Source organism: Mesoplodon bidens, assembly GCF_964165515.1.
Source record: "Mesoplodon bidens genome assembly, chromosome: 1".
NCBI lineage: Eukaryota > Metazoa > Chordata > Mammalia > Artiodactyla > Ziphiidae > Mesoplodon > Mesoplodon bidens.
In genome coordinates this window covers 178,826,282-178,932,700 of record NC_138176.1, presented here as the reverse complement: position 1 = coordinate 178,932,700, position 106,419 = coordinate 178,826,282, and the positions used below count along the sequence as shown (strand labels likewise).

General features: G+C 38.5%; 1 protein-coding gene across 9 annotated transcripts; it reads right to left on the bottom strand.

Moving 5' to 3' along the window:
• Window positions 1-5,567: 5,567 nt before the first annotated feature.
• RUFY3 (RUN and FYVE domain containing 3) lies at window positions 5,568-89,209 on the bottom strand. Of its 9 annotated transcripts, none has more exons than XM_081248736.1 (18): window positions 88,758-89,209; window positions 42,093-42,266; window positions 40,967-41,084; window positions 40,052-40,153; window positions 37,051-37,174; window positions 35,848-35,909; window positions 34,564-34,629; window positions 33,226-33,295; window positions 23,171-23,263; window positions 21,727-21,810; window positions 19,400-19,567; window positions 18,793-18,890; window positions 14,601-14,720; window positions 13,386-13,485; window positions 12,227-12,291; window positions 9,673-9,700; window positions 8,838-8,906; window positions 5,568-6,991 (listed from the first exon to the last, which is right to left on the bottom strand). In XM_081248736.1, exons 1-18 carry the CDS (start codon window positions 89,107-89,109, stop codon window positions 6,848-6,850), a joined length of 2,037 nt encoding a protein of 678 aa, XP_081104862.1. In that variant the 5' UTR covers window positions 89,110-89,209; the 3' UTR covers window positions 5,568-6,847. The 9 variants fall into 9 exon arrangements, 8 of the variants coding, with proteins under 8 accessions (XP_081104862.1, XP_081104864.1, XP_081104867.1 ...); XM_081248738.1 differs by lacking the exon at window positions 88,758-89,209 and adding an exon at window positions 72,861-74,106; XM_081248741.1 differs by lacking the exon at window positions 88,758-89,209 and adding an exon at window positions 65,628-65,812.
• Window positions 89,210-106,419: the final 17,210 nt, after the last annotated feature.

Here is a 106,419-nt window from a genome sequence, read left to right as displayed (position 1 = left end):
ATGGAATCAGTATGTATTATTGTGTAAATTTCTTCCTCTCAGCATGTGTTGAGATTCATCTATGTGTTTCGGCTCTTTGTTCCTTTTCATTGTTGAGTAGTATTCCATTGTATGAATATGCTACAGTTTAACCTTTCACTTGTTGGGTGAACAGCTTGTGGGCGCTGGGCTGTTTCCAGTTTTTGGCTATTATGAATAAAGTTGCTGTGAATATCCTGTGCAAGGCTACTTGTGGACCCACGTTTTAATTTCTTTTGGGTAAGTACTTAGTAGAATATCCTAAATTGCAAGGTTGATATATTTTTAATTTTACTAGAAATTGACATACCCTTTTCCAGAGTGGTCATCCTGTTTTAAACACCCGCAAACAATAGAGTTCCAGTTGGTCCACATCCTCACCATCTGATGTTTTCAGCCTGTAATTTTAGCCATTCTGTATGTAGTGGTATTTCATTGTGGTTTTCATTTGCTGTCCCAATAAATGATGTTGAGCATATTTTCATAAACTTATTGACCATTCAAATATCTTTAGTGAAATTGAAGTGCCTGTTTCTTATTCCTTTTAATCTTATGTTTCCCCTTCCATTTCTTTTTTCCCTTCTTATTTGTTGAAGAAATGCAATAAACCTTCAGAGGTTGTCCACAAGCTGAGTTTCGCTGATGGCCTTTCAGTGATGTTAAATGAGCACTTTTCTATTGTGTTTGGTCTTTTTCTTAATTAATTGGCTTAATTGGCAGGAGACCTTGCAATGAGCTGGCTTTAAATACTGCCCCCCCACCCCCTGACAATTTGTCACTTTATTTGCTTATCATGGCAGAAATTATTTTTATGTGGTAGATTTCTTAAATCTCCCCTTTTATGGCTTCTAGGTTCTGTGTCAGAATTAGGACATCCCAGTGAAATGATTTTGAAGGCACCTGGTGATAAAGCATGAAGGTGTGTAGCCAAGGTAGACTCTAGAATATGGACAGCTCAGTGAAACCCACAAGGATCACCAAGGTACATTTAAGAATAAGCTTTTCAAATGATCCAGACTAAATTAGAAGCCTGTGAAACTTCACAAGTATATTCAAAGACTTGTGATCCCAAAACGTGCTTGGTTCTAACTGAAATAAGGAGGCTCTCAACCTTTCTGCCACTTGATGATGACATTTGGGAATAAAGACCAGAACTGAGAAACCAAGTTACTCAGAATTTCTGATAGGCTGGCTGTAATTCCATCCATTTCTTGTCCCCTCAAGAGAGCAATTGGGGGAATACAAGTGATAATATTGGGCTAATTTTTAACCTGCTCTAATTTACAGGAGTAAACTATTTGTGATAGACCTTATAATTGAATATGAATGATCCTAATCTGCTGAAAAGCAGCACCCCAAAATGGCATGGTAGTACTGCTGCCTGGAGACTTGTTCAGTCTTTCTACCCCACTACCCATTGGAGTCCTGAGTCATCTCTCTTTACCAAGCTTAGTTATTAACTCAGGAATCTGACATCCTCAGCACTGCTTACAGTTGGTCTCTGGTTCTATTTTTAACTATGTTTACATTTCAAGATGATATGCTGTCTTTGAATAAAGTTTGTCTTTTATTCTAAGTATAGAAACTGTGCTTGTCAGATACTTGATTTCTGATTTGGTAGATTGACATGCTTGCAAAAATCTCTTATACAAAAGTAATTAATGTGTTAACAACAAAATCAACTGTCCTCAGGAATGTTGAGAATAAAATAGAAGACCTCAATAATTGACAATCCCCAAGCTAACAAATGTCTAAGACTCATTAAGATTTGACCTGGGAGAACATTTGTGGGGTTATTAGGCTAAGTTATTAGAAAGATGCTTTACTATATATCAAAACATGCCACTTCTGAAATATAATTCTTTAAAAAGGGCTACATTTTCTCTTGGGCAAAGCTGAAATGAGGCTGTAATATAGGCGGGGGCCCTGAGAGTTACTTCAAAATCATTAGGCCATACCTGGAGTCCTTTTACAGAATGGTTAAATTCCCTTCAAGAGTTTCATCATACATTTTTTTCCCAACTTTCATTATTTTTTATTACTAGGTGGTTTTTTTCCCATTAAATTTTTTTTAAGAATTGAAGTATAGTTGATTTACAATGTTGTGTTAGTTTCAGGTGTACAGCAAAGTGATTCAGTTATACATATCTATATCTATTCTTTTTCAGATTCTTTTCCCATATAGGTTATTAGAAAATACTGAGCATAGTTCCATGTGCTGTAAAGTAGGTCCTTGTTGGTTATCTATTTTATACATAGCAGTGTATATATGTTAATCCCAAACTCCTAATTTATCCCTCTCCACTGCTTTCCCCTTTGGTAACCATAAGTTTGTTTTCTATGTCTGTGGGTCTATTTCTATTTTGTATATGTTAATTTGTATCATTTTTTTTTTTAGATTCCACTAATAAGTGATATATACTTGTCTTTCTCTGTCTGGCTTACTTCAGTTTGATAAATCTCTAGGACCATACATGTTGCTGCAGATGGCATTATTTCATTCTTTTTTATAGCTGAGTAATATTCCATTCTTTATCCATTCATTGATGGACATTTAGGTTGCTTCCATGTCTTGGCTGTTGTAAATAGTGCTGCAGTGAACATTGGGGTGCATGTATCTTTTCAAATTATCATCATACATTTTTATAACTTGACTGTAAATGAATGAACCAAGGACGTTGTGCTGAGCTATAAATCTGATTTAAAATCCTCACGCTGAGGAAAATTCTCAGATTCTATTTGGAAATAAACTGCATTTAGGGAGTTTAGTCAAGTTCTTAGGTCAGACCTATAGTTCTGAGCATGAAAACACAATTTTTTAAATTTAAATAAACTTTATTTCAAAATAGCTTGAGATATACAAAAATGTTGCAAAAGTAGTAGAATTCCTACTATTACCTCACCCAATTTCCCTACCGTTTACATCTTACATTGCTACAATATATTTGTCACAACTAACTTTAGTACATAACCATTAACTAAATTCCAGATTTCATTCAGATTTTATTAGCTTTTCCCTAATATCTTTCATTCCAGGATCCCACATTACATTAGTCTTCGTGTCTCCTTAACCTCAGTCTTTCTTGTTTTTGATGACCTGACAATTTTACGCAGTACTGGTCAGATATTTTGTTATATGTCCCTCAATTGGAGGTTTTTCTCATGTTTAGACTGGGGTTATTGGTTTTGCAGAGAAAGCATACAAAGGTGTCATTCTCACTGCATTCATCTTATCAAGGATTATGTTAACGTGACATCACTGACCATGTGAATTTTGATCACCTGACCAAAATAGTATCTCCTAGGTTACTATAAAGTTCCTTTTTTTCTCTTTCTATAGTCTCCTTTCTCAAAGTTACTAAGCACAGCCCACATTCAAGAGGTGGGGAGGTAAGCTCCACTTACCTGAAAGAATAGTAGCTACGTAAATTATTTGGAATTTTTCTGTATAGGAGAGATGACATTTCTTCACCATTTATTTAATCCTTTATATTAATATGGACTCGTAGGTATTTTATACTCTGGGTAATAATCCTATTCTGCGTTATTCTGCTCATATTTTTTCAGCTTTACCCATTGGGAGCTTTTAGCTTGTATCCCTTTGAGAATCAGCCATTTCTCCAAGGGGTCCTGGTTCCTTTTATTGGAGAATATTAGAAAACAAGGTTTGGTTTCTAATGAAAGATTGGGCATTGGGTGTGCCCAGTGCTACTGGGGTGTCAACTTCCAGACCCTCTCAGCAGATGGGGCTTTATGTCTGTGTACCAACCCATATACACATACATATCTAATTATTTTCTGTATCTGACTGGAAAGCATGGTATTTTAAAAATCGTGGTAAAATATACATAAACTTTACCATTTTAATCATTTTTAAGTGTACATTTTTGTGGCATTAAGTACATTCATATTGTGCAAACACCACCACTACCATCCATCACCAGAACTTTTTCATCTTCCCCCAACTGAAACTCTATCCATTTCCTCCTTCCCCAAGTCCTCGGTAACCACCATTTTACTTCTTCTCTGCCATTCTACTATCTATGAATTTGACTGCTCTAGGCACTTCAAACAAGTGGAAACATTTGTCCTTTTGTGACTGGCTTATCTCACTTATGTTCTCAAGGTTCATCCATGTTATACTATGTGTCAGAATTTCCTTCCTTTTTAAGGCTGAATAATACTCTTATATGTATCTGTCATATTTTGTTTACCCATTCATCAGTCAATGGACACTTGGGTTGCTTCACCTTTTGGCTATTGTGAATAATGCTGTTATGAATGTGGGTGTATGAATAATTGGTTCGAGTCCCTGTTTTCATTTCTGGGTATATACCCGGAAGTGGAATCGCTGTATTATATGGAACTTCTAATTTCTTTATGAACCAACCAAGATACTGTTTTCCACAGTGGCTGTAACACTTTACATTGCCACCAACAGTGCACAGGGGTTCCAATTTCTCCACAAGTTTTTAACTTTGATGAAGCCCAACCTATTTTTTCTTATGTTGCCTGTGCTTTTGGTGTCTTATCCAAGAAATTGCTACCAAATCCAATGTCATGAGTCTTTCTCTCCTCTATGTTTTCTTCTAAGTTTTATAGTTCTAGCCCTTATGTTCAGATCTTTGATCCATTTCGAGTTAATTCTGTATATGTTGTAAAGGTCCCTCTTAATATTTTTGGCATGTGGATATCCAGTTTTTCCAACATCTGTTTTGAAAATCCTTTCCTCATTGAATAGTCTTGGCACCCTTGTCAAAAATAATTTGACCATCCATATATGTGGGGGTTTATGTCTATGCTCTCTATTCGATTGGTCACTATGTCTGTCTTTATGCCAGTACCATACTGTTTTGATCACTGTAGCTTTGTAGTAAGTTTTGAAATCAGGAAGTGTGAGAGACATTGAATTTTGTTCTTTTTCAAGATTGTTTTGGCTATTTAGACATCCCTTGAGGTTCTACAGGAATGCTTCTATTTCTACCAAAAATATTGGGATTTTTGATAGAGATTACATTGAATCTGTAGATGGTTTTGGGTAGCATTGGCAATGTTTTGTAGTTTTCGGTGTACAAGTCTTTTACCTCTGTAGTTAAGTTTATTCCTAAGTATGTTACTCTTGGTGATGCTAAATGGTGGAAAGCACAATTTTTAAGGAAGAAAGGCCTAACATTAAGTCGAAGTATACATGACTTGGTCCCCTTGCTTTTGTGGGCAGCTGTACTAATAACAGATCTTTGGAGCTTTGTTTTATTAAAAAAAAAATGAAATGCTATATAGCTTATGTGCATTTCAAAATCAAATCTCAAGTGGCTAATTACTTATTCCTCTTTACATTCCATGTGGCCTCTTTTCAATTTAATTCAAAATTAATTATAAAATAACTTTTGCTAATTCAGGATAACTCCCCACATTATCTGTAGCACTTAGAACAGTGCTGGCACATATATGTGGTAAAAAAAAAATAAGGAGAATGAAGAATCACAAGAAATAAATATTATTTAAAGGGAAAAAATGACAACAAACGAGGCTAGAATTATTAGATTTTATTTTTTCCTAGTACTCTTAAAACTCAGCTTCACCAAGTAACAGGTCAGACCTCTGGAATAACAACTCTTTTTCTGGGCTGTAACCCTTTTCAGGAGACAGAATTTATCAAATATCATGGTTCCAGGATGTTTGCACCCCATAATTCTAAGCCACTTACAGAATCATATCTTCTTAGGTCTTAACTGGAATCAAACAATCTAGACACATGTAACATAATCAAAAGAGCATAAACCATTTCTTTTCCTTCCCCTGCTGAATGCACTTCCCTCTTTTTCCCCAAAGGGTTTGTTACTAAGAGATGTTGAAGTATCTTACTTTCCAAGAAACCTGCCTACCAGTTCTGAATCTGAGCCTGGAATAAGGGATCTCTTATTCACAAAAGAATTTAATAAATATTCTAAGCTAATTATTCTCAGCCAAGACAAATTAAATTTGTTTTACTTTACACCTGACATAGCTTTGCTTCAATACTTCCTACTTGCAAAAGTCAAACGCTATCTTTAAAACCCCTTATAATTTCCATGACTGAGAGGAAAGAGGGAGTGGGGAAGAGCTGACTTGTTGTGTAGTAGGGGATTCTGAAAAGGGCAGATATTTAGTTTTGAAGTCACTAAGTGGAAAAACAGCAAATGTTCTTCCTCCTCATTCTGATAATGAAAACACATGTAGGCCAGAACTAGAAAATTCTGGTCCTAAAACTATAATATATTATAATAGTTTTAAGTACATTCAAAATTTATATTACTCTTTAATTTCTTTTCCCTGAGTTTGGGTTCACAGTTTGGTAGAGATACTTTAAAGAAGAGGTAGTTAGTGGGGGTAAAGAAGAAATAATGTTTGTGTCTAGCAGCATCTGGGAAAATATGTAACATCTGTCATTTCAATCTCAGTTAACAATTATCTTTTCCTCTTGAATCTGAAAATGTAAGAGGGATGATCGTTTTCTTTTTATTCTTATCCGCCAAGGACCCTCTCTCCTATAACATCCACCCCAGTAGTAGTATCACTATTCATAAAAATGAACAGCCCTGCCAAATGCTCCGAAGTGGGGTTGTTTAGATTTAGCAGAGAGAGGCTCAACTGAGTAACTTTTATTCATACAGTCATTAGAGAAAATGAGCAAAATTCCAGCACTGCCAACCACTGCCTTTTCTCCCTGGACCTGGTTTATTTAAATCATTCCTGTCAATTCTTGAGTTGATTCTAAAGCCTGGGCTCTAGGGGATCCTGACATCTAACACAGGTAGAGACATTTTGGTCCAGATCTCAGCCTCCAGTCTTACAGTGGGCTGCTGGAATATTGTTTCATCAGGTGCTCATGACAGGGATTGCAAACTTGCTCAGGCTTGATACTTGAAGGAAGAGGCAGTTCGTTTGTTGAGCAGGCATTACAGAAGGTTCCTCTGCAGTTCTTACACACATTCTACAAGGAGAGGGGGAGGTCAGGTGGGTAACAGAAGAGCAGGGCATAAGGATGCATGGGATATAAGAGGCCAAATATGATAGATGCTCAATGTCTAATAAAATACTGGCTGAATGTGTGCTGTGTGCCACACAGTATCTAACTAAACAATCTGTCTACAAAGAAGCATACAGTCTAGTTCTTAGATCTAAATGAAGAGAAGCATTTCCACAGAATGCAAATAATAGATGCTATAATAATTATTTATCTTTAGAATACATACTTTCATTTATATTCACCTTTAGGTGGGCTAATTCTAAAATTAGTTTGCAATTACCCAAGCATACTTCAAATAAGGCAGGCAGTGACCTAGCCATGGGTAGGGTTGGGTAACTGACGTAAGATTAAAAACTTTGCTGAGCATGAACTGAAAGTATAATTTCTAATACACTGATGTGCTCAATGCTTTCCTGTGATGCTCTACAAGCACATCCTTTGGGGTTATCAGTGCAGCAGGAGCACAGCTTCCTGCATCCTTTTTATTGGGAAGTTAGTCTCTTTATTAAGCATTTTGAGTCTTTAGTGGCTAAACTGTGGGATAGCATGTGGGTCATTATGGCAGTGCCACTGGCAAAGCTGTGATAGGTTGGTGCACACATAGCTCCAAGGGTCCCTATTTAAAGGCTGTGAAGAATGATTTCCCCCATAAATAATGCTACTTTTCCCCAAACAATTCATCTTCCTGAGGGTGCAGCAGAGGTAGGGGGGTCATTTTTATTTGAAAGCCTGGGAGGAATCTTCCTCTGACATATTGCAGTTAGTTTGCATGGCTTGGAAAAGAAAAGCCAGAATTAGATTAGCAGCTTCTTCTGTTTGGGAACACATTTCTCTAATTACAACTTCCAATTCCATAAAGGCAGTTTGTCTTTATCTGCTTCTGCTAATTTAAGACTAGGTCATACTACGATTTTGCTTGTTAAAATTTAGCAGGATCACAAATGGTGGCACGCAGGTTGTAACCCAGAATTTGGGCACGTTTCCTTCTCTTCTAAGCACTTGTTTCTGACATTCACTTGTCCATAACATTTCTTGAGCATCTACTATGAACTGGGTACCATATTAGGTGCTGGGGGATCCTACTGTGAACAAGGCACAGCTATGGCTGTCAAAGACACTTTTCCTGCATGCTTCCTTCACCCTGCTGACTCTAGGATAACAAGCTGGGTAGGGGTTTAGGCAGAGACCCTTGAGGATCCAAGGGGAGAACAAGTGATTTGGTGGAGAAAGAGCTCATTTCCCTCAGAGGCTGTTTCCCCAAATAATTCAAAGAACCAAAGAACACCCCCACCCCCCCACCCCACCCCAATCTGTCTTCTCTGTTCTAAGCAGGATGGAGTACTGGAAGGAGTACAGACTTTGGAGCCAGAGTCAGGTTGCATCTGGGCTTTCAGTAACTGGGATAATGCACTTGACACCTCTGAGCCCAAGGTTCTTTTTATAAAATGATGGCCCAAGGGATACAAGCTTAACAAGAACAAGGACTTGGGACTCGGTCTACATTTTGTTCATTACTCTTTCTCCGGCACATGGAATAGTACATTCCGCATAGTAGGCACTCAATAAATATTTACTTATAAATTTGTTTGTTTTAAATTACTTATATAGTTAATTTGTATTTAATATTTTAATGGGGACTTACTAACATGACAATAGGACTGAAAAAAAATAGGTACACACTAAATGCTTGCTCCTTTTGCTTTTCTCCCCACTCTCTGCACTCTATACAGCGAAGTCCCTGTTGTGAGAAGCGGCTGGTGGTGCAGTGGGCGTCCCTGTGAAGAACCTGTTCATTTCTCGCTACTGTTACCTTTGTTAGGCTGCAGTCTTCCTGGCACAGCTGACACATCTGTGGCTTTTCGGAGGGCAGCGGCTGATCCTAAACCACACATTGAGCCAGTTAGTTTCCCTTAGCCCCGGAAAGACCAGTATTTTCAGAATATGCACTTTTTAGTTACAAAATTAATATAATCACACTATAGGCTATCTGGAAACTAGAAAAACAAATTACATATAGTCTCACCACCTTAAATACAACTCTGATAATCCTATCATTATCCTTGGTGCTCTTTTAATTTTTATAATAAAGTAACATGTGATTTTATCTATATAAAGAAAATTCATGTATATAAATGTAAAAAGCTGAAAAAAGAAAGCCCCATCCCTTTTGTCTTATTCTATCACCAAGAATGGAGGGAGTAGGCATCATTATATCCTAATAGATAGATGACAGCAGTGACTCAGACATAGTAGCATTTATCAGCTTTCTCATGGAGTTGTCATCTACCACTATATTTGTAAATGTTTGGTTATTTCTAAGTGATCAAGAAGTATTTTTTCTCTTCATTCTATATAAGGGAAGACTAAGGGAAAGGGAGGTACAGTGAGCTCTCAGGTCCCGTGGTATGTCAAAGAGAATCTCAGGTAGGAAATTAAGAGCTGCTGTTTACTTAGTAAATCGCTCCAAACTGTGCTACTTCTTGTGAGCATTTCAGCCAAATGCATGTTTGTTTAGGATATTATTAAAAGGATGGGAAGCAGAGGCCTATATGCATTCATCTACCTCCCTTGCTGCCTTGTTTACAGCTAGGCACGGTCCAGCCAACTATTTATACAAGATGTCTTAGAACAGGAGACTCAGTTACCTGTTCATTCACAGGGTGAGACTGCAGCCTACAATGGGAAAGTAAAAACAGTAACTAATAGCAACATATTTCCTTTTTATCATTTCAAAAGCACAGAGAAAGCAATACCATGGTTCTTTTATGTTGCTGAGACCAAAGTAATTATTAGTGTTGACCTCCAAGGAGAGGAAATTTTGGTTGTTAAATCTATTACTAGAATATGATCCTACATTATGCTAGTAGATTCCCGTTTAAAAATAGATTGGAGTTACATTTTGTTTCCTTTTTACTACCAGGAAAATAGTGGCTATGTTTCCCAACCTGCAAAACGTCAATGGCCAAGGCCATACATTTTAATAGCTTTTTTCCTATCCAATATTATGGAAACCTACCCATTATCATATGTCATGTATTAGTCCCTTCTCCCACGTACCCATTCAGATTGAAATATTGCTTCAAGCTGAGCTAACCCCGATCTTCCCAACTTGGAACAGAACTTATACAAGAGGAGGAGCAAAGCCTCTTCCTCAGCAAAGCCTCAGCTCTGGGAAAAATGGACCACAGATCTACAATGGTTCCAATTCTCTTTGGTTGAGTGGCAGTGTGACCATCAGTGTTACCAGGTTTTCGGCTGTTCCTTGGACCACAATCCCAGGAAACCTCGGTATGTTTTAGGATTGCAGTTCTGGCCAGGATAGGCCCTGGAAGCAGCTATTATATAGTGCAGAGACAAAGGGCTTAAAAACAGAAGACATGACCAGGAGAGGCAACTTGGGCCTCTCCGTGGGCCTCAATTTTCTCACCTGTGAAGTAGGAATGGATGATTAAACTTTTGTAAGGAGAATTAAATTTGTAAGGAGATAATGAATGTGACACACTTTTTAAGCTGCAGAGCACAATACAAATATAAGGTAGTACACTTGTCCCTCCCTATCATCAGGTTCCGCATCTGTGGTTGGTTAAATCCCCAGATGAGCAACCCACAGATACAGAGAGCCCATTATATTCATTGTACTAGGCCATTTTATGTAAGGGACTTGAGCATCCATGGATTTTGGTATCTGAAGGGGCTCCTGGCACCCTGAGTACCGAGGGATGACTGTATTGTCTTGTATTCCCAGGGCCTAAAATCAGAACCTGGCATGTAAGACCCTCTTGAATGTAAATGACTTGATTTTAGTCTGGAACGAGGCTGACTCTGAAAGGCCCTTTTGAGCCCTGGTTAATTTTGTGGTCTAATTCCTTCCCATGGCCCATGCTGATCTATAATGTTAGATGGACTGTAGTTTAATAAGGCTGGTCCTGGATCAGACCATGTTCTCTTTGGGAGTAAACTTAAAGGTACTGGAATCATTCTGGCCTTGGAGGTAAGGAAGAGCTGTTTAGGCTAAGTACCTGCAAAATCAGCCTACTGTTGGACTGTGTGATGTATCTTCCCCAGCAGCTAGTTTTGCTCCAGATGACACCCTATCTCCTTCTTAAGGCACTAAAGGCTGGACAGGTACAGCTGCCAAAAATGTATACTGTATAGGTCTCTCAAAATCCCTCTATGGTATCTTTCCTTGATAATAATCTATTTTTGTTGTCATTAATAATAGACTTTAATTTTTAGAGCAGTGTTAGGTTCACAGCAAAGCTGAGCAGAAAGGACACAGATTTCTCATATATTCTGTTGGACCTGACACCCTCCCGCCATTATCAACGTTCCACACCCGAGTGGTACCTGATGTTACAGTCATTGAACCTAAACTGACACATCATAAGTCATAGTTTACCTTAGGGTTTGTTCACTCTTGGTGTTTTACATTCTGTGGGTTTGGACAAATGTATAATGACATGTATCTATCATTATAGTGTCATACAGAGTATTCTCACTGCCCTACAAAATCCGATTCATCCATCCACATCCTCTAAGCCCTGGCAATCAGTCTCCATGGTTTTGCCTTTTCCAGAATGTCACATAGTTGGACCTTCTTCATTTTTTAATACAGTGGCAGTATATAATGTTTTGTTGTTAAAATAATTGTTAAAAGTCAACTTCCTTGGAATGATCCCATGTTCTTCATTGCGGGGAAATGAGATGAAGAGTTAAGAAAAAGGAATAAAGCAAAACTGTTTTACTCCTTGAGAGAAAAAAAGTAAGGGAAATTACAGTATTTATTTGAAACATAGCTGCCTTTTACTTAGCACTTAGGTGGAAACAAGTCGTGCCCAAGGACATTTAAGAACCTAGGAAATGCTATGGTTTGTGCTTCATTTACTTGTCCTACTGATCCAGTAAAGATTATATTAGACATAATCTTTTAAGTGATAGTTTGGGGATTAACCAGGGAAGAATCAGAGGACAGCTTGATCACCTTTCTTTCTTTCTTCTGGAATGGACTAAATGGGTTTGGTTTAATATGTGTTATCTGGCTTGTTATTTATTCACTCCCCCTTCAAAATGTCTTTCTGAAATATTAATATTACAAGTCAGTGTCTGGTCTGTGTCATTGCCAGTGTATATCAAAAGCTCCCTTTTTCCCACAACCCCAAAATAGCTTTATATCTTAATTAATACTTTATTAATAAACACCTGTGGCTTTCTTCCAGGGGCTTTTTTAGTTTAACATTTTCCTCTTGAATTTTGTGCTTCCCATCCTGCCAAAAGAAAACAGCCCAATTTATTAATTATTCAGACCGCTAAACAATGATGATGCTGCAGACATTTTCTTCTATATTGTCTTAGCTTGGGTATAAGGCTGAGCAGCTTTTTTTTTTTTTTTTTTTTTGCAGTACGCGGGCCTCTCACTGTTGTGGCCTCTCCCGTTGCAGAGCACAGGCTCCGGACGCGCAGGCTCAGCGGCCATGGCTCACGGGCCTAGCCGCTGCGCGGCATGTGGGATCTTCCCGGACCAGGGCACGAACCCGCGTCCCCTGCATCGGCAGGTGGACTCTCAACCACTGCGCCACCAGGGAAGCTCTTTTTTTTTTAATTAGGTAAGGAGTTTAACTTTCGAGATATTTTCCATCATTCTTTGTTCCAAATAGTTTCTTAACAAATGATTCTGATAGGGTTTGCAACAAATGATTTTCAGAGTAGATATTTTCTTTAATGCTTGAGACTCAAATGAAATTCAGAATGTATCCTATTTACCTACAAAGTGGCTTCAAGGTATCAGTTACTTCTTAGGAAAAAAAAAAGAAACAAAAACATACACACACACAAACCCCCAGCTGAGCTCTGGACAGCTAGTGAAACCGAGCATGGCCATATCCAGCAGACTGTGTAATCCTCTAGACGCTCAGTCAAGTAGTTGCCTCAGTATCATGACAACTTCTATAGCCTATACAACTCGAGGAGATTTCTACTCTGAAGGACCAATGGAAAATTCCAAACTGCATTTCTACCAATGCTGATAAGCCCTGCCTGGGCAGTTTTGGGGGGACTTGATGACTATACCGTATTATTAAAAATATTAGATACTAAAATAATCTTACTTAACAAACTGAAAGGAATAAGATGGTCACTGGGAATTATGGTCATTAATCCCCTTTTCCAAATGAATTCAAGTTAGAGTGTCCCAGGGGCAGACTCAGAATCAAGCCTCCATGTGTTTACTCCAGCTCTCGCCTGCCACCTACGTACTCAAGGCCATAGCAATTAAGCATGTGTTCCATAAGAGAAAACTGTCCGGCCCATCAAGGTAGACTCTAAAAATTAAGTAAGTAAACATGGGAATAACAAATATTACCGTTTCAGGTTCTGGCTTCTGGGAACCCTTTCCTGGGATGCTCCTGTTGTTTTGTAACCTTCTTTCTCTTTCCTGTTGTAGTTCTAACTCAAGCTGGTTCCTGGGATAGGTGGGAGAGAAAAACGATAAAAATTTGGATTTCTGTACTCCTATCTTCTAAAGAATGCCAAACCCTTTTCTTAGAGTTCAGTAATTAAATTTTAATACTTGATTAATAAAAAATATTTATTATATATGATATATATATGGTATATATATATGGACAACCAGGTTTTAAAGTACTAAAATACAATACAATCAAACCAGTAACACTGAAATACATTTGACATGTTTAATCTTCCTTGGATGATTAAGAATGCACTTTCGGATCTCCCAGTGCCTGAGGGTCACGGCTCCGAATAGCAACATTTAATACTAACTCTTAATGAAAAGTTGTGGTCAACTGAATGACAACTAGTAAGATTTACTATAATTGAAAGACAGTATTTCTAAATTTTCAGCAAGATACAGTATGAAAGCACTAACACTGTAGTCCCATTACATACGAATTAGCTGCTCTCTCTTCACAGTTGTGCAGTTAATCCCCAGTTACACCCTCAACCACTAGTATCCTTAGTAACTGTGTGCTTTTATATCCAACAGCAAAGTTCTATTTGTTTGAAGTGCCTTAGTGCCTTAGGTACAGAGTTGAGTCTCATTTGAGAGACAGTAAAGAATGGTTAAGGGCTTGGAGTCGGAGAAATTCGCTTTTAAATTAGTGTTGCTACCTATTAGCTTAACTGTGTGAATTTGGACAACTTAACCCCACTGAGCCTCAATTTCCTCTGAAGGTGGGGGTAATAAGATCACCTACAAATAGGGTCGATGGGAAGATGTTAGGAGAGAATGCATATGAAGTGCTTAGTAAAGTATTTGGCACACAGTAAGAATTCAGGAAATCCTGTTGTTATTAGTGTTGTGTTGGCTATTAATTCTCTTACTCCATCCTATTTACCTGGGATCTTGGGTTCTAATTTCCTAATTCTTTGATGGCAAAAGATGTTGACGAGATTTTGGGAATGCTTATGTATGTGAAACTTTCTGAATTCTAATTCTGGAGAAAGGACATGGCAGGACAAAACAGACATAGCTTGATCAGGAGACCGCCCCTCTCTTGCTGTCTGGCCTTAGTACTTCCCATGACCACCCTGGCCGCTAAAGCCACCCTTTCTTCACCGCTGCCTGGTGAGTTCCTCCACTTCCAGCTGCAGACTGTTGATCTTGTCTCCGAAGTCCTGCTTGAAGAGCCGGTTGTCCAATTCAGCAGACTGGCGGCCTCGCTCAGCCTGGCGCAATCTGGATGTGAGCCATATGAACTTGTGATAAAAAACACAAGCCATGGTGGGGAGGAAGACCAAGTTCAAAACACAAAATAAAACAACCCAAGGGTATGAAGAGACAGAGAGAGGAAAATAAACTTTGTAGGACATGGGAAGAAATTATGGGGGGAGAAAAGATGGAGAAGAAACAAATTCTTAAAAAAAAGCAAGATGAAGGTGAACCAGGCAGAGGAAGAGTTGATTTTCCATTTTTTTTTATTCTAGTACTACAGTTTACAGCCATTAGATGATAAACAATAAAACATCACTTTTTAGAAAATCCATATCCAAAGCCAACCTCAAGTACATAGTAATTAAAGTTAAATCCACTTTTTGTTTTTATTTCCTAATAGGTTTGGTACTTTATATTTCTGTTTTACACTCATAACTGGAACTTGCAAATGGGCAACTAGCTTCTTATATGTGGAATTAGAACATTTTCCTGGTCCCTTCCCTAAACCACAAATTATATTAAATCACTGGACACTATACATCAACCTTTACCCAGGCTTCGGGTTTTTAACATAATGAAAAGCCTTTGTTAGAGTTTGGCTATCTCTTTCCTTTTCCATTTCTACCAACTGGTGTGTGAGTGGACAAACAATTCAGCACTGGGCCTGTGTAAGATTCCTGACCATATTCTCTGGAAGATTATGAATGTTTTCTCCCAAATATCCTATAACTTTGCACCTATAAAGAAGCATGTTCTAAGGTGAAATATCCGGGGCTCTCTGTAATAGAATTTGGAGCATGCTACTATGCTACTATGTATAGTCTTTAAAATGTTTTATTTTGGTGTTTGAGCACTCCTTCCAAATGCTCATAGAAAAGGCAACTCATCACCACAAAAGGTTGATGAAGGTAAGAAGAGGTGCAAAATTATAAGAAATAAACTAAGTTCAAAGCATAGGCTCTTCCATGAGGTTGGTCATAGGCTCTTTGACTTGACCTTGGTTCAAGTCTGCAAGGACCTATAAAAACACACATGAAATCTATCTTACTCTCTTAATTCTGTTTTTTCCAAGAAGACAGTAAAGAATTTCAAGAGCTGGGAGCAAAGGGGTTATCTTTGTCCCCACTTAAGCAGCTGAAATGCTGCAAATCTACTAGAATGAGAAAAAACAGAAAAACAAAAATGTTGCCAAGACTTTTTGAAGTAATAAAGGTTTATGTAACTAACACCTGTTCCCCCAAATCAAAAGTCATTTTTAAAAAAAAATCAAAGTATTTATAGGATTATTACAATGTAACACCTAGGAAGGGTCAGATCTGTGGTCACTTAGAAAAAGAAGCCCTGCTGATTATTATTTATGAATACCTACTGGGAACCTTTATTTTTAGACTAAATAATAATAATGAATATAAGTTCATCATTTGTCTATTTCCTAATCTGAAATGGTTTTCTAATAGATTGTTATTCTCCTAGAAACTTAAGCAAATTCCCATCTGAACAAAAAGTAACAGAAACTCTTAAGTAAACGTTGCCAGCAAGGAACAAGAGGCAGGAAACCATCACTCATGTCTGTGCCTTGTTGTCTTTACTCCAAAAGGAAAAGCAGGATAGATGTGAAAAACATGTAGCATATTTTTTTTTAATAGGAGAGATGTGTTTTTATTAAAATTGTTCTCTCTGAGCTACCTAAATAGGAAGTGGAATTGCAGGAAAATGGCAGAGGTAGAAGATGACAAATATTAGGAGGGTTTTCCCAAGCTTCCACATTATTATGTTATTATCATAAGTTACCTAATCACTAACTTTATCTCTATGACTTTAAAGAAATGTAAGGATGCTGTTCCCCGCCCTCACCCCACTGCCCCCCACCAAAGTCACTAAGGCAAAATAGTTGCAAGCAATCTTGGTTACTGAGAGTAGAACTGTAGTGGAATACTAAGTACTTATCCTTGGCTTGGGGATTAAATCTAGATAACAAAAGTGAAAAGGGGTCACGGCCTAAGAGACACAGAACTACTCTAGAAGAGTCCAAGACCATGTGGCAGTCACCTCTAGTTCATTACATCGCAACGGCAGAACAGGCTCAATGACACAGACATCGCACCTAGAAACTGGTATTGTTGGGGACTGGACTGTAAAGGCATCAGTCATATATGTACAGAGCTTCAATTCCCTAGGATGTTTTTTAATGGTGTGTTTATTTATTGGTCAACTCAGAAGTAATTTCTCAAAGTTTATTTGGTATTTAATTGAGAACTTATACTCAATTTTCTAACTCTGGGGAGAAAATAAAGAAGAAGAAAACACAGCCTACATATATCAAATGTTTTTTTTTAAAGTCCAGCAAATTCAATGTATGGTGACATTTTATGTAGAATCAGAGCATAAATGCAATAACTTTCAAATTTCTTCCTTTTACAATTAAGCTGTGGTATCCAACTTGCGAGGTGACCAGCTGTAAAATGCCTAATGATGTTTTGGGATCAGTTTATTTGCTGCACTATTTAAGGTCTTTGCCTGTTTCACCAAATCCTTCTCACTATATTAATACAATAAAAATAAAAATGAGAGTGAAAGGGGAATGAGAAAATGAATAAATAGGAAAGACAAAAATAGCAAGAGAATAAGTCAGCTTAATAATACTTGAAGAGGTAAGTCATTATTTTAGTTATGTCTGCTTTAAATGACAAGCCAAAAATCCACTGAAAAATAATCTGACACATTTCAAAAACACAGCTTATGAACACTAAAATTGATTTGTTAAATCATAAACATATAACTGCTATGAGCAAGCATTTAGATAACTTCCGAGATAGACTGATACTTTTTCATTTCAAATCAGCTAAACCAGAGTTTTCAAGCTTATTTATTAATATGCAATTAACTTTTGATTCAACAATAATATGCAGTGCTGTTCAGGACCCACTCAGGTCAAGAACCATCTGAATAAAAGAAGCCATCCATTCACCCTTTCATCCATGCATTTACTAAATGAATGCCTTGGACATACAAGGCACTGTGACAGATCCAACAAGGGAACTAAAAGGATTAGTTAACTAACGTCAAGGAACTCACACTCTCATCAGAAGATACGTATATAAAGGCTTATAAGGTAAGACAAAGTCAGAAGTGCCATAAGCAGTATGGATAGGTATGGATATAAGGCTATGGGAATTCCAACTAGTACAAATTCGCAGTTTACTTTTAGCTGGGAAGAAGTGTTAGAGGAAGCTTTGGGTAGGTGGCATTGAAGCCTGAACATAAAAAATGTATCTGAAGAACAAGGAAGTGGGAAGACAAAGGGCATTTCTAATTGGTGAAACTATTAGGCAAGACATGGATGGGGGAAATGGGAAGCATGTCCAGTAAGTAGTTTAGTTTTGCTCAGGGGCAAGAAGGGTGATCAGTGGGTGTTAACAGGTAGCAACACAGGCTGGCAACGCTTAATGACCATGGGTGCCGCGGCTCATTCAATCTTCAAGCCTTAGCCATTTCTCTGGGCAGCTGAGTCATCAGGAAGAACATGGTGGCTTCAGACAGCAAGAGAAAAGAGTAGCGTAGGGAGAAGATGTACTTTGGGCAGATTGAATTGTAGGTACTGGTGGGAAATAGCTGGTCAGGGGATGAAAATGCAAGACTGGTCTCCAGATTGAGGACAGAGCGGGAGACCGACAGATCTAAGAGTTGTGGGTGGGATGTGACAGTAGAAGCTATAGTACTATTCAGGGAGAAAGCAGAGAGAAAAAGGAGATGAGAGAGGAGGGAAAGGGTTTACAGTTATTAGAAGGGCCCTCAGTACCCCTCCATCACCTAGCACCAAAGTCTTCAAAGACTTGAGTGATGAACAGTAACAGAATCACAAACAGATTTAAAAGTCCTTTCAGCCTTGTAAGTATGCCTCCTCTACCACATGACACTAAAATGGTTTTTAGTGACATCTTTAAAAGACACAAAATTTAACTGGCTTTCTTTCTACTTGCATGCCTGGTGTTAAGCTGGGAGATTCCCACATACTCCCTGCCAAATGCATAGCGCATTCTCTTCACGTCCAGGACTGAACACCCTAAGTGTTTCACTAAAGAAACAGCACTTTTACCTTTGTTCAAGTTGTTTAATGGTAGCAGCCATCTGATTAGTCTTCTCTTCCAAGCGACTGTTTAGTTCACTTTTCTGTTTTACTCCTAAGTCTGAACTCTGTTATGGAAAAGAATTATGAGTGATGTTTATGTTTGCATATAACATAAAATCCTGAAACAAATCACACATACCTTTTGAACCTAATGGTAAGCGGGAACTAGAGAAATAGAAATGCTCATGTATTTGCGTATCAGTTAATTATCAAATGTAGGAAAAGCAAGAAGCAACATTTAAGATTAATATTGTTATATGCAGTTTTGTCTCAAAAATCAACATTGGAAAGTACATCAATTTATCTATATAACTCAGTTGGCAAGTTAGGCTGGAGAGTAGAAATTATCTTATAGGATAAAAAAGACCCTCTTGCCCAGTTACAACGTGAAAAGTGGCCATGACTTTCCAGAACAGCAATACAGGATCCTAGGATAGACCAATTCCTAAAGTGGTTTATTGGTAGCTAGCCTCAAAATGAGATGTGACTCTTGCTTCTTATATTTAAAGTGTGATTCTAGAGAAGAAGAGGGGCAGAGGGAAGCCCTGGGATTTTAGAGAGCCAGTGAGCCTACCTGCAACTTAAAGGCAAGTTCATGCTTAAGAGCCCTGAGATCATCCAGCTGCTGCCGCAGAGACACCAAGGCATCCTGCTTCTCACAGACATCCTTCTCCAGCATCTTCATAGCCAGTTCCATCTCCTGTCTCATGCTGATCTGGATCTCCAGTTCTTTTTCAACATCCTGCCCCCAAAGGAAAACAAATTACTTATTCTCTCTTTCCAAAACTAAGTGCAAACCACAAAATGCCACAGGACAAGGTAGACCAAAACTCTCAGGTCTGAAGTCTGGCAAAACAGCTATAAGCTATCATTCAATACAGAGACATTAACAAAAAGAATAATAATAATTAGGATAATTATAGTACGATTTACTCAATAATTTACGAATCTGAAAAACTCCATAGGCCAAACATAGTGCTATCTAATATATCTAAAATACACACATACTTGAGTCACTTCATTAGATATTAAAAGACAACCAATGTCATATCTTATTATAGAAATATATATTAAGTGTTACAGCAGCCAGCACAAAGTGAAGCAGTTGGAATTCTCTTCATTTGGAGGCTGTTGATATTTTCAAGAGCCCAAGGAACCCAAAAGATACTTTGGGTCCCCAAGGTAACATCTCAGTTACAGGGAATGGTCAATATGGCTAACTGAGTTTTTTCATTTTTTAAAAAATTTTTATTTCATATTGGAGTATAGTTGATTAACAGTGTTGTGTTGGTTTCAGGTGTACAGCAAAGTGATTCAGTTATACGTATACACGTTATCCTTTTTCAAATTCTTTTCCCATTTATGTTATTACAGAATATTGAGCAGTGTTCCCTGTGCTATACAGTAGGTCCATGTTGGTTATCTATTTTAAATATAGTGGCTAACTGAATTTTTCTATTCATTTATCATGAGACTTATTTTTGTTTTAACCATTATTATTACTGCAACATTATTTGGATGATCAGAGGTACAAAGACCTGAGGTTCTTCTGCATCCATGCTGTGCCCAGGGCACATTCAGAACCTTGCCTACTCGCTTGGTTTCTTTCTCTTTTAATGAACATTTATCTTAATGTGGTACGAGAATAAGGAAAATTTTATGTAAAATTTTTTCACTTGCCACTTAACTGAGGCACTCTTCTGTACATGGTTAGCATGACAGAAGACAAATCAGACTGCTTCTTAAAATGCTGACATACCTTATTTCTAGGAACTTCCTTATGGAAAGTATTTTGAGATCAAATCCACAAACACATAGAAGGAAAATGATAAATATTTCAAGGTTGTTAAATAACATTGTTAAAGTAACATTATAAAATAACCTGAAATTCTGTTCTATACACTGTTTGTGATAACAGACTACAAATCAGATCACCCCTTATTTTTAGGCTTCTCCCTACTGTTAGAGAGATTATTGGAGGGGGATTATTTGGTTGTCATACTATCTAAATTACAGGAAGAGTTAATGTACCAATACCACGGGTGTGCTTAATATACTAATATTTGGATAAAATCTATTATAAGAGTATTAGTCCTTATTATACATCCTTTTATATATGTATATATATTTTAATTTCTAAAAATATCTTAAGACTAATACTGATGTACATTTTTCTGTTTATGTATAAGAACAAGAATAAATTCAGAAAGAACAACTAAAAATAAAAGCGCACGATTCTAAATTAATGATTCTTAAGGAGAAGAGGAGCTGCCCAATCCAAGGAGACATATCTTTGCCAGGGTGAGGACTGAAGCAAGAGGGGAGATAGCATAGTTTAAAAGGTACGTTCTGCAACTAAGCCCGTGAGCTACAACTACTGAGCCTGCGCTCTAGAGCCCACGAGCCACAACTACTGAAGCCTGCGCACCTAGAGCCTGAGCACCGCCACGAAGAGTAGCCCCTGCTTGCTGCAACTAGAGAAAGCCCGCGCACAGCAATGAAGACCCAACACAGCCAAAAATAAATAAATAAATAAATGAATGAATGAATAAATAAATAAATAAATAAATAAATAAATAAATAAATAAATGAATGAATGAATGAATGAATGAAGAAAAGAAAAAAGTAGGTTCTATATACCTAATGTTTTCACAACACAAACTATAAAAGCAAAAATAAATTAAAAATTAAGATCGGTAAAATTCCATTGGCTGTTGAGAATGCTCAGAAAAAGGGCTGAGGAAGCACTGTAGGGAATATGGGTTAAAAGAATGAGAAACTATTTTATAGGATCCATAAAATTTGCTAGCACACTACTGATACTCCTTGATCTGTGAGGTAAAACCCCTAGGTAGGGGTTTTAACGTGTTCCTGAACTATTAGGACCTAAGCAAAGTTTACCAGTCGTAGTTGTGTCTCCTCCTTTAAGTGCTTCCTTGCTTCACTCAGTGCTTGCCCTTCTGAAGTTCTGTCTGGCTTAGGGCCCTTGAAAAGATAAATAAAATAGTAGATATTTAAGGATTTAAAGAATTTATACAGTTAGTGGACACTAGCACTGCTATTTAGTAAGGGAAATGATCATACCTAAACATGTATGATAATGAACGAAGACAACAAAGAAACTGAAGAAGTTTAAGTAAGTATTCTTAAGCCAAATTGGGAATTTCTTGCCATTTTGTTTAAAGTCCTAAGATAGTTTACCAAACCAAGTGGTAGAAGTCTTAAAAATCAGCCTCTGAAAACAAAATAGCATTTACTGTAAACTATAAATTGGGCCAAAGGTTCAAACAGGAATGTAGTCCTACTCCAGAGATCTCACATCTGGTGTCTCCACCCATACAGAGAGATCAGAGCTAAACATGAGTAGCTCATCAGAAAATGCTGAGTAGTCACAGTTGTTTGTACAAAGTCCATGCATTAAAGGCAAACATGTTACTCATGTCGGTCCCCACTCAGAGCCTAGGTGCTTACTCTTTAAGAACAATGTTAATAACTGGATTTCTGGATTCACAGCAGGTTAGAAGCATGAGGATGAGTAGGGAGACCTTTCTAGACAGAGTAATGCTAACAGCAGTAAGAAGCAAGAGATGCCAGTGAAATAAAAGGCAGAAAAAACCACCCACAGTAATCTGGGAATATTTAAGCTCAGGAGCTAGAAGCTCTATCAATTTCAATAGCCGACCCCCACCAAAGTAGCACCATTATAACTCAGTACAGAATTGCCAATGTTGATAATTATGATACTCAGTCATCATAAAGGGCTAAATGTGTTCAATTACATCCTCCACTTAAGAAGGCTTAGAACTGTACAATATACAAAAGGTTCGCAAAATATCTGTTTAGACATATATAAAAAGTTTGGTATTGGGTTGGCCAAAAAGGTCGTTTGGGCTTTTCCATAAGATGTTATGGAACCAACCCTATACTTTAAGGGATTGAGTTATCTAGAAAAATCATTTATATGGTAACTCTTTCCCAGTGATATCAGATAAACACTTTTTACAAAACAGTAACATGGTCTAAAAATAATGGTATATTTAATATAATAGAACATTTAAATATAGTACAAATCATTAGTACATAAAAACAAGACATCGAATTAGACTGTTTATTGAAGTCTCTAAACAGATGTAGGTGGCAGTGAAGCCAAGGAGTGTCTGTAGGAGAAGGGACATAACCCTCCCATAACCTTTGCCATTCACTCAATTGTGCCTGGAGCCTCAGTGAAAATGGTGCACTTAACATATGCAAATGCTCACAGCTACCAAGTGGTCCTCTGGAGGCAGCCCCCCCATGACATATGACATACTCTCTGGGAATATTTCATAAATCCAGCAAGATTAACCTTCCGATTAGATTCCAATATGTAGGAGCTTTCCTCTTTAACTCGTTCCATATCTTCTTGCAAGGTAATAATCCTGTTGTTTGCAACTGCAAGCTGTTGATAAAATTTTAAAAATAATCTGTTATCTTTCTTTCACTAAACACAGCATAAGATAATTCATGATCTGCTAGGACATGATTTTTTCAGGCTTAGCTATTCTTAGAAGGAAAGAAAGCTATCTATAGCCCCATAAAAATGTTCTTATAGGGAACTTAGGAGAAATGTCTTTAAAGATAAAAATAAAAAATATCTCCTATTACTGTTTTTTGTGTAAACATTTTTTCAGTACCACAATATTATCTTACAATCATTTACCTCAAGGGTCTCCTCATGGATAACTTGTAATTATATTTAGTTATAAAACCTATTTCTGGACTTCCCTGCTGGCACAGTGGTTGAGAATCTGCCTGCCAATGCAGGGGACATGGGTTCGAGCCCTGGTCCAGGAAGAGACCACATGCCGTGGAGCAACTAAGCCCGTGGGCCACAACTACTGAGCCTGCGCTCTAGAGCCCACGAGCCACAACTACTGAAGCCCACTCACCTAGAGCCCACGCTCCACAACAAGAGAAGCTACCTCAATAAGAAGCCCGCGCACCACAATGAAGAGTAGCCACAACTAGAGAAAGCCTGTGCACAGCAATGAACACCCAACGCAGCCAAAAAAAAAAAAAAAAAGAAAAAGAAAAAAAATTAATTAAAAAAACCTATTTCTTTTTTTTTTACATCTTTATTGGAATATAATTGCTTTACAATGGTGTGTTAGTTTCTGCTTTAAAACAAAGTGAATCAGCTATACATATACATATATTCCCATATCTCCTCCCTCTTACGACTTCCTCCCCCCTCCCTATGCCACCCCTCTAGGTGGTCACAAAGCACCGAGCTGATCTCCCTGTGCTATGCAGCTGCTTCCCACTAGCTATCTGTTTTACATTTCGTAGTGTATATAAGTCCATGCCACTCTCTCACTTCATCCCAGCTTACCCTTCCCCCTCCCCGTGTCCTCAAGTCCATTCTCTACGTCTGTGTCTTTATTGCTGTCCTGCCCCTAGGTTCTTCAGAATCTTTTTCTTTTTTTTTGATTCCATATGTATGTATTAGCATGCGGTATTTTACTTTTCTCTTTCTGACTTACTTCACTCTGTATGACAGTCTCTAGGTCCATCCACCTCACTACAAATAACTCAATTTCGTTTCTTTTTATGGCTGAGTAATATTCTATTGTATATACGGGCCACATCTTCTTTATGCATCTGTCGATGGACACTTAGGTTGCTTCCATATCCTGGCTACAGTAAATAGAGGTGCAATGAACATTGTGGTACATGACTCTTTTTGAATTATGGTTATCTCAGGGTATATGCCCAGCAGTGGGATTGCTGGGTCGTATGGTAGTTCTATTTGTAGTTTTTTAAGGAAGCTCCATACTGTTCTCCATAGTGGCTGTATCAACTTACATTCCCACCAACAGTGCAAGAGAGTTCCCTTTTCTCCACACCCTCTCCAGCATTTATTCTCTGTAGATTTTTTGAGGATGGCTATTCTGACTGGTGTGAGGGTGATACCTCCTTGTAGTTTTGATTTGCATTTCTCTAATGATTAGTGATGTTGAGCAGCTTTTCATGTATTTGTTGGCAATCTGTACATCTTCTTTGGAGAAATGTCTATGTAGGTCTTCTGCCCATTTTTGGATTGGGTTGTTTGTTTTTTTAGATATTGAGCTGCATGACCTGCTTGTATATTTTGGAGATTAATCCATTGTCAGTTGCTTTGTTTGCAAATATTTTCTCCCATTCTGAGGGTTGTCTTCTCATCTCATTTATGGTTTCCTTTGCTGTGCAAAAGCTTTTAAGTTTCATTAGGTCCCATTTGTTTATTTTTGTTTTTATTTCCATTTCTCTAGGAAGTGGGTCATAAAGGATCTTACTGTGATGTATGTCACAGAGTGTTCTGCCTATGTTTTCCTCTAAGAGTTTGATAGTTTCTGGCCTTACATTTAGGTCTTTAATTCATTTTGAGTTTAGTTTTGTGTGTGGTGTTAGGGAGTGTTCTAATCTCATACTTTTACATGTAGCTGTCCAGTTTTCCCAGCACCACTTATTGAAGAGGATGTCTTTTCTCCATTGTATATTCTTGCCTCCTTTATCAAAAGTAAGGTGACCATATGTGGGTGGGTTTATCTCTGGGCTTTCTCTCCTGTTCCATTGATCTATATTTCCATTTTTGTGCCAGTACCATACTGTCTTGATTACTGTAGCATTGTCATATAGTCTGAAGTCCAGGAGCATGATTCCTCCAGCTCTGTTTTTCTTTCCAAGGTTGCTTTGGCTATTCGGGGTCTTTGGTGTTTCCATACAAATTGTGAAATTTTTTGTTCTAGTTCTGTGCAAAGTGCCATTGGTAGTTTGATAGGGAGTGCATTGAATCTATAGATTGCTTTGGGTTGTATAGTCATTTTCACAATGTTGATTCTTCCAATCCAAGAACATGGTATATCTCTCCATCTATTTGTATCATCTTTAATTTCTTTCCTCAGTGTCTTATAGTTTTCTGCATACAGGTAGGTCTTTTGTCTCCTTAGGTAGGTTTATTCCTAGGTATTTTATTCTTTTTGTTGCAGTGGTAAATGGGAGTGTTTCTTTAATTTCTCTGTCAGATTTTTCATCATTAGTGTATAGGAATGCAAGAGATTTCTGTGCATTAACTTTGTATCCTGCTACTTTACCAAATTCATTGATTAGCTCTAGTAGTTTTCTGGTAGCATAATCTTTAGGATTCTCTATGTATAGTATCATGTCATCTGCAAACAGTGACAGCTTTACTTCTTCTTTTCCAATTTGTATTCCTTTTTCTTCTCTGATTGCTGTAGCTAAAACTTCCAAAACTATGTTGAATAATAGTGGTGAGAGTGGACAACCTTGTCTTGCTCCTGATCTTAGAGGAAATGGTTTCAGTTTTTCACCACTGAGAACGATGTTGGCTGTGGGTTTGTCATATATGGCCTTTATTATGTTAAGGTAAGTAAGTTCCCTCTATGCCTACTTTCTGGAGGGTTTTTATCATAAATGGGTGTTGAATTCTGTTGAAAGCTTTTTCTGCATCTATTGAGATGATCGTATGGGTTTTATCCTTCAATTTGTTAATATGGTTTATCACATTGATTGATTTGCGTATACTGCAGAATCCTTGCATTCCTGGGATAAACCCCACTTGATCATGGTGTACGATCCTTTTAATGTGCTGTTGGATTCTGTTTGCTAGTATTTTGATGAGGATTTTTGCATCCATGTTCATCAGTGATATTGGCCTGTAGTCTTCTTTCTTTGTGACATCTTTGCCTGGTTTCGGTATCAGGGTGATGGTGGCCTCATAGAATGAGTTTGGGAGTGTTCCTCCCTGTGCTATATTTTGGAAGAGTTTGAGAAGGATAGCTGTTAGCTCTTCTCTAAATGTTTGATAGAATTCCCCTGTGAAGCCATCTGGTCCTGGGCTTTTGTTTGTTGGAAGATTTTTAATCACAGTCTCAATTTCAGTGCTTGTGACTGGTCTGTTTATATTTTCTGTTTCATCCTGGTTCAGTCTTCAAAGGTTGTGCTTTTCTAAGAATTTGTGCATTTCTACCAGGTTGTCCACTTTACTGGCATATAGTTTCTTGTAGTAATCTCTCATGATCCTTTGTATTTCTGCAGTGTCAGTTGTTACTTCTCCTTTTTCATTTCTAATTCTATTGATTTGAGTCTTCTCCCTTTTTTTCTTTATGAGTCTGGCTAATGGTTTATCAAATTTGTTTATCTTCTCAAAGAACCAGGTTTTAGTTTTATTGATCTTTGCTATTATTTCCTTCATTTCTTTTTCATTTCTTTCTGATCTGATCTTTATGATTTCTTTCCTTCTGCTGACTTTGGGGTTTTTTTGTTCTTCTAATTGCTTTAGGTGTAAGATTAGGTTGTTTATTTGAGACGTTTCTTGTTTCTTGAGGTATGACTGTATTGCTATAAACTTCCCTCCTAGAAATGCTTTTGCTCCATCCCATAGGTTTGGGGTCATCATGTTTTCATTGTCATTTGTTTCCAGGTATTTTTTATTTCCTCTTTGATTTCTTCAGTGATCTCTTGGTTATTAAGTAGTATATTGTTTAGCCTCCATGTGTTTGTATATATATATATTTTTTGGGGGGGTGGGTACGCCGGCCTCTCACTGTTGTGGCCTCTCCCGTTGCGGAGCACAAGCTCCGGACGTGCAGGCTCAGCGACCATGGCTCACAGGCCCAGCCACTCTGCAGCATGTGGGATCTTCCCGGACCGGGGCACGAACCCGTGTCCCCTGCATCGGCAGGTGGACTCTCGACCACTGCGCCACCAGGGAAGCCCATGTGTTTGTATTTTTTACAGATTTTTTCCTGTAATTTATATCTAGCTTCATAGCATTGTGGTTGGAAAAGATACTTGATATGATTTCAATTTTCTTAAATTTAAATTTACCAAGGCTTTATTTGTGACCCAAGATATGATCTATCCTGGAGAATGTTCCATGAGCACTTTAGAAGAAAGTGTATTCTGTTGTTTTTGGATGGAATGTCCTATAAATATCAATTAAGGCCATCTTGTTTAATGTATCATTTAAAGCTTGCGTTTCCTTATTTATTTTCATTTTGGATGATCTGTCCATTGGTCAAAGCAGGGTGTTAAGTTCCCCTACTATGACTGTGTTACTGTCGATTTCCCCCTTTATGGCTGATAGCATTTGTCTTATGTATTGAGGTCCTCCTATGTTGGGTGCATAAATATTTACAATTGTTATGTCTTCTTCTTGGATTGATCCCTTGATCATTATGTAGTGTGCTTGTCTCTTGTAACAGTCTTTATTTTAAAGTCTATTTTGTCTGACATGAGAATTGCTACCCCAGCTTTCTTTTGATTTCCATTTGCATGGAATATCTTTTTCCATCCCCTCACTTTCAGTCTGTATGTGTCCCTAGGTCTGAAGTGGGTCTCTTGTAGACGGCATATATACGGGTCTTATTTCTGTATCCATTCAGCCAGTCTATGTCTTTTGATGGGAGCATTTAATCCATTTACATTTAAGGTAATTATTGATATGTATGTTCCTATTACCATTTTCTTAATTATTTTAGGTTTGCTATTGTAAGTCTTTTCCTTCTCTTGTGTTTCCTGCCTAGAGAAGTTCCTTTAGCATTTGTTGTAAAGCTGGTTTGGTGGTGCTGAATTCTCTTAGCTTTTGCTTGTCTGTAAAGGTTTTAATTTCTCCGCTGAGTCTGAATGAGATCCTTGCTGGGTAGAGTAATCTTGTTTGTAGGTTCTTCCCTTTCATCACTTTAAATATGTCTTGCCACTCCCTTCTGGCTTGCAGAGTGTCTACTGAAAGATCAGCTGTTAACCTTATGGGGATTCCCTTGTATGTTGTTTGTTGCTTTCCCTTGTTCTTTGAATTTAATTTTTGATAGTTTGATTAATATGTGTCTTGGCATGTTTCTCCTTGGATTTATCCTGTATGGTACTCTCTGCGCTTCCTATACTTGATTGACTATTTCCTTTCCCATATTAGGGAAGTTTTCAACTGTAATCTCTTCAAATATTTTCTTTTCTTCTTCTTCTGGGACTCCTGTAATTCAAATGTTGGTGCGTTTAATGTTGTCCCAGAGGTCTCTAAGACTGTCCTCAATTCTTTTCATTCTTTTTTCTTTATTCTGCTCTGCAGTAGTTATTTCCACTATTTTATCTTCCAGGTCACTTATCAGTCCTTCTGCCTCAGTTATTCTACTTTCGATTCTTTCTAGAGAATTTTTAATTTCACTTATTGTGCTGTTCATCATTGTTTGTTTGTTCTTTAGTTCTTCTAGGTCCTTGTTAAACGTTTCTTGTATTTTCTCCATTCTATTTCCAAGATTTTGGATCACCTTTACTATCATTACTCTGAATTCTTTTTCAGGTAGAATGCCTATTTTCTCTTCATTTGTTTGGTCTGGTGGGTTTTTACCTTGTTCCTTCATCTGCTATGTGTTTCTCTGTCTTCTTATTTTACTTAACTTACTGTGTTTGGGGTCTCCTTTTCACAGGCTGCAGGTTCGTACTTCCCGTTGTTTTTGGTGTCTGCCCCCAGTGGCTAAGGTTAGTTCAGTGGGTTGTGTAGGCTTCCTAGTGGAGGGGACTAGTGCCTGTGTTCTGGTGGATGAGGCTGGATCTTGTCTTTCTGGTGGGCAGGACTGTGTCTGGTGGTGTGTTTTGGGGTGTCTGTGACCTTACTATGATTTGGGGCAACCTCTCTGCTAATGGTGAAGTTGTGTTCCTGTCTTGCTAGTTGCTTGGCATGGGGTGTCCATCACTGTAGCTTGCTGGTTGTTGAGTGGAGCTGGGTCTTAGCGTTGAGATGGAGATTTCTGGGAGAGCTTTCGCCATTTGATATTACATGGGGCTGGGAGGTCTCTGGTGGATAATGTCCTGAACTTGGCTCTCCCGCCTCAGAGGCACAGGCCTGACACCTGGCCAGAGCACCAAGATCCTGTCAGCCACACAGGTTTTGGGAAGTCTGAGGTCTTCTGCCAGCATTCAGTAGGTGTTCTGTAGGAGTTGTTCCACATGTAGATGTATTTCTGATGTATTTGTGGGGAGGGAGGTGATCTCCACATCTTACTCCTCCACCGTCTTGAAGGTCTCCTGAAAAAAACCTATTTCTAAAATGTATAAGAGGTCACCCTCATGCCTTGGGACCCATCTTACAAACCCTCCATAAAACCTTTAACAGATAATTTTTTTTAATGTTCAATTTTCTTTTTAAAGATTTATTTATTATTTATTTATGTATTTAAGTTATTGTAGGCTGCATTGGGTCTTACTTGCGGCATGCGGGATCTTTCGTTGTGGCGTGCGGGCTCTTCGTTGTAGTGTGTGGGTTTCTCTTCTTTAGTTGTGGCGCCCAGGCACCAGAGCGTGTGGGCTCTGTAGTTTTTGCGGCATGTGGGCTCTAGTTGAGGCACGCGGGCTTAGCTGTCCCGTGGCACGTGGGATCTTAGATCCCTGGTCAGGGATCAAATCCACATTCCCTGAATTGTAAGGTGGATTCTTTACCACTGGATGACCAGGGAAGTCCCTACATATAATTTTTAAGAGAGTAAGAAATGAACTCCAAAGTTCTCACTCTAAAAGATGCCATTAAGCGTTAAAGAGATTTTTCTTTTCAGCACCTACAAAGACAAGGTAATGTTATTGGCAGTGTATCTGTAGGGGAAATGTTTATAACCCTATTCCACTGGAGGGAAGAGTACGCTGGAAATGCTCTCCTCTGTACCTACCGAGCTCAGTTCCCACAGAGAGTGGGAAGGTGCCTGAATGAGGCTAGGAAAGGAACTGAGCAGACTCCTCTCAGCCAGGCTAGTCTCCCTTTTCATCATCTCTGCTTGGTTCCTGTTCTACTATATAAGTACAGAGGAGCCAGGCTCAGGCAGGCTTTCTAGAGGCAGGTATGGCAGCCCATTTCTCTCTCTGCTCCATGGACCTAAAATGTGTAAAGAAGTAACTCTGGGCAAGCGGGTCTGCTCTCTAGATCCAAGCGCACCTCGGACTGCTTCTTCCAAGGTCTCATCATCAGAGAAAGTATTACGAGTGACGACTGCAGATCCAAGTGGACTTTCTAAGTCAGCTTTACCAACATAAAGTGGATGTTTATTTACCTTCATCTGCTCAGTTCTTCTCATTTTGTCATATTGGTTCAGAACTCAGGAGGGGAAAAGAGGTCTTTTTTGTTTTGCTTTGTTTTTTACTGGTCCCTTTAAGTCCAAAATAGATGGAAATGAGAGAGGGCAGAACTTATTAGCCTTGTCTGGTCTTTATAAAGTTTACACACAGTGCTTTCCTATCTCTAAAAGTTCAAAGCTTTAAGAAAATAAATCTTATTGGTAAGATAAATAAGTAAATGAATAAATTAATATTATTGGTAAGATAAATTTAGGCCAAGAACACAAATCCTGTGACTGAGGGAATAAAATTTACGATTGTATTTACTGAGTGCTTATGATGTGTCAGGCACTGGTCTAGGCCCTTATGCATTAAATCATTTAATTTGCACAAAAATCTTCTTCTTCTTCTTATCCCCATTTTACAGAGAAGTAAACCAAAGAACAGGAGCTCAAGTAACTGGCCCAGGATCAGAAAGCTAGCAAGCGCCAGACCTGGGACACAAATTCAAGAAGTCTAGCTATGGAGAGTATGCTTAATTAATATGCCACACTGCCTCAATATAACAGCAGTAGAATCACAGTAGAAAATTGCTCTGCAGAATGTTTCCAAAGCCTTGTGGGATAAAATTCTAAGGGTCATATCAATAAATTAAAGTTTTAATATAATTTAAGAATCTACATCCAAAAATAAAGCCCCCAGAACTGAGTAATATGGAAGGTGTTTTAAAGTTATAACAATGATTTTTTCCTTCTGAAAAAAATCCAATTAGATAGCGTTTCCTGACTGGTGCTTTAACTTGTTTATTTTAGACCAAAAAATTTTTTTGAAGTATAGCTGATTTACAATATTATATTAGTTTCAGGTGTACAACATAGTGATTCAATATTTTTATAGATTATACTTTATATATATAAAATCTATATATAAAATATGTAGATTATATACTTTTATACATTATAACCTTAAAGTTATTATAAAATATTGGCTATATTCCCTATACTATCCAATATATTCTTGTAGCTTACTTATTTTATATATAATAATTTGTACCTCTTAATCCCCTACCCCTATCTTGCCCCTCCCCACTGTTAACCACTAGTTTGTTCTCTATATCTGTCTGTTTCTGTTTTGTTTTATATTCATTTGTTTGTTTCATTTTTTAGATTCCACATTTAAATAAGATACAGTATTTGTCTTTCTCTCTCAGATTTATTTCACTAAGCACAATACCCTCCAGGTCCATCTATGTTGTTTTATTTAACCAAATTTATCTCACTGTATGTAATAGGATAGTTATAATTTGAAAAAGAGAAGATAAAGTCTTTGCCACCTAAAAAATTTTATTTAAGGTTTCTCATAGAAACATCTAATGCTACTGAAGAAAAAAATATGTCGCTTAGCCTTTGGTAAGTTAGGGAAAAAAAATTAATCAGAAGTAAAATATGAGGTTATTTTTCTATTCTAATTTTAGGGACTTTTCTAAGAGTTTTCACATGTGTATTCTTACTTGATCTTCAGGGTAATTGTGAGCTAAAAGGGGAAACACTCTAATTTGCCAGTTAGGGAACTGGGCCTCTTGGAGGTCAAGTGACTTACTTGCTCAGGAGCACATGACATGTAAACAGGAATTACTGCTACACCAAGCACTCTTCTAACTGATTTTACTTGCATTACTTCATTACTCCTTTCAATGACCCCATGTGCTAGGTATGGGTTTGTTATTATAGATAAAGAAATGGAGGCATTGAAAGAGTAAATAATAGGGTCATATTTGTATTTCATTGTCAACTGCAACCACATCTTTGCTAGACTAACATCCCCACAGTTTACTGTTAGTTCATTATTAATACTGGTCTTCTGACCCGTGTTCTTTATGTCATCTACCCCATCACCCCAAGGAGAAAATAAAACCCTTGAAGGCAGGAACTTGCCAATCTGGCACACATAAATCAATGCCTGGCAGATATAAATCTTTGCATAGCTCTGGCACGTACATAGTACCCAAATTGTTTGATGAATGAATAAACGATGAATATCATGCTACCTGCTAAACATTAACTCTAGGCTAGCCCAGACAAAACATTCACAAAAGAAAGCAAAATATTTTTTCAGCCCAGGTTCTATGCCTTCATAGTCCAACTGGATAACTGAGACCCCTCAGATAAGCCATCTGGCCATTCTTGGTCAGAACAAGGAGTCCTATAGTAGATATTATCTGAAAAGTCAAGTCCTTTATTTCCAGGCTCCAGAGAAATTATTTTCCACTAATGCACTCTACTAAATTCTATAAGTCAATCAAAAAATTTCCAAAACACTTACCTCCTCTGTCAGTTTAGTGTTGGATTTTTCTAATGCATCCACTTTTGCCTGAAGGTTGTTTACAGTAGCACTATCGACAGAGAAAAAACATAATAGTCTCTTTTGATAAACAGAGCAATATCCTGTACTTTCTTTTAAAATACTCATTATACTTTCATTGTTTACTGTCCATAATTCTTGACAGACTTGTAGGCTCTAAGACAGCTTACAAGGTGATGTGTGTCTTACCTGCTACATTCTTGGCACTGAAGTTTGTATTTAATAAGCATTTGTTGATGAAATAAAAGAGTTGATGCACTACACAGTAAACTTTGTTTACTTAAATAATAATAATAATAATAGTAATAATAATAATGGGCTACATGAATTCTGATGTGCTTGCCATACACCAAGCACTCTTCTAACTGATTTTACTTGCATTATTTCATTACTCCTTTCAACAACCCCATGTGCTAGGTATGCGGTTGTTATTATAGATAAAGAAATGAAAGAGTAAATAATAGGGTCATATTTGTATTTCATTGTTAACTGTGACCACATCTTTGCTAGGCTAACATCTCCACAGCTTACTGTCAGTTTATTATTAGTACTCAGTCCCCAGAGAAAATGTACTTAAATTGTTCTTGAGTTTTCTAGATGGAACCAAGACTATAATTTATATTGACACTGGTATAGTCACATTTTAGGTCTTACTTAAATTAAAATGATTATCTTTCATAAGAGAACTATAAATAAGGTAATTAATGGGTATATTAATTCTTCTGAATTATTCAACAGTTTTTAGACCATCAGTGCACTTGAGAATACCAATAAATTTTGGATAGCTCTCCTCAGGAAAGAAGAGATTGTTTTATAACCTAGTCATGAAAAATACTTGGTGAGTACTTGGTAAATTAATGGTAGTGATGGTGGAAAAAGGGTAAATTAATACTATCAATCCAATGTATGAGAAATGCAAGGGACCAATGAGATACAATTAAAGGTACTAAAGTGATGAGTGCTTTACCCAAGATTTAGGCCTGAAATATGTGGCTGGATCTACCGAACCAAGAAGACCTCCAATTTCAACTATGTCACAAATTTAAGAGTTCTTAACTGAATATATTTACATAATCACTAAAGTTCTAATTACATACTAATTTTATATTGCTTTTCATTAAAGCTCACCGAACAGTTAAATGCTACATATCCAGTGTCTAGCTCAGTGCCTGGTAAGCAGTAATTCTATATATATTTGTTGAGTATTGTCTGAATTTATCCTAACTGCTCATCAGTTTACCTTTCCCTTCCCCCACACCAAAACCCCCAGTAAAGTAATAGTATTTATTCATTCTTTACTTCAGATGTCTGTTGAGTTCTTCTACATAGTTCTTCTGATCCAGAATTGCAGTAATCTGGCCATCTCTGAGGGAAAAAAATAAAAAATAGAAAAAAAGTAAATAACATTAGAAATACCAAGATGCCCACCCCCAATCTTTTCATAAAACATAGAAAGGAAATTATGGCACAGACACACTGAATCAGAAGACAGGCCTGATGTATAATCTCCTTGGCATATCAACAAGAGACTTGGAGGTTTAAAATGGAAACCACCCCTGCATATTAATGAAGCTCTTGCTATAGCTTATATATTTTAATAACTTAGGTTATAGGTATAATGTACAATCTATTAGAGGCATTTAAAGAATAAAAAGTTTCTTCTCACAATTGATAGATTTTTTTTAGCTTTGTTAGTGTTATTTATCATAACAATTTTCCATTTGTCATAGGAACTGAATTAAGCTTATTCAGGTGAAATAATTATTGTTCTCAAAGGCTATATATTTATTTGCCTTTAACTGCTGTTTGGCTTCAAAGTGAATGGTATAAAAGGCTTTCACAAAGATCAGGTGTTTATTATTACATGAGTAAATTAAGTGTGGAAAAAGAAGGTTCACTTCTGGGACCAGCTAATCTGGAATAGGCAAAAGTTAAACAGACAGACTTTTCAACTGAAAGACAAAATTCAAGGCCACATACCTCTACGACTACTTAAAGGACAAGCAATATAATCTTAGCTCAATGCCTAAGGTTAAAAACTTCAGACTAATTATGCTTTCAACTGCTAAATTTATAAAGGGTAAAAGGTGAGTTTCTGATCGCTAATTTCCAAGTACCATATGAATATTTTTAAAACTTTTAATTTTGAAATTATTTTAGATTTACAGAAGTTGTAAAAGTAGTGCCCAGTTCCCATATACTCAGCTCCCCCTAATATTAGCATTTTACATAATCCCATGATGCACATGTAATAGTGCAAATTTTAAGCAAACTGACAATGCAATCCTTCTGGTCAAGAAAACCATGTTTCCAAACATTACTTTTAAGAGATGAAGCATTTGATTCCTTTTATAAAAATTTTTATTTTCTTTGCCCCTGAGCCACATAGTAGGAAAATCTACTTAACTAAAATCCCTTTTAGGGTTTAGCAGGCATAATTGTCAGATATTTTTGACAAGATTCTATTAAAGCTATCTCATCAGAAATTATTTCAGCACATCTGTTAAAGCAGTACTGTTGTAAACTTTAAATACTATCAAAGAACATTAAAGAAAAAAGAAAACTAATTTTCTTTGTACATACCCTTCACTACCTTTACTGCTGTTCCCATCCTTGAGATACATTGAAAAATCTATAACTCCAACCTACAGAGGGAATGTTCAGAATTCAATATAAAATTAGATACTTTTCCCAAGGCATAATACAATGTCTCTTTTTAGGTACCCAAAATAGTATTACGGTCATGACAATTACTAGAAATTTTTAATAAAAATTTAATGTTTTATTATAATCAAGAATTGATGGGACTTCCCTGGTGGTGCAGTGGTTAAGAATCCGCCTGCCAATTCAGGGGACACGGGTTCGATCCCTGGTCCAGGAAGATCCCACAGGCCGTGGAGCAACTAAGCCTGTGTGTCACAACTTCTGAGCCTGTGCTCTAGAGCCTGTGAGCCACAACTACTGAGCCTGTGTGATGCAACTACTGAAGCCCACGCGCCTAGAGCCCACTCTCCACAAGGGAAGCGACAGCAATGAGAAGCCCGTGCACTGCAACGAAGAGTAGCCCTTGCTCGCCACAGCTAGAGAAAGCCCGTGCGCAGCAACGAAGACCAAACGTAGCCAAAAAAAGAGAAGAAAAAAAAAGTTGGAAAAGGTAACTTAAAAAAAAAATGCTGCCCCTTAAAAAAAAAAAAAAAAAAAAAGAATTGGCAAGCGTTGTAAGTAAGCACCAAGATTAAGTCAGCAGGACATGACTAAGAAAGTCAACTGAATACTTAATATAAATTAAGGTTTAACATTTCTTTCTCTCTTGCTTATTTAAAATATTCTGCTACTAAACCCCTGTGTATATATTTTGGCTTATATGTGTGTACATATATTGGGTTGGCCAAAAAGTTTGTTTGCGTTTTTCCATAAGATGCTATGGCAAACATATATACATATGTTTGCCACAGAACCACATAGCACACAGCACATATATATATATATATATATAATATATGTATATATATAATATATGTATATATATATTTTTTACCCTGTGCAAAATATTTTTAACAGGGATCACAGTTAAGACAAGAATTTGAAAAACATTCATTATGCATAAATAAGCCAAGCTGGAAGGAAAAACAAACAGATTTTTTATATTCACATCAAAAATAAAGAAAATCCTACTTATGACTCATACAAGTTCCCCTAATTTGGTTGGTATAATCTGATCAATCCAAATTCTGAGATAACAGAACTCAGAGTGACACACTAGGTAACCAAGTATCTTCCTCATACCTGAGAGTCCAAATCTTCTCCTTTCATACAGAAATTGGCATCAATGACATTCAGACCCACCAACAGACCAGCAATTATGGCTCCCTCTTCTTCCATCATGAGGGCATTGGGTTCATAGAATTCACTGTAAGAGAAATCCATGAAACACTCTACTGTAATAAAACCTCAAGAATCCAATGATGTAACCATAAGACAAGGAGAAAAGCACTTGCCTCGTGGTTAAACATGGTCATCTATAGTAACAGCAAAAAAGTAAAAACAAGGATTACTTGGATACTTTATTTTAGATAATAGGGACATGAACAGACTCTAGATAATAGACAGTCCAGCTGAAAGAAAAGTGATTGGAATGGTATTTTCACTGAAGTGAGCATTCATGCTTCTGCCACATATCTGTATTTGCAACGCACCAGGGGATAATTTTTCAATCTTTCATGCATCTTAAAATAACCGATTAGTTTGTTTTTAAAAAATTGCCTTTCTTCTGATCTGCTTTATTTTTATTTTTTAAATTTAATTTTATATATATTTTTTAAACTTTTTATTTTATATTGGAGTATAGTTGACTTACAATGTTATGTTAGTTTCAAGTATACAGCAAAGTGATTTAGTAATACATATACTGTATTGTTGTATGCAATAGTAGTTCATTCGCTTTCACTGCTGTACAGTATTCTATGGTAGGGATATACCACAATGGATTCATTCTATTTACTGTTTCAGTTGTGCAGGCTACAGTGCTTTGCTGAACACTACTGCACATGGGTTTGGGTACATATACACATGCATTTCTCTTAGACATACCTAGGATGTGAAAGTGCTGAGTCAAAGTGAGTGAAAATATGTATTAAAAAGTGTTCCCGGGCTTCCCTGGTGGCGCAGTGGTTGAGAGTCCGCCTGCCGATGCAGGGGACACGGGTTTGTGCCCCGGTCCGGGAAGATCCCACATGCCGCGGAGCAGCTGGGCCCGTGAGCCATGGCCGCTGAGTCTGCACGTCCGGAGCCTGTGCTCCGCAACGGGAGAGGCCACAACAGTGAGAGACCCGTGTACCATAAAAAAAAAACAAAGTGTTCCATCTAGTTCGTATGACTGAATGCATTTACTCTGGTGCTCTGCTGGATGAAGAGCTAATTCTTCAGACCCCAATTGAATCATATAATTTTGTAGCCGCCTACAGCTTGAACACTAGACCCTACACCACTTTAAGGCTTGATCCTTGGAAAGTTGAGCCTTCCCCTTGTGGAAATAAATAAGCTCTCCAGAATGGTTACTGTTTCTCTTTCTCCTGATTTGTTTAATTTTCTTAGGCAAGAAAACAGCAATCAATGGCACACGCAGCTGCAGCAACATTAAAACAATGCTCCATGTTAGGATCTGCAGTGCAATTTTTTGTAAAAACTAGGCTCTTGAAAAATTCAGCCATGTCTTTAAATTCTCGATTACTTATTCTTCTTACAATATTTCTCAGAGGCAGTCTGCTATACTTGAATTTCTTTTAGTAAATATTAATGACCTATAAAGTATATATAAAAAAGTACACAAATCATACAATCCAGTGGAATGAGTTTTCACACAGAGAACACACCTATGTAACCAGCACTATATTAAAAATCAGTACATCATCAGAACCTCCAAAGCCACCTTGTGCTGCCTTCTACTCCCCATTTACTACCCCTACCCTGCCAATGGTAGCTCTTTCCTGACTTCTATCATGAAATATAAATTGTGTACATTTCTGAACTTTATATAAATGGAACAATGCGGAATGTATTTTTCATGTCTGGTTTCATTTGCCCAGCATTACACTTGTGAGATTAATCCATATGGTTGTGTGTAGTTGCTATATGGTATTTCATTGTATGAGTATACCATAACTTACCTACCCATTTTACTGTGAATAGATACTTGGGGTCTATTACAAACATTTGGGGCTGGTACAAACATTGTAATAACTATGAACATTCTTGTTCATGTCTTTTGTTGGATATAACTATGCATTTTTTATTGGATATATAATAACTAGAAGCAGAATCCTTGATCACAAGGAATGCTCATGATCAGCTTTAATAGAGGATGACAAACAGTTTTCTTAAATTTCTATACCAATTCACTCATCAGCAGGACATTAAAGTTACTTCACATCCTCACCAACACCTGAGATTACCTGTCTTTTTCATTTTACCCATTCTGGTGGTTGTGTGAGGTTATCACACTCTTGTTTTAACTTGAATTTACAACATGGCTAATGAAGTTAGGTATATTTTAATATGTTTACTGGCCATTTCAATTTCTTCTTCTGTGACAGGCTTGTTCAAGTCCTTTGTCCAATTCTGTCTTTGCTCGTCTGCCTTTTTCTTTTGGGACTGATGGAGTTCTTTACACACCATGAGTATGCATCATTTGTTGAATATATGTATTATGTATTGCAAATATCTCCTTTAGAGTTATGGGTTACCTCTCACTCTTAATCTCAAGAGTGACTTTTGATGGACAGAAGTTCTTCATTTTAATGTAACCAATTTAGCCATTTTTTCCTTTACAGGTAGAACTTTTTGTGTTTAAGAAATTTTTGTCTACTTTATGTATCTTCTAAAAGCTTTATTGTTTTCTCGTTCCCATTTGTACCTATGACCCAAGTGGAAATTTTTTTGTGTGCTGTAGTTGAATTTAATATTACACGTCAACTTCCTGTCTTAGTGAGCCTGGGTATATGCTAAGGTGTCAAAAGTCTCTCCTGTTTTCTAAAGGTGTTAAGTTTTGACCTGTCCTGCAAAGGACCATACATATGCCACAGAGACAGTGTGAACACACTTAATATAAAAACATCTATCCTTGCGTATGTGTGTGTGTGATGTGGGAGAAGTATTAGCTGAGCTATGTGAAATTGTCATGAATCAAATGTTTCTGACCCCCCAAAATGATAAATTTATATGCTTCAGCCTCATATGATATAGAACATGGGGAGAAAAAGAAGGAAGCTCAACGAGAAGATCTTCATACCTGAGAAGTTCCTTCTTATTGATCAGAGCTTTCATATACTCTGAAAGTTTCTTTTGCATCAATGCCAAACGAAGCCAGGCTCTTCCTCTGCCTACTGGTGTCCTACAAAAACACAGAAACCAACTAAAAGTAGCAGAGCTAGAAGCCACAGTGGGACAGGTCCATTTACTCCCCCAGTATAAGGTGCACAGGATGTGCCTCTCACAGTCTCTCCCACCACACCACTGTGGGAGGACTTCTGTGTGGGCCAGTGGGAGCCAGGGGTGTGTTTGGGACAAATGCTCTTGTGAGGAATTAATTACTGAATGAGACTATGATTTGAAGACAAGACCTCTGGAAGGCCAAACTGAAAATGCTCCATCAGACTAGTTTTGGTAAATCCTCATAAATTTAGTGTGGATCACGTAAGGGCCCGAATAACAATAATCAGGACACAGGCCACTTAGACCTCTACTTGATTACAATTAGACCAATCTAATTTGGGAAGGTGATTACCACTCTTTTTCAAGTCCCAAGGCAGGTTCCGGGTGTCAGTTCCTGAGGCTCACTTGACAACTGTTTTAATCTTGGTTCTAATCAAACACGTTGTTTGTCTTAAGTCCAACACGCCACCTCCCTAGATCTAACTTCTTGAGACTCACTAGCTGATACCCACAAGTGCTTTAAAAAAAAGAGAACATTTGGTATTTTAACATGAAGACAACCTTTCTTAGATTAATAATAATTATCCCTCACACTTCTCATTATTCTACACTACCAGTTCTCTCATAACGTCACTTATTCATAACAGCATTTTGCATTTTGGACTGTTATGAAATAAATTATTGTGATCACCGTTGTCTTTAGTCTCACTCCTAAAGGAGGTAGTTAAGAAGAATGTTTTCCCTGACACACAGAATTGAACCTTAAACTTACTTAAGTCCTGGAAGGTCTTTAACACTTGCTGTTATCTCTGCAGCTTCTGGAACAAGCTTTTCTACCAGTTCTAGAGGCCCCCAGAAGGATTTATTTTGTCCAAGAAAAGTTTTCTTAGCTAAGGCGATAAAAACAAAGCAATATTTTAATATTTTTTCACAACATAAACACACTCTTAACACACACATACCCTCTCCCATCTATTCAGTGCACTTTTCCGGGAATTAATCCCAGATTATCAGACAGTTCTAAAATTATTCATGCTTTCATAATATTTGATTTCATGAAAATCAAAAATCCCCTACTTTCCAAGACTTGGTCCTTCCTCTTTCAGGAAGAATTTATGGACTAGCTGTATAATAACAATAAAATATTTTAACAATATCATGCTTAAAGCCTTGTGGTATTAGTGAAGAAAACAGTCCAGTGGAAAAGAATATGTAATCCAAGAACAGGTTATCAAAGATTGGAGTGGGAGGAAGAAAAGAAGCCAAGGTGAACAGACCAGGTCCTGTCCTCAAAAGCTCACGGTTGGGCTTCCCTCGTGGCGCAGTGGTTGAGAGTCCGCCTGCCGATGCAGAGGACGCGGGTTAGAGCCCCGGTCCGGGAGGATCCCACATGCCGTGGAGCAGCTGGGCCCGTGAGCCATGGCCGCTGAGCCTGCGCGTCCGGAGCCTGTGCTCCGCAATGGGAGAGGCCACAACAGTGAGAGGCCCGCGTACCACCCCCCCCCCCAAAAAAAAAGCTCACGGTTAAGTAGGAAGAGCATGGACGCAAGAGTCTGGAGATCTGAGTTCTAGCACTTGCTCTGCCCTCACTCACTGTGTGATCTTGGGCAAGTCACATCCCATTCTAGATCTATATCCACCTGTGAAACACAACTGCCATCTTGAATTAGATACTTTTAACAGCACTTCCAGCTCTAGCTTTTAAGAATCTGTATTTTTTAAGCACTATACCTCCTTTAAGTCAACCATATCTCTGCACCCACATAGGTTGCATTCCAATGGATTAATATTAATTCAAGCCTCTTATTCTTTGGCTCCACCAGGAATGCTTCTCTTCTGGAGCATGTATTGCTAGGAAACAGGTGTGTGCACATTTGTATTTGGAGGCCATGGTCTACCTTTCAAGCCATGTTTCAGGCAGTGCTCCATCACCACAAAGAACTGCTGGAGAGGTGCGTAGTCAGAGTCCAGAGTTCTCCCTAGGTTCAGAGCAGATTCAATCAAGCCCTTGATACTCAGCTTGGCCATGTTCATCAGGTTCATGCGTTCGTTAGCCATGAGATAATTAGGATCTGCAGCCAAAGGAGAAAAGGATGAAGCCTGGTTACTGGAAATAGCGCATTACAAAATTCAGTGTAAGTTCACTGTGTTGACATTTGCATTGATGGTGCAAAAGCAAGACGGGTAAGACTGTTGGTGTCTTGGCAAGAATCAAGGCCTTGGCACCAAATTATACTATTAGTTGTTGTATTCTTCTCCACCATGTGCTTTGCTTTAAAAAAAAAAAAAAAGATGCCAGTCTCCCTTAGGAATATTCTTGGTGAAACAGTAAAAAATGTATTTATTTTATAAAATTTTGAGCCTTGAGTACAGTCTCTTAATATTCTCACCACCGCCTCTGTTACCAGCCTAACCTGGGTCCGTCACAACTCAGTACTACACAGCCTTCACACTGGGCTGCTTCCACCCTTGCCCTGCCTCACCCATTCTCTACAGCTTGTGAAGCACTCTAAAAAATAAAGCCAAGGTAGAGAAAAAGGATAAAGTGCTTAAACTTTGTTCCAAATATGCTATGTGTATTATTAGTATTTATACTAGTTAGCTTTATTATTTAAACTAAGCATTACTAAATGAACTAAAAATAATTAACATTATTAGTAAAATGAAGCATTAGAACTTAATCAACTCCCCGATTTTTTAAGACTTAACATAGAGCATGTGGCTCTCATCAACCAAATAAACTCCCTGAGGAAAGGGACTAAGTACCACATTTTACCTGGCATCCTCCCAAAAGTTAAATGTTAAATTTCTATACGAATTGAAAAAGGCCTAGAGATCTATGAAATATTTTACCTTTTTTAGGAGGACTAAAAGTATAAAAGCCATGCTCCCGGGCTTCCCTGGTGGCGCAGTGGTTTAGAGTCCGCCTGCCGATGCAGGGGACACGGGTTCGTGCCCCGGTCCGGGAAGATTCCACATGCCGCGGAGCGGCTGGGCCCGTGAGCCATGGCCGCTGAGCCTGCACGTCCGGAGCCTGTGCTCCGCAACAGGAGAGGCCACAACAGTGAGAGGCCCGCGTACCGCAAAAAAAAAAAAGCCATGCTCCCATAATAGAAACAAGCTACAGCACAAAGCAGAGATTATTTCATTCAAATTGTCCCAAGTAATTTTCTTCACACAGTGTTTTCATTTAGATATGCATTCACAGTTAAATGAAGCAGAATCAAATAGCCAAATTCTAAGCTCATCTTCTCCATTAAGTTTAAGGACTTGTAGGTTTACAGTGCCCACTATACAAATCTTGGTTTGTTGTAGTGTTCTCTGAGGTAATAATTTTAGAGGGTACTTTATTAAGAAAGTCAGAATTGGTGTACGTTGCCACTAATTCCCTCTTGCACACCAACAAATGTTTTAGGGCCGTGCCTCAAATCTGGCTCTCTCTGTTCATTGTAGGTCAACTTGTCAAGAATGGAATAAACCCACAAGGGACATCGAAATACACAAAAAACTACCCCCTGACAAACCGCCATGAAGAACTTTATCAGCTATTAATTTCCAACGTTATTATCAGCATTTATGTGCACTGTACTGTTTCCAACCTTCCATAATCCCTGGGAAAAAGGAATAGGGCAGGGGTGTGTGGGTATGCATGAATGTTTGTGGAGAGCTACTGGATTCTCCATTTAACATAAGAAAATGTGGCTTTAGTTGGATTAACTGGCAGTCCATAAGGTACCACTCCCTCTGCCTTAAGTCTGTTGACCAATAATTCAGGGAGCTAATAACAAAATTAAGCAATGCTCCTAGTCAAAGTAAATAATCTAATTCCAACCTAGTGAGAACTAGTCACGTGGGAGAGCTGGATTTGGATATGTACAAAACACGATGCTTTGAGGCATTTTTCCAGAAGTGGTGGTACCGGCTCTTCTACACTGCCTCATCTCGTTCTTCTTGTAATCAGTAGCAGTTTAGGACATCTGGTCAGTGGCTGGGATGCATTAAACTACAGAAAGATGAACTACTGCCTAGGGAAATTAAATTCCTGATACCTTAGACTCCATTAGTATGGTGCTATAACCTATTTGAACTAACCTGCATCAAACATAAACAACCCACCCATTCTTTAGAAAATATTACTCTCAGCCTTGGCATTACTAATATTTTGGGTCAGATAATTCTTTTTGTGGGGGGCTGTTCTGTGAATTAAATTTAGCAGCAACCCATGCCTTTACTTCTAGATGTCAGTAGCACCCTCTAGTCATGATAACCCCAAATATCTCCAGATATTGCCATTAAGTCCCCTGAAAGACATCTCCTACCTGTTGAGAACTACTACTCTAAACAAATGAAAGAAAGTCAAACAAAATTCAGGGTAATTTGACAACTAGACATAAGAGCTCAAAAGAATTTATTGCTATTATTAATTGTTTAATTAATGCAAAAGTTCAATGATTATTTAATGCTTACTATTATCAAAGTGGTGCGGCACGGCCAAAAAAAAAAAAAAAAGATTTTGTGGAACTAATGTATGCTGTTTGTTTGGCTGAGTTTTTTTGGGTGCACCATGTGGCTTGCGGGACGTTAGCTGCCTGCCCAGGGATTGACCCATGCCCCCTGCAGTGGAAGTGTGGAGTCCTAACCACTGGACCGCCAGGGAATTCCCTGTATGCTGTTAAAAAGGGAAGGGCTGCAGTGACCAAAAGAGAGCATGAGGGGACTTCTGAGGGGCAGGTAAAGTTCTCCTTTTGATGGGGTGTTAGTTTTGTGAAATTGGTGAGTATGTGAAAATTCATTGAGCTGAGTACTTATAATATGTGATCTTTTTAATATATTTTATACTTTTAACTATAAAAAGCTTTAAAAAGTTCTGTTTTATTATATAGACCAGAAAATTATTTTAAAGTGCATGACTTTTACAATGTTGTCTGTCATACTTTTTCTATGAGAAAAATAATTAAAATTTCAATTATTCACAATGCTAACATTTAACACTGTTTTTCCAAAAGTGAACTTTTGTTCATTTATTCATTTTTTCAACAAATATTGAACATCTACTTGGTGTTAGATACTGTATTTAATGCTGGGAATCCAGAGATAAAAGACCTAGTCCTCAACATCCAAGTGCTTACTATTTATCAAACTTGGGTTATACAGATGTCTGGAGAACAAAGCAGGGCAGCTTACAGAGAATACCTGAAACTTCAGGATAAACATTATCATCTTCAACAAAGATTAATTTTATTTCAGGACAAATAAATTAAAATGTTTTTATGTTAAGCCATATATACGCATTCTATGGAATCAAATGTAAATTATATATATATTTTTAAGGCTAAGATAGTAGATATGAAAGTAATGTAGGATTTCAGGCAAGCTGCGAGTCCGATACAATTTCCTCTGCCATTGGATGTATTCTGAGGGAAAGTTTAAGAAGTGTCCATTACCCATGGCTATTACTTAACATTGTACTAAGGGTGGAATACCAATGCAATTAGAGAAGATAAAGAAGTTGAAGACATATAAACTGTAAAAGGGTGGATCATATATTACTGCTCTCATACAATCTGATTTTACACCCAGAAAAAATCAAAGTAAACTAAAATTTTTACAAAAACATAATAATTCACAGAGATAGCAGAATACAAAATTAATATATAGAAATCAGTAGGTGCCAAATACAGAGGATGAGACTTTTGAGTTCAATCTTAAAGGACAAAGAGAAATTAGTCAGGCCAGGAAGGGTTAGGAGTAGAGCTGTGAAGGGAGTAGGATGGAAGGATAGCTTAGGTAAAGGAACAGAAATATGAAAGAACATGGCATACTAAGGAAAACCAAAAAAATGCCGTAAGTTTATGATACATGTAAGGGTTGTGAGATAAGACAAGGGAAATAGGTAAGGGAGAGATTGCTAAGGACCTTGTTTAAGGAATATGGATTTTACCTTAAAGTCAGGAAAGATTTTGATGTGAGGCGTAATGTCACTAATTTGAATTTTAGAGAAGGCATTCTAGCAATCTTGTGGAAGATGGATCGAAAAGGAATAAAAACTCAAAGCTGGGGAGCAAGTAAGGGTTTACCACAAAAGCTGAGGAGGAAAATTATAATATGGGACGGAATTGGAGCAGTGCGTGCTTGTGGAGAAGACGGAGTTAGCTCTGAGAGATGTTCTAGGGGTAGAATGTTAGGATTTCAGGACTTGATCACCAGCTGGATTGAGGGAAGAAGGAGATAGAATGGAGAGCAACTTCTGTGTTTCTAGCTTTGGTGATTATTTGATTGTTTCTACATTTGGACAGTGGTACAAATCACCTTGGTGGGAAACATAGTAGGAGCAGTGGACTAAAGAAATCATGTAGAAATGACTGTAGTTATAATAAACTATATTGGTTTTCAAAGTCCTTTTAAGAGCGTATGGGTCTTCATTACACCTCTTCAAGGCTGCTAATTTCCATATGAGGAAATTCTAACACACTTTACAGAGTCATGTGGTTCATCTAGTCAATAGTAATGACAAAAATGGACCCAAAGTCACATAGCTAAGAGTGACAGTGAGTCACACTGTTTTGCAAACCCATCATCGAACCCAGACCCTATTTTATCTCCTTATAGTGCAGTGACTAAGGTTCATACCGAGAAATATTGAAATGTTTTATGAATAACTGAAGGAAAAGTAAGTTATCTTTAACATTATGTTAATATTAAGTATGTTACATCATACCCAATTCTTGGTAAAGTGGGAATAATTCATAGGTAGCACAACAGTTACTTTTATCTTAATGTGAAACAAAACAGTTGTCCTAGAGAAATTTCCCAATGATACCTAAAAGCATTAATATGAGATTTAAAATGACCAACTAACAGAAAGATATTGAAAGGAAAGCTTACTTGATGTTCAGAATGACTGAAGACCAATGATTCCTAAATAAATCTACTTTGAACTTTTGCTGTAATAGTTCTTAGAGTATAAAATTAAGCATAAAATGAGTTGTCTGTGATAGTGAAAGAAATCACTGAAAGTACTAAAAAGATCTTTAATAAAACACCATTTAACTAGTCTGATGACACTTATTTGTACGAAATAATTATGAACTTTTACTCAATCCTCATTTAAAAATAATAAAGTCTTAAGACCCTTAGATTATCTATATATGTATCTATATCTGTATTTATCTATTCTCCTTAATGTCATTTCAGATATCACATAAGCTTCTACTCAAGAATAATGAAGAGGAAATTCATTTAAATAATATTTTCTCTGGGTTGAAATCTGTTAAAGGAGTTCATCAAGAAAATTTAATCACTAATTTATTTATCCTGATTGCTACCTTTCCTTAGTAATAGCATAATCAAAGATATACTTTGCGAAAATTAAGCCTTATCATCAGAAAGATCATATCCACCCACTACTCAATCTGTTTGATATGAATCACCTGTGCTAATTAGCTTATTATATGATGCCAGGCAAGGAATCTTACTTCTTTGGGGCCTCAATTTCCTCATCTGTAAACGTACTTGTTCAGTAATTTTTTTTTTTTTATAAAGACATCACACACCCGCACCAATCATAGTGACTAATTGCAGCACTAATTCTCAAGCAGGGGGCACATTAATATGCCTGGAATGGGGTGAAACAACATGGCTTGGAAAACCACACCAACGACTCTGATACCAAATGAACTAGATCCTTGCCACTCCAAGTGTGGTCCTGGAACATCAACATTGGCATCACCTGGAAGCTTTTAGAAACGGGAAAACTTGGGCTCCAGTGGTACTACTGAATCAGATTCTGGACAGAACCTAAAGCAATTTGTATGTGCATTAAAGTTTGTGAAGCACTGACCTAGCTCTTCTAGCTCTAGCATGTCATAGTTCCATGATTTCACAGATGGCTTCCTCAAGGCCAACCAATAAATACATTTATCAGTAGAAAGCCCCCAGGAGAAAGGAATAATAAAGATCACAGCAGAAATCAACAGCAAATAACACTATTGAGAGAAACCAGTGAAACCCAAAGTTGGCTCTCTGAAAAGATCAACAACATTGACAAATATTTAGCTATACCGACGAATAGAAAAAGAGAAAAGACTCAAATTACTAAAATCAGAAACGAAGAGGAGACATTACTATTGACCTTACAGAAACAAAAAGGATTATAAGGGAATACTATGGGCAACTGTATGCCAACATATTAGGCAACCTAGATGAAACAATTTCTAAGGACAATTTCTAAGAAATATAAACTACCTAAACTGACTCAAGAAGAAATAGAAAATCTGAATAGAACTATAATAAGTAAAGATATTAAATTCATAATAAAAAACACACCCCATAAAGAGGCCAAAACCAGATGGCTTCACTACTGAAGTTTACCAAACATTTAAAGAATTACTACCAGTTCTTCACAATTCCAAAAAACAGAGGAAGAGGAAACACTTCCCAACACATTCTATGAGACCAACATTACTTGAGACCAAAATCAGACAAAGACATCATAAGAAAACTACAGATCAGTATCTCTTATTAATATAGATGCAAAGCCCTCAACAAAATACTTGCAAACCAACTCTAGCAACATACAAAAAGGATTATACAATATGACCAAATGGTTTCTTAGATGACACCAAAAGCAAAAACAACAGAAAAAATAAACTGGACTTCACTAAAATTAAAAACATTTGCACTTCAAAGGACATCATTAAGGAAAAGAAAAGACAGCCCATAGAATGGGAGGAAAAAATGTAAATCAGATCCAGTATCCAGAATATGTAGAGAACTCTTATAATTCAACAATAAAAGACAAATACAGTTAAGTTCCCTACATACGAACATTCAAGTTGAGAACTTTCAAAGATGCAAACGTGTGTTCCCATGTCCAATTATGTAAGTCAGCTCAGATGTCTGTAAGATTACTGTACTGTAAGATTAAAAATGTTTTCTTTATTTTTTGCGTTTGTTTTTTTATGTATTAATGTGTGAAAAGTATTATAAGCCTATTACAGTACAGTACTATATATCTGACTGTATTAGTTGGATACCTAGGCTAACTTTGTTGGACTTAATGAGCAAATTGTACTTACAAGCACGCTCTCAGAACGGAACTTGTTTGTAGGTAGGGAACTTTCTCTTACCCAGTAAAAAAGAATGAGCAAAGGATTTCAATAGTATTGTATTTCTCCAAAGAAATACAAATGGCGGGACTTCCCTGGTGGCACAGTGGTGAAGAATCTGCCTGCCAATGCAGGGTACACAGGTTCAAGCCGTGGTCCAGGAAGATCCCACATGCCGCAGAGCAGCTAAGCCCGTGTGCCACAACTACTGAGCCTACGCTCTAGAGCCCGCAGGCCACAACTACTGAGCCTGCGCACCACAACTACTACAGCCCGTGCGCCTAGAGCCCGTGCTCCGCAACAAGAGAAGCCACCGCAATGAGAAGCCCGTGCACCACAACAAAGAGTAGCCCCTGCTTGCCGCAACTAGAGAAAGCCTGAGAGCAGCAACGAAGACCCAATGCAGCCAAAAATATAAATTTAAAAAATATATATTGATAATTATTGAAGTTGGGTTATGGAAACATTAGGGTTTCTTACGCTACTCTCTCTACTTTACGTACTTGAAAAATTTCATAATTAAAAATAAAAAAGAGGTTCTGCTTTCTCTTGCTTCAGGACAAGGTTTAACTGCTAGCCTTCAATAAGAGTCTAGTTCTGCTTTCTTCTACTCCTGAACATAAGCAAAATTTCCCTTTTGACTGGCATTAGCATTGAAATGAACAAGCTTATTTGGTTATTTAACATTCCAAAACCATTGTCTAGGTACTCTTACTTATTATTGGTCAGGTATTGTGGAACAATAAGAAATCAATCATTTCTCTGTTTATCTAAGCCCTCAGTTCCTAACACAGAGCTCCTAAAACCCTAGTAATTTCCCAAGTGATAAGAGTCATAGGGGCATCTTTTGTTATATTTGGTTCTTGTTTCTAGTTCTGAAATAGTTCCAGAGTTAAAGGTATTATAAAAGGAGCATCTTTGTTATTTATAACAAGTCCCTTTCAAACACAGTTTATGCTAATGAGGTGAATTTTAGAAAGCCCTTAAGGATGGGAGGGCTGGTTGCCAGGGGGAACCAGTGGTGTGATAAGAGGGTTGGAACTTTCAGCCATTCCCTCCGACCTCCAAATCCAGGGAGGGGAGAAGGGCTGGAGAAAGAGCTCAAACATCAAAGACCACGATTTAATCAATGATGCCTACATAATGAGGCCTGCATAAAAATCCTAAAGGAAAGTGTTCAGAGAGCTTGTGGTTAGTGAACACATCGAGTTGCTGGGAGGGTGATGTGCCCAGAGAGAGTATGGAAGTTTCATGCTCCTTCCCACATACTTTGCCCTATGCTTCTCTTCCATCTGGCTGTTCTTGAGTTGTGTTCTTTTATAATACACCTGTAATTTAGCAAGTAAACTCTTTCCTTGAGTTGTGTGAGCCAGTCCAGCGAATTATAAAACTTGAGGAGGGGTCATAGAAACCTCTGATTTATAGCTGGTTGGTCAGAAGGACTGGTGACAACCTAGACTTGTGATTGGCATCTAAAGTGAGGGGGCATCTTGTGGAGTCTGTGTTAACCCCAAGTAGACAGTGTCAGAATTGAACTGGTGTTGGAGAACTGGTGGGTGTGGGAAACCTCCCCCCACACATTTAGTGTCAGAAATGTTGTGAGCAATAGAGGAAAACCCTTTGCTTTTAGGTATCCATTTCTCTAATCTTTAAAAAATGACCGTTTCTAATTCCAGCTTGCCCAAGAGTTCCTAAGAAACCACACTTCCTTCTTCTTCACTGCCCTCCCATATCATAATACAATCAATTTTAGTTTGGGAAAGTTTCCCAAACATCTTCAAGTACCTTTACCTGAAGAATTCTGTACCACAGAAGAATACCCAGAAGATTTCTGGGAACATCTAGAAGTTGGGACAATAGTCAGTCTTCTCTGTTTTGATGCAACATAAGAAATTTCAGCCATTCCCTCCCACCTCCAGATTCAGGAGTTCCTTACTCTGCTCAATTTACTCCATAGAAATAAGTTGAATATTAGGGGTCAACACAGTGATCTAGCATAGTTAGATCTCTGATCTAGAAGAGTTAGAGCTGTCTCTCTCATATTCCCTGAGTGATATTGGGGAAATTACAAATTTCTTTGTATCTAACCTGTAAGATACTGAGACAGACAATCCTCCATGGACGTCTTGTGCTACTACATGTCTTTATGGGTTGTATCAAGACTGCAAGGCTCTCAATGCTCTTTTACCCAGGCCATTTCTCAGGTTGTTTATGCAACTGATCATCTTAAGAGAGGAGGCTTTCCTACTGCTTCCCATAAAAACAACGGTTCCCCAAACTGTGTTCCTCAACTGCAACACTGAACCACCACATGTGTAGCATTTTTCTAAGTGATACAGTGTCTCCCAGGTGCAACTCTGGTGCAAGAGGAACTGACACAAATGTGTTGATACTCAGACTGCTTGCAGTGTCATGAGAAATAAAGTCTTTTGTGGTATTCTTCGCCAGTATCCAAGAAATAGGCTAATTTTTTAGTTTGTACGTAGAGTAAACCCCAACCTTGACAAAATATAGGAATAATCTCTACCCTTAACTTAACTCCCTGGAATATTGTACACTTGTGCTCCAAATGAGACAACACTAAAAGTAATATAGTTAAAAGCATGATAAATTCCAGTATAGGATTTGAGGCAGGCCCTAAATATGAAATTCACAGAAAACACTGAAGAAAGTATTCCAAGTGGGGAGAATGGGTACGTGAAGTGAGGTGAAGGAAATAAGAATGGAGTGGGGAGTTCTTCCTGGGGAGAACTGGAAAACAGGAAGGGTAAAGTCAAATGACAGGTCTCTAAAACTAGGCCTGCATATCCAGGAAGCAGGCAATGGAAACCACTGTAGGTTTTGAGCAGGGAAGTCATATGATTAGAACTTTGTTTCAGGATGATTAGTCTGAAAGGATTATGCAAAATGAATCTGAAGAATTTGGGAAGAGGATCAAAATGGCTTCACTTGAAGAACTGGACCTGTTAAGGAAACAGAGGAGTGGAGAATAACCTAAAGCTTTTGCCCTGTGAGCCTCAAATACTGTGCTGAAAATGGAAATGAAAAAAACTGAATAACTGTTTTGGAAGTAAGGGGTAAAATCAGCTTGGCTTTGGATACAATAAAGGATACAATGATGTGGAAGCATTCTAAACATAATTTTCATCATATAGTTGTAAATACAAACTAAAGTTTGGGTTGGGATAATCACTAGCAAAGGGATAATAGTACCAATGATAAGAAATAAGATGTTTCCATCAGAGGAGATGGTTTAAAGAGAAATAGAAGGATGCAAGGTAACTGGCCTTTAAAGGGTGCCAACAATTATAGGCTGGGAACAGAACACAACATATTGGCATTGCTGGAAGAGCTCTTTTGCTTATATCTTGGTAGCTAGAGCTGAAATGGATATACACCAGAGAGGCACTACGGGATACTGGACTATCTTTCAAATGAAAGGTCACAACCCCTTAGTGGGGTATAAAAATCGATTTAGTATGTCCTATAGTGTAAGGTTATATGTTGTTTCATGAAACTTTTTTTTTTTTTTTTTTTTGCGGTACGCGGGCCTCTCACTGTTGTGGCCTCTCCCGTTGCAGAGCACAGGCTCCGGACGCACAGGCTCAGCGGCCATGGCTCACGGGCCCAGCCGCTCCGCGGCATGTGGCATCTTCCCGGACCGGGGCACGAACCCGTGTGCCCAGCATCGGCAGGCGGACTCTCAACCACTGCGCCACCAGGGAAGCCCTCATGAAACTTTTGTTCTAGATACTTAGAAATAAATGATGTGTGTATGGAATTTTGATGAAAAAGTATTTTTGAGAGCCAACTAGGTTTGAACTTTGGTATAGTGGTTAACAGCACAAGCTCTGGAGCTAGCCTGCTGGAGTTTGAACTCTACTTGAACTCTTCCCCTAGCTGTGTAACCCTAGGCAAGTTCCTTTTCTCTTTTCTTTCATTTTTTTTTGCACTTATTATTTTGAGACAATTATAGATTCACATACAGTTGTAAGAAATAGAGAGATATTACGTACCCTTAACCTAGTTCCCCCAAAGGTAACATCTTGCAAAACTAGAGTAACTTATCACAACCAGGATATGACACTGAACTGTATCACAAGGATCCCTCACTTTGACCTTTTACAGCCCACAAGCACTTCCCTCCTGTCTCCTACCCCCTGATAACCCATAGCAACTACTAATCTGTTTTCCATTTCTGCAGTGCTGTCATTTCAAGAATGTTATATAAATGGAATCATACAGTATGTAACTTTTAAAATTGGCTTTTTTTTCGCTCAGCATAGTTCTTGAGGGATCCATCTAGGTTATCAATAGTTCGTTCCTTTTTATTGCTGAGTAGTATTTCACTGGGAAAGTTTCTTAACTCTGTAGGCCTTACTTCCTTCATCCATAAGATAATGATAGGGTTTTGAAGATAAAACAAGTTCATGTATGTTAAGCATTTAGAAATGCGTGGGATGTACTAAGAATAAAAAATTGTGGGACTTCCCTGGTGGCGCAGTGGTTAAGAATCTGCCTGCCAATGCAGGGGACACAGGTTCGAGCCCTGGTCTGGGAAGATCCCACATGCCGCAGAGCAACTAAGCCCGTGTGCCACAACTACTAAGCCTGCGCTCTAGAGCCCACAAGCCACAACTACTGAGCCTGTGTGCTACAACTACTGATGCCCGTGAACCTAGAGCCCATGCTCTGCAATAAGAGAAGCCACAGCAATGAGCAGCCTGTGCACTGCAACGAAGAGTAGTCCCTGCCCACCACAGCTAGAGAAAGCCCACGCACAGCAACAAAGACCCAACACAGCCAAAAATAAATAAATAAATAATTTTTTTAAAAAAAAGGGAATAAAAAATTGTTAGTTATCAAAATTATTATGGTCCTCCATAAGTAAGTTTAAAATTTTTATTTAATTTAAAATAAACCTTCATTGAATGTCTATGTGATACAGTGCTAGATGCTAAGAAAATTTCTTAGATACGTTCCTTCCATTTTTCAAAACGGTGGACATCAAGTCTTAACTCACAAAATATATCAAGGAACCAGTAAGTCATCTTGATGAGGTATTATTTCATACAAGTATATTATTTCCCTAATTCAAGTAATGTCCCAGCTACTCCAATGCTCAGAGAGATGAGTAATCTGGGCAACTGCAAGTTCACATAATCTGTTTAAAAGGTTTGTAGTAAGTACAGATAGGAATTCAATATTTATTGAGAAGCTAAAGGTAGTAAACCAGGTGCTTTTATTATTTCATTTAATCTTCATAATTTTCTAGTGAGTTTCAAAACTTTTAGACCCAAATTAATAGCATATAATGAGACGAGATGTGAGATAATTCATCAATGTTGTAAGCATGACATGATTCCACCCTAAGAAGACATTTCATATTCTACCAGACGGGAGTTACAGACACATTGACTGTAAAACCAACCATCACTGTGAGAAATTAGTTCACCAGAAAAACCTTCAATCTTGCCAAAATCAAAACAAAAGAAAAACCAAACCCCAAAGCTAACAGTTCAAATCTGTGACCTCCTAGAGTTTGTTATTTTAAAAAGCAGATTTTCAGGAGGCTGGAAGCCAGTGTTAACACTTTTGCTATTAAAAAGCCACCTCTTATGACACGTCCATAACAACAGATAAGAAACAGAATTAAAACAGCTCAGCAGTGAAGGTCTCCTGACAAGATCTGAGCCTACATACATCAGCAGCTTTCTCCGGTTCTGACTGCAGGCTCCTCCCCAGACCCTGAGCTGCTCTGGGTATTACATGTGGATAATACTCCATAACTCATGTTCATTCTTGTTACAAGTACTCATTTACAAAAACTCTAAGTTATGTAAACAGTAAAATTCTAGCATTTCATATAACTGAAATAAGAAAGAGATGTAGAAAATTGTATAAAAAAGACAAGGATGAAATGACTCAAAAAAAGTTAACAAGTAAAAGCCATTTTCCTTCCCCCTTCCTTCCCCTTCTGATTTTCTTTTTTTAAGCTATATTCCAGAAAGACTTTTCTATAAATAAGTTCTTGGCCAACATTACCATATACCACTTTATTGGTAATCTACTAAGATCATCAAAGTAACACAATTTACATCTTCTTACATGCACCCCTGTGTTCACAGCAGCACTATTTACAAAAGCCAAGACATGGAAACAACCTAAATGTCCATCAACAGATGAATGGATAAAGAAGATGTGGTACATATATACAATGGAATACTATTCAGCCATAAAAAAGAACAAAATAATGCCATTTGCAGCAACATGGATGTAACTAGAGATTATCATACTAAGTGAAGTAAGTCGGAGAGAGAAAGACAAATACCACATGGTATCACTTATATGTGGAATCTAAAATATGACACAAATGAACCTGTCTATGAAACAGAAACAGAATCAGGGACATAGAGAACAGTCTGGTGGTTGCCAACGGGGAGGGGGTGTGGGGAGGAATGAAGTGGGAGTTTGGGATTAGCAGATGCAAACTATTACATATAGAATGGATAAACAACAAGGTCCTACCATACAGCACAGGAACTATGTTCAATATCCTGTGATTAACCACAATGGAAAAGAATATGAAAAATAATGTATATAAGTGTATAAGTGAGTCACTTCGCTGTACAGCAGTAATTAATACGACACTGTAATTCAACTATACTGTAATAAAAAAATTCACACATTTTCTGGGGTTTTCCCTTTTTGATTTCACCTATGACAATCATTCACAAAAATTCCAGCAAAAAGAAATGAAAAGGAGGAGGCTGACTCTTATAGTAGGCTTGATTCTTGCAGTAGTACCTTGTATCAAAGAAATAGAATTTTGCCAGGGCTAAGTCATAGGGAAGAAGTTTCTAAGAAGGGCACAGATTTGTTGGCCTATATGCAGCATTTTTCTTTAGTACGTAGTCTATTAAAGGAATCAAAACCTTAAACCTATCTAGTGCCTGGTAAATAATAATAATCATAATAATGATAATGGCAGCTAACATCAGTACTCACTGAATGAATCAACACTGTCCTCCTTTTTTTCTTGTCTATGAACTGTCAATCAACTAGACAATACTGATCTGCCTTTTCATCAAAATACATGTAACTAATTATATTAAAAGTAGAATTAAAGATGGAATAAAAAGATAGTTTGACTATAGGAAATGAGATGAGACTCAGGATAATTTACTCATTCAAAGTAAAGTGCTGAAGAAGAAACTATTGGGCAGCACTGGAGAGAGAAAACTGCCTTAGTTTTTTGCCTGGTGTAACCAAATCTACAGAGGACAACACTGTCCTAAATCTGATACGAATACCAAGAAGTTTAAGACAATCCCTGCTCTCAAGGATTTTACACTTTAACTAGGAATGTAAACACACAAGAATTAGAGAACAAGTAAAAAGCCTTAAGCTCCAAGTTCTGCAGGACTTGAGTGAATGGAGAAATGAACTGGGCCAAAGCTGTCAGGGAGCGCTTCACAGAGCTCTCATCTAGACTAAATGGGGATGTAGGGGGCACAGGGGGAGGGAGAAGGGGAGTAAATGCTCCGGGTGGGATGTCACAGGAACAAGGCAGGAGAGGAGGCTGAGGTCAGCTCATGCAGTCAGTGAAAAGGCCAGTGTGGACAGAGTGGTGGGTGTGCGTGTGCTAGGAGAGTGTACACTGAAGCTGGGGGACTTGTAGGTGCCCAGCCAAAGTGGGAGAATGTAAAATGATAAAGTGGAGCCAAACTTCAATTTTTCTGTCTTTATTATAAAATGTGTAAATCACCTTGAGATCCCTAAAGTTAGGTGCCAATTACAGAAGAAATAATTATTGGTTTGGGGAACCTTCATACATTTGAACATATGTGCTACTTTTCAAGGTAATTCCACCAGAAAGGAATGCTATTACATGACCAAGCTCAAAATGACTTAATGTTATGGGAAATCTACAAATCAGAGCAACATTCCAGATACTTGAAGTTCCTGGGATCTGTTTGTTTTTAAACTGCTTGTTCATGGTAATACATATATATATATATATATATATATATATATATATATATATATATATATATTTCTTTTCATGAATGATAAAAAAATTTACATCTTCCTAACAAATGAAAAAACAGCCATAGAAAAACAATATAATCTTGAAATAAAGTCCCCTTTGAACATATTATTATCTTAAAGGAACAGCATAAACTTATATTAATCCCACTTTACTTGGAACCAGAAAGATAAAGATTTTTAAATGCAAGACTCTGAAAACCTAATCCTGTACGAAGTACCTGCATGGAAAATCTGACGAATATGCTTACTGCTCCAGTTACAGTCATGGGAAATAAAACCTAAAGCGGACACTTCCTCTTATGGAAAACAATCAAAAGGTGGTTAGAAGATTAAAAAAAAAAAGAAAAAGAAAAAGAAAACTGAAAGATGTTGGTGTGGCACGCACCTTCTGTATCATCGCGCATTTGCTCCACCAAATCTGTCAAATCCTCCCAAGAGTCTTTGCAAACAGCAAAAAGAAAGGAAAAGAAAGATAAAATGTCATGCAAGCCAAGAAAGAAAAGTGTTATTAAAAACAAGGTTTCAAAAGGGATAACTGAAAGGGAGATGCCTAGAACTCTTTGGGCTTAACTCAGAGATTAGTGGTGAAAAGCGCTGGGAATTCCAAAGAGGAATGTGACACTAACTGAGCAGAAATATCAACTATGACTATTAAATAGGTCTCAAAGCTAAGATTAATAATTTCAAGGCTTCTAATTTCACAGATCTTCTATGGGATCTGTATATCCCATAAATAACAAATTTTTTTCCCATTGAAAATCAAGATGAGACTCTGTACTCTAGTGTACACAACAGTGACCTCATTCAGTATTTCTTTTGATCCCTTCAGTGAAGCTAAAAAAACATGTGGAATGTTTTTTAGACTCAGGCCAAATATCATGATGCAAAACTAGTGACTTTAAACAACCAAAGAATAACCTAAATACCTTTCCCGAGCCTTCCACCCAAACAGCTCTCCTTCCCCCAAACAAAAATAAAGGAAAAGTTGCTGTTTGAAGATAAATCACTTATAATTCAATAAAGACAGATGTTTATTCAGTTAAAAGTATAGTACTCTCTCTCCCCTCTTACTATAAACTCAGTGTTCTTGTATACAGAATATTCCATGTGAGACAAAAGGACGCAGATGTCAAGATTACAAATATAATAGATACTTCATTATAGTGTCTTCTAATAGTGTCTTAAAGCTGTAAGATCATTATCTGTTCTGAAATGAATTTTGAGAACCTATAGAAATTTTTTTAAAAATGGATTAGGTTCATCCTTCAGTAACTCTGAAACCATGGTATTATACACAACTGCAGTATTCATAATTAAACTCACAAAATCACGTGAATTTTATATGTGTAAATATGCAAATACAAATCAAGGTAAGTTCTCAGAGGATGAAGCATAACAGAAATGAGAAAATGGGCAAAGAATACTTTGTCCATGATAAGCCCTCTTGAAAAATTTATCATGGAAGCCATCATAGGATCAGAAGCAATAACTTGGAGTAATGACCCAGAAAAAGAATTTATCATTTGTCCTACTCACTAGTTCATTAAATTATCACTGTAATTAAACTGGTCAACTTTGGTTCTCACGTGGCATAGTGATTTTCAAGTGAACTGTAAGCGTTCATTCTAGTGTCAAATATATGTTCAGTTATCCTGTAAAGATGTGCAAAAAACCCCACAGATATATAAAAAGTTAAAATTTAAATTTAAATTCAGAAAACAGGGAAGCAGATGGGGATCTAGTAAAGTGATATGTGATTAAAATGGAACTTTTTTGAAAACTACATATATAAAGATTATGGGTTAGGTCAGACACAAAGACAGGCAATATAAAGTAATATAAAAGGTAATATAAAAAGAATGCAAGTACCTATACCCTATTACACTTGTACCGTTCCCCAATTCAAAAGTTTAGAAATTAATGACTTAGAAAACCAAGCACAGGAGTACAGCTCAGAGAACCAGGATTAAATTCCTAACTTCTGTCAACATCCCAAGCAAGTCACTTTATAAACAGAGGTAGGAGAACATGATAGTTCAGAGAACAGACTCAAGAGCTGGAACACCCGGGCTCACGTCCCAGCTCCACCCCTTACTGTTTGTATGACCTTGGTCCAGGTACTTCATCTGTTTTTCCTCAGTCAGTTTCCTCATCTATAAACCATGGACAAGAGGAGTACTTATCTTACAGCCCTGCTGCAAGGAGTAAAAAGAGTAAACACAGGTCCAAAATCTTTTATCTGAATATTTTCTGGCCAAATGTATTCTGAAATGCAGAATTTTATTTTTTTTAGAAAGGTAAAATGGCATATACTGAGGCCAACATGCAGAACCAGCAGGGCCTGAGACAGCACTTCACCAGCAAGCACATCAGTATTTCTGCAGGAAACATATGGATATTCAAATTAAATAGGATAAAGACTATAAATAGCCTTAAGTAAATTCAGGTCATGTTTTAGCATCGAATGAGTTCAGGCAAATTTATGAAAAATGCTTCTGGTTTTAAGAGCTTTTTTTTGGATTTATGTCTAGAACACTTAGAAAGTATCTCATACAGAAAAAGCACAATATTATTATTTTACAATGAATTTGTGTTAAAATACATCATATATATATATTTGCATATATGATTTTCAAGTATAATCCTCTGAAAATATAATATGCTACAGATTTATATTATGTAGGATTATAGATTCATAAGAATCTTCTTTTAACAATCATGTTAGTTTACCATACAGACTTGTCATGTGACCTTGTGAAAATCCGTAAAGTGACTTCCTATTTTATTCTTCATTTCTTTAACTAAAAACTACATTTGTCACCTAATAAAAGTCTACTCTATTAAAGCAAAATATAAAGAAACTCCAAGATTTGTGCAAAGAAGAGCTCAGGAAAGTGAATTTCTAGGTGGAAATGGGTGTGGGTACAAGGGATCTCTCTGATTTTCCCCTTGGCATGGACCACCTAGAGCACTTTTCTGTTCCAACCAGACATATTTTGTTTTGTTTCTAAAACAAAATTTAAAATTATGAGTGTCAGAGTGATGGAATCAATTTAAAAGAGCCCTCCTCCCCAGAAAGGTAAAAGGTATGTTTTCTCCTTTTAAAGTTGTTACCCACCTTACCTTGGCATGCTCACAATTTTATTGTAATAAAGAATGGATACCATAATGGTTATTTGGTTATACCATATAACACCCAAAGAAGGATTTATAAAAGATTTTTAAAAATTGTGCCCTCTGGAATATGTTCAAATTATTAAAGCAACAACAATAAAAACAAAAGTATCTGATACATGAATCAAAGAGGTGGGTGGCAGCATGACCAACTCTTGTCTCTTTCCCAGAACATTTCCTTTTTCTAGGGATAATCCTTTGTTGCCTTGAGCATGTTTCACCTGGTCTAAAAAACTATATTACCATTAACTTGTATCATAATACATATTCACAAATTGCAAAGACGCACAATCTCAAGCCTTGTTGGTTGATACAAAAAATAGGTCTGGATTAAAATTTTGCTCTAGATAATGCATAGTTCAGAGCTGTAGCAATCAGAATTGTGCCAGATGTGCACTATAAATATTAAAGTGAATGGTAAAGGGGAGCTTCCAAAGTTACTCTGGCTAAACAGACAGCCTCAGTTCACTCAAAACACTGACTCATAAGGAAAGGAGTGCATACCTTATAAATGCCAAGTGGATTGTCACAGGGTGTGGTGCCATGAGACCAATGCCACGTCAGGACCACCACTCCACTCTAAACGCTTGGATTAAATGGTTAAAAATGCTGCTCCTAACAGACTCTATCATCTTATTTTTTAAGATGCATATGAACAAAGACATCTTTTAGACAGGCTGGAACTATATAAAGGCCCTGAATTAGGAAGCATAGGTTATTTGAGGTTCACTGAACCATTTCCTGGCTAAACATGGAGACTAATTTACTTAGCTCTGGAAATATTTAATTAGGTGGTACTGTAAAATAGTTGTTCTTACGGTACTTGGTGACTCAATGATGATGCAGTGTGGTCTGGTAAAAGAGGGCCTAGCTTTGACACTGGACCCTGCATAGCTACTTCTTTTTTCTCTCCATGAGGGACAGCTGAAGCTCCATCCCTCCTGAGAAGCACTGGAATAGACTCAAAGTGCCTCTCATTGTTTATGTACCCAGGCTTGTGAGATCTCTCTTCTTCTTGATATGTTCTCTCTTCAGGAGTATTATTACTATAGACAAGTGAGTTGCAGTCAAGTTTAGAGACAAAAGCAACCAAGTTACACTGTCTCCTTGAGGCTAGGTGTCTTTGATTTAGAGTGTTACTTTTTAAAAGTTTACTAGAGTTTCTTGAGAGTTTCTTGAGGGGACAGCCTTCCTGAAGCCCCAACCACTGATCACAAATAACTCTGAAGGACTGTTGTGAAAGTAAATGTTAATTAAAGTACTTAGCAAATCACAGGTACTCAATGTCAACTTTACATTTATAAGAAACCAACATGTGCCCTGTATTTTGATTTGGCTACAAACTGGAGTCCTCTAAGTATATTTGCCATAATTATTCAAAGGAAATAGAGGGAATGGGATTGGGAAAAAGCAAAACTAAACTAAACTAAACTAAACTATTAAACACAGGGAAAGAACATAAGTCAAATGTAAGTAGACCAAGGACAAATTTAGCAGCTGAGACACTGTTAAACAATAATATAATTAGGTTGGTAACCTAATAATAAATATTAGCAGAGGAACTGTCAAGCTAACTTTAAAAAATGCTAAGAGGTCCTGCTATAATAAACCAGTAATTTAGGCCAAGGTCTATCTTCTCCCCAAAGTATAGTAAAAAACAAAAATATCAGCAAAGAAATACAAATGGTCCTGGAAAAGGTAATATTAAGTTACTGTGACACTGTGATTTATAATAAGAAATATATCTTCGGTTTTCATGACCAGTCCCTGACAGAGGCCTCCTGAAACCTTATAAATTCCTAAGTGCTAAGAACAGTAGGAGCATCTTTTGTTCTAATCAGGTGACTCTGGGTGGCTCCTGAATGGGATCTGGTTCCCATAATTAGAAGCTTGGAATTATCAGCAACACTCCTCCACCTCTCTGAAGAGACGAGAGGGGCTGAAAATGGAGTTAATAATTGGTCTTATCCAAGTGAGGAAGCCTCCTTAAAATCCCAATAGTATGGGGTTCGAAAGCTTTCAGGTTGGTAAACACATTCACACACCGGGAGGGTAATGCATTCCAAGTAGACAGGGACAGAAGCTCCTGCGCTCTGGGCCCTCCCAGACCTCACCCTACATATCCCTTCATCTGGCTGTGCATCTGTTTCCTTTATCATATCCTCTAATAAACTGGCAAATGTAAGTTAAGTGTTTCCTTGAGTTCTGTGAGCTCTTTAGCAAATAACTGAATTCAAGAGAGAGGAGGTCATGGGAACCTGCAATTTGTAGCCCAGCCAGAGAGAAGTGGTGGGTGACCTGTGGACAACTTGCATTTGGCAGCTGAAGTTTTATGGTTGTGGGGTGGGAGGGAACAGTCTTGAGGGTCTGAGCCTTTGATCTGTGGGATCTGATGTTATCTCCAGGTAGACAGAGTCAGAAAGGAGTTAAATTGTGGGACACCCAGCTGGTGTCACAGAATTGCTTGGTATTGGGAAAAATCCCACACATTTGGTGACAAGAAGTGTCGGAAGTGTTCTGCGTGAAAGTAAAAGAGAGACACAAGAGGAGGAATGCAGGTTTTTCCAATACAGTTATCAACATTTGAGCCGTTTAATATTTACTGAGCACGAACGGGGAGCAAAGGGCTTTACTAAGGCAGTTAGGACAGTTAATCTGTACAGAAGAGACAAAGATGAAATATCCACAGACACTGCCCTTCAGGAGAACTACGTAACTATGATGGAAGGTAAAAAGGGATTGGTGGGGCTTCCCTGGTGGTGCAGTGGTTGAGAGTCCGCCTGCTGATGCAGGGGACACAGGTTCGTGTCCCAGTCCGGGAAGATCCCACATGCCGTGGAACAGCTGGGCCCGTGAGCCATGGCCGCTGAGCCTGCGCGTCCGGAGCCTGTGCTCCGCAACGGGAGAGGCCACAACAGTGAGAGGCCCGCATACCGCAAAAAAAAAAAAAAAAAAGAGAGATTGGTATTAGATAAAAGAAGATAAAACAGATTCCTAAGTCAGGTGAGCAGCTAGGTGACACAGGGCCTGACAGGGAGTGAGGGGATGAAAAAAAGGGGCCTCCACTGCATCAGGAGACCCTTTGCCCTCTTGCCTGAATGGCTGCAATTGCAGAAAATAACCTCTCTGACTAACTGGACCTCACCTGGTTAGCTGCTGCCCATAGAAGAAGACACTGTGAAATTCTCAGATAAGACAGAGTACATCTCATACATACCCTAAGTTTTACAGCTCTTGGAGAAAGAAAAAAGAAATTCCAGCAGCTTTTTCATTGCAGAAAGTAAACCATAGCAATCTTAGAGAAGTGTGAAATTTCTCACTGTACAACCAACAGTAAAACTCATTCTCTTCTGCTAGGACATTGTCACTAGCTCAAAGAAACCCCCCCCCAAAAAAAAAACATAAAACATTATCATGCAGTTTTCAGCTGCTGAATCAACTGTCCTAAAAATCCACAACTGTTTCCTTTGAAAGTTCAGATTTTAATACAGTGTGGGAAACCACAACCAACTGCAGTGGCGAAAGATAAAAATGAGTTGCAAAGAGGCAGCCAATATGAAAATTCATGACACCGTGGCATTAAAAATTTTTTTTTAATGTTTATTGCAGCTTGGAAATGTGTATAAAAGAAGTAAAATACATTACTATTTGACCCAGAAATTCCACTTCTAAAAATGAAATTGTTCAAGTGAAAAGTGTTCAAATTATAAACATAATGATGTACCAAAACTGTTTGGGGTAGCCTAATTTAGAAATAACGTAAATATCTATAATAAGGGAGTAAAGAAATTATGGCACATCCAAACAAGTGAAGACATTAAATGAGGCAGTAGAGATTTCTATTTACTGAAGTGGAGAGAAGAACGGCAGGTCACACAAGACAGGTATGGGATGACCTTACATGCATAAAATTGTGCGAGTTTGTAAATGAACCACATGTGTATATATTAAAAAAGAGAATCAGGTTGCTAGACCTTACCAGTGGTTACTGATAGGTGCTAGAATTTTAGGTGAATTCTACTGTTTTATATATTTTTACTTGTCTGTATTCTGTGACTCTTAAATGCGAGTATATTATTTTTACAACTAGAAAAATAAAGTTGTTTTCACTAAAATTCATATATATATAATAATTCTAAAAATATTTTTCTAAGAGAACCCCATTATTTTCAATATGCTGATATAATATTTTTTATTGGGGGAAATCTAATTATGATGAAAAATAAATACTTAGGGGTAATTTGACAATAAGTATGTTTCACTGTCCCTCTACACATGTGTTTCTAAGCTCATCAAATTCATCTATTTGTTCTCTGGCAAAGTGCAAATACAAAAAATTGCAAGGTTATGAATTTTAGTATTTACTTCCCTGTACTCAAAAGTACTTCGTAGCAGTCCCAGTGGGGTTGGAACAACAGCAAAGGGAAATCATGCCCCATTATAATCTCCACCTTCCCAAAAAAGGGGGCACAACCAACAAACCCGAAATAATACAGAACCACGCTGAAGCGCAGAGAATACTGTGGGCGCTCTCAAATGACAGCCTGGCTCTCTTCCTAGCCAGGTCTCACAGGTACCCAGGCTTGGGAATCCAACAGCTTGAATTCCAATCTGAGATCCATCACTGAATATTAGTTATCTAATCTGGTACAGCATTTACCTCTGGAAAATGATAAAGATGTCCATGATTAGCTTAGGACAAATAACCTTCTAGCACTAGGCGCTGATAACCCAAAGAAGAGTTAATGTGAACTACACTAAGAAAGTCACAAATTAAAGTAAAAGCTCCGTTCAAAAACGGTCCAGAAAAAGCTCACCAATAGAGAGGAAAGACAGTAGTAAGGTACTGTGATTAATGACAGGGCACTAAAGCGGACTCCAGTGACAGGAGTGCTAGGCAGTTGGGAAGAAACTGAAAGCAGACCTGAAATCGTAAGGAGAAAGCTGATTTTAGGGAGAGCACATTACAGTCAGCTCAGAGGAAACATGTAGCTCTTCTATGGTTTCATTACAGATTGAGGTGCAAATGGAACTCTGCTGATACTTCTCTCCCAGATTTAGGATTTTATAAAATCTCAGAGGCAAGTGGGTAAAACTTACCTTGTAAGGGTGACTAGCCAGACTATTCCCAGAGCAGAACAACAAGAAGGGATGAACCTTGTCCAAAGAACTTTGCCTGGTAGGCTTCTGAGATGGTAGTAAAAGCTATAACCTCTTCACTTTGAGAAGTTCACGAAGACTGCCTTGTGCACACGTAATCACAACTCGGAGAACCTGACTATGAGGCTAACCGGGTTGGTGGCAACAGATATTCCAATAATCTCACTGAGGGCAGATTACAAAAGGAGGAGTGCCAGAGCGAAAGCAAAGAACAACACGATTCTGTAAAACAGAGAATCCTAACAACTCAGGTTTTATTTTCTGAACACAGGAAAGGAATAAATCAAATGCTGTACTAAATGCACCTAAGTCTAAATGCTGTGGGCCACCCTTGTGCACAGCATGCAGCATTTAGACAGCTCTGAAAACAAAGCATGCCAAAAAATAAACCCTGACCTGTGACCTGGAAAAACTCAAAATGTTTACTAGAAATATTAAAAAATTATAGTGGAAATTGAATCTAAAGCAGTAGCTCCACTTTTAGATTATTTCTCCTATTCGTGGATGTGGGAAACTCTGTCATGGAAGGTACTTAACTCTGAGTTAGAAAGATGGATGATTGCACATCTACAGTTTTCATTAAGCTTTTTTCTTTAAAGAAAAAAATAACATTGTTTCCTGATTATAGTAATATATCCTCTTGTAGAACATTTGGAAGACATAATGAAGTATGAAGACTATAAAAATCATCTGTAGTTCCACTATCCAGAGAAAACCACTTTTTTACATTTTTGGTACACTTCCTTTCACTTGTGTGTACGTGTACCTATATTTAAATCAAATTGTGGCAACTAAGACCCAACGCAGCCAAAAAAAACCAAAACTCTGACCACAGTGTACATGTGGCTTAGGAGACAGCTTTTAAAACTTACTATATTTTAAAAAATACCCTCTGCCATCAAATATTCTTCCACAACACCATTATTAGTGTTTGTTGTATTGATGTTCTACAATTTATTGAACAATTTTCCTGTTAGGTTATTTAAGTTGCATTTAAAGTCTTGCAACTATAAATCATAATACAGTGATAAATATATATACCTGTATATTTTGCCTTTATCTCTGATTATTTCCTTAGGATAGATATCTGGTAAAACCACTGGAACTTAATTTTTCAAGGCTCCTGATTCACACTGATAAAGTGATTTCCAAAAAGGCTGTACCAATATCTATCCTACCAGCAGAGCCCTATTTGAGCCTTCCCACACTTTCATCAGCACTGAATATTATTCATAGACATTTTACACAACAACAAATTATTTGCTGTACTAAACTTCCATTTTTGAAATAAGATACAATGAGTCTATAATATGAGATAAATGATTTTTAAAAGTTTAAAATACCCAGAAACCATAAGTTATGTGTAACGGAGGGAAGGTATTCCAATAATCTTTTCATAATCTTTTCTTTTAAAAGTGATTATTTTCTGGGGTTATGAGGCATTAATGAGTTCACCTGAAGTGTGTTAGATCGCTACAATAAACAGTACACAGTGATACAAGGCCTTCTGAAGGATGCAAAAGAAAAGTTCTACCCTAAAGAACTTTCTGTATAATCTCATAAAGTATGAATCACATAGGTTAAAATAAATCACTGGAGAATGATTTCAAGTGCATTCAATCAAGTGACACAGACAGTATCCAACGATTCAGGAGATGAAGGATATTGGACTTTTTAGAGAAGGTTCATTGATGAACCCTTTCCTAATTTAATGTCAGCACGGAGAATCTAAAGCGGGAATAGTATAACAAGAATAATCAGGGTTTCAGCAAAGTGCAGAATCACAGCCTGGTTGAAATAGGTAAGCATTGAAAAGAAGTTTGAAAAAACATTTGATAAGTAAAATTACCCAAAAGAAGGGCATGGGAATAGTTAGCTAAAGAATAAGGATTCAACGTCGTTACTGTTTCAGACAATCCATAATCATGAACATTACTGCTACCGCAAACAGCTTTCCACGTCATTTTGCACGTCATTTTGCACATCTACTTGAGAAACATTTTAAATTTAGCACATAAAGGTGCTGCCTGCCCACCAGGTCAGTTTCAGCAGTGTGCCATTTTTACTGTTTCGCAGCATCTGCACAACTATGTAAATATTTTTATGGGCTTTATAAAAATGGGTGGAAAGAGGGAAAAAAATCGCAAGTGGATAAAATGCTAAGGTATCCAATTTAATTGATGGCAATCACCAAGCTTGCCCCAATTGGCATGCTTTTGGCCTCATTTGGATGCTCACTGGACGTAAGCTGGTCAATGCCACATTCAACTGTGTACAAAACTACTGGAAATATGTCACCAGAGACCGGGAGGAAGATGTTCTTTATGACACGCAGGTCTATTGTTGGACATACACTCACTGAATTGCGGTGTAGGTGAGCTGTATGTGGGTAGGATGGAGGCTCCAACACTTACTACATCTCTGAATCTGTACATTTGTAAAATGGGGATAACAGTACCTAGGGTCAAAGGGTTTTTGTAAGGATTAAATGAGATAATACATATATATTACTTAGAGGAAACAGTTCCTGGCACAAAGTAGCTGCTCAATAAAACATAGCATCTCTTCTTGCTACACCACCACCACCACTACCACCTTTTCAGGAATATTCTACATTCAATATAAAGGCTGCCTGAAACAGGCTCTTGTACAAGAATGAAAAGTTTACTTTCTTGAAGACTCATTTAGCAATTTTATGAAGAATGAATCAGTATAGGAAGAGAAATGGTTTGGAGAAAAGCTAAAAGTAAGTGCAGGAATCTAGATGTGACATAATTAGATCCTGGTAGTTGCAGAAACTAAAATGAAAGACAAAATTAAGCTTCTGTTGTGGAATGGAGCACATATATCCCTCTTTTATGGCCTAACACATACAGCACTATTTGTTTAATCATAGCAGAAAACTACAATAGCCAGATGCCTTAAATCTGGTTTATATAGTTTCATACATATATATTTCATACATTGGCTCTGTACCATGGTACTTCAGTGATTGCCATTTTACTTGTTGAACTACCCTACCCCCCACTTGTCAATAAGCTCAGAAAATACGGAGGAGCGGGCTTATTCACTGTGCTGTACCTCAGGACCTAGCATAGTGTGGAGCATAAATTATAGGTGGGGTACTTAAATGTATGTTGAATGAAGGGCTGAGGTTCTGATCTTATGATAAAAGCTGTGTTTTTTTAAACAGTGCTTTTTTCTTTGGGGGTTCTAACAGACCCTAAGGATTTTTCCCCTGGAAAAAAAAAGCACAGATGTAAAATTTTATATATAATTTTTTGAATCATGGTTCCCAGATTTAGAAGCCCTGCACTAGACTGTAGTGAATTCATGCTATGAAGTTTCTTGGTAAACAGCCATTTGGCTTCCCCTGACAAAATGCCCACTGGGACAGGCACTTTTTTCATTAAAACATATGCAGGTCCCAGGCAGGATGGGGTTTTACTAGTGTGCAGTGATATTAATGAGTAAGAGTACGTTAGTAAATGTCAATGGAGTTATCTCAGCAACAGACACTTTCCACAGTCACCGGCTAACAAACATTTTCCATTTCATCTTCAGGGGATTTTCCCTTGCTTATTATATCAGTAGCGTATTCCCTATTGAATGGAAAAACCTGATCCCAAATCTACACCCATACTGTTCTTTGGGAAGTGTGGTCACTCTAAGTGTTATCTGGCTTTGAATTCCATGTCCAGTTCCTAAGGAACAGGATTGCCCTTTAGCAACTAAGTAGTTCACACTTGTTTTACAGCAGCCTCTGACATCTTTGTTTCATCTCTTTTCCTTGACTGTGAATTCACTGAGGGCAAGGGCCACCTATTTCTTAGTCTCTAGAACTGGACTTTGCATGAAGGGATGCCCAATAAATATTTCTGACCAACTGACAGACCAAAACACACTCCTTGCATGTGGTGCAGTAGCATTACTACACTCACAGATGTTACATATAAGCTATCTCTTTATACATTACAGTATAAGTGCCAGATAGTCTAAATGAACACTAAAGCAAAATGCAACTACCAGGGGAAAACTGCAGTTACGCAGTAACAGCATGTCTGAAGTCGGCCATCACATACAGTTATTCAAAGCTTATAGTTGTCTTTATAACCAAATGGTATATTATACTGTACTAAACCGATCATCTGTGTTTCACCTCTCAATGTCAGATTCCTCTTCTTTAAAAGAAGGTTAATAGGAAAACAAGTATTTCTTGATAACTGTGTTTTATTTTTAACCAATTATTTTCTCGTTTATATGAATTTAAGCTACTAACCTTTAGTCTGTCTGGTAAACAACTAGTTTAGACTACTCCAGAAAGTTAGATATAAAAACAGAAATACACACTAAAATGGCAATAGATTTAAGAATGGGGCTTATACTGTTACAGCTCAAACCACTGCTCCATGAATAACTATTACACAAATAACTAAATTTATAGGGCACTTTACATTAATTATCTCATTTAATCCTCCTAACCTACTATCTGGTAGGTACCACTCCTAACTACTCGTTATACCCGAGCTTGGCCAGCTCACTATGTACTGTCTGAAACGTCCCCTCCAACCCCTACCCGCCACAGTGTCAGCCTGGTGATTGTCTAGTTATCACGCAAGGTTGAGCCCAGCCCAAGTGTCACTTACTGGATGAAGCCTTTGCTGAACCTTCTCCTTAAAATTAAAGATTTAGAGATTTGCTCCAGGTTTTTTTTTTAAAAAGTATATTAAAAGAAGTGAGAGAAAAATCACCTCCTTGACCACCAATAAGCACTGAAATAATTAATTGAGTTTTTATTCCCACGTATTTAAGAGTTAAGCTAGGCAGAAATTCTAGGTCCAGGCCTACACTTTGGATAGCACAGTGAAGGAAGGAACTCTGTTTTCAGAAAACAAAAGTTGGAAACCACAGTGCTTGTAGTGCTGAGGCCACAAAGTTAGTCTATATTATCCTCTTAAGAGGATACATTATGCTTTTGCCCCTTTTCTCTTGTGGGAGTCAGAGGGCCCCAACGCAGGATTTGCGTGGTCAGATGTCTGAAGTATTCTATGGATACTCCTGTGCCTGGGCACCAGGTGCTCCATTTTGTCAACACAGTAAGATTCCCATTATCACTGGCCTGGTGATCACCACTTAAAGGTTAGTAGCTAAATTAAACTTAACAATTGTCACTAGCATCAATATTAAAGCAGACATTTCTTGGGTTCAAATGACATTAGACATCCAGAGTTAGCCAGTGGAGCAAGGAAATAAAATCCCTGTATTTTATTTACCTGGTTTCCTAGATCACTAAACCTACACATGTTTTCCTGGGTCTGGACTTTCTTTTATTACTTCTAGTGCTAATCATTTGAAATTGTTTCTTCTTTTACCCAATTTAAGGCAGAATTCCAAAACTCATTTGTTAGCATTTCTCTATTTTCCTCCACACCCTCCATAGTTGATTCTAAGGTGTTGGGAACTTCCTATTTGTCTGTTTCCCTTAATCTACGGATGTGCCACTTAAGTTTAGGTTGCAGCCCTCATACATTTTCCATCACAGATTTCTCCATATTGAATTCAAACAGTACCACTACAAATGCTTATGTGAACCAAACAGCTCACTTTTGTTCACTCACAGGAATCTTGCTCAAAAAACAAATATGTATTCAAATTATTAAATTTGTTAAAAGTTATTTTGAGACACTGACACACTAAATTTTATAATTAAGGGAATATTTGATATTGCATGACTTTCAAAATGAATATTTTTTAAAACAAAATATGTAAATTGAGGCATTTGCTAAAAGACTTCTTGGTAGCCTTCCAAAAATGTATTTTTCTTCCCTAAAGATTTTTTAAGCTTTGGAGGCTGTTCTAAACAGTACTGGCATTGTATGCAGTTCTAGCTGATGTCCTCTAACCCCTGTGCACATTCTGAAACTTAGAGCCAAAGGAAGCTGTCTAGCTGACAAACCAATTGTTAAAAGATGCAAAGGGCCTTAAAAACTACTTAAACATTGCCCTTAAAGGCACACCCAAATGACTGCTTTGTGTTGTGATGTTAACCCTCTCTAAAAGTGTCTAACTGGGAAAATAAAATCCTTTTCAGACACAAAGAGTGAAATCTGAGTCATGATAAGATTGCAATGACACTAGGTCAAGGGAAAGGAATCACTTTTCCTAACCCAATTGCTAAGTGCAATTCACCTTGTGCCCTCTATCCTGCAGTATGTCTAAACATTAGGAAGATTTTATGAAGAATTTATTCTCATACGTGAGCATTTCTGTCTTCATTATTTTAAGGGTAGAGAATAAACACTAGCTAAGAGGTTACTACATAAAAATACAAAACAATTTGATTCAAATTATGACTCATGTTAATTCTCTTCCTTACTGTACTAAGAGAATTTAGGGGTAGAAGATGAAACGCTCTCACAATTTAGAAAAGGTTCTGGGAGAAAGTCACAAGTCAAGAACCACAAAGGTCTCAACGGTACTGACAGTGGAAATTTCAAATGGGTCATCATAGATACCACAAATAACTTATAAAAAGCAATGGCCAGTAGGTTCCATGGGAAGGAATTACCTTATCAATCATGCCTTTTGAAGGCATTGTGCTTTTTTAAGACACCATATTCATTAAATAAGCACTGAATGTAAAACTGCTTTCTCATCTAACCTTATAATCTATATTATTAAAGAAAAAAATTGTTTGACCAAATATTTTCTAGATATCATAGCCTGTTTAACATTATATCCTGATGATAGGATACCCTTCATGAGCGTTTCAACTATATCATGTACAACCCTATAATTATGGTCATGCTTTTTTATCTTTATTAAGAATCACTACAACTTCTATAATATTTTAGCATCTAATCAGAATTAATAGCTTTTTCATTGTTGATTAGGGTCAGATGTGATAAGTGACCTCAAATGTTTTTTTTAGGGCTTCAAGACAAAGAACTCTAAACAAGCACCGGCATCTTTTGAAAGGATACTTCAGGGGGCAGGGAAAAATTATTTTTCCCAGTAAAGTAGAGAAGGGGAGCTGGTGGTAGGTAAGGATGATTGGTTTTCAGGCTTGTTAATAGTTTACAGCATGGGTTCTTCCTGCCTCTCCCTGACCCTCCCAGCCCGAGTAACAATGGGGATGCTGGTGAGATACTAGTGGATGGGTTCTAACCATACCTTCGTGGGTAGGCTCTGGGTCAGGTGTAAGTGAGATGTCATCCAGCTCTCGCAGGCAGAGCCATTCTCCATCCATAGACACTCGGAATTTGCAAAGGTAGATGGTCTCCATAGCAGCCTGTGTGATCTTGTCAGTGGTGGGGGTCGGCATATCGGTGGGAGGCGTCAGAGCCGACATGATGACTCAGCTGGGACCACAACACACACACACACACACACACACACACACACCACAAAAATAAAGCCTCCTCAACAAAACCCCCAAATCTAAAGCTCTGCAACAAAGCTCTCAAGAAACGGGGTGGGGGAGGTTAAAAAAAAAACACCTTATGGTTTAAGAACCAACTGTTCAAGATAAACAATTCTACACTATCTCTTCTCATAGATAGCTCCTACCACCTAGCAAAATAAAATGATGCTTGTCTTCTTCCAGCTTCTCTCTTGTTATCTTCCCTTCCCTACCTCCTTCTTTTTCAGCTGAGCCAGAGGCTTGAAATCCTGCACAGCCGATGCTACCTTAGCTGGCTTTGAAAAACTGGCCTCTGTATGAGTAAGTGAAAAATCCTCCTTCTCTGTGCAGGAAAAAAAAAGTACAAAAGAAAAAAAAAAAACGAACAAAAAATAAACCAATATTTTCGATTCAGCTTAAAAAAAAATCCTGAACTGCAGAAATCACTTCCAGGATCTGCTCAGAGGAGCTGGGATGCTGAGTTCTAATAGGATTGGTCGTGCGCAGTAAGCAGGGTGTTGACCAAAATGGCTGACTAATGAACTGAACTGAAAATTCAGGCTCATGTGACCAGCTGCTCTGAACGTAGGGCGAGCAATTCCCAGGATGCTTTATAGATGCTGCTGATGCAGGGAGAGCAATTAGGCTGCTAGCTCTCATCCTGCACAACCCACTTCCAGACTATGCTAGTCAAACTGTGATCAGACATAACACAATGCACATATCCTCATCAATTTCCCTCTCTGTGGGATAAAAGGGCTGGATAACAGGAAGACAGTTAATACTGGGTAATACTGCACAGCAAAGATGGTAAAAGAGGTAGTTAGATTACTTTAACAAGCACATAATTCACCTCATTTTTCCTTATATACTTAGCTATCAAAATTCTTTGCTCTGCTAAAGGTGGTGTTTTAAGAAAAACTAAAGCAGATTTTCCATTTAAATATCATACTCTGAGGCATTCATAATTTCCTTCTCCAAAGACCTAACTTTTTAGATAGGACAGAAGTGCAAGAAAAAAAAACTTGAAGTGAAAAAAGTAAAATCCTTCCTGATTAATGGCAATTTCCCCCTCCCCTTCTGATATTGCTGTATTTACCAAGTTTCTGCATTAGATTATTTTCTAGTACCTTAAAAATTCTCCCATCCTGGAACATGCTAAGGGCACATTATCCAGTTCTCTTAAACCAATCTACCAGTTTACCCACCCACCCACATATCTATACTATCCAAGGAGACCGTTATGCCTTGGTAGCAAGAAGTTAGGTACTTGCTTTCTGAGCTACATAAATAACAAGGAGATAAGGGATGACAAAGATTTTCTTTGACAATGTTTTGGACGATTGAAAACAAGTTTTTGTTTGTTTTTTGTTTGTTTTTACTTAAGGGTCTGGTTTTTAGGAGGAGCACAAAACTTCAAGAAATATATCCCAAGATGATTTATTGTGTTCTAGGATTTCTTATCAGAGGGTTATCTAAAAACTGAAAGAAAAATTTCTCCTTGAATATTATTAAAATTTTTTAAAATATTTATTTATTTATTTTTGGCTGCATTAGGTCTTTTTTGCTATGCACGGGCTTTCTCTAGTTGCGGCGAGCAGGGGCTACTCTTCATTGCAGTGCACGAGCTTCTCATTGTGGTGGCTTCTCTTGTTGCAGAGCACAGGCTCTAGTAGGTGCGCGGGCTTCAGTAGTTGTGGTGTGTGGGCTCAGTAGTTGTGGTGCACGGGCTTAGTTGCTCTGTGGCATGTGGGATCTTCCCAGACCAGGGCTCGAACCTGTGTCCCCTGCACTGGCAGGTGGATTCTTAACCACTGCGCCACCAGGGAAGCCCAAGTGTTTTTTTATCTATCTATCTATCTATCTATCTATCTATCTATATGTATATATATAAAAATAACTGAATCACTTTGCTGTATACCTGAAACTAACACAACATTGTAAATAACTATAATTCAATAAAATAATTTTTTTTTAAGTAAATGAAAAGGAAAGCCACACTGGAATAAAGTGTTTACAGCAAATACAAAAAAATTCATAAATGCTTCCATCCGAATTTGAGATTGAACTCAAAGAAAAAATGCTAAGAACCAGATTCTATAGGTAAACAGGTATTTTCATATTGTTAGAGGGAAGGCAATCTGGTACAATGTAAGAATATATATACGTATATGCTTATTTATAATTAGGAAGAAAATCAGCAAGTTACTAAGGAAAATAAAATATTCCAACTAGGTTTATTCATTTCTATTTAAATCTCTTCCAACATTATTCTACATCTGGACCAGAACTATTCATTCATCCATTCATTCAGTAAATATTCACTGAGAGTACTCTATGTGCCAGGCACTGGGCATGCAGCGTAAGACAAGATCACTTCTTCAAGGAAGCAGAGTTTACATATCCAAATACTGAATATAAGTCTTTATTTAACACATTCACATTTAATTACAATGCAATTCCTTTGTAGCCAGGCATCTTTATAGATTAAAACTTAAAGGGGGATAGTTTATAGTTTCACTTTAAGCCATGTAAAACACAGTTAAGCAGTCATTAAAATCTTTAAAATTACACTGAATAGTTCCTGGAACCACAATACCAAAGAGCCCTGGCTATCTGTACATATGACATCAAGACTCTCGGTCACTGATACATTCTTAAAATATAGAACTGTGAATACGTGAATTAATCTGAATGCTCTGGGATTGCCTGTGTCCGCCAACATCTGAATTCAGCCTGTCACAAACCATGATGGACAATCTTCCCACCAACCAAACAATAAGCATTTATTTAACCCTGAACAGGAGATCTGGATTGATTACAACGTACCAGCACAACAAAAACATCTAGGTCAATAAGCACAGAAACTTGATTAACATTCCTTCCAAAGGTCCTCTCCAGGTAGACGACACAAGGAAGGAAGCCCAAAGCAACTAAAACTTCTGCCAAGGAGAGAAAAACCTGTCTGCACTGGTTACCCTTAAGTTTACCATACCTATCAGTTTGAGGAGGTATTAGCAGTTATTTCAGAAATAAGAACTGTGGGTGGGCAGGAAAACCTGTACTTTTACCCAGTTACACCTGTTTGCAGGCAAACACTCTTGAGTCTTCAACATGACAGTTACTCATTGTTCTGTTCATAAGCAATGAATTTACTATGAAAACATGCACTAAATAGAGGACTAATAAAAATAATTTAAAATATTGCTTGGTAATGTTTTTACATTTGGGTCTTTACTATGTAAACATATTAGCTTAGAATATAAAGGCAATATTAAGTCATCAGTAAGACATACAAACCTTGAACTTTTTTCTCATAATCTTTTCTCATAAACACACTAATTATAAGCTGTATTGAACTATTTTCTCATTTGATTCTTGAGAATAACAGCATATATTTGTAAAAGAGTTGTGAGGAGGTCTGGGGTACAGTTTGTGGCCCTAAAACAGAATTAACAAGGCTATGTGAAGTTCAAATCCAAGATAATGATTTGAACAATACTATGTTCTAACTGCTTACCCAGCATGAATTTTCCACATTATGGTTGATTCAAAGCAAATGAGATTCACTTTTCAAAGTTAGTAGTTACATTCCTTTAAAGTATATTTACTCAGCTACTATTATAAGACAAAGACTGATTTATCACACCCAATGTCCCTGTTATACAATGTGGAAAAATTATTACTACTTAAGGTAGCTATCATTTATTGAATTTTTATTTTGTTAGGTGCTTTGTAAATATCATAACAAATCCTCACAAGAATCCTGCAAAGTTGGGGCTTTCCTGGTGGCGCAGTGGTTAAGAATCCACCTGCCAATGCAGGGGACACGGGTTCGAGCCCTGGTCCAGGAAGATCCTACATGCCGAGGAGCTACTAAGCCCGATGCCACAATTACTGAGCCTGCAGTCTGGATCATGCGAGCCACAACTACTGAAGCCCGTGAGCCTAGAGCCCGTGCTCCGCAACAAGAGAAGCCACCGCAATGAGAAACCTGTGCACCGCAACGAAGAGTAGCCCCTGCTCGCTGCAACTAGAGAAAGCCTGTGCACAGCAACGAAGACTCAATGAAGCCAAAAAAAAAAAAAAGAGAGAGAATCCTGCAAAGTAGGTATTGATATTCCCTCTTTACATTCAAGGAAACCAAAGTTGAGCCACATAACTGGCCCAAGATCACACGATTAGCAAGTAGCAGAACCGGGATCCCCAGCTGCTTCTAGAATGCCCCTGAAGTCCATTTTTTCTTCTATACTTTGCAGCTTCAGCACTCCACCCCAAGGCTTAAATTTTACTCAGGGAAAATAAAAGAAAACAAAACAAAAGCAAAAACAAAGTAACACAGGCAAGGTCCTCTTGAAATTTCCTAAACAGTTATTTCAACAAAGTTAAGATTTGAAGCAGAGAGAAATTTTAACCGCTTTCATACTTTACACCTTAATGTTTCACAAACCATATATTCCACTTAGTCACCCTTATACATCTAGTTTACGTTTTTAATGAGTGGGCATTTTCTTTTCTTTCTTTCTTTCTTTTTTGCCCAAGGAGCAAGGCTTGCAGGATCTTAGCTCGCTGACCAGGGATCAAACCCAGGTCCCAGCAGTGAAAGTGCTGCATCCTAACCATTGAACGCCAGGGAATTCCCAAGTGGGCATTTTCTGAGAAGCTGAGAATCCAGCATGTATCTTTCTGCTTGTGCTGGCGAAGGGTAAACCAACTTCTTCCTGACTATCGTGAAGTATGTCACTTGCTTAACTGTACCATTGAAAAAACCATCTTACTGAGTTCCCGCCACATTTACTTATCCGGGTGGACATATTAAGAACACCTGATACATTCAGAAGTGTTAAAAGATAAATGAAGTGGGGGGGAACTATTTTCTAAAATGACTCATTTCAGAACTTCTTTAAATAACAAACTTCGATGCCTAATTTTAATTCTTAAAAAAAAATCACCAATACCCATGAAACCATTGCCCAACTGAAGAAACAGACCAGTGTCTTACATTTACATGCTCCTTCTCTGTTCTGAATTCCTGCCTCCCCTTTTGAGGCAGCTACTTCTGAACTTCGTGTAAATCACTGTCTTATTTTAAAAATATTACAAATAGACGGATGACTAAATAATATTTTAGCTTTTTTTTTTTAACTGTAGCGAAAAGGGTTTGATACTGTATATAACCTAAGCCTTTCACTCAAAACTGCCTTTTCTAAGATTTATCCACATTGTAGTGTGTAGCTTGTACTTTATCCTTTGGGCTGCTGTGTTACAAAGGTAATAGTCCATCGTATGTATAAACAACTTTTGATCTATTTTCATGCTGGTGAGCATTTGGGTTATTTCTAATTTTTTCATTTTAAATGATATTATTTAGATACTTTTCAGAAATAGATTCTGGTAGGTATGCCAATTCTTCTTCAACAGGTTTGAGGGTAAGAGACCACTTCACTTACTTCTTTTACAGTTAGCTGACTCCTCCTATTACTTGGTTCCTATTCTGCACACAATAGTGCTTCTTAAAATTTGTCAACTTGTGCAACTACATCGGTTTGTAAAGCTCACAAGTTCTGTTTCCCAAGGCTTCCTGGGTCACAGTTTTACAATTTAAGAAGAAAAGTCTCATCCCCTCCCACCAATTTCACTACTTGCTGTTAGCACAAGAGGCTTCCCTTGATGAATTACCATCATGATGCCATCTGGGAAAGCCCAGATGTTTCTGCTAAATTATAAGATTATTCAATTGAAAGATCATGACTTTGTCACATGCTCCAGTCCTCCCTCTCACTTCCTTCCCTCTCCCACACAAAGATCTATTATATCTACCTCTAATGTTGAGATTGCTACATGTTTAGGTTTATACACTTGGCAGGCTCAGTATTACTTTGTAGATATTCCAAGGAAGATAATATATATTATGAGTACACCTGAGAAGCTGAGTTATGGTTGCTAAAAACACCACCAGGACTATTACATTGCATAATATTTTTATTGTAAAATTCACCAGCATAAGACTGAAAGTAACTCCTACCTTAATAACTAAAATGGATCTCATGGCTACGTGGCAGTAGGTAATAATTTACAGATGTAAAGCTACCAACTACTTAGTAGACAATCTTGGGAAACTTATCCTCCTCTTGTCTCAATTTATTCAGCTATAAAAATGGAACTAAATAACTAGCTTCACAAAGATCACAGGCTCCATGAGAAGAACTCTGCCTGTTTTACACACCATTACACACTTGCTTAAAATAATACCTACCAAATACCAGATACTCCATAGATACTTGTTGGTATAGATATGTAACTTTAAAGCACTCTATATTCTTGCAATGATATATTTCCACCCTCCTGTTTCACTTCAACCATGAAAACCCCCAAGTTCTAGAAAATCAAGCTATAGTTATGCCCCAACAAACATGTCATTCTAACACAGGCTTTATTCATTTATACACAACAGATTCAATTATTTAATATGTATAAAGCACCTATTATGTCTAGCCACTATGGATATGAAGAAAGAACAAGGCAATAGACAAGAAACTGAAAATTATAGGTGTTTAAGAAATTCCTAAATCCCTGTCACACACATGGCTATTCAGTGTTGCTTACATACCTAACTATTTTCTCTATCACACTGGTGGCTTGTGAATTTCACATTCATTCATTTTTAGCAAATAGGGCTTTATTGGGTAGAACAAGGAACTAGAGGGCTACTGCTGCCTAAAGAGGAGCCTCCAGTTTAGGATGTGATTCCAGTTATGGGAGGTGGTGAAGGAGGCTGAGAGCATGTGGACTCAAGCCAGAATGCCCACAGTCAATCCTAGGTCCATCACTTAGAAGCTGAGTGCTTGTTTCTGCGCCTGTTTCTTCACTGACAAAATGGCGATACTCATATTAACTACTTCAGAGTTAGATGAAGTAATGAAAGTAAAATACTGAACATGGCACTTTACACAAAGTAAGCAGTCAGTAAATGGCAGCCATTATCATCATTTTAATATGTGATTGTGCCTTCGAGAGTACTGGGAAAAAACCCCAAAACCCAAAAAACCCAAAAACCCTATCAATCACATGAAATGAAAGTCAGTAATTAAGGATGAATGTTCAAGGGACTAAGGTAGAGGAAAGTAAAAAAGGCGATCTGAGTAAAGGGTATGCTGGGGCATCACTTGGGACTTGAGAAAGGAATAGGAGAGAGGGGTCAGAATTTTACCAAGCCTGCATAACAGGTGCCCAGATTTCCTAAGTTCATTAAAAAGGCAGAGGAAGCAGATAAATGTCTGTGGACAGTCCGTAAACAGATTCTAAAATTAGAGAGAAAAATCATGTTCTTAAAGGCAATATGCTGAAACAATTTCTCCCGCTTTCTACATGCCTTTTGCTGTCACAGTCTGCTAATCTCTCCTTTCCTTATGGATCATGAGGTTTCAGACTTTCCCACCTCTGCCCCACCATCCATGCCACTCCCTCTGATACATGCCGAGTGTCATGTCCATTCCGTATGGAGCAAGTCTAGAACCAGACACTCACTAAGATGGATTGTGCAAAGAGGAATATCATCTTGGCCCAGCAGCCTTCAATTCCTGATCTGTTATGTTTTAGGAAGACTATGAACTTTTCACAATTATTCAAACATAGCTACAGTAGAGGGCATGACAGTATTGACAGGTACCCTCTCAAGTACCACTGCTTTTGTAACTCTAAAAGCATTTCTTTTCACGTAATTTCAAACCAATTCTTTATGCTTATGGTATACTACTAACTTCCCAAAATAAATTTTAAAGCTCATACTTGAGCCACTTTGCACTGTAGGAAGACATTATAATGTTAATAAGGTTTGTGTAGAAATGTAACAGTTGTGATGTTCTGCAAAGTTCATTAAAATGGGATTCTACTTTTATTTATGATGGCTACAGGTTACTTATTGTGTAATGATAGAGAAGCAGCATATCTTTTATGCAACTTGTTTCATTATTTAAGGAATTTTCAAAAATATTAGCCAACAAGGAATTATCATTATTTCATCCAGTTAATTTGGGTAAACTCTCATCATCATCCACCTAGACTTTTTACTACCTATAACATACACTAGAAAAATATGTTCTCAGCTTCTTGATAAAATTTTACCTGTTTAACACATAGGTTTCTGTTAAAAGTCAAACAAAAAAGGGCAAAGATGAGAGACAAAATACAGTCAGGTGGGGCTTCCCTGGTGGCGCAGTGGTTGAGAGTCCGCCTGCCGATGCAGGGGACACGGGTTCGTGCCCCGGTCTGGGAAGATCCCACATGCCGCAGAGCGGCTGGGCCCGTGAGCCATGGCTGCTGAGCCTGCGCGTCCGGAGCCTGTGCTCTGCAAGGGGAGAGGCCACAACAGTGAGAGGCCCGCCTACCGCAAAAAAAAAAAAAAAAAAAAAAAAAATACAGTCAGGTGAACATGTTTTGAAGCCAATACTATTCTTTCAGTCTGAAAAGTTGCTTTCTTTGCCACCTTTCCTCTGCTGTCTCTCCCACCCAGGAGCTTTTTTACTGCCTTCTACCCAAACTGGTTTCCTTAAGGCCTTGGTGAGGGTGTATACAGTGATTAACAACATGAGCTTTGGATACTCAGACTATTCAGGAATATGAATTCATTCTCTGTCCTTCAGTTAAAAAAAAAAGCAATATATACAAATATTGAATTATTATGTTGTATACCTGAAACTAACACAATATGTCAATTATGGTTACCAGGGGGGAAGGTTGAGGGGAAAGGATAGTTAGGGAGTTTGGGTTTGACATGTACACACTGCTATATTTAAAATGGATAGCCAACAGGGACCTACTGTATACCACAGGGAACTCTGCTCAATATTCTATAATAACCTAAATAGGAAAAGAATTCGAAAAAGAATAGATACATGTATATGTATAACTGAATCACTTTGCTGTTCACCTGAAACTAATACAACATTGTTAATCAACTATACTCCAATATAAAATAATAATTTAAAAAATATGTCAATTATATATCAATAAAAACAAAAAAACAAATAAACAAAAAACACTTCTGGGGACAGGGTCAGAAATCTGTGTTAACAAGACCTCCAGGTGATTCTGATGTGTGCTAAAGTTTGAGATAAGACTTTTCCTAAAACCAAAGAATGTATATCTCCAGAATATAATCTTCTAAATCCAAGGTTACTCTATCAGAATTTATTTTATAATAGCTTAGATATCACTAAAAGACTGAATCAAATACTCTCATGAAAAACATATGTTGCACCTACCTATATGAATTCTATGTGAACTACTCTTCCCCATTTTTTTCTTTTCAGCTTTCATTGTTAAGTGAGCAGTTTTATGCACTGGCTCTTCCATCTAATGGAAATTCTAAGAAATACGTCTTATAAATATAACCCCCCAAATTGATATGTACTGATACATGTGAAGTTTGTGCCTCCCTGCCTAGAACATAAAAATATTCTATAAATGTAGCCACTAAGTACCATTACTATCTTACTAGTCACATTCTTTATTCATAATTGTTTGGGTTACAGAACTGCAGTAAAATTTCTGTTATCTAATGAAGAACCTTTTAGGATCCTCTAGTATCCAGAATGAAGCTAAGATGAGAACTAAGAAAAAAGAAAACTCTGAAAGAATGAACCCATGATTATCAATAGCAGAGCAGCCAAAATGAAGACTCAAAAATTACACCTAATATTCTGAAACTGTTGCTTTGTCAATAAGAAGCATAACAGGACTTTTTGATAATGCCAGGCCAGAGTAGGTAAAACAAAAGAAAGCAGGCAGAAGAGAAGGGGAGAAATTGGCTGGGAAGACAAACTGTTGACAGTTTAGGCAGCAGTGGTGCTAAAAGCAAAATCAGGAAGGCAAGCAGCAGACAGCAAGTTTAGTCATGAGGTAGGAAATGGGGGCATGACCCAGCTCCCAGGACCTTAGATGCTCAGGATCCCAGGTTATTTTAGCTGTGTGTGGAAAAGGACCCACCTGCATTTAGATACTCTTTTTTTTTTTTTAAGTTTCTGCTTTATAACAAAGTGAATCAGTCATACATATACATCTGTTCCCACAACCCTTCCCTCGTGCATCTCCCTCCCTCCCACCCTCCCCATCCCACCCCTCCAGGCGGTCACAAAGCACCGAGCTGATCTCCCTGTGCTCTGCGGCTGCTCTTAAGGGCTAAACTACAGGTCTCTGGTAGTCACTAATCTACAATTACACACCGAAGATGCTACGTTTCTGAGGGTTCCCCCCCCCCTTTTCTTATGGGCCTTTACATCTACCATTTGACAAAACAGCATTTAATGAATCAGGAAGTGGCTCTTTGCATTCTGAACACAGCTGGAAAAGAGCTGATGGCTGACAGATTTGTGAATCACAGTACTGTAAATGAAGGCACTGCTCTACATTAATTATAACAAAAGGCTGTCTTCTAAAAAGTCACACATCAAGCTAAAACCTACTCATGTGAGGTGAATGCTCAAAGCTTTTTGGTTCTGATGGTTCAACCCTTCCCCTGCACACCTCCCAATTTTGAGCAGATGCCTCTACATTTACAAATCCAAAAAAAGTGACTTTTGTCTTTTCAAAGTTTAAAAAGCATACAGCAGATGAACTGATTAATGTGTATTCAACTCCTAATCAGGTATAATGTTTTCTAGAGTACTATTAAACAATGAAAAAATAAGAAAGAGAGAGACCCATGGAGAATAAAGTCAATGAATAAATACATACATACACATACAAATAATGTATATACGCAAATATACCTATATAATACACATATCTTTCTATTGTAGGTGTGTGTATGAAACTGTGAACCTAAAATTGATCTTCTCCTCTTAAATACACATTCCTGGGTTCATATGTAAATGAGAGCACTATTTCCCCACATCATGGACTCTTAAAGAGCATCCATGAGAAACAGTGAATGCTTCTAGAAGCCTCATTCTCTGCACTTTCCAGGGCTCAACCAAGGCATTCACTGTTAAGTGTACTCAACTTTGACGTGGGTAGTCACTATAACGCTTCCAGTCCTTCCCAAGGCCTTTTCCCCCTTCTTTCTATTCCTTTCCTAGCTCTCCTCCTATCTCAAAACAGCACATACAAATACAGAAAGAAAGCTGCTGCTTTCTGAGTGGACTTTTTTTGGCACACTGCTGTATTTGGGAGAGAAAAGACAAGGGCAGAGATGTGGGCTATTTGTATGGCATTGCTTTAAACATAAATGTTTGTGGTAGCTCTGGGAGTTGAAAGAGGAAAAGAACTGTCAATAGAAGCTGATAACCGTGCAAATGGCAGGGGTGCCTCTTCCCTCCAACACCAAGGAGAAGCCATCTCTTGTCCATTTTGTCCACTCACAAGACGACTTCTAAAGTTAGGATGGAAAAGGAAGGCATTAAGTGTTACTGAGCAAGGGCTGGTGTGCCCTTGGCACAGAAAGCCAAACTCTGATAGCAGGTGTTTGCAGCAAAGTAAGGGTTTATTTGCACGGTGCCAAGCAAGTAGAATGGGCAGCTCATGCTCAAAAGACCCCAACTCCCGGATGGCTTTCAGGCAAGGGTTTTTAAAGACAGTTTTAGAGGAGAGGGTCGTAGGATGTGTGATCAGCTCATGGACCTTTTTCTGATTGGTTGGTGGTGAGGTAACAGGCTGATGTTTCAGGAATCTCAAACTTCTGGTTCCAACCAGTCTGGGGTCTACCTTGCTTGTGGTCAGCATGTAGTGGCCATCGTCCACCTGGATGGGGGTCTTAGTCTCTACAGAGCAACTCAAAGATATGCATCAGATTGTTATCTATATCACTTCAGGAGAAACCAGGAGTCCTGTGACGCTACTGTCCTCTTCATTGACTGCTTGCATCTGCTCTTTGGAACTCAGGGAAGGCCTAGGAGTCTAAAGCCTTTTTTTCTACAAACAAGAAACGAGACTTTTGTACTTGGGAAGGTCCCACAGGGTCCTGCTTGGTTTCAATCTCCCCTTTACTTTGATACTCCTCAATCCTGAGGGGAACAGGTATGGGACAAGAAAGGAAATAGTTTTTTTTTTTTTTTTAAATATGAATTTATTTATTTATTTATTTTTGGCTGCGTTGGGTCTTCGTTGCTGTGTGCGGGCTTTCTCTAGTTGCGGTGAGCGGGGGCTACTCTTCGTTGCGGTGTGTGGGCTTCTCATTGTCGTGGCTTCTCTTGTTGTGGAGCGTGGGCTCTAGGCAGGCAGGCTTCAGTAGTTGTGGCTCGCAGGCTTCAGTAGTTGTGGCATGTGGGCTCTAGAGCTCAGGCTCAGTAGCTGTGGTGCACGGGCTCAGTTGCTCCACAGCATATGGGATCTTCCCGGGCCAGGGCTCAAACCCGTGTCCCTTGCATTGGCAGGCAAATTCTTAACCACTGCGCCACGAGGGAAGCCCAGAAATAGAGTTTTGAATAGAGAGGTTAATCATAAACTTGGCAGAAGAACTCGGTTTTAGGGGGACTTGGTTTCAAAAGTATTGGACTATGGCATGCAAGTAGCTCCTTCTTATAGAGTTGATGAGAAATTGGAATGGACGGTCATACACCAAGGGGAAAATGGCCCCACGAAATATGAACATATACATCTCTGTGAATGCATGCAAAAGTTCTGGAAGAAAACTCACCAAACTCAAATGTGGTATTCTCTGATAATAAATTGTGGTGGTGATAGGGGGTGGGGGAGAGGAGGGTTTGGGGGCCCACAAAGAGGAAAGTCACTTTGTGCTCAATGTACTTTTGCATTATAAAACATTTAAATAGTGAGAACAGATCCATGTGCTACTTGTAATTTTTACTTAAAAAAAAAAAAGGCATGGTAGAAATTTGAGATTTAAAAGCTAGGAGCATAAAAATTTAGCAGGTTACCAGCACTCAGAGTCAGAGAGTGACATAATCCAACAAGGCACATCAGAAACTTTCATATTGCATTTAAGCTCGCTGAATGTTTCATGGACATTATATCCTGCAAGATTTTACACTGAAACCTTACATGTCATGAACCCTGAAAGGTTTAGGCTACCTCCTCTGCACACATTTTTGCTATTCTTCATCAGTGTCATTTATAACAAATCTTCTAAACTCAAATGTAAAGGTTAATTTTAAAACCACTGAGTACAGTCAAGACTTCTAAAATGAAGAGATAATAATGCCTTAATAAACAGTCTATCAAAATGATTATATATTATACACTTTTGGCAAATACATCAGCGAGAGTTAAAAATTCAGTGTTGAGGAGGCAAATGTTCATTGGCTGTTGAGGCTGAGTCTAAGTACTGCCCTGCTAACTGAAATGAGAAGTCTTTGAAAAACTGTTGGTCTCAGGTTGCTCAAATGAGTCATCAGGACACCCCGAGTTCTGATATCCAGGTACATCATATAAAGCAATATTGCACTGACTCTACAGAGCAGCAACAAGGAAGTATTTTTATTAATATCCAGAGAATTCCTTTTTGCAAGTATGTGTGTTCTAAAGTACATATAAAAATAACAGGTAAAAATAAAAACAGTACAAAACAAGGACTACTTTAAGTCAGTTTTATAGTTGAATAAAATAAGTATCAGTTATCTTTGACAATATGAACTGTCCTCAGTGACTGGTCTTTAAAAACAGTGTAAGTGGGACACATGTATTTTCCCAGTAAATTTTCTGAGTACTTACACACCAATAAACTATTTCAGAGATTAAAGACCAGGACGAACTATTAGAACTTTATGTGCTAACAAATCATGTCATACATCTGCTACTGTTGTAAGGTAAGGACCAAGGGATCACAGTTACGAAACTTTAGCTTTAAGTTCTCCATTGCTGATCTTGATCATGTTAAGGCCCCAAGTTTCGGACAATATTTAAAAATAAATAAATAAAGTCAACCCTTAATATGAAGAAGGAATCAAATAAATCACCTGAAATTCAGATAATTCCCATAACTGATATTGGCCAACAGTTGAAAAAATTTTCTATATCACACCTTCTACCACAACTGTTACACAGAGTTATGAAGAAGTGAGAGGAGGGTCTTCTTCATCCTATGACTGGATAATAAGCAGATTACACAAAAATAGAAATTCTTAGGAAGAAAAAGAGAGGCTGTGCTTAAAGAACAAAGTAGAAAGCAGATGCCTTAGAAAATGAAACATTCATGCAAACATTCTTATCTTTACCTCCTCTGCTTATCAAAAGACTCATTTCTGACATTATTGGACACTCTCTTTTGGAAATTAGCGGATTACTGCAACAAACTATGACTTTACTAAGACTCTAGGTCTATGGTCAGTGTTGGCCCCTATTCTAGGTTAAGTAATAAAGAGAAGCTAACAAAGGACTACCTCCAGCTGAATCCAATGGACCCTAATCTAGGGAGGAACCATCCAATCACAGTTTTGGACGTCTGCTATTCACTTAAAGAACATGGGCTCGGTAGGGAAAGAATCTGGGTCAACTTCATTCCTTCTCTCACACTGTTACTTAGGACAAATCACTTAATCACATTGATCCTCAGCTTCCTCACCTGAAAAAGTGGCATATCTGGCTTACAGAGATGTGACGATTAACTATGATAATCACAGCACATGTACATAGAAAATATTCAACTAATGTTAACCTTTTTCTAGGGGACGGATGAGGGGCAGAAAAGGCAAAGTCAGGGTTTCTTGGCAGTGCAGAACAGTTAAAAGGTTTGCTTTCGTGCTAAACAAGAAACCTCTAGCTGTGTCTCAGAGAGAGAGACGGAGACAGATTGATCGATTGATTCCCTCTTCACCTTAGGCAAATTTCCCTTTTCAGAACTCATACAGCAAAGTATTCGGCATTTATATCATGCCTTGTATCTTCAGTCACATTTTCATACTCTAAGATCTTGTCTTTTTAAACCAGACTTAATATTCTTCAAGTCTTTTATACACATTACCTACTCTAGGGCCCCGCTCACAGCAGGTAGCAATAGACATTTGTTGACTGATACAGCACAAAGTGCGGTGCGCTGCATTCAGAGGACTCCGGTGATAGTGCTTTTAAAAGGTGGAGGCCTCTTCCTGTCAAACGATATTATCCTGGGAAGTGCCCTCCTAAAGCCACACTTTCCCTTCTCGTCATCTCGCGCACAGTTCCTGATTTCTCTTCCCATTGTGGGGGACAGATATGTGATATTTACGGGTGTGGAGTGAACGCTAGTAAAAAATTTAGTGGTCCAACCGAGGCCACGCGGGCGGCGGCGGCGCAGCAGCCACACCTATCGGCCGCAGCGGAGCTGGGAGCCCGCAGAAGGCGGGACAACTGGGCTGCCGAGTCTCCGGACACCGCCCCCTCCTCCACTCCAGGGAGGGCTCCCACCGGAGACCCCGGGCTGGGGCCCGGCGAGCACGTGGGAGGCTGGCGAGGACGAGCGCCCGGCCCGGGAGGGGAGAGGAGGCCGGGCGGGAGCCTGCGGCCTGGGGAGACTGGGAGGTAAACAGTCCGGCGCCCGGACCGCGGCCGCCCCCCTGCGCCCCCGGATGGGAGCTTCCCGAGAGCCGCCCCTAGCGCCCTGTCTCCCCGTTGGCTCGGGGCCCTGCTCAGCTCCGGGGAGCCAGCAGGAGGCGGAGCTCCGCGGAGCCGGACTGGCCCTTCCCGGCCGAGGCCCCCCTTCCCCAACGGCATCCCCCTTCCCGGCCGCCACTCACGGTGTTTGCCGCCGCCGCCGCCGCCGCCGCTCGGGTAGTTCAGCAGCAGGAAGGGCAGCGGGGAGCCCGGCGACGGCGGGGTCCTCCAGGCGCGCTGTTGCTGCGGCGGCGGGCGCGCTACGAAGCCGGCGCCTCCATCGCCCGGGTAGAGCAGGAAGAAGGGGGCAGCCACCGGCGAGCCGGGCTCCGATTGCCCCGCGGGGGAGGCCAGCGGCGGCCCCGCCTCGTCCTCTCGGTCCGCGCCCCCGGCTGGAGCGCGGCGCGGCTCCTCCAGCCGCTGCTTCCCGCCCCTCGCCGGCTCCTCGCTGCAACTTTCCGCACCGGCAGTGGGCGGCGGCGAGGTCTCAGCCATGCTCGTTCCTTCCTTCGCCGCCGCCTCCGACTCGCACCCGGGCCTGGGCAGAGGAGCAGAGGGTCACGACGGGGAGCCGCCGCCCCGTCCCGTCCGCGCCGCCGCCACCTTTCTCCTTGGCTACGGGCCGGCGTCTGGGCTCTGCCGCTCCGTCTACTGCCCGCCCCGCCGGGGTCCGAGCCAGCTGGAGGGACGGCCCCGCCCGACGGCGCGGTCTCCCTACCGGCCGCCTCCTCCCGCCTGTCCCTCCCGCCCCGGCCCCCAGCCTGCGGCGCGTCTCCCCTAGGGGGCGGCCTCCTCCTCTTCCCACTTCCCACCTTCCGCTCGGCTCCGGCGGGGCTGAGCTCCCTCCCGACCCTGGGGGGAGGGTACGGCGCCCAGTGCCTGGTCCTTACCGGCCCCTGGCACGGCCCTCCTAAGCGGTCAGGTGTGTTTGCCCCCCGGTGCTTGAACGGTGGGAGACCTGGCCAAATATCTAGCGGCGCTTTTGTGTGCAGCCGCCCAGCTTCATCGGTAGCACGGAGGCACAAAGATCTGGGTTGAAGAGGCGAAAGCTAATTTTAAAAAGGAACCTGCTCCCCCACCCCCCCGTATTAAACTATTCCCTATGCCTTGCATACACTATAACCGTTCATTCACGATTTTGATTTATGAGCTTTTTATGTGAGACACCAGAGGTGGGTGTCTTCCTTCCCCCACCTCTTTTGTTCTCTGTCATGTGCCCTGTATAGAAATCTTGTATTTGCTCTGACTTTAACTCCCTGGTTTTCCGGGGTTCCGCGTGCGCATGAATGCGTTTTAAACCAAACAGCTTAGAATTTATATGACAGGCGTCTGTTACAGGGCGACAGTTTTCACTTTCATAGTGCCTGTGTCTCGCTAGTAATTGGCCATTGTTGCTTTATTTTGAATATTTGAATCGACGATTACTGATCCAGTAATTCCCATAAATAAACATTTCCTTCTTAAATAAAGACAATTTCCAGTTACTATCGTTATTCCTTAAGGCTAGATTCCATGAACGTGCCCTCGTATTTCCTAGGTGATTAGCTTTGTGTTCGGGTTGCAAAATGCTGGCATGGAATCCATGTTGACTCATAATTAAAAATCACTGTTGTGTAACATTTTGAACACCTGCTTTTCCTTCCTTCTGTCTTTCCCTCTGTAGAGGAAGTTATGCTTCTCTGAAAGGAAAAGTAAACCTTTTTATTGTTGTTATTCTCTGAAAATAACTCTTGAAATTACAAGAAATTACCGTGACACGTCTAATACTATCTTTCACCAAGTCTTTTAAACAAAACATATTTTAAAAGGAGGTGTTCACAAGAAGCTAACTTCAAGGAGTCAGAAAATTTCTTAGTAGTTTTAAAGTTTCTGGCACTTCCCTGACCTGTTGATTCCAGTGTTACTGCCTACTTGAGTAAGTTATTTGTTCTCTGAGCCTGGATTCCTGTTCTGGAATAGGGGGAAATAATTATTATTAGCTATGTATTATCATTTTAGTAAAACAACATATAACTTTTGGGGAGCTCTTTCATCATATCTTTAACATTTTGGAATTTTGTTGGGTCTTTTCAGTCCCTGTAAGGGTGAGAGTCTTGATAAAAAAACATACTTGCCTTTTAGGAATTACAAGCTGTATAATACCTTGAAGAGAAAAACTAAAACATTACAGATACATGATTTTAATACCTATCCTTAACTGGATTTTTTTTTTAACTGAAGTATAGTTGATTTACAATGTGTTAATTTCTGCGGGGTAGCAAAGTGATTCCTTAACTGGCCCTTTTACCTTGTTTTGGCATGCAGAAATTTCTAAGCATCACTGTATTCTTGTCAGGTTCCTTCACACAGGTGTTTTGAAATTTTTCAGTAAAGAATTTACCAAGAATATACACTTATTCCATTGTAGGTAGAAGAAAAGAAAGCAGACTCCACACAAATCACTCTTGAGAAAGGCCAGTAATAGCCAAGAGAGTCACCAAGTTAACAAAGTATAAAATGTTGTCTAGTTTAAATCACCAGATTTCTCCTTTCTAGTTATCCAGGTTACCTACAGGTATTAGAAACATTGACATTCTGTGGAATCTTGCAGTATACTGGGTTTTTTGTGCCTCTTTACTTTTAAAACAGTTCTATTTATGCTTTATGTCATTAAGTGGCAGTGCAATGAATATAGAAAATCAACAAATATGAGCCCTTTAACATTTACAGGCAAGGCTATTTATGGGCATTTTCTTTAAAGGTGGATGATACTCCAAGTTCCTAGTTTCTTATGCTTTTAGCTTTTGGATCAATATTATAATCACAGCTCTACATAAGCTTTAGTGACATAAAGGGCTGATTCAACTGCTACATACATTTAGGGACGCTAAGATTCAAAAAACAAGGCTAACCATGCTGCTCCTTTATGAAAATGCACAGAGCATCTGCCTATACTGTTTTAAGGGGACAAAATCCAAGCCACTGTAAGAATCAATTACTATTAATTTTCCTGTAAAATAAAGCAAGAGGTGTTTTTCAACTTTATTTGCATTTTTGTTTTTAGTTGTTCATGTTTGGTTTTTTGAAACCCTTAGGGGATCTTAAGGATGGACACTTAGAATATATTACAAACTTTTAAAATATCAATGTCATGGATGTACTTTTAGCCTAAGCTTCTTAGAACTGTGATCAGAGAAAATATACCACTTGGGAAGGGATGATATTCTTTTTCAGATTTCAGTTGTCTTAAATTTATTGAGACTTATTTTGTGGCTTAGCATGTGATCTATCCTGGAGAATGTTATGTGTGCACTTGAAAAGAATGTGTATTCTGCTGTTTTTGTATGGAATGTTCTATAAATAGCTATTAAGTTCATCTGGTCTAATGTGTCATTTAAGGCCAGTGTTTCCTTATTGATTTTCTGTGTGGAGGATCTGTCCATTGATGTAAGTAGGGTGTTAAAGTCCCCTACGATTATTAGATTACTGTCAATTTTTCACTTTATGTTTGTTGATATTTGCGTTATATGTATCTAGGTGCTCCTATGTTGGGTGCATACGTATTTACAATTGTTACATCTTCTTGTTGGATTGATTCCTTTATCATACTAAATGTCCTTCTTTGTCTCTTGTTACAGTCTTCGTTTTAAAGTCTATTTTGTCTGATATAAGTATTGCTACCCCAATTTTCTTTTCGCTTCCATTTGAATGGAATACCTTTTCAATTCACATAGTTTCAGTCTATGTATGTGAGATATTTTCTTTCATAATATTTATTTATATTTTATTTTTTTGAATTTTTTTTATACAACAGGTTCTTATTAGTCATCCATTTTATACACATCAGTGTATACATGTCAATCCCAATTGCCCAATTCATCACACCACGATCCCTACCCACCCACCCCGCCACGGCTTTCCCCCCTTGGTGTCCATACGTTTGTTCTCTACATTTGTGTCTCAACTTCTGCCCTGCAAACCGGTTCATCTGTACCATTTTTCTAGGTTCCACATACATGCGTTATATACGATATTTGTTGTTCTCTTTCTGACTTACTTCACTCTGTATGACAGTCTCTAGATCCATCCACGTTTCCACAAATGACCCAATTTCGATCCTTTTTATGGCTGAGTAATATTCCATTGTATATATGTACCACAACTTCTTTATCCATTCGTCTGTCGATGGGCATTTAGGTTGCTTACATGTCCTGGCTATTGTAAATAGTGCTGCAATGAACATTAGGGTGCATGTGTATTTCTGAATTATTGTTTTCTCTGGGTATATGCCCAGTAGTGGGATTGCTGGGTCATATGGTAATTCTATTTTTACTTTTTTAAGGAACCTCTATACTGTTCTCCATAGTGGCTATACCAATTTACATTCCCACCAACAGTGCAAGAGGGTTCCCTTTTCTCCACACTCTCTCCAGCATTTGTTGTTTGTAGATTTTCAGATGATGCCCATTCTAACTGGCATGAGGTGATACCTCATTGTAGTTTTGATTTCCATTTCTCTAATAATTAGTGATGTTGAGCAACTTTCCATGTGCTTCTTGGCCATCTGTATGTCTTCTTTGGAGAAATGTCTATTTAGGTCTTCTGCCCATTATTGGATTGGGTTGTTTGTTTCTTTAATATTGGGCTGCATGAGCTGTTTATATATTTTGGAGATTAATCCTTTGTCAGTTGATTTGTTTGCAAATATTTTCTCCCATTCTGAGGGTTGTCTTTTTGTCTTGTTTATGGTTTCCTTTGCTGTGCAAAAGCTTTTAAGTTTCATTAGGTCCCGTTTGTTTATTTCTGTTTTTATTTCCTTTAGGAGGTGGATCACAAAAGATCTTGCTGTGATTTATGTTAAAGAGTGTTCTTCCTATGTTTACCTCTAAGAGTTTTATAGTGTCCAGTCTTAAATTTAGGTCTCAAATCCATTTTGAGTTTATTTTTGTGTATGGTGTTAGGGAGTGTTCTAATTTCATTGTTTTACATGTAGCTGTCCAGTTTTCCCAGCACCACTTATTGAAGAGACTGTCTTTTCTCCACTGTATATCCTTGCCTTCTTTGTCATAGATTAGTTGACCATAGGTGTGTGGGTTTATCTCTGGGCTTTCTATCTTGTTCCATTGATCTATGTTTCTGTTTTTATACCAGTACCATATTGTCTTGATTACTGTAGCTTTGTAGTACAGTCTGAAGTCAAGGAGTCTGATTCCTCCCACTCTGTTTTTTCCCCTCAAGACTGCTTTGGCTATTCGGGGTCTTTTGTGTCTCCATACAAATTTTAAGATTTTTTGTTCTAGTCCTGTAAAAAATGCCATTGGTAATTTGATAGGGATTGCATTGAATCTGTAAATTGCTTTGGGTAGTATAGTCATTTTCACAATATTGATTCTTCCAATCCAAGAACATGTTATATCTCTCCATCTGTTGGTATCATCTTTAATTTCTTCCATCAGTGTCTTATAGGTTTCTGCGTACAGGTCTTTTGTCTCCCTAGGTAGGTTTATTCCTAGGTATTTTATTCTTTTTGTTGCAGTGGTAAATGGGCGTGTTTCCTTAATTTCTCTTTCAGATTTTTCATCATCAGTGTATAGGAATGCAAGAGATTTCTGTGCATTAATTTTGTATCCTGCTACTTTACCAAATTCATTGATTAGTTCTAGTAGTTTTCTGGTGGCATTTTTAGGATTTTCGATGTATAATATCATGTCATCTGTGAAGTGACAGTTTTACTTCTTCTTTTCCAATTTGTATTACATTTATTTCTTTTTCTTCTCTGATTGCCGTGGCTAGGACTTCCAAAACTATGTTGAATAATAGTGGTGAGAGTGGACATCCTTGTCTTGTTCCTGATCTTAGAGGATATGCTTTCAGTTTTTCACCATTCAGAATGATGTTTGCCGTGGGTTTGTTGTATATGCCCTTTATTATGTTGAGGTAGCTTCCCTCTATGCCCACTTTCTGGAAAGTTTTTATCATAAATCGGTGTTGAATTTTGTCAAAAACTTTTTCTGCATCTTTTGAGATGATCATCTGGTTTTTACTTTTCAATTTGTTAATATGGTGTATCACATTGATTGATTTGTGTATATTGAAGAATCCTTGCATCCCTGGGATAAATCCCACTTGATCATGGTGTATGATCCTTTTAATGTGTTGTTGGATTCTGTTTGCTAGTATTTTGTTGAGGATTTTTGCATCTATATTCATCAGTGATATTGGTCTGTAATTTTCTTTTTTTGTAATATCTTTGTCTGGTTTTGGTATCAGGGTGATGGTGGCCTCATAGAATGGATTTGGGAGTGTTCCTTCCTCTGCAATTTTTTGGAAGAGTTTGAGAAGGATGGGTGTTAGCTCTCTTCTCTAAATATTGATAGAATTCACCTGTGAAGCCATCTGGTCCTGGACTTCTGTTGTTTGTTGGAAGATTTTTAATCACAGTTTAAATTTCATTACTTGTGATTGGTCTGTTCATATTTTCTATTTCTTCCTGGCTCAGTCTTGGAAGGTTATACCTTTCTAAGAATTTGTCCATTTCTTCCAGATTGTCCATTTTATTGGCATAGAGTTGCTTGTAGTAGTCTCTTAGGATGCTTTGTATTTCTGTGGTGTCTGTTGTAACTTCTCCTTTTTCATTTATAAATTTATTGATTTGAGTCCTCTCTCTCTTTTTCTTGATGAGTCTGGCTAATGGTTTATCAATTTTGTTTATCTTCTCAAAGAATCATCTTTTAGTTTTAATGATCTTTACTATTGTTTTCTTTGTTTCTATTTCATTTATTTCTGCTCTGATCTTTATGATTTCTTTCCTTCTGCTAACTTTGGGTTTTGTTTGTTCTTCTTTCTCTAGTTCCTTTAGGTGTAAGGTTAGATTGTTTATTTGAGATTTTTCTTGTTTCTTGAGGTAGGCTTGTATAGCTATAAACTTCCCTCTTAGAACTGCTTTTGCTGCATCCCATAGGTTTTGGATCATCGCGTTTTCATTTGTCTCTAGGTATTTTTTGATTTCCTCTTTGATTTCTTCAGTGATCTCTTGGTTATTTAGTAACGTATTGTTTAGCCTCCATGTGTTTGTGTTTTTTACGTTTTTCTCCCTGTAATTCATTTCTAATCTCATAGCGTTGTGGTCAGAAAAGATGCTTGATATGATTTCAGTTTTCTTAAATTTACTGAGGCTTGATTTGTGACCCAAGATGTGATCTATCCTGGAGAATGTTCCATGCACACTTGAGAAGAAAGTGTAATCTTCTGGTTTTGGATTGAATGTCCTATAAATATCAATTAAATCTCTCTGGTCTGTTGTGTCATTTAAAGCTTGTGTTTCCTTATTTATTTTCATTTTGGATGATCTGTCCGTTGGTGTAAGTGAGGTGTTAAAGTCCCCCACTATTATTGTGTTACTGTCGATTTACTCTTTTATAGCTGCTAGCAGTTGCCTTATGTATTGAGGTGCTCCTATGTTGGGTGCATATATGTTTATAGCTGTTATTTATTCTTCTTGGATTGATCCCTTGATCATTATGTAGTGTCCTTCCTTGTCTCTTGTAACATTCTTTATTTTAAAGTCTATTTTATCTGATATGAGTATTGCTACTCCAACTTTCTTTTGATTTCCATTTGCATGGAATATCTTTTTCCAACCCCTCACTTTCAGTCTGTATGTGTCCCTAGGTCTGAAGTGCGTCTCTTGTAGACAGCATATATATGGGTCTTGTTTTTATATCCATTCAGCAAGCCTGTGTCTTTTGGTTGGAGCATTTAATCCATTCACATTTAAGGTCATTATCGATATGTATGTTCCTATGACCATTTTGTTAATTGTTTTGGTTTTGTTTTTGTAGGTCCTTTTCTTCTCTTATGTTTCCCACTTAGAGAATTTCCTTTAGCATTTGTTGTAGAGCTGGTTTGTTGGTGCTGAATTCTCTTAGCTTTTGCTTGTCTGTAAAGCTTTTGATTTCTCCATCTAATCTGAATGAGATCCTTGCCAGGTATGGTTATCTTGGTTGTAGGTTCTTCCCTTTCATCACTTTAAGTATACCATGCCACTCCCTTCTGGCTTGTAGAGTGTCTGCTGAGAAATCAGCTGTTAACCTTATGGGAGTTCCCTTGTATGTTATTTGTCGTTTTTCCCTTGCTGCTTTCAGTAATTTTTCTCTGCCTTTAATTTTTGCCAATTTGATTACTATGTTTCCCGGTGGGTTTATCCTGTATAGGACTCACTGCGCTTCCTGGACTTGGGTGGCTATTTCCTTTCCCATGTTAGGGAAATTTTCGACTATAATCTTTTCAAATATTTTCTGGTCCTTTCTCTCTCTCTTCTTCTGGGACCCCTATAATGTGAATGTTGCTGCGCTTAATGCTGTCCCAGAGGTCTCTTAGGCTGTCTTCATTTCTTTTCAATCTTTTTTCTTTATTCTGTTCCACAGCTGTGAATTCCACCATTCTGTCTTCCAGGTCACTTATCTGTTCTTCTGCCTCAGTTATTCTCCTATTGATTCCTTCTAGTGTAGTTTTCATTTCAGTTATTGTATTGTTCATCTCTTTTTTTTTTTTTTTGTGGTACGTGGGCCTCTCACTGTTGTGGCCTCTCCCATTGCGGAGCACAGGCTCCAGATGCGCAGGCTCAGCGGCCATGGCTCACGGCCCTAGCTGCTCTGTGGCATGTGGGATCTTCCTGGAGCAGGGCACGAACTCATGTCCCCTGCATTGGCAGGCACACTCTCAACCACTGCGCCACCAGGGAAGCCCCATCTCTGTTTGTTTGTTCTTTAATTCTTCTAGGTCTTTATTAAACATTTCTTGCATCTTCTCAATCTTTGCCTCCATTCTTTTTCCGAGGTCCTGGATCATCTTCACTATCATTATTCTGAATTCTTTTTCTGGAAGGTTGCCTACCTCCACTTCATTTAGTTGTTTTTATGGGGTTTTATCTTGTTCCTTCATCTGGTAGATAGCCCTCTGAGTTTTTATCTTGTCTATCTTTCTGTGAATGTGGTTTTTGTTCCACAGGCTGCAGGATTGTAGTTCTTCTTGCTTCTGCTGTCTGCCCTCTGGTGGATGAGGCTATCTAAAAGGATTGTGTAAGTTTCCTGATGGGAGGGACTGGTGGTGGGTAGAGCTGACTGTTGCTCTGGTGGGCAGAGCTCAGTAAAACTTTAATCCACTTGACTGCTGATGGGTGGGGCTGGGTTCCCTCCCTGTTTGTTGTTTGGCCTGGGGCAACCCAACACTGGAGCTTACCTGGGCTCTTTGGTGGGGCTAATGACAGACTCTGGGAGGGCTCACGCCACAGAGTACTTCCCAGAACTTCTGCTGCCAGTGTCCTTGTCCTCACGGTGAGACACAGCCACCGCTCCCCCCGCCCCCGCCTCTGCAGGAGACCCTCCAACACTAGCAGGTAGGTCTGGTTCAGTCTCCCCTGGGGTCACCGCTCCTTCCATTGGGTCCCAATGCACACACCACTTTGTGTGTGCCCTCCAAGAGTGGAGTCTCTGTTTCCCCCAGTCCTGTCGAAGTCCTGCAATCAAATCCCACTAGCCTTCAAAGTCTGATTCTCTAGGAATTCCTCCTCCCGTTGCTGGACCCCCAGGTTGGGAAGCCTGATGTGGGGCTCAGAACCTTCACTCCACACCATCTCATTGTGGCTTCTCCTTTGTCTTTGGATGTGGGGTATCTTTTTTTGGTGAGTTCCAATGTCTTCCTATCGATGATTGTCCAGCAGCTAGTTGTGATTCTGGTGTTCTCACAAGAGGGAGTGAGAGTACATCCTTCTACTCTGCCATCTTGCTTCCTCTCCCCATATTTTTTATATTTCTAGTAGTAGCCTTTTCTTTTTGGCTTAGAGAAGTCCCTTTAACGTTTCTTTTAAAGCTGGTTTAGTGGTACTGAACTCTTTTAGCTATTCATTGTCTGTTAAATTCTATCTCTCTTTCAACTCTGAATGATAACTTTGCTGGGTAGAGTATGCTTGGTTGTAGTTTTTTTTTTTCCTTCTGGCTTGCAAAGTTTTTGTTGAAAAGTCAGTTTATAGCTATAGCCTTATGGAAGTTCCCTTGTATGTAACTAGTTTCTTTTCCCTTACTGCCTTTAAGATTCTCTCTTGGGGCTTCCCTGGTGGTGCAGTGGTTGAGAGTCCACCTGCCGATGCAGGGGACATGGGTTCATGCCCCGGTCCGGGAAGATCCCACATGCCGCAGAGCGGCTAGGCCTGTGAGCCAAGGCCGCTGAGCCTGCGCGTCCAGAGCCTGTGCTCTGCAACGGGAGAGGCCACAACAGTGAGAGGCCGGTGTACTGCAAAAACAAACAAACAAAAAAAGATTCTCTCTTTATCTTTAATTTTTGGCATTTTAATTTTAATGTGCCTTTGTGTGGACCTCTTTGGGTTCATCTTGTTTGGGACTCTGTGTTTCCTGGACCTGAATATCTGTTTGCTTACCCAGGTTGGGGTAGTTTTCAACTATTATTTCTTCAAATAAGTTCTCTGCCCCTTTCTCTTTCTCTTGTCCTTCTGGGATCCTTATAATGGAAATGCTGGTATGCTTGATGTTGTCCCAGAGGTCTCTTAAAATTTCCTCATTTTTTTTTTTTTTTTTGCGGTATGTGGGCCTCTCACTGTTGTGGCCTCTCCCGTTGCGGAGCACAGGCTCCGGACGCACAGGCCCAGCGGCCATGGCTCACGGGCCCAGCCACTCCGCGGCATGTGGGATCCTCCCAGATTGGGGCACGAACCCGTGTCTCCTGCATCGGCAGGCGGACTCTCAACCACTGCGCCACCAGGGAAGCCCTTCCTCATTTTTTAAAATTCTTTTTTCTGTTCAGTTTAGGCAGTTTCCACTATTCTGTCTTCCAGATTACTGATCCATTTCTCTGTATCATCTAATCTACTGTTGTTGATTCCCTCTAGTGTATTTTTAAATTTCAGTTACTCTATTCTTCAGCTCTGTTTGGTTCCTCTTTATGTTTTCTAACTCTTTGTTGAAATTCTCACTGTGTTCATCCGTTCTCCTCCCCAGTTCAGTGAGCATCTTTATGGTCTTACCTCGAACCCTCTATCAGGTTGATTGCTTATCTCTACTTCATTTAGTTCTTTTTCTGAGGTTATGCCTCTTTGTTTGGAACATATGCCTCTGTCTCCTCATTTTGCTCAATTCTCTATGTTTATTTCTATGTGTCAGGTATGTCGGTTACACTTCCTAATCTTATTTTTATTTTATTTTTGGCCACGCAGCACAGTTTGTGGGATCTTAGTTCCCTGACCAGGGATTGAACCTGGGCCACAGCAGTGAAAGTGCCAAATCCTAACCACTAGGTCACCAAGGAACTCCCTACATTTCCTGATCTTAGAGAAGTAGCCTTGTGTAAAAGACATCCTTTGGGGCCCAGCAGCATGTTACCCTCTGGTCACCAGAGCTGTATGCTCTAGGGGTGCCCCCCATATGGGCTGTGTGTGCCCTTCTTTTGTGGTGGGGCTGACTACTGTGGGTGTGCTGGTTGGAGGAGCTGACCCCTGGCCCAGTTGGCTGCAAGGCTGTGCCTTGTGCTGTAGTTGCTGTGTCCTGCTGTGAGGCAGGACTGTGTCCCCGGTGCTAATACAAACTGGAGGGAGGATTCCAGAGTGGAACTTATCAGCAATGCTGTTATCACAGTAGAATGAGCTCCTCCAAAATGGCTGCTGCCAACGTCTTCATCTCCAAGGGGGGTCCCAGTTGCCTCCTGCCTCACCAAGAGGCTCTCCAAGATCACCAGTTTGATCCAAGCTTATTTCAGAGTACTGCCTCTCTGCTGGGACTTGGAACATGTGAGATTTTGCAAGTGCCCTTTAAGAGTCAAGTCTGTTTCCTATAGCCCTCTGGCTCTCCTGAACATATGCCCTGCTGGTTTTCAAAGCCAGAAGTGCTGAGGGCTTGTCTTCCTGGTGCATGACAACCAGGCTGGGGAGCTTGATGTGATCCTCAGACTCCTCACCCTTTGGGGAAGGACCTCTATGATTATAATATTTCTCTTGTTTGTGGGTCACCAGATTCGGGGGGTGTGGGTCCTGACTATACTGCATCTCCACCCTTCCTACCCGTCTTGTGATTCCTTCTTTATGTATTTAGTTGTGGAAAATCTTTTCTGATAGACTTCAGGTTGTTCTCATAGGTTGCTGCTCTGTAATTTGTTGAAATTTTGGTATGTCTGTCGGAGAAGGTGAGTTCAGGGTCTTCCTACTTTTAACATCTGACCACCTCTCTTATGAGCACTACTCTTAATGCAATACTCTTATTAAGAGTACAATGCACTCTAAAGAAATATATTTAGCTTAAGCTATATATGTATATATATTTTAAATTTATTTATTTTATTTATTTATTTTTAGCTGTGTTGGATCTTCATTGCTTCACATGGGCTTTCTCTGGTTGCAACGAGCAGGGGCTACTCTTCGTTGCGGTGAGCAGGCTTCTCATTGCGGTGGCTTCTCTTGTTGCGGAGCATGGGCTCTAGGCATGTGGGCTGCAGTAGTTGTGGCATGTGGGCTCAGTAGCTGTGGCTCGTGGGCTCTAGAGTGCAGGCTCAGTAGTTGTGGCACCCAGGGTTAGTTGCTCTGTGGCATGTGGGATCTTCTGGACCAGGGATCGAACCTGTGTTCCCGCACTGGCAGGCGGATTCTTAACCACTGCGCCACCAGGGAAGTCCCCTTAAGCAATATATTTAATCAAGATTAAACAATGGCACTTTTCTTTGGGTGGTAGAAATATGGATATATTTTTCCAATTTTCTATTTTTCTGCATTTGCAAGTAGTCTATAAGGAATGTGTTACCTTTATAGTAGAAAATAAAACATGTTGAAGGACTATTTTGATAGTTTGATAATTATATCTTTTTTATTGTTATATCTTTTTAATGAAGATCTACTAAAAACAAAATTGTGTTCCTTGTGTATACTGTGGAGTAGAACTCAAGAGGCCTACCCTAGAGGAGCTTATCATATTTTGTGTCTATTTAGAGTTTTAATATCTTAATAGAATTGCTGAAACTACTCTGTTGTTTGCTTTTGCTGACCATCTATGACTTTGTCCACACTTTGTTCCAATTTTCATGCTTTTTTTTCAGATTTTCTTCTAAATTTCTCTCAAATCTGTCCCTGAATTTGTCCTCTTTGCTTTAATTGAAATTTTCATCTTTTCTTGCCTGTGTTATTGCAAAGGACTCTTACCTGGTTTTCATGCCTCTATTTTTAAGCTATTCTAACTCCATTGCTCTACAGCAGCTAGAATGAGTAATTTACTCTTCTGAAGGTTGATCTAATTATGTCACACTGATTCTTTTTTTTTTTTTTTTTTGCGGTACACGGGCCTCTCACTGTTGTGGCCTCTCCCGTCGGAGCACAGGCTCCGGATGCGCAGGCTCAGCGGCCATGGCTCACGGGCCCAGCCGCTCCGCGGCATGTGGGATCTTCCCAGACCAGGGCACGAACCCATGTCCCTTGCATCGGCAGGTGGACTCTCAACCACTGCGCCACCAGGGAAGCCCATCACACTGATTCTTGAAAACCCTGGTTGCCTTCCCTATACCTGGTATACAATCTAAGCTCCTTAAGATCATTCCTGATCTAGCCCCTCCCCACTTTGCTGATATTATTTTCCTACGCTTGCTTCACCCTTGTTGGCTCTGGATAAACTTTAACATATTTGACATTTCTTATATTGCCACACCCACTCTTCCCTCAAGATCTCACTCAAACAGATCTTCTCTGGCCTCCTTAAGTAGAGAGGTACATGCCTCTAGGTACATGCCTAGTTAGCATAGCATGCTAACTAGGGCAGTTAATTGCTCCAACTGTGTCTGTCTCTTCTACCAGAGTGTCTACACCCAAAGTTGACATCTTTGAGTTTCTCCTTTTTCAATGCACAACACATTTACTCTTGTAATAGTTCTCATGCCCCTACCTCCTCCCCCCACCCACGTACCTTTTTATTAACAATTCCTTTCCTCTTCCTAAAATCTTATCAAAATTCTTTGATCCTGTGGCCATCAGAGACCTTGAATAGAAGTGATTCAGAAAATTTGGACTGAATATGAAGTTTAAGAAATAAACATTTATTTGGCCACAGCCTCTCTTTTTGTGTATGTTCATGTATGATATGCTTAGAAACTTAAGTATGTTTAAAAGAGCTTGCTGAATAAATATAAAAATTCTAGGTGCTAATAAAATTTTTTCAGTCTTCTACTTTGAATAATCCCCTTACCTACCAATGATTAAGATGATCTCCATATATATATATATATAAATGTATGTATGCCATATAAAGCAATGCTTAAGGGTAAAAGGAACAGTTCCCTAAAGTTTCCTATGAAGTCCAAGGATTCCTGGCTTCAGAGAGTCCAGGAACCCAATGACATGGTATGTAAAATGTTGTGAGTATGTCATAGGGAAGAACAAATCTAACTCCATATTGGGTCTGTTTCTTTTACTTTACCTTTGTATTCTATTGCTTTTGCTATTAGAATGTTGCCTATAGCCTGAAATATACAGGATAGCTCATTCTCAAGTCTCTGACCTTTAAAGGTATAACACTTTTGGGACTTCCCTTGTGGTCCAGTGGTTACGACTCTGCTTTCCAGTGCAGGAGGTGCGGGTTCAATCCCTGGTTGGGGAACTAAGATCCCACATGCTGTGGGGTGCAGCCAAAACTTAAAAAAAAAAAAAAGGTATGACACTTTTCCATTCATATAGAGATAAAAAGTTGCAGAACAGAGAATAACATTTGTCTTGTTGCAGGTTTACAGGAACTTAGTGACCTGATCTATGTGGACAGTTGCAAAAACAAAGGAACCTGACACCAAGAAGTTTGTAACAACCAACTACACCCCCTCCCTTTTTAGTGTAAAAGCCCGAATTCTAACTTGGGTAAGATAGTTCTTTGGACACCCTTAGTCTGCTGGCTTTCCAAATAAAGTTACTATTCCTTGCCCCAATAACTCCTCTCTTGATTTACTGGCCTGTCGTGTGATGAGCAGTACAAGCTTGGACTTCGTAACAATTAGGCCTATGTTATTGTTCTGAGGGGAAGGTCCATTGCTTTCAACAGGTTCTCATGGTGCTACTCCAGAGTTTTTGTAGTCTCATGGTAAATAATATCACATCATATTTCATTCTTGTAATTAATTTCATTCACATGCCTATGTTATAAGCAAAGAGAACCTAAAAAGCTGTGTGCTCAGAGCAGTGTTTCCCAACGTGTTTTATAGAGCTTCTGGATAAGCATTCTCTGAGGTGTCTCTTAAAAATACAGATCCCTGGGTCCACGCCAGGCCAGCTAAACAATAAGTTGTGGAGGTAGGGCACAAGAATTTGCATTTTAAACTTATCAATGGATCCTTAGGCATTCTGGTTTAAGAACCAGTATGATAAAACCAAGGAGAAAATGAACTCTTTCAAGGGGAGAAAATTAGTATTGTTTTTATTTATTTTTTTAATGGATTAATAGTACACAAAACACTTACTCCCTGCCAGGTGCTGTCCTAAATGTATGTTATATGGTTTAACTATTTAAATGGCTATAACAATCATATATTATTCAGTGTGAGGAAATTGAGACACAGAGAGGTAAATAGACCAAAGACACATAGTAAGTGGTAAAAGTGGGATTTAAACTCTGTCTTGGCTCCAGAGGTCAAGCTCCTAATTGCTACCCTATATAGTTTCACTTAACAGAGAATATTTTTATTAGTTTCCTGCAGGTTTTTTGTTTTGTTTTGTATTATAGTTATAAAAAGTGTTGATTCTTAATACTTACTATTATTCAAAGCTTCACTTTGAAGCAAATATAAAAAAATCAGTTTTTCTTCCCAAGTGAATAGCTGAAAGAATATGTATGAAAGAAAACATTTTCTGGAACACATAGCTAAAACAACTACATCAAATTAAAAACTTTGATATGACACTAAGCAAAATTTAAAACACTTTAACATTTGTTGATGTTGGTGGTGTTAAATTTTCTATACTGTTTCTGCGTTTAAACTTGTGATGGCAAACCACAAATGTTTTGAAAAGAATCAATATTTGAAATGATTTTTAAAACTCTGACTTATTACCTGAAGCAATATTCAGTTTAAATGAGTTGGAACTGTAGTTGAATCCTACATGATGTTTTTGGATCATCTACTATTCAGAAAGTGGTACATGTTCATCATTGTGATTCCTGAGATGTAAATTATACTGATTTTCACCTTTCCTGAATTATTTTGGTAATGTTAACTTATATTACCATATTAAAATTCTTTTACTTCATACAACCAGCAAGGAAAAATAAGCGACTCTACTCCTCATATATATCAAATATTTTCTGTATCAGATATGTGAATACAATTATTCACATTACCTAAGCTAGTTTTTATATTTAAAAATCACAAAAAGTAATTTCCCAGTTTGCCAAACGTTTTGACTATTAAAGTCTGACAAATTTATTTCCACACAAAAATTAAAGGGATATGTTTATTTTATTAAACTCCTTCATAAGTAAGAATATAGGTGAGAAACTATGGCTTACAGAATTGACTAGCCCAAAGCCAGTCAGCTGATTAGTGGCAGAGTAAGTTACTGCATCACTAATTTGATACTTTCTTCTACTTCAATTTTTAATATTTTGTATTTTCAATAGCTGCCCATAGCTTAACATGCTGACATAAAACTAACAGGTTGTTACTTTGTATTGATGCCTGACACCAGTAATCTCCTTTATTGGAACTCTTATCCATGTGAACTCTCCTGAGTTCACAAAGTGAGTCTCTATGAAAAATGATCATACTGAATAGTTAACAATTTATTATTCACGTGTTAGGACAGTATCCAGCACATCTCAGTGCTCTTTAAATGTTTGTTAAGTAAATACAAAATTTGGAAGATGTAAACATTAAATCCAGTAGTTTCTCTGTTACTTCATTTACTGTTAATTCACCTCAGGTGAAGCCACTTTTTTTTTTTTTTTTTTTGCGGTACGCGGGCCTCTCACTGTTGTGGCCTCTCCCGTTGCAGAGCACAGGCTCCGGATGTGCAGGCTCAGCGGCCATGGCTCACGGGCCCAGCCGCTCTGCGGCATGTGGGATCTTCCCGGACCGGGGCACGAACCCGTGTCCCCTGCATTGGCAGGCGGACTCTCAACCACTGTGCCACCAGGGAAGCCCAAAGCCCCTTTTTATGTTTATAAAATAGGATAGTACCACCCAGATCCTAGCTATTACAGAATGAATTAATATTTATAGTGTTGTGAGGTCTGTAAAGGAATATGTGATACATCTGGAGAAATATGTCTTAATTTTTTCCACTTTCCTTGATGGAAGATTTTTCTTCCTTTAAAACATTTTTTTTTCCTTAGCACAACTTTACACGTGGCAGAAATTCGATGTAGAACATTAAATACCTTCAACCTCTAACTTCATTTCCTTGTTTTTGTCCTGTCCCAGATTTTCTATATCCCTTCATGTGCTTACTTACCCAGTGCTCCCCTCTTGTTCCAAACTTAGAATATTAATTTCTTAAGCATTTTTACATATACGACTATATTTTATTCTCTATGTTTCTGCAATGAATAGGAATCACTACACTATTAGCTATGTGTTGAGCATCTGTATGTCAGATGTGGATGCTCACAACCTGTGATAAGAGCCAACACTGGGAGTTCCCTGGTGGTCCAGTGGTCGGTGGGACTCCGAGCTTTCACTGCCGAGGGCCCGGGTTTGATCCCTGGTTGGGGAGCTAAGATCCCACAAGCCACACAGCGTGTCAAAAAAAAAAAAAAAAAAAAAAAGCCAAAGCCAACACTTACTAGGTGTTTGCTGTGTTAC

Bases quoted from the DNA above. Each gene is read 5' to 3' on its own strand.
- RUFY3 (XM_081248736.1), bottom strand. From the start codon at position 89,109: ATGGCTGAGACCTCGCCGCCGCCCACTGCCGGTGCGGAAAGTTGCAGC. The intron at 23,264-33,225 runs GTAAGTGTTTTG...TTTTATCAACAG, and splicing joins ACACTAAACTGACAGAGGAG to CTTGCAGTTGCAAACAACAG. The intron at 13,486-14,600 runs GTGAAGAAAGGG...CACCTATCCCAG, and splicing joins GAGGAACTCACCAGGCAGCG to GAACCAGCTTGAGTTAGAAC.